The sequence below is a fragment of the Salarias fasciatus genome, chromosome 4 (assembly GCF_902148845.1).
Source record: "Salarias fasciatus chromosome 4, fSalaFa1.1, whole genome shotgun sequence".
Classification (NCBI taxonomy): domain Eukaryota; kingdom Metazoa; phylum Chordata; class Actinopteri; order Blenniiformes; family Blenniidae; genus Salarias; species Salarias fasciatus.
In genome coordinates this window covers 1,036,324-1,180,502 of record NC_043748.1, presented here as the reverse complement: position 1 = coordinate 1,180,502, position 144,179 = coordinate 1,036,324, and the positions used below count along the sequence as shown (strand labels likewise).

Below are 144,179 nucleotides of genomic sequence, written 5' to 3'. Positions count from 1 at the left end.
TTTTTTACTCTTCTTATAAGATCCCCAGCCCAACAGAGACTTGAAGTTATGTTCAGTCTTTGCTGATAAAGCACCTTTCATATCATAAAAGCAACAGCATTTCAAAAGATAAGATAAAAGTTATTGGTCCCATGATGGGTAGAAAAGAAAGAAGAAAAAAATGAAAACATTACAAAATAAGCCCATCCCTCCCACCCACAAGATATACAGCATTTACAGTATATACCGCATACAAACGTGCACACACACGCACACTCAGAGGAGCCACATGCAGGTACCACACAGACACACATGCAACACACACCCTCAGGGTGTTAATCAAAACAAACCAACCATCTTTTGTCCTCCTCTCATGCTGCTGTTCTGAAAGACAGCTTAAAAAATCCAGAGAGCGGCGACAGAGCGGCAGCAGGTAGACAGAAAAAAACATAAAAAACAAAACGAACCCCAACATGCAGCTAGCAGGCCAAGCACGGACCGGCTGTTTTCATAGTTTTGCCTTCAGTGACAGATTGTTCTGATCATTTTGTCTGCTGGTTCTGCTATTTCCTTAAACAGTCACTCATTTCTTTCTTTCTGTCCTGCAGGTACCCGGATCATCTCCTACCCATCTTCATTGAAGACCTCTTCTCCTCTACATTTCTGTCTCGCTGTCCATCTCCTCTGTCCCTCTCCTCTGTCCCCTTCTGTCTAAAACCAATCTCTGTCTTTCCTGTCATTCTCCTGCTCTGTCTCAACCTCTGTCTTTCCTGTCAGTCTCCTCCTCTGTCTGGACCTCTGTCTAGCTATCCCTCTCCTCTGTCCCTCTCCTCTGTCCCACTCTGTCTGATTTTTTGTTTTATTTTTGGTCAAAAGTTACTTGACTCATAAATTTTTTCCAGTCAAGCTTGTGTGTCGACCTACTCAATTTATTGGGAACACGCCTCCGTCGACAACTCAATTTATTGGGGCCGTTGTGAAATTTGGGGACTCGTTCAATTTTTTGAGTCCCACCCGAGAGACCTGGTGGTCCTCCAACGAATGATTGGGATAAACCTGCAGGAAATCCCACCTGCGCATTCATTTGAGAAATACTGAAAAGCAATACTGTGATTCCTGTTTGTGTGTTGACGCCTCAGTGTTGTCAGTCAATTGTTGAGTGTTTCCTGTTGTGAATCTGGTAACGTTGTTTGGAGTGTCTCTCTACATCTGCTTCACTTCATTATACTTTAGGTTTGACTGTGAAAATGCCGCGCCCTAACAAGAGATCTGAAGCTCAGAAACGTCGGTTCCAGCAGCAGACTGGATCCCATGGTGCGACTCCTCAGTCAGCAGAAGGTTCTGCTGATCTCTGTGAGAACATGGCGGCTGTGGTGCTGAATCCTGAAGAAGTGAAAGATGTGAGCAGTGAGGTGACGATGGCCCCATGTGATGAAGGTAATGTGATAGTAACAGAACTGCCTTCTGAGATTCGACTGTGTGCTTCCCGCAGCCAGAGCTCTGCCAGGTATGGTGACAATGCAAACAAACAGTGTACATGTAACTCTCTGACATTTCTGGCTTTCCTCCATGAGAACGAGACGATCTCAAAAGCAGACCTGGACCTGGTTCTGGATAAAGGGAACGTTTTATATCAACAGGTTATTAACGACCCAGAAGTCCACACTGATGGTTCTGGACATTTGGCTACTGATGAACTCCATAACATCGTTCCTTCTCGCAGCTCTACTCTGATAGCTGATCTCTCCATACTTCCTGTCTTTGGCACCTTTGGAAACCCACCAGCTGGATGTATGGATACCTACCTTTCCCTGTCTTCCAGACTGAACTGTTTGACTGATGATGTGCAGTATGCTCTGTTGATCATGGCCAGGTTGTGTATTGCAGTGTTCAGGACTCCCAGTGGCAGATATGGCTTCTTTGATCCTCACTCCAGAAAAGATGATGGTTCAAAGAAAGAGCCTGGAACAGCTGTGATGGTGACGTTCAAACATCTCCAAGACATGGTGAATCGACTCCTCCGCTGCTACAGAGAGCATGGTGCCTCATCCACGACCCAGTATGAGTTCAAACCTCTGACGTTTGTCAACATCAGACCTGTAAGTCCACAACCTGCTGCTTCACACTCTGTACAGACACCTGTTGTTGATGAATCAAACTCACACAGTCTGAACACAACGACCACTGAGGTTTGTTTAGAAAGCAGCTCAAGTCAAGTGTCAGTGTCCCTGAATCAACAAGTTGATGTCCCTTCAGTTCAACCAGAAACTGGAAGTCCAACTGTGGTGAAAGAAACCTCTGATAAACTGTCAAAACTTAACAAAGACAAAAGAAGAAAGATTCAGAGAAGGTTGGCTTCAGGAAAGAATTCCATCAGTAAAGATCAAAACAGGAAACGAAGAGAGAAATATGCTTCAAACCAAACATACAGAGAAAGTAAAAAGTGTTATTCCAGAAGAAGTTATGCAAATGAAACGCTGAAAGAGAGAAAGAGAAATCAAGTTAAAAAGTCCTACAGAAACAATCCTGCTGTCAGACAAAAACACAGAGATTTGGTAAGAAATTTCTACCGAAACAGTGATGTAATCCGACAGAAGAAAAGACAGTACATCAGAGACCAATACAAAAGTAATCCTGTATTCCAGCAGAAACAGAGACAATACATCAGAGACCAATACAAAAGTAACCCTGTATTCCAGCAGAAACAGAGACAATACATCAGAGACCAATACAAAAGTAACCCTGTATTCCAGCAGAAACAGAGACAATACATCACGTCAAAATATAGAAACTCTGAGGTCTTCAGACAACGGCAGAAATCTTATATGACACATTATTTCCAGGACCAAGCATTCAGAACTAAACACAGGCTGCTAATGAGAAGGATAATGCAAGACCGGTATCAAAACAATCTGGCATTTAGAACAATGCATAGAATGAGATGTGCCTTAAATATAAGACGTAAATATCGTCATGTTAACCGACAACTTCAACAACAAGACAACAGTTTGGTTGGACAGGCCATATCCATTTTCAGGTCTCAGATCAAGTCTGGACCAACATTCGTATGTACTGTGTGTCATAAAGCTTCATTTCCTAATCAAGTTAAAGTTTGTACCAGAACAAGGTATTTGAAAAATCCCAACTTGGTGGCAGCTTGTCTCACTGGAAAGTTTGTTCATCACTGTAATGAGAGCTGCAGAAGTGAAGAACAGTGCAAAGTTCCTGATGAAAGGAAGAAAGAGTGGATCTGTCATACCTGCCATGATCACCTGAGACGTGGAGCCATGCCCTCCCTGGCTGTACACAATAACCTGGAGCTTGTTGACATCCCAGCAGAGCTGTCAGACTTGAACATATTGGAGAGACATCTGATCAGCAAGTGCATTCCTTTTGCTAAGATCATTCCTCTTCCTAAAGGCAGACAGAGTGCAATCCGTGGAAATGTGGTGTGTGTCCCGTCTGAGATCCAGGAAACAGTTGAAGCTTTGCCCAGACTGAGAAGTGAATCCCAGGTCATGAGAGTGAAATTGAAGAGACGCCTGTGTTACCGAGGACATCAGCTCTTCCAGACTGTCACCTGGTCTAAACTGATGCAGGCCCTGCATAAACTCAAACTGATCCACCCACAGTATTCTGAAATCACTATCAGAGAAGAAGCTGAGCTGTGTGACCCCACCCTGCCTGACGATGATGATGATGACGATGACGATGAAGGGATGGAGGAGGAGTTTGATGAAGCAGACTTGATGGAGATTGACAGGTTTGAGAAAGATGCTCTGTGTGAAAATGAGGCTGAGGATGGTTTAGATGTTCTGTCATGTGATGGTGAAGAACCAGAGAACAGACCTGAAGAACAGCAGGAAGGTGACATGCCCAATGGTGGCTTTGCTCTGGAATCTTGTCTTCAACCTCCTAATGTAGCAGAGGAAATCATGTCTTTCAGTGAAGGAATCTACTGTGTTGCTCCTGCTGAGAGAAACAGTCCAGTCGGCTTTTTTAAGACCCCTAAACTTGAGGCCATGGCTTTCCCTGTTCAGTTTCCTACAGGTCAAAACACCCTGGATGAGAGCAGACGTGTCAAACTATCACCCAGCAGTTACTTCAAATCCAGACTTTTCTCCATTGATGACAGATTTGCCAGAGACTCTAATTATTTGTTCTTTGCACAGTTTGTGATTGAGGTTCACCTGGCTACCAACAGCATGACCATCCAGTTGAGAAAAGGCAAACCCATGACCAGAGATGGACGAAAAATAACCTCAGGAATGCTGCAAGACAGACGTGAAGTAGAGAAACTAGTGAGAAACCGCGAGGCTTTTCGCTTCATGAGAGCATTACGTGGTACTCCGGCCTACTGGCACCAGAAAACCAGTGAACTGTTTGCCATGATAAGACAGCTGGGCACTCCCACCTTCTTTTGTACGTTTTCAGCTGCTGAGATGCGATGGCCTGAAGTGATTGAAGCAATCAAGAGACAGCAAGGTGAGGAGGTGAATTTTGAAGAGCTGGACTGGTCAGAAAAATGTGACATCCTGAGAAGTAATCCTGTGACAGCAATGCGCATGTTTGATAAGCGAGTGGAGGCCTTATTCAGAGATTTGCTGCTTTCGCCTGCTCAGCCACTGGGTAAAGTTGTGGACTTCTTTTATCGAGTGGAGTTTCAGCACAGAGGAAGTCCTCACATTCACTGCCTGCTCTGGGTTGAAGGTGCCCCTGTGTTTGAAAAGGATGATGATCAGACTGTGTGTGATTTTGTGTCCAGATACATCACAGCTCAGCTCCCTGACCCTCACACTCAACCTGACCTGTACAAGAAAGTCAGTGAAGTCCAGAAACACAGTCGTACACATACCAAGACGTGTTTCAAAAGTGTTGGCTCTGGGTGCCGTTTTGGGTTTCCCAAACCTCCCTGCAGAAATGTAATGATCACGAGACCTGATGGTGGTAAACATACTGCAACTGCAAAGACTAAGCTGAGACCTCTGAACAGATTCCTGAATGAACCTGAAGCAGCTTCCATGAGTTTAGATCAGCTTCTGGCTCAGTGTGATTTAACCGTGGCTGAATATGAGTTTCACCTGAATGAACTGAACAAATCCAGTGCTGTCCTGTTGAAGCGAGATCCAAAGGACTGCTGGATCAATGCCTACAATCCACACCTGCTCACAGCCTGGGATGCTAACATCGACGTGTCCTACATCCTGAATGCTTATGGCTGTATTCATTATCTGACCAAGTACATCACCAAGAAGGAAGCTGGACTCTCAGAGTACCTGAAAACAGTGATCAATAACTCCAACAGCAGCAACGTGAATGACAGTGAGGAGATGAAAGCAGTCATGCAGGCCTACTCCAAGAAACGAGAAATCAGTGCACAAGAATGTGTTGCCAGAGCGTGTGGACTGAAGATGAAGAAGTGTTCCCGAGCTGTAGTTTTCATACCAACGGATGAGAACCCACTGAGAATGAGTCGCCCTCTGTCTTTCCTTGAGAACACCACTGATGAATGCACAAACATCTGGATGACATCTTTGGCAGATAAGTATAAGAACAGACCAGAAACACCAGAGTTTGAGGAAATGTGCATGGCCGATTTTGCTGCCACCTGCAGGTTTGTCCGTGAGAACAAAGGAGCTGATGTGTTTCCACTGCTGAATGACATGGGCTTTGTACAGAGGAGAAAGAACGATAAGCCAGCTGTGATCAGATATTACCGCTGCTCAGAGGAAAGAGATTCTGAGAACTTCCATGGCAGATTACTGAAGCTGTACCTTCCACACAGATCAGATGAGGAACTGAAGAGATCAGGCTTTCCAACCTACCAGAGCTTTTACAGAGCCGGCTGGGTTCAGCTGCCAGGCTGGAACCACGGCCGGTCGGTGGAAGTGATCGTCAAACAGAACAGAGAAAAGTATGAGAAAAACAGTGAAGAGATTGAGAAAGCTGTTGAAGAGTTTCAAGAGAATCAAGGTGTGATGGATGAGTGGTGTAACCTTGCTCCTCAGTCTGAAGTTGTGAGACTGGACTACGATGATGATGCTGAACAACCAGACCCTGATGATCATGAGCAGGAAAATGTCCCTGAGTACAGCCGTCAAGCTGATGCAGTCAGTGAAGCCAGAGTGACCAGAGAGCCTCCTGTGATCGATCCAGCTGTGTTAAGACACATGTATCAGAGTCTCAACCTAAAGCAGGCTAGTTTCTTCTACACTGTGAGAGAGTGGTGCATTCGCAGAGTCTGTGGCCTTCGTCCAGAGCCGTTCTTCTATTACATTAATGGAGGGGCTGGAACAGGAAAGTCCCATCTCATCAAATGTATTCACTCAGAAGCATCGAAGATCCTGAGAAATGTTCCACGACATTGTGACGAGGTTGACATCAGTAAGCCTACTGTCCTGCTGACGGCTTTCACTGGAACAGCAGCGTTTAACATTTCAGGTTCAACTCTCCATTCACTGCTGAAGCTGCCCAGAAGTCTCAAACCTCCAATCCAAGGTCTTGGTAACAAGCTGGATGAAGTCAGAGCAGAGCTCCTCAACGCTGAAATCCTGATCATTGACGAGGTGTCCATGGTTTCCAGGCCGTTGTTTGTCTACGTTGATGCTCGACTAAAGCAGATCAAAGGCAGTCAGAGACCTTTTGGAGGAGTTTCTGTCATTGCTGTTGGAGATTTTTATCAACTACCTCCAGTGAGGCATTCCACTCCTCTGTGTGTGTTTGACCCCTCTGAAATCGACTTGTGGCACGAGCACTTCCAGATGATCACTCTGACTGAGATCATGCGGCAGAAAGATGACGTTGCTTTTGCAGAGATGCTGAACAGGATCCGAGTCAAAGACAAGTCTGCTGAGTTGTCTGAAGCTGACCGAGCTTTGATTTATCAGACTGTAACAGAACCAGCTCTTTGTCCAACTGATGTCCTGCACATCTATGCTACTAACAAGCAGGTGGATGCACACAACTCTGCAAGGCTGGCTGAACTGTTTGACAACATAATCACAGTTGATGCAGATGACTTCGAGAAAGATCCTCAGACTGGCAGAATGACACGGAAACAAACACCAGTGAAAGGAGGCAGAAATGAGCTACCAGACTCTCTGCAGGTTGCTGAGGGCGTTCGAGTCATGCTGACCAGAAACATTGATGTACAAAGTGGTCTTGTCAATGGAAGTTTTGGCACTCTGGTGCGGTGCATCTCAGAAAATGATCATGTCACTAAGCTGGGTCTCCGAATGGACAGCCATGTGTCTTCAGAACAAAATGATGATGTGGTTTATATTCAGAGAGAGGAAGACAACCTGAAGCAGAAAGGTGTGGTGCGCAGACAGTTCCCCATCAAGCTGGCTTTTGCATGTACCATCCACAAGGTCCAGGGAATGAGTATGCAGTCTGCTGTGGTGTCACTGAAGAACATCTTTGAACCTGGGATGGCTTATGTTGCTGTGAGCAGAGTCACTTCCCTCGGTGGACTCTTCATTGTAGACATGAATGAGAGTAAGTTCTACGCCAGTCAACAGATCACTGCAGCACTGGAGAGCATGAGACAAGCCAGTCCAGCTGAGATGATGCCTCTACTACAGATGAGAGAAACCCTGAGCAGACCTGATACCCTGACCATCATCCACCATAACACTGAGGGATTACCGGCTCACATCAATGACATCAAGAGCCACCATGAAATGTGTTTGGCTGACATCTTGTGTCTCACTGAAACCCATTTGCAGGGCTCCTTTGTTGCAGACAGTCTTCAGTTACAGGGCTACAACCTGTTCAGACGTAACAGACACCTGTCCTACAGCAACTTCCCTCAGATTGCCAGCAGAGGTGGTGGAGGAGTAGCCATCTATGTGAGAAACCACATCCAAGCTCGAGAGAAGCAGTATCTGCTGAATGTCACTGATCTTGAGTTTGTGGCCTTGAAGGTTGATGCTCCAGTGAGTGCTATCATCGCAGCAGTGTACAGACCTCCTAACTATGACGTGACTTCTTTCCTGGCTAATCTCAGCAGCCTTCTGGACTCTCTGGAGATTCTCGACTGTCAGCCCATCATTGTCTGTGGAGACTTTAATGAAAACCTTTCATCCACAGCCAAGAAGCCCATTCTGGAGCTGTTTCAGACCAGAGGTTATGCTCAACTCATCACTGCTTCCACCACAGAGAAGAACACACTGCTGGACCTGATTTTCATTTCACAGCCCGACCACTGTGTCCAGTCTGGTGTCCTGAGATCATATCACAGCTACCATGACCCTGTTTACTGCGTCCTAACTTTCAGCAACGTGTGAAGCAGAGAAAGACTTCGGATGTCCTTTTTCTTAATTTCATTCAATAACCTGATCAGTCTTCTAATCATTTATCATTTTCCATTAAGACTGTAGGTGCCTGTTGAGGTAAGGCCTTTGTTAATAGAACTGAATCATGCATAACCTTTTTTATTGTTTCAATCATGTTTGACAGCATATGAATGAGGTAAGGTATGTGAAAGCCATCATGCTCTTCTTGAAGTGATCATTGAATTGAATTCCTGCAGTGTGAATAACAGATTTCTGATTTTTCACTGTCATGTTTGATCATCCATAATTGAGGCAACAATGTTCTTTAATAATTTTTAAAAAATTGATTAATGAATTGAGATCCCCACTTTCTAATTGACATCATGTAAATCTAATCTGTAAATGTCTAAAATAATCCTGTAATCATGTTTAAGTGATTATTGCATTGATATCCCTCCCTAATTGATTATAGATATATCTAATATGCAAATGACTAAAAGACTATTGGCCTGTGCATTCATCATCTGGGTGGGTCTGGGTCAGGGTTGGTGAATGCACAGGCCACAACACTCTTCTGGGTCAGAGCTTCATTCAGTCACATGCTCTGTGGTGTAACTGACACCTACCCAGTAGTTTGAATCCTTCTTCAGTCCCCTTTGAGGACTGGAGCTGGACGACCTCCAGACTGTCAACTGTGGGGTCCTCTGAGTCACCTGTCTGAGCCGTCTCCAAGAGTGCCTGTCAGATTCACCTGTCAGGTCCTGCAGAGCATCAGTGTCTTTAGTCCCAGCATGTCCATCAGCCATAAAGCAGTCATCAGTGCTGGACATGAGAGACACATGTGAGACGAGACGGCGCCTGCCGGCCCTGATTCTGCATTGAGAGCAGAAGACGTTCCGCTGCTCTGAGGACACTGTTGGGATCATCTCAGCTGCATCGTGTCCAGACCAGAGGTCCTCCAGTCAGTCCCCATGTGTCCTCTCAGCAGAGCTGCAGGTACTTCACCAGTATTGAAACATGCAGTGAGATTGTTCCCACATGTCTCATGAATCCTCACTCATCTGTCCTCTGTCTGTCCTGCCTTGTTGTCTGCAGACACTCTGACTGAACCAAGAGGAACAAACTTCAACTCCAGTCCTGACGTGGGCCTGCACTGCAGCGTCTCGAGGTATTTCATGGACTTGTTGAAGCTGGAACCTCTGAATGTGTCTTGTTCTCCCACTAACATCCACCTTCTGTCAGCAGGATGGAGTGTTTCCCTCTGCCCTCCACCTTCACCTCAGAGGAGCCTCCATGCTGACGGCCTCACTGTGGAGCTGCTGCTGCTGCTGCTGCTGCTGCAAGTCTCTCCTCATCAAAGTGACGGGACTCTGCAGCGCTGATGAAGAGGAGGACTGATTCCTGTTTCCTCCATCATGACAAACTCAACCACACAGCAGGGTTCCGTCTGGGTCTCCTGTTCTCTCTGCCTCTCCCACAACATGGACAAGAACTGTGAGAGCAGCAGCCGTCCAGCCAAGGACAGAACAAGCTTCATCTGGAGGAAACGGCTGGTCTGAGCTGCTGGACATTTTGGAACTCAGTCTGGAGGTTGTGAGTTCAATTCCTGTCTCCCACTGTCTGCATGTCGAAGTGTCCTTGGGGAAGACACTGAACCCTGAATTGCCCCCACTGTTGTACGTCGCTTTGGACAAAAGCGTCTGCTCAGTAAAATTGTGTGAAAAAAGTCTGACTCTTGAAGGACTCAGAAGAGGAAAGCTGTCCTGACTGTTTGATCTGGGAGGTACGACGAGCCTCTACTGCATGTTCTTCTTTGTCCCTGAAGCCCAACCGGAATAGCAGAAAGCCGCCACCTCTGAGCCTGGTTCTGCAAAGGTTTCTTCCTGTTAACAGGGAGTTTTTCCTTTCCACAGTCGCTGATGCTTGCTCATGTGGATCTGTTGGGTTTCAGTTCTGTTTTTTGTCTCTTAAAACAAGACAAATGGACACAATTTTGTTCTTTTATTCATTGCAATGTCAGACTGAGCGCTGGTTAACACTAAATATATTCTATTTTCTGTTGTAAATGTTTAAGTTTTGATCTTGTTGAACAGTTAATAAAATGTGTCTTTTACTTCAACATTGCTGCCTTTTTTTAGGCGTATCCAAAATTATTCAGGCTTTAACTCTGTTTTAACAAGACATTATATGAAACTACTTTTAAATCAGTTTAACTTTGATTAAATATTTAACATTCAAACTTTTAAGACATAACTTTATGATGCTTCTTTAACCTCCACAGCATCAAACTTTTATACTTTTGTAAACTTTTTCAGTTTTTCAACTTTAACACTTTTTTAGGTTTTTTTGAAAAATGTTCAACCTTTTTCAGCGTTTTTCATGTCTTTCTAACTTTCAGCTTTTTCAAAATTTGATAACTATCATTTTTTCAGCTTTGTTTCAGCTTTTTTTTCAGATTTTTTAATCTTTTCCAACTTAAGTATTTCTAAACCTTTTTAAGTTTTTTTTTTTTTTTTACTTTTTTTAAACTGTTTTTTAGGTCTTTCTAACTTTGTCAACTTTTTCAACCTTTTGCAAGTTTTACAACCTTCAGGTTTTTTCACTTTATCAGGTTTTTTAAGATTTCCTCAACTTTTTTCAGGTTTTTTCCATTTTTTTCAACCTTTCTCAAAGTTTTTCAACTTTTTGCAGCGTTTACAAACTTGTCCAACCTTTTTGAACTCTTTTCAACTTTTTGCAGTGTTTTCAAACTTTTTCAACCTTTTTCAACTTTTTGCAGCGTTTTCATACTTTTTCAACCTTTTTCAATTATTTTCAAAACTTTTTCAACCTTTCTTCTTGAACTTTTTCTGCATTACAGTTTAACATTTTCAGCTCAGCATTCACACTTGCAGTTTCTTCAGGAACTGCAAATTTTTTCTAGTTCTTCTTCCGACTTCTGACTTCTTCCCCCATTTTTTGACGCTTAACTACTCCTCCAAATTTTGTCCGATTTGAACCATTCATATATCAAATTGTGCAGCTTTTTAAGGACATGGGTGCTATGTTCTAGCTTTTTAAAATCTTTTAAACTTTTTGAAATATTTCAACTTTTGTGCAACTTTTTGCCCCATGTTAACGGATGGAGATTTTTTCAAACTTTGGAACCTTATAACTTCTTCAAATCTCAACCGATTTTAACCATTCAACTTTTAAAATATTCAACTTTTTAAACCCTTTCTTCAACCTTTTTGAACTTTTTCAACTTTGTTCAACTTTTTGAAATATTTCAACTTTTTAAAATTATTTTTAACATTGAAGTGGATGGGAAAACTCTTCAACTGACCTTTCAACTCCTTCAACTTTGACCCCTTAAAACTTTGTCATACTTTAACGTAGACACGTCATTTTACTTTTAAAACGTAGGCATTTTTGTCCTCTATTCAGGTATGTAATATCATTGCAAGATCTTTTACCAAATTTAAACTGTGAGCCTTCAAGTATGGAGAGAATTTCAGCCATTTTTGAAGTTTATAATGGGTGTGTATTGGAAAAGCTAGAGGGGGAGAATCAAATTTAGAGTGCGGGAGGCTCTGAATTTTAACCAAAAAAACAGTTATTTTCTCGTCCTCCTGGCCACATTTCTGGCTCAATCTGCACAATAACCCCTCTAAACGTAGGAATTTTTCTTGTGACCTGTACAATTGAGTCACTTTGTCTCTATCTCAAACGGTTCTCTCTCCAGAGGCATTTGTTTGAGGAGAGTGCAGAATTTTCTCCCATCCGCTCCAATGCATTTTGGAGACGCCTGAATCCAAAATTTCACTCGTGTTCGCACAATCGCCGTGGCTGAATGGATGATCCTACAGACATGATTCCTGCACCATTAAATTCATGAAAGGCTTCTGAATCTGACTGTGTGAAAATCTTTTTCAATTTCACATCTTGGTCCCCGAGAAATGCCATTTCTTCAACCATGCGCACTCCATTAAAAAGTGCTGATTCACTGTCATGGCTGCTGTGCAGCTGGTCTCCATAGCAACAGGCACACCTGTTGTGCTGCTGCTGCTTGATTAGTCTGGATTTTTCCATTCAGACTGGAGCTCTATTGATCCTCTGTTACTCTGACACTGACTCCACTGCTCCTTCTACCTTTTTCAACCTTTTTCAACATTTTGCAGCATTTTCTATCTTTTTCAACCTTTTGCAGTGTTTTCAACCTTTTTCAACCCTTTTCAACTTTTTGCAGTGTTTTCAACATTTTTCAACCTCATGTTTTCAGCTTTTTTCGACTATTTGTAGTGTTTTAAAACTTTTTCAACCTTTTTCAACCTTTTTTACCTATTTGCAGCGTTTTCAACATTTTTCAACTTTTTTCAACTTTTTGCAGTCTTTTCAATCATTTTCAACTTTTTGCAGTGTTTTCAAACTTTTTCAACCTTTTTCAGCTTTTTACAGCGTTTTAAAACTTTTTCAACCTTTTCAGCTTTTTTTTAAGCTTTTTCAACTTTTTGCAGTGTTTTCAACATTTTTCAACCTCATTCAACCTTTTTCAACTTTTTGCAGTGTTTTCAGCCTTTTTCAACATTTTTCAACTTTTTGCAATGTTTTCAACCTTTTTCAACTTTTTGCAGTGTTTTCAACCTTTTTTAACCCTTTTCGACTTTTTGCCGTGTTTTCAAAGTTTTTCAACCTTTTTCAACTTTATTTCAGGGTTTTTCACCTTTTCTTTTTCAGTTTTTCTGCATTACAGTTTAACATTTTCAGCTCAGCATTCACACTTGCAGTTTCTTCAGGAACTGCAAATTTTTTCTAGTTGTGTGAATGCTGAAGGCATTCACACCTTTATTTTCCTGTTTCTTTATTATTATTCTTCTGACTTCTTCCGCCGTTTTTTGACCCTTAACTCCTCTTACAGTTTTTGTCCGATTTGAACCATTCAAGTATCAAAATGTTCAGCTTTTTAAGGACATCGGTGCTATGTTCTAGCTTTTTAAAACCTTTTAAACTTTTTGAAATATTTCAACTTTTGTGCAACTTTTTGCCCCATGTTAACGGATGGAGATTTTTTCAAACTTTGAAACCCTTTAACTCCTTCAAATCTTAACCGATTTTAACCATTCAACTTTTAAACTATTCAACTTTTTAAACCCTTTCTTCAACCTTTTAAACTTTTTTAACTTTTTTAAACTTTTTGAAATATTTCAACTTTTTAAAATTATTTTTAACATTGAAGTGGATGGAAAACCCCTTCAACTGACCTTTCAACTCCTTCAACTTTGAACCCTTAAAACTTTGTCATACTTTCACATTGAACAGTCATTTAACTTTTAAAACGTAGGCATTTTTGTCCTCTATTCAGGTATGTAATGTGATTGCACGATCTTTCACCAAATTTAAACTGTGAGCCTTCAAGTACGGAGAGAATTTCAGCCGTTTTTGGAGTTTACAATGGGTGTGTATTGGAAAAGCTAGAGTGGGAGATTCGAATTTAGAGTGCGGGAGGCTCTGAATTTTAACCAAAAAAAAAATTATTTTCTCGTCCGTACGGCCACATTTCTGGATCAATCTGCACAATAACCCCTCAAAACGTAGGATTTTTTCTTGTGACCCGTAAAATTGATTCACTTTGTCTCTATCTCAAACGGTTCTCTCTCCAGAGGCATTTGTTTGAGGAGAGTGCAGAATTTTCTCCCATCCGCTCCAATGCATTTTTGAGACGCCTGAATCCAAAACTTCACTCGTGTTCGCACAATCGCCGTGGCTGAATGGAACATCCTACAGACATGATTCCTGCACCATTACATTCATGAAAGGCTTCTGAATCTGACTGTGTGAAAATCTTTTTCAATTTCACCTTTCGGTCCCCGAGAAATGCCATTTCTTCAACCATGCGCACTCCATTAAAAAGTGCTGATTCACTGTCATGGCTGCTGTGCAGCTGGTCTCCATAGCAACAGACACACCTGTTGTGCTGACTGCTGCTTGATTAGTCTGGATTTTTCCATTAAGACTGGAGCTCTATTGATCCTCTGTTACTCTGACACTGACTCCACTGCTCCTTTTACCTCTATCACCTTTTTTAAGTTTTTGCAGTGTTTTCAACTTTTTTCAAACTTTTTTAACTTTTTGCAGTGTTTTCAACCTTTTTCAACTTTTTTCAACCTTTTTCAACTTTTTGCAGTGTTTTCAAACTTTTTCAAACTTTTTTAACCTTTTTAACTTTTTTTTAAACTTTTTTCAACTTTTTGGGGTGTTTTTAATGTTTTTCAACTTTTTTTCAACTTTTTCAACTTTTTGCAGTGTTTTCAAAATTTTTCAACCTCATTCAACCTTTTTCAACTTTTTGCAGTGTTTTCAGCCTTTTTCAACAGTTTTCAACTTTTTGCAGCGCTTTCAACCTTTTTCAACTTTTTTCAAACTTCTTCAACTTTTTGCAGTGTTTTCAACCTTTTTTAAACTTTTTCAACTTTTTACAGTGTTTTCAACATTTTCAACTTTTTTCAAACTTTTTCAACTTTTTGCAGTGTTTTCAACCTTTTCTAAACTTTTTCAACTTTTTACAGTGTTTTCAACCTTTTTCAACATTTTTCAACTTTTTGCAGTGTTTTCAACCTTTTTAAAAGTTTTTCAACTTTTTGCAGTGTTTTCAAACTTTTTCAACCTTTTTCAACTTTTTTCAACCCTTTTCAACTTTTTGCAGTGTTTTGAACCTTTTTCAACATTTTTCAACTTTTTGCAACGTTTTCAACCTTTTTCAACTTTTTGCAGTGTTTTTCTACCTTTTCCAACCTTTTTCAACTTTATTTCAGGGTTTTTCACCTTTTCTTATTCAGTTTTTCTGCATTACAGTTTAACATTTTCAGCTCAGCATTCACACTTGCAGTTTCTTCAGGAACTGCAAATTTTTTTCTAGTTGTGTGAATGCTGAAGGCATTCACACCTTTGTTTTCCTGTTTATTGTGTGAATGCTGAAGGCATTCACACCTTTATTTTCCTGTTTCTCTTTATTATTCTTCTGTATTCTTCCGCCGTTTTTTGACGCTTAACTCCTCTTACAGTTTTTGTCCGATTTGAACCATTCAAGTATCAAAATGTTCAGCTTTTTAAGGACATGGGTGCTATGTTCTAGCTTTTTAAAACCTTTTAAACTTTTTAAAATATTTCAACTTTTGTGCAACTTTTTGCCCCATGTTAACGGATGGAGATTTTTTCAAACTTTATAACCCTTTAACTCCTTCAAATCTTAACCGATTTTAACCATTCAACTTTTAAACTATTCAACTTTTTAAACCCTTTCTTAAACCTTTTTAAACTTTTTCAACTTTGTTCAACTTTTTGAAATATTTCAACTTTTTAAAATTATTTTTAACATTGAAGTGGATGGAAAACCTCTTCAACTGACCTTTCAACTCCTTCAACTTTGAACCCTTAAAACTTTGTCATACTTTCACATAGAAAAGTCATTTAACTTTTAAAATGTAGGCATTTTTGTCCTCTATTCAGGTATGTAATGTCATTGCACGATCTTTCACCAAATTTCAGCTGTGAGCCTTCAAGTACGGAGAGAATTTCAGCCGTTTTTGGAGTTTACAATGGGTGTGTATTGGAAAAGCCAGAGTGGGAGAGTGGCAGTTAGAGTGCGGGAGGCTCTGAATTTTAACCCAAAAAAAAATTCTTTTCTCATCCGTACGGCCACATTTCTGGATCAATCTGCACAATAACCCCTCAAAACGTAGGATTTTTTCTTGTGACCCGTAAAATTGATTCACTTTGTCTCTATCTCAAACCGTTCTCTCTCCAGAGGCATTTGTTTGAGGAGAGTGCAGAATTTTCTCCCATCCGCTCCAATGCATTTTGGAGACGCCTGAATCCAAAACTTCACTCGTGTTCGCACAATCACCGTGGCTGAATAGATGATCCTACAGACATGATTCCTGCACCATTAAATTCATGAAAGGCTTCTGAATCTGACTGTGTGAAAATCTTTTTCAATTTCGTCTTTCGGTCCCCGAGAAATGCCATTTCTTCAACCATGCGCACTCCATTAAAAAGTGCTGATTCACTGTCATGGCTGCTGTGCAGCTGGTCTCCATTGCAACAGACACACCTGTTGTGCTGCTGCTGCTTGATTAGTCTGGATTTTTCCATTAAGACTGGAGCTCTATTGATCCTCTGTTACTCTGACACTGACTCCACTGCTGTTTACTGCTCTCTCCTCCTTTGTCAATTTTAAGTTTTTGAAAATGTGTCAGTTTCTTCAACTGTGTTTAATTTTTTCAACTCTTGGCAGTGTTTTCACCTTTTTTCGACTTTTTGTAGTGTTTTCAACATTTTTCAACTTTTTTCAACTTTTTGCAGTCTTTTCAAACTTTTTCAACCTTTTTCAGCTTTTTACAGCGTTTTCAAACTTTTTCAACCTTTTTCAACTTTTTGCAGCGTTTTCAAACTTTTTCAACCTTTTTCAACTTTTTTTAAACCCTTTTCAACTTTTTGCAGTGTTTTCAACCTTTTTCAACATTTTTCAACTTTTTGCAGTGTTTTCAACCTTTTTCAAACTTTTTCAACATTTCTCAACCTTTTTCAACTTTTTGCAGTGTTTTCAACCTTTTTCAACATTTTTCAACTTTTTGCAGTGTTTTCAACCTTTTTCAAACTTTTTCAACTTTTTTCAACCCTTTTCAACTTTTTGCAGTGTTTTCAACATTTTTCAACTTTTTGCAGTGTTTAACCTTTTTCAAACTTTTTCAACTTTTTTCAACCCTTTTCAACTTTTTTCAACCCTTTTCAACTTTTTTTTAACCTTTTTCAACTTTTTGCAGTGTTTTCAAACTTTTTCAAACTTTTTTAACTTTTTTAAAACTTTTTCAACTTTTTGCAGTGTTTTCAACATTTTTCAACCTCATTCAACCTTTTTCAACTTTTTGCAGTGTTTTCAGCCTTTTTCAACATTTTTCAACTTTTTGCAGTGTTTTCAGCCTTTTTCAACATTTTTGAACTTTTTGCAGCGCTTTCAACCTTTTTCAACATTTTTTTATTTTTTGCAGTGTTTTCAACCTTTTTCAACCTTTTACAACTTTTTGCAGTGTTTTCAACCTTTTTTTAACATTTTCAAGGTTTTTTTGGAGTGTTTTCAACCTTTTTTTTTTTAAACTTTTTCAACTTTTTGCAGTGTTTTGAAGCTTTTTCAGCTTTTTTCAACTTTTTGCAATGTTTTCAACCTTTTTCAACTTTTTGCAGTGTTTTCAACCTTTTTTAACCCTTTTCGACTTTTTGCCGTGTTTTCAAAGTTTTTCAACCTTTTTCAACTTTATTTCAGGGTTTTTCACCTTTTCTTATTCAGTTTTTCTGCATTACAGTTTAACATTTTCAGCTCAGCATTCACACTTGCAGTTTCTTCAGGAACTGCAAATTTTTTCTAGTTATTTTTCTGTATTCTTCCGTCGTTTTTTGACGCTTAACTCCTTCTACAAATTTTGTCCGATTTGAACCATTCAAGTATCAAAATGTTCAGCTTTTTAAGGACATGGGTGCTATGTTCTAGCTTTTTAAAACCTTTTAAACTTTTTGAAATATTTCAACTTTTGTGCAACTTTTTGCCCCATGTTAACGGATGGAGATTTTTTCAAACTTTGGAACCTTATAACTTCTTCAAATCTTAACCGATTTTAACCATTAAACTTTTAAACTATTCAACTTTTTAAACCCTTTCTTAAACCTTTTTAAACTTTTTAAACTTTGTTCAACTTTTTGAAATATTTCAACTTTTTAAAATTATTTTTAACATTGAAGTGGATGGGAAAACCCTTCAACTGACCGTTCAACTCCTTCAACTTTGAACCCTTAAAACTTTGTCATACTTTGACGTAGACAAGTCATTTAACTTTTAAAACGTAGGCATTTTTGTCCTCTATTCAGGTATGTAATATCATTTCAAGATCTTTTACCAAATTTAAACTGTGAGCCTTCAAGTACGGACAGAATTTCAGCCGTTTTTGGAGATTACAATGGGTGTGTATTGGAAAAGCTAGAGTGGGAGAATCAAATTTAGAGTGCGGGAGGCTCTGAATTTTAACCAAAAAAAAAATTCTTTTCTCGTCCGTACGGCCACATTTCTGGCTCAATCTGCACAATAACCCCTCAAAACGTAGGATTTTTTCTTGTGACCCGTAAAATTGAGTCACTTTGTCTCTATCTCAAACAGTTCTCTCTCCAGAGGCATTTGTTTGAGGAGAGTGCAGAATTTTCTCCCATCCGCTCCAATGCATTTTCGAGACGCCTGAATCCAAAACTTCACTCGTGTTCGCACAATCGCTGTGGCTGAATGGATGATCCTACAGACATGATTCCTGCACCATTAAATTCATGAAAGGCTTCTGAATCTGACTGTGTGAAAATCTTTTTCAATTTCGCCTTTCGGTCCCTGAGAAATGCCATTTCTTCAACCATGCGCACTCCATTAAAAAGTGCTGATTCACTGTCATGGCTGCTGTGCAGCTGGTCTCCATTGCAGCAGACACACCTGTTGTGCTGGTGCTGCTTGATTAGTCTGGATTTTTCCATTAAGACTGGAGCTCTATTGATCCTCTGTTACTCTGACACTGACTCCACTGCTCCTTCTACCTCTATCAACTGTTTTAAGTTTTTGCAGTGTTTTCAACCTTTTTAAACCCTTGATAACTTTTTGCAGTGTTTCCAAACTTTTTGAAACCTTTTCAACTTTTTGCAGAGTTTTTAACCTTTTTCAAACTTTTTCAACTTTTTGCAGTGTTTTCAACCTTTTTCAACCTTTCTCAACTTTTTGCAGTGTTTTCAAACTTTTTCAAACTTTTTCAACTTTCTTCAACCGTTTTCAACTTTTTGCGGTGTTTTCAAACTTTTTCAACCTTTTCAACTTTTTTTTAACCTTTTTCAACTTTTTGCAGTGTTTTTAAACTTTTTCAAACTTTTTCAAAATTTTTCAACCTTTTTCAACTTTTTTCAACCCTTTTCAACTTTTTGCAGTGTTTTCAACCTTTTTCAACATTTTCAAGTTTTTTTGCAGTGTTTTCAACCTTTTTTAAACTTTTTCAACTTTTTTTCAACATTTTTCAACTTTGTGCAGCGCTTTCAACCTTTTTTAACATTTTTCAACTTTTTGCAGTGTTTTCAACCTTTTTAAACCTTTTTCAACTTTTTGCAGTGTTTTCAACCTTTTTCAACATTTTCAAGTTTTTTTTGCAGTGTTTTCAACCTTTTTTAAACTTTTTGCAGTATTTTCAGCGTTTTTCAACATTTTTCAACTTTTTGCAGTGTTTTCAACCTTTTTCAACCCTTTTCAACTTTTTGCAGTGTTTTGAACCTTTTTCAACATTTTTCAACTTTTTTCAGTGTTTTCAACCTTTTTCAACTTTTTGCAGTGTTTTTCAACCTTTTTCAACCTTTTTCGACTTTTTGCCGTGTTTTCAAAGTTTTTCAACCTTTTTCAACTTTATTTCAGGGTTTTTCGCCTTTTCTTATTCAGTTTTTCTGCATTACAGTTTAACATTTTCAGCTCAGCATTCACACTTGCAGTTTCTTCAGGAACTGCAAATTTTTTCTAGTTCTTCTTCCGACTTCTGACTTCTTCCCCCATTTTTTGACGCTTAACTACTCCTCCAAATTTTGTCCGATTTGAACCATTCAGATATCAAATTGTGCAGCTTTTTAAGGACATGGGTGCTATGTTCTAGCTTTTTAATATCTTTTAAACTTTTTGAAATATTTCAACTTTTGTGCAACTTTTTGCCCCATGTTAATGGATGGAGATTTTTTCAAACTTTGGAATCTTATAACTTCTTCAAATCTTAACCGATTTTAACCATTCAACTTTTGAAATATTCAACTTTTTAAACCCTTTCGTCAACCTTTTTCAACTTTTTCAACTTTGTTCAACTTTTTGAAATATTTCAACTTTTTAAAATTATTTTTAACATTGAAGTGGATGGGAAAACCCTTCAACTGACCTTTCAACTCCTTCAACTTTGAACCCTTACTACTTTGTCATACTTTCACATAGACACGTCATTTTACTTTTAAAACGTAGGCATTTTTGTCCTCTATTCAGGTATGTAGTATCATCTCAAGATCTTTTACCAAATTTAAACTGTGAGCCTTCAAGTACAGACAGAATTTTAGCCGTTTCTGAAGTTTATAATGGGTGTGTATTGGAAAAGCTAGAGTGGGAGAATCAAATTTAGAGTGCTGGAGGCTCTGAATTTTAACCAAAAAAAAAATTATTTTCTCGTCCGTACGGCCACATTTCTGGCTCAATCTGCACAATAACCCCTCTAAACGTAGGAATTTCTCTTGTGACCCGTACAATTGAGTCACTATGTCTCTATCTCAAACGGTTCTCTCTCCAGAGGCATTTGTTTGAGGAGAGTGCAGAATTTTCTCCCATCCGCTCCAATGCATTTTGGAGACGCCTGAATCCAAAACTTCACTCGTGTTCGCACAATTGGTATGGCTGAATGGATGATCCTACAGACATGATTCCTGCACCATTAAATTCATGAAAGGCTTCTGAATCTGACTGTGTGAAAATCTTTTTCAATTTCACATCTTGGTCCCCGAGAAATGCCATTTCTTCAACCATGCGCACTCCATTAAAAAGTGCTGATTCACTGTCATGGCTGCTGTGCAGCTGGTCTCCATTGCAACAGACACACCTGTTGTGCTGCTGCTGCTTGATTAGTCTGGATTTTTCCATTAAGACTGGAGCTCTTTTGATCCTCTGTTACTCTGACACTGACTCTCCTGCTCCTTCTACCTCTGTCAACTTTTTTAAGTTTTTGCAGAGTTTTCAACCTTTTTCAAAATTTTTCAACCTTTTTCAACGTTTTTCAACCCTTTTCAACTTTTTGCAGTGTTTTCAACATTTTTCAACCTTTTTTAAACTTTTTCAACTTTTTTTCAACTTTTTGCAGCGCTTTCAACCTTTTTTTAACATTTTTCAACTTTTTGCAGTGTTTTCAACCTTTTTCAACCTTTATCAACTTTTTGCAGTGTTTTCAGCCTTTTTCAACATTATTCAACTTTTTGCAGTGTTTTCAACCTTTTTCAAACTTTTTCAACTTTTTGCAGTGTTTTCAACCTTTTTCAACATTTTTCAACTTTTTGCAGTGTTTTCAACCTTTTTCAACATTTTCAAGTTTTTTTGCAGTTTTCAACCTTTTTTAAACTTTTTCAACTTTTTTTCAACTTTTTTAACTTTTTGCAGTGTTTTCAGCCTTTTTCAAGATTTTTCAACTTTTTGCAGCGCTTTCAACCTTTTTTTAACATTTTTCAACTTTTTTACAGTGTTTTCAACCTTCTTCAACCTTTTTCAACTTTTTGCAGTGTTTTCAGCCTTTTTCAACATTATTCAACTTTTTGCAGTGTTTTCAACCTTTTTCAAACTTTTTCAACTTTTTGTAGTGTTTTCAAACTTTTTCAAACTTTTTCAACTTTTTGTAGTGTTTTCAAACTTTTTCAACCTTTTTCAACTTTTTTCAACCCTTTTCAACTTTTTGCAGTGTCTTGAACCTTTTTCAACATTTTTCAACTTTTTGCAGTGTTTTCAACCTTTTTCAACTTTTTGCAGTGTTTTCAACCTTTTTCAACTTTATTTCAGGGTTTTTCACCTTTTCTTATTCAGTTTTTCTGCATTACAGTTTAACATTTTCAGCTCAGCATTCACACTTGCAGTTTCTTCAGGAACTGCAAATTTTTTCTAGTTACACTTTAAAATGTATACTTTAAAATGCATGTAATCATGCTATAATGTGCATGTAATTACGCTGTAACGTGCATGCAATTACAATTTAAAGCGTACACTTTAAAATGCATGCAATTACACTGTAACATGCATGTAATTGTGTGAATGCTGAAGGCATTCACACTATTACATTCCTAAGCTTTATTATTGTGTGAATGCTGAAGGCATTCACACTATTACATTCCTTTTCTTTATTATTGTGTGAATGCTGAAGGCATTCACACTATTACATTCCTAAGCTTTATTATTGTGTGAATGCCTGAGGCATTCACACCTTTATTTTCCTGTTTCTTTATTATTGTGTGAATGCCTGAGGCATTCACACGTTTATTTTCCTGTTTCTTTATTGTGTGAATGCCTGAGGCATTCACACGTTTATTTTCCTGTTTCTTTATTGTGTGAATGCCTGAGGCATTCACACGTTTATTTTCCTGTTTCTTTATTATTATTATTATTATTATTCTGACTTCTTCCGCCGTTTTTTGACACGCTTCTACTCCTTCAAATCTTGTCCGATTTGAACCATTCATATATCAAATTGTGCAGCTTTTTAAGGACATTCTGGCAATGTTCTAACTTTTTAATATCTCTTAAACTTTTTGAAATATTTCAACTTTTGTGCAACTTTATGCCCCATGTTAATGGATGGAGATTTTTTCAAACTTTGGAACCTTATAACTTCTTCAAATCTTAACCGATTTTAACTATTCAACTTTTAAAATATTCAACTTTTTAAACCCTTTCTTCAACCTTTTTAAACTTTTTCAACTTTGTTCAACTTTTTGAAATATTTCAACTTTTTAAAATTATTTTTAACATTGAAGTCAATGGGAAAACCCTTAAACTGACCTTTCAACTCCTTCAACTTTGACCCCTTACAACTTTGTCATACTTTGACGTAGACACGTCATTTTACTTGCAAAATGTAGGCATTTTTGTCCTCTATTCAGGTATGTTATATCATGTCCAGATCTTTTACCAAATTTAAACTGTGAGCCTTCAAGTACGGAGAGCATTTCAGCCGTTTTTGGAGTTTACAATGGGTGTGTATTGGAAAAGCTAGAGTGGGAGAAAGGAATTTAGAGTGCGGGAGGCTCTGAATTTAAACCGAAAAAATAATTCTTTTCTCGTCCCCCTGGCCACATTTCTGGCTCAATCTACACAATTACCTCTCTAAACGTAGCCATTTTTGTTGTGACCCGTACAATTGAGTCATTTTGTCTCTATCTCAAACCGTTCTCTCTTCAGCTGCATTTCTGTGAGGAGAGCGCAGGATTTTCTCCCATCCGCTCCAATGCATTTTGGAGAGAGATTTTCTCACTCAAATCCAAAACTTCGCTCATGTTCGTACCATCGCGGTGGCTGAATGGATGATCCTACAGACATGATTCCTGCACCATTACATTCATGAAAGACTTCTGAATCTGATTGTGAACAAATCTTTTTCAATGTCACCTCTGGGTCCTCGAGGAATGACATTTTCTCAACCATGCGCACTCCATAAGAACTGCTGGTTCACTGTCATGGCTGCTGTGCAGCTGGTCTCCATTGCAACAGACACACCTGTTGTGCTGCTGCTGCTTGATGAGTCTGGATGTTTCCATTCAGACTGGAGCTCTATTGATCCTCTGTTACTCTGACACTGACTCTGCTGTTTCTTCAACTTTCTTAAAGTTTTTCCAACTTTTTACAACGTTTTCAAACTTTTTCAACCTTTTTCAACTTTTTGCAGCATTTCTCAACTATTTCAACGATTTTCAACTTTCTGCAGCGTTTTCAAACTTTTTCAACTTTTTTCAACTTTTTGCAGCGTTTTCAAACTTTTTCAACTTTTTTCAAGGTTTTGCAGCGTTTGTCAACTTTTTCAACGATTTTCAACTTTTTGCAGCGTTTTCAAACTTTTTCAACTTTTTTCAAGTTTTTGCAGCGTTTTCAAACTTTTTCAACGATTTTCAACTTTTTGCAGCGTTTTCAACCTTTCTCAACTTTTCTCAACTTTTTACTGTGTTTTCCAACTTTTTCAAACTTTTTCAACTTTTTGAAGTGTATTCAACCTTTTTCAACCTTTTTCAACTTTTTAGAGTGTTTTCAACCTTTTTTAAAACTTTTTCAACTTTTTGCAGTATTTTAAAACTTTTTCAACCTTTTTCAACTTTTTGCAGTCTTTTCAACCTTTTTCAACTTTTTGCAGTGTTTTCAAACTTTTCAACTTTTTTCAAGGTTTTGCAGCGTTTTTCAACTTTTTCAATGATTTTCAACTTTTTGCAGCGTTTTCAAACTTTTTCAACTTTTTTCAAGTTTTTGCAGCGTTTTTGTACTTTTTCAACGATTTTCAACTTTTTGCAGCGTTTTCAACCTTTCTCAACTTTTCTCAACTTTTTACAGTGTTTTCCAACTTTTTCAAACTTTTTCAACTTTTTGAAGTGTGTTCAACCTTTTTCAACCTTTTTCAACTTTTTAGAGTGTTTTCAACCTTTTTTAAAACTTTTTCAACTTTTTGCAGTATTTTAAAACTTTTTCAACCTTTTTCAACTTTTTGCAGTCTTTTCAACCTTTTTCAACTTTTTGCAGCGTTTTCACCTTTTTCAAGGTTTTTTTTTAAAACTTTTTGCAGTGTTTTCAACGGTTTTCAACCTTTATCAACCTTTTTCAACTCTTTGCAGTGTTTTCAAGCTTTGTCAAAATTTGTCAACTTCCTTTTCAACCTTTCTTCTTGAACTTCTTCTGCATTACAGTTTAGCATTTTCAGCTCAGCATTCACACTTGCAGTTTCTTCAGGAACGGCAAATTTTTCTAGTTATTGTGTGAATGCTGAAGGCATTCACACTATTACATTCCTCTTCTGACTTCTTTCGCCGTTTTTTGGCACGCTTCTCCTCCTTCAAATCTTGTCCGATTTGAACCATTCATATATCAAATTGTGCAGTTTTTAAGGACATTCCGGCTATGTTCTAACTTTTTAATATCTTTTAAACTTTTTGAAATATTTCAACTTTTGTGCAACTTTTTGCCCCATGTTAACGGATGGAGATTTTTTCAAACTTTGGAACCTTATAACTTCTTCAAATCTTAACCGATTTTAACCATTCAACTTTTAAAATATTCAACTTTTTAAACCCTTTCTTCAACCTTTTTAAACTTTTTCAACTTTGTTCAACTTTTTGAAATATTTCAACTTTTTAAAATTATTTTTAACATTGAAGTGGATGGGAAAACCCTTCAACTGACCTTTGAACTCCTTCAACTTTGACCCCTTACAACTTTGTCATACTTTGACGTAGACAAGTCATTTTACTTGCAAAATGTAGGCATTTTTGTCCTCTATTCAGGTATGTTATATCATGTCCAGATCTTTTACCAAATTTAAACTGTGAGCCTTCAAGTACGGAGAGAATTTCAGCCATATTTGTTTGGTTTTTTTTTGTTTTTTTTTTCCCTTGTCCTGTTCGGCAGCTGGGGTGTGCAATATTGTATGATTGTAGCCTTTTACTATCTGAACAGATTTTAATATCAGCAGCAGGACGAGACTGAGTCTCCTCCTGCTGCTGCCTTTATTTAAAGCTGGCATCCGGCATGGCTGAGGACAGGACCGGGACGGAGACGCTCAGAGAGCGAGAGACAGAAAGAGAGAGAGATAAAGAGAGGGAGAACGGAGGGGGGGGGGGGGGGGGGGAGGGAGGGGGGCACAACCTATGTACAAAGTCACAATACAAAACAGTGTTGTCGACGCACCACACGCAACCAAGAACAATCCCAAACCCCCAATCTAGACAACACCAAAACAGCCGACAACCAACACAGAAAATTACAGAACCATACATACATTTTTTTTTTTTTTTTTTTTTTTTTTTTTTTTTTTTTACAAACCATATTAGTGAACAGACCAGGCCACAAAAATAAAAGGAGGTGTAGGGGAGGAAGGAAATGCAAGGACACCACAAACCCTTTTTTTTTTTTTTTTTTTTTTGAATATAGCTAGTCGTAACTAGTAGTAACTAGTAGTAACTAGTAGCGGCGCCGGGGCGTGCATCAAGAGAGTTCTGCTACAGATCACCATTAGTCTAACCACCACAAGAAGACAAGGTAACCCAGTATGTGAAGAGTGATTAAAGATCAACGTGATCATGTCAATATGATGATGACAGTGATGGTGATAGTGATCATGTATATATGACCTCTGACCTCTGAGAAGGCCAGAAGCAGGCCAGAGAGGCCCTCAGAGCCCAGACAGCCGGCGGTCATCACAGAGCCCGGATCCAAGCCGCCTCCGCTCCGGTCCAGAAACGGGGCAGAGGAAAGCCCCGGCCGGGGACCCCGGCAGCCATATTTGGAGTTTACAATGGGTGTGTATTGGAGAAGCTAGAGTGGGAGAGTGGCAGTTAGAGTGGGGGAAGCTCTCGATTTTAACCAAAAAAAAAATTCTTTTCTCGTCCAACAGGCACATTTCTGGCTTAATCTGCACAATAACCCCTCAAAACATAGGCATTTTTGTTGTGACCCGTACAATTAAGTCACTTTGTCTATATCTCAAACGCTTCTCTCTCCAGCTGCATTTGTTTGAGGAGAGTGCAGAATTTCCTCCCATCCACTCCAATGCATTTTGGAGAGAAATTTTCTCGCTCAAATCCAAAACTTCACTCATGTTCGCACCCTCGCTGTGGCTGAATGGATGATCCTACAGACATGATTCCTGCACCATTAAATTCATGAAAGACTTCTGAATCTGATTGTGTGAAAATCTTTTTCAATGTCACCTCTGGGTTCTCGAGGAATGACATTTTCTCAACCATGCGCACTCCATAAGAACTGCTGATTCACTGTTATGGCTGCTGTGCAGCTGGTCTCCATAGCAACAGACACACCTGTTGTGCTGCTGCTGCTTGATTAGTCTGGATTTTTCCATTCAGACTGGAGCTCTATTGATCCTCCGTTACTCTGACACTGACTCCACTGCTGTTTACTGCTCTGTTCCACTTTTTCAACTTTAAAGGTATTTTAAAATTTTTCAGCTTTTATGGCTTCTTTTAAGTTTTTCAAACTTTTTCAAGTTTTTTTTCACCTTTTTTCAACTTCTTCAAACTTTTTCAACTTTTTTTCTGCTTTTTTAACCTTTTTCAAGTTTTTTCAACTTTTTCAAGTTTTTTACACTTTTTGAACCTTTTCAACCTTGTTCAACTTCTTTCAACTTTTTGCAGTGTTTTCAAACTTTGTCAACCTTTTTCAACTTTTTTCTGCTTTTTGCAACGTTTTGAAACTTTTTCAACCTATTCCAACTTTATACAGTGTTTTCAACCTTTTTCAATTTTTTCAACTTTTTGCAGCGTTTTCAACCTTTTTCATCCTTATTCAAGTGTTTTCAACTTTTTGCGGCGTTTTCAACCTTTTTGAACATGTTTCAACTTTTTGCAGTGTTTTCAACATTTTTCAACCTTATTCAACTGTTTTCAAACTTTTTCAAGTTTTTTCAAATTTTTGCAGCGTTTTCAACCTTTTTCAACATTTTTGCAGTGTTTTCAACGGTTTGAACCTTTTTCAACGTTTTTCAAGTTTTTGCAGCGTTTTCAAACTTATTCAGGTTTTTTTCAACTTTTTGCAGTGTTTTCAACCTTTTTCATTGTTTTTCAACTTTTTGCAGCGTTTTCAAACTCTTTCAATTATTTTCAAATCTTTGCAGTGTTTTCAAACTTTGTCAAACTTTTTCAGCCTTTTTCAATTATTTTCAAAACTTTTTCAACTTCCTTTTCAACCTTTCTTCTTGAACTTCTTCTGCATTACAGTTTAGCATTTTCAGCTCAGCATTCACACTTGCAGTTTCTTCAGGAACTGCAAATTTTTTTCTAGTTATTATTATTATTCTGACTTCTTCCGCCGTTTTTTGACACGCTTCTACTCCTTCAAATCTTGTCCGATTTGAACCATTCAGATATCAAATTGTGCAGCTTTTTAAGGACAGCCTGGCAATGTTCTAACTTTTTAATATCTTTTCAACTTTTTGAAATATTTCAACTTTTGTGCAACTTTCTCCCCCATGTTAACGGATGGAGATTTTTTCAAACTTTGGAACCTTATAACTTCTTCAAATCTCAACCGATTTTAACCATTCAACTTTTAAAATATTCAACTTTTTAAACTCTTTCTTCAACCTTTTTCAACTTTTTCAACTTTCTTCAACTTTTTGAAATATTTCAACTTTTTAAAATTATTTTTAACATTGAAGTCAATGGGAAAACCCTTCAACGGACCTTTGAACTCCTTCAACTTTGACCCCTTACAACTTTGTCATACTTTGACGTAGACACGTCATTTTACTTGCAAAATGTAGGCATTTTTGTCCTCTATTCAGGTATGTTATATCATGTCCAGATCTTTTACCAAATTCAAACTGTGAGCCTTCAAGTACGGAGAGCATTTCAGCCGTTTTTGGAGTTTACAATGGGTGTGTATTGGAAAAGCTAGAGTGGGAGAAAGGAATTTAGAGTGCGGGAGGCTCTGGATTTAAACCAAAAAAATAATTCTTTTCTCGTCCCCCTGGCCACATTTCTGGCTCAATCTACACAATTACCTCTCTAAACGTAGCCATTTTTGTTGTGACCCGTACAATTGAGTCATTTTGTCTCTATCTCAAACGGTTCTCTCTCCAGCTGCATTTCTGTGAGGAGAGCGCAGGATTTTCTCCCATCCGCTCCAATGCATTTTGGAGAGAGATTTTCTCACTTAAATCCAAAACTTCACTCATGTTCGCAACATCGCGGTGGCTGAATGGATGATCCTACAGACATGATTCCTGCACCATTAAATTCATGAAAGGCTTCTGAATCTGATTGTGAAAAAATCTTTTTCAATGTCACCTCTGGGTCCTCGAGGAATGACATTTTCTCAACCATGCGCACTCCATAAGAACTGCTGGTTCACTGTCATTGCTGCTGTGCAGCTGGTCTCCATAGCAACAGACACACCTGTTGTGCTGCTGCTGCTTGATGAGTCTGGACTTTTCCATTAAGACTGGAGCTCTATTGATCCTCTGTTACTCTGACACTGACTCTGTTGTTTCTTCAACTTTCTTAAAGTTTTTTCAACTTTTTGGAACGTTTTTGAACTTTTTCAACGATTTTCAACTTTTTGCAGCGTTTTCAAACTTTTTCAACCTTTTTCAACTTTTTCAACTTTATGCAGCGTTTTTCAACTTTTTCAATGATTTTCAACTTTTTGCAGTGTTTTCAACCTTTTTCAACTGTTTTCAACTTTTTGCAGTGTTTTCACCCTTTTTCAAACTATTTCAACTTTTTGCAGTGTTTTCAACCTTTTTCAACTTTTTGCACTGTTTTCAACCTTTTTCAACTTTTTTCAACTTTTTGCAGCGTTTTTAACCTTTTTCAACTTTTTTCAACCCTTTTCAACTTTTTGCAGTGTTTTTCAACTTTTTCAATGATTTTCAACCTTTTGCAGCGTTTTTCAACGTTTTCAACCTTTTTTCAACTTTTTGCAGCGTTTTTCAACTTTTTCAACGATTTTCAAATTTTGCAGTGGTTTGCAACCTTTTTCAGTGTGTTTTCAACTTTTTGCAGCGTTTCTCAACCTTTCTCAACTGTTTCAACTTGTTGCAGCGTTTTCAACCTTTCTCAACTTTTTTCAACTTTTTTACCGTGTTTTCCAACTTTTTCAACTTTTTCAACTTTTTGCAGTGTTTTCAAACTTTTTTTTAAAACTTTTTCAACTTTTTGCAGTGTTTTAAAACTTTTCAACCTTTTTCAACTTTTTGCAGTGTTCAACTTTTTCAACTTTTTGCAGTGTTTTTCAACCTTTTTCAACCTTTTTTGAGTTTTTGCCGTGTTTTAACATTTTTTCAACCTTTTTCAACTTTATTTCAGGTTTTTTCACCTTTTCTTATTCAGTTTTTCTGCATTACAGTTTAACATTTTCAGCTCAGCATTCACACTTGCAGTTTCTTCAGGAACTGCAAATTTGTTCTAGTTTGTTCTAGTTCTTCTTCTGTATTATTCTGACTTCTTCCGCCGTTTTTTGGCACGCTTCTCCTCCTACAAATTTTGTCCGATTTGGACCATTCATATATCAAATTGTGCAGCTTTTTAAGGACATTCCGGCTATGTTCTAGCTTTTTAAAATCTTTTAAACTTTTTGAAATATTTCAACTTTTGTGCAACTTTTTGCCCCATGTTAACGGATGGAGATTTTTTCAAACTTTGGAACCTTATAACTTCTTCAAATCTTAACCGATTTTAACCATTCAACTTTTAAAATATTCAACTTTTTAAACCCTTTCTTCAACCTTTTTCAACTTTTTCAACTTTCTTCAACTTTTTGAAATATTTCAACTTTTTAAAATTATTTTTAACATTGAAGTGGATGGGAAAACCCTTCAACTGACCTTTCAACTCCTTCAACTTTGAACCCTTACTACTTTGTCATACTTTCACGTAGACAAGTCATTTTACTTTTAAAACCTAGGCATTTTTGTCCTTTATTCAGGTATGTAGTATCATCTCAAGATCTTTTACCAAATTCAAACTGTGGGCCTTAAAGTACAGAGAGAATTTCAGCCGTTTTTGGAGTTTACAATGGGTGTGTATTGGAAAAGCTAGAGTGGGAGATTTGAATTTAGAGTGGGGGAGGCTCTGAATTTTAACCAAAAAAAAATTTATTTTCTCGTCCGTACGGCCACATTTCTGGCTCAATCTGCACAATTACCCCTTAAAACGTAGGAATTTTTCTTGTGACCCGTACAATTGAGTCACTTTGTCTCTATCTGAAACGGTTCTCTCTCCAGAGGCATTTGTTTGAGGAGAGTGCAGAATTTTCTCCCATCTGCTCCAATGCATTTTCGAGACGCCTGAATCCAAAACTTCACTCGTGTTCGCACAATCGCCGTGGCTGAATGGAAGATCCTACAGACATGATTCCTGCACCATTAAATTCATGAAAGGCTTCTGAATCTGACTGTGTGAAAATCTTTTTCAATTTCTCCTTTCGGTCCCCGAGAAATGCCATTTCTTCAACCATGCGCACTCCATTAAAAAGTGCTGATTCACTGTCATGGCTGCTGTGCAGCTGGTCTCCATTGCAGCAGACACACCTGTTGTGCTGCTGCTGCTTGATTAGTCTGGATTTTTCCATTAAGACTGGAGCTCTATTGATCCTCTGTTACTCTGACACTGGCTCCACTGCTGTTTACTGTTCTCTCCTCCTTTGTCAACTTTTAAGTTTTTGAAAATGTTTCAGTTTCTTCAACTGTGTTTAATTTTTTTTCAACTCTTGGCAGTGTTTTCAGCTTTTTTTGACTTTTTGTAGTGTTTTCAAACTTTTTCAACATTTTTCAACCTTTTTCACCTATTTGCAGCGTTTTCAACATTTCTGAACTTTTTTCAACTTTAGCAGTCTTTTATAACTTTTTCAACCCTTTTCAACTTTTTTCAACTTTTGGCAGTGTTTTTAACCTTTTTCAATCTTTTTTGACTTTTTGCAGCGTTTTCAACTTTTTACAACTTTTTTCAACTTTTTGCAGTGTTTTCAAACTTTTTCAACCTTTTTCAACTTTTTGCAGTCTTTTCAATCATTTTCAACTTTTTTCAACTTTTTGCAGTTTCTTCAAACCTTTTTAACCTTTTTCAACTTTTTGCAGTGTTTTCAAACTTTTTCAACCTTTTTCAGCTTTTTACAGTGTTTTCAAACTTTTTCAACCTTTTTCAACTTTTTGCAGTGTTTTCAAACTTTTTCAAACTTTTTCAACTTTTGTTAAACTTTTTCAGCTTTTTGCAGTGTTTTCAACATTTTTCAACCTCATTCAACCTTTTTCAACTTTTTGCAGTGTTTTCAACCTTTTTCAACTTTTTCAACCCTTTTCAACTTTTTGCAGCGCTTTCAACCTTTTTCAACATTTTTCAACTTTTTGCAGTGTTTTCAACCTTTTTCAAACTTTTTCAACCTTTTTCAACTTTTTGCAGTGTTTTCAAACTTTTTCAACCTTTTTCAACTTTTTGCAGTGTTTTCAAACTTTTTCAAACTTTTTCAAACTTTTTCAACTTTTTTGAAACTTTTTCAACTTTTTGCAGTGTTTTCAACCTTTTTCAACCTCATTCAACCTTTTTCAACTTTTTGCAGTGTTTTCAAACTTTTTCAACCTTTTTCAAACTTTTTCAACTTTTTGCAGTGTTTTCAAACTTTTTCAACCTTTTTCAACTTTTTTCAACCCTTTTCAACTTTTTGTAGTGTTTTCAACCTTTTTCAACATTTTTCAACATTTTGCAGTGTTTTCAACCTTTTTCAACTTTTTGCAGTGTTTTTCAACCTTTTCCAACCTTTTTCGACTTTTTGCCGTGTTTTCAAAGTTTTCAACCTTTTTCAACTTTATTTCAGGGTTTTTCACCTTTTCTTATTCAGTCTTTCTGCATTACAGTTTAACATTTTCAGCTCAGCATTCACACTTGCAGTTTCTTCAGGAACTGCACATTTTTTCTAGTTGTGTGAATGCTGAAGGCATTCACACGATTACATTCCTCTTCTGACTTCTTCTGCAGTTTTTTGGCACGCTTCTCCTCCTACAAATTTTGTCCGATTTGAACCATTCAGATATCAAAATGTGCAGCTTTTTAAGGACATTCCGGCTATGTTCTGGCTTTTTGATATCTTTTAAACTTTTTGAAATATTTCAACTTTTGTGCAACTTTTTTCCCCATGTTAACAGATGGAGCTTTTTTCAAACTTTGGAACCTTATAACTTCTTCAAATCTTAACCGATTTTCACCATTCAACTTTTAAAATATTCAATTTTTTAAACCCTTTCTTCAACCTTTTTAAACTTGTTCAACTTTGTTCAACTTTTTGAAATATTTCAACTTTTTAAAATTATTTTTAACATGGAAGTGGATGGGAAAACCCTTCAATTGACCTTTGAACTCCTTCAACTTTGACCCCTTACAACTTTGTCATACTTTGACGTAGACAAGTCATTTTACTTGCAAAATGTAGGCATTTTTGTCCTCTATTCAGGTATGTTATATCATGTCCAGATCTTTTACCAAATTTAAACTGTGAGCTTTCAAGTACGGAGAGAATTTCAGCCATATTCGGAGTTTACAATGGGTGTGTATTGGAGAAGCTAGAGTGGGAGAGTGGCAGTTAGAGTGGGTGGGAAGCTCTCGATTTTGACCAAAAAAAAAATTCTTTTCTCGTCCGTACGGCCACATTTCTGTCTCAATCTGCACAATAACCCCTCAAAACGTAGGCAATTTTGTTATGACCCGTACAATTGAGTCACTTTGTCTCTATCTCAAATGGTTCTCTCTCCAGCTGCATTTGTTTGAGGAGAGTGCAGAATTTTCTCCCATCCGCTCCAATGCATTTTGGAGAGAGATTTTCTCGCTCAAATCCAAAACTTCACTCATGTTCGCACCATCGCCGTGGCTGAATGGATGATCCTACAGACATGATTCCTGCACCATTAAATTCATGAAAGACTTCTGAATCTGACTGTGTGAAAATCTTTTTCAATTTCACCTCTGGGTTCTCGAGGAATGACATTTTCTCAACCATGCGCACTCCATAAGAACTGCTGATTCACTGTCATGGCTGCTGTGCGGCTGGTCTTCCATAGCAACAGACACACCTGTTGTGCTTCCTGCTGCTTGATTAGTCTGGATTTTTCCATTAAGACTGGAGCTCTATTGATCCTCTGTTACTCCGACACTGACTCCACTGCTGTTTACTGCTCTGTTCCACTTTTTCAACTTTAAAGGTATTTTAAAAATTTTCAGCTTTTGACTTTTTTTTAAGTTTTTCAAACTTTTTCAAGTTTTTTCACCTTTTTTCAACTTTTTCAAACTTTTTCGACTTTTTTCCGCTTTTTTAACCTTTTTCAAGTTTTTTCACCTTTTTTCAACTTTTTCAAACTTTTTCAACTTTTTTCCGCTTTTTTAACCTTTTTCAACTTTTTTCAACTTTTCCAACTTTTTTACACTTTTTGAACCTTTTCAACCTTGTTCAACTTCTTTCAACTTTTTGCAGTGTTTTCAAACTTTGTCAACCTTTTTCAACTTTTTTCTGCTTTTTGCAGCGTTTTGAAACTTTTTCAAAATATTCCAACTTTTTGCAGCGCTTTCAACCTTTTTCAACATGTTTCAACTTTTTGCAGTGTTTTTAACATTATTCAACCTTATTCAAGTGTTTTCAACTTTTTGCAGCGTTTTCAACTTTTTTCAACTTTTTGCAGTGTTTTCAACATTTTTCAACCTTATTCAAGTGTTTTCAACTTTTTGCAGCGTTTTCAACCTTTCTCAACATTTTTCAACTTTTTGCAGCGTTTTCAACATTTTTCAACCTTATTCAACTGTTTTCAACTTTTTGCAGTGTTGTCAAACTTTTTCAAGTTTTTTCAACTTTTTGCAGCGTTTTCAACCTTTTTCAACATTTTTGCAGTGTTTTCAAACTTTTGAACCTTTTTCAACGTTTTTCAAGTTTTTGCAGCGTTTTCAAACTTTTTCAGGTTTTTTTTCAACTTTTTGCAGTGTTTTCAAACTTTTTCAATGTTTTTCAACTTTTTGCAGCGTTTTCCAACTCTTTCAATTATTTTCAAATCTTTGCAGTGTTTTCAAACTTTGTCAAACTTTTTCAACCTTTTTCAATTATTTTCAAAACTTTTTCAACTTCCTTTTCAACCTTTCTTCTTGAACTTCTTCAGCATTACAGTTTAGCATTTTCAGCTCAGCATTCACACTTGCAGTTTCTTCAGGAACTGCAAATTTTTTCTAGTTCTGCTTCTTCTTACTTATTCTGACTTCTTCCGCCGTTTTTTGGCAGGCTTCTCCTCCTACAAATTTTGTCCGATTTGAACCATTCATATATCAAATTGTGCAGCTTTTTAAGGACATTCCGGCTATGTTCTAACTTTTTTATATCTTTTCAACTTTTTGAAATATTTCAACTTTTGTGCAACTTTTTGTCCCATGTTAACGGATGGAGATTTTTTCAAACTTTGGAACTTTATAACTTCTTCAAATCTTAACCGATTTTAACCATTCAACTTTTAAAATATTCAACTTTTTAAACCCTTTCTTCAACCTTTTTAAACTTTTTCAACTTTCTTCAACTTTTTGAAATATTTCAACTTTTTGAAATTATTTTTAACATTGAAGTGGATGGAAAACCCCTTCAACTGACCTTTCAACTCCTTCAACTTTGAACCCTTACTACTTTGTCATACTTTCACATAGACAAGTCATTTTACTTTTAAAATGTAGGCATTTTTGTCCTCTATTCAGGTATGTAACATCATTTCAACATCTTTTACCAAATTTAAACTGTGAGCCTCTAAGTATGGAGAGAATTTCAGCCGTTTTTGAAGTTTACAATGGGTGTGTATTGGAAAAGCTAGAGTGGGAGAATCAAATTTAGAGTGCGGGAGGCTCTGAATTTTAACCAAAAAAAACATTATTTTCTCGTCCGTACGACCACATTTCTGGCTCAATCGGCACAATAACCCCTCAAAACGTAGGAATTTTTCTTGTGACCCGTACAATTGAGTCACTTTGTCTCTATCTCAAACCGTTCTCTCTCCAGAGGCATTTGTTTGAGGAGAGTGCAGAATTTTCTCCCATCTGCTCCAATGCATTTTCGAGACGCCTGAATCCAAAACTTCACTCGTGTTCGCACAATTGGTATGGCTGAATGGATGATCCTACAGACATGATTCCTGCACCATTAAATTCATGAAAGGCTTCTGAATCTGACTGTGTGAAAATCTTTTTCAATTTCACATCTTGGTCCCCGAGAAATGCCATTTCTTCAACCATGCGCACTCCATTAAAAAGTGCTGATTCACTGTCATGGGTGCTGTGCAGCTGGTCTCCATTGCAGCAGACACACCTGTTGTGCTGACTGCTGCTTGATTAGTCTGGATTTTTCCATTAAGACTGGAGCTCTATTGATCCTGTGTTACTCTGACACTGACTCCACTGCTTCTTCAAGGTATTTCAACGTTTTTAAATTTTTTGCAGTGTTTTCAACCTTTCTCAACTTTTTTCAACCCTTTTCAACTTTTTGCAGTGTTTTTAACTTTTTTCAACTTTTTTCAACATTTTTCAACTTTTTGCAGTGTTTTCAACCTTTTTCAAAATTGTTCAACCTTTCTCAACTTTTTTCAACCCTTTTCAACTTTTTGCAGTGTTTTCAAACTTTTTCAACCTTTTTCAAACGTTTTCAACTTTTTTCAACGCTTTTCAACTTTTTGCAGTGTTTTCAAACTTTTTCAACCTTTTCAACTTTTTTTTTAACCTTTAACTTCTTGCAGTGTTTTCAACATTTTTCAACCTCATTCAACATTTTTCAACTTTTTGCAGTGTTTTCAACCTTTTTCAAAATTTTTCAACCTTTCTCAACTTTTTTCAATCCTTTTCAACTTTTTGCAGTGTTTTCAAACTTTTTCAAACTTTTTCAACTTTTTTCAACGCTTTTCAACTTTTTGCAGTGTTTTCAAACTTTTTCAACCTTTTCAACTTTTTTTTTAACCTTTTTCAACTTTTTGCAGTGTTTTCAACATTTTTCAACCTCATTCAACCTTTTTCAACTTTTTACAGTGTTTTCAGCCTTTTTCAACGTTTTTCAACTTTTTTGCAGTTTTCAACCTTTTTCAAAAATTTTCAACCTTTTTCAACTTTTTTCAACCCTTTTCAACTTTTTGCAGTGTTTTCAACATTTTTCAACCTTTTTCAACTTTTTGCAGTTTTTTCAACCTTTTTCAAACTTTTTCATCTTTTTGCAGTGTTTTCAAACTTTTTCAACATTTTTCAGCTTTTTGCAGTGTTTTCAGCCTTTTTCAACTTTTTGCAGTGTTTTTCAACCTTTTTCAACCTTTTTTGACTTTTTGCCGTGTTTTAACATTTTTTCAACCTTTTTCAACTTTATTTCAGGTTTTTTCACCTTTTCTTATTCAGTTTTTCTGCATTACAGTTTAACATTTTCAGCTCAGCATTCACACTTGCAGTTTCTTCAGGAACTGCAAATTTGTTCTAGTTATACTTTAAAACACATGTAATTATGCTGTAACGTGCATGTTATTACGCTTCAAAACGTACACTTTGAAACGCATGTAATTACACTGTAACGTGCAAGTAATTAGACTTTTAAACGTACAATTTAAAACGCATGTAATTATGCTGTAACGTGCATGTCATTATACTTTAAAGCATACACTTTAAAATGCATGTAATCACGCTGTAACGTGCATGTCATTATACTTTAAAGCATACACTTTAAAATGCATGTAATCACGCTGTAACGTGCATGTCATTGTAAGAGCCAGTTCATGGGGAATTCATATAAAGAATAATTTAGATTTAAAATGTTTTTTTTTATATATGATTTATTTACAAATTTTCAAATAATAACACATACAAACACAAACAAACACCATGATCATGATGCGAGCTTCAACTACGCAGCGCCTAATCTGAGAGCAGATTGTAATGCATCAGTCCCAAGAAAGGTACAAAAATACAAGAACCCAAAAAAGAGAGAAAAAGAAGAAGAAGAAAAGAAAAAAAAAAGAATACAAATATATACATATACACACATATACACGCATACATACATACACATACACACATATGTACATATGCCAATACACATGCACACACATATACACATACATACATATATAAAAGAAAAAGTACAAAAATAGTAATAATAAAAAAAAAAAAAGGTGAAAAAAAAGAAGTAAAATAAACAAAAAAAAATAAAACATATACAGTAAATTACACAAAAAAAAAAAAAAAAAAGATATCATTCCATGTGTTCCACGTGCTATCAAAACAAATAGTAAAACTCGGTCAATACGTGATTATGTCTGAATGAGATATAGAGGGTTGCTCAGTCTACAGGGTCAGTATCCAGTTGAAGGGATCTAACATGCTCTATAAATGGTAGCCAAATTTTATTAAAGTTTGAAGTGGGACGATGCAAGGAGTATCTAATTTTTTCCAGTTTCAGAAAGGTTAAGACATCCTTGATCCATTTGGTGTGGGAGGGCGGGTGGGAGCTCTTCCAACACATCAAAATTGCACGTCTTGCAATCAAAGTTAAAAAAGCTATGAAGTCAGCAAAATGAGGGGGCAGTAACTGATCAAAAGGTAAGACCCCAAACAGTCCAACCAGTGGAGAGGGAAGAATTATAACAGATGTGATGGCTGAGAGTGAAGCAAATATAGATTCCCAATAATGGAGTAAAGCTGGGCAGGTCCAAAACATATGTGCAAGACTAGCTGGTCCTGTATGGCATCTATTACAGTTAGGATCAGTACCGGGATATATATGAGCTAGTTCACTTTTAGACCAGTGGGCTCTATGAACTACTTTGCATTGTAAGACTCTGTGACGGGCACAAATGGAGGAAGTATGAACACGTTTCAGCGCTAATTGCCAGACTTCAATGCTTATTTCTATACTCAGATCTTCGGACCACTGAGAGCGTAGTTTATCATAAGCTGAAGGTTTGTATTCAAAGAGAGTATTATACAACTTGGAAATTGTACCCTTGTGAACAGGATTAATATCAAAAAGAATGTCAATCAGAGTATTTGTAGGGGCAGCAGGAAAACCAGGAAAATTACTACGGACAAAGTTTCGGGCTTGCAGATATTTAAAAAAGTCAGTTCTTGGTAGGTTAAATGTGCAAGCTAACTGGTCAAATGAGGCAAAGGTTCCATTAATGTAGAGATGCTTAATAGAGACGATCCCATGGTCCACCCAGGATGCGAAAGATTGATCCAAAACGGAAGGAGAAAACAAGGGGTTGGCATGTAGGGGGGTTAGGAGGGGCAATGCTTGAAGTCCAAGGTGACGCCTAGCCTGGGTCCAGATCTTGAGACTGTTTTTTACTACCATATTGTTGGTGTAGGCTATTGGCTGAGCTGAGAGGGGAAGACACAAGAGTGACAACAGGGATGATGAATCACACGAAGATCGTTCAATCTGAAACCACGGTGGGGGCCGGTTCTTTCCATTAGCCCAGAATAATAATGTTCGGATGTTCGTAGCCCAGTAATACAATAAGAAATTTGGCAGGGCTAAACCTCCAGAATCTTTATTTTGTTGTAGAATATGCTTTTTAATTCTGGGGGTTTGTTTATTCCATATAAACTGAGAAATCAGGCTATCTAGTGATTGGAAGAAAGTTTTTGGAATGAAAACTGGTATACACTGGAAGAGATATAGAAATTTGGGGAGAACATTCATCTTGACACAGTTTATCCTGCCAGCAAGAGAGAGAGGAAGAAGAGACCAACGTTGGAGATCTTGATTGACTTGAGTCAGCAAAGGAGCAAAGTTACATTTAAACATATCTGAGAAGTTCTTTGTAACACAGATACCAAGGTATTTAATTTTTTCTGGAGACACCTTAAATGGTAGTTTTGAAATGGGATAGGATAAAGCCAAATCATTAACAGGTAAAAGTTCGCTTTTATGGAAATTTAATTTATACCCTGAAATCTTTCCGAATCTCTTCAGTAAAACTAACAGCAAGGGGATAGAATTCTCAGGGTCAGAGATAAATAATAAAAGATCATCAGCATACAGGGCCAGCCTATGTTCAATACCCCCTCTTGAAATCCCATATATTTGACTGGTTCTAAGTGCTATCGCCAGAGGTTCAATTGCAATTGCAAATAAAAGCGGAGAAAGAGGACAACCCTGCCGGGTGCCACGATTAAGGGGGAAGTAGCTAGAAAAATCATTGTTTGTACGTACACAAGCAAGAGGAGATGAATATAACAACTTAATCCATGATATAAAGTGGTTACCAAACCCAAACTTCTTCAATGTATAGAATAAATAGGACCACTCAACTCGGTCAAAGGCCTTTTCGGCATCCATTGAGATAACCATCTCAGGCATGTTAGAAGATGAGGATGAATATAATATGTCAAAAAGCCTTCTGATATTGTTGAAAGAGTGTCTATCCTTAATAAACCCTGTTTGATCTGTAGAAATTATTTTGGTTAGGACCTTCTCTAAGCGCTTTGCTAGTACCTTAGCTAATAACTTTATATCTGCACCGAGCAGAGAAATGGGGCGATAGTTGCTGCATTGGAGAGGATCTTTGTCCTTTTTTAAAATTAAAGTAATAATGGCCTGTCGTACTGTTGGGGGGAGTGTACCAGCAAGTAGTGACTCATTAAACATATCTAATAAAAGTGGAGACAGTTTATCAGCGAATGTCTTAAAAAATTCAACAGGGAAACCGTCCGGACCCGGGCTTTTACCATTCTGCATTGTTTTTAAGGCATTTTTGATTTCTTCGACTGTCAATGGTTCATCTAATTGGGCAGAAGTGACAGAGTCGATGGTAGGAATATTCAGTTCTGTGAAAAAGTTTATGTAATCTATTTTCTCCGATGAACTCTCAGATGTATATAATGAAGCATAAAAGTTTTTAAACTCATCATTGATGCATTGTGGATTTAAGGTTGTACCCACTGTAGAATCTATTTGACTGATGTATGAGGATGAAGCAGATTGACGGATTTGGTGGGCAAGTACTTTACTAGGCTTATCGCCAGACTCATAAAATTTATAGCGGGATTTTAACAGTAGCTTTGATGTTTCACATGATGCCAAAACATCAAACTCAGCCCTTTTTATAAGCAATTCGTTGATGAGATTTGCATCACGCGACTCTGTACATTTAATCTGCAATTCTGACAGTTCATTGAGGAGACTAGCTCTTTTTTCAATGATAATCCTCCTCTGGTAGGCAGAGTACGAAATTATTTCTCCACGTAGGAAGGCTTTGCATGTTTCCCAAATTATTGATGCAGAGATATCTGAATTAAGATTAGTAGTGGTAAAAAGATCAATGCGACTGTTAATTGTTTTAATGAAATCCGGATCATTAAGTAAAAGTGGATTAAGACGCCAAGGTAAGCGAGATAAGGATCGGCCAGGTAAAGAAATATCTAAGATTACGGCTGCATGGTCTGAAATTACAATAGGAGTATAGGTGCATGATCTAACAGAGGATAATAATGTGTTATCTATAAGGAAAAAATCTATACGGGAGAAAGATCTGTGTACAGGAGAAAAAAAAGAGAACTGTCTGGAAGTAGGATTAAAAAAGCGCCAGACATCAGAAACTGCATATTGATCCATAAACAGCTGGATAGTTTTAGAAGATTTAGACAGAGTAGCGGGCCTATTAGATGATCGGTCAATTGATGGATCTAAACAGCAGTTGAAGTCCCCGCCCAAAATGAGCCGACTAGAATTCAAATCAGGGAGAGAGATAAATAACTTCTTGAAAAAATCTTCATTGTCCCAGTTTGGACCATATACATTTGCCAATGTCAAGTTATTGCCACAAATTTTACCAGTTACGATAATAAAGCGCCCATTGGGATCTGAAATAATTTGGGATACAGAGAAGGGTACTGACTTATGAATAAGAATTGCAGCCCCTCTAGCTTTACTTGAAAATGACGAGTGGAAGAGCTGGCCCACCCACCCTCTACGAAGTTTTGAGTGATCAGAGGGTTTAAGATGTGTCTCCTGCAGGAAAGCGATTCTAGTGTTTAAATGTTTTAGATGGTTGATAACGTTACAACATTTAGCAGTTGAATTTAAACCTTTCACATTCCAACTAATGAATCTTAATGCACCACTAGGTGCAGTAGTAAGGTTAGAGCTTAACATGAAGAAATACTTTGAGATCAAGGTTAGAGCTTAACATGAAGAGATACTTTGAGAACTAAGTGAGTACTCCATTCTGTGCCTGCCCCAGCGGCTGGCAACCCTTATATAGTGACTGATAGTATAAGAGCAACACAGAACGCATATTGCCGAGTTCAAAATGGTAAAAATGGAAATGAAAAAGCACATGGGTAACAAAGTAGATGACCTGAATAGAAAAAAAAGACAAAAAAAAAACAAAGCAAACAAAAAACAAAACAGTGCACTTAAAGAGAAAGAAAAAAGAAACACAAAAAAACACAAAAATAACAATACACCCCAAATCAACCCCTTAGCTACTACTAAGAACCCCAGTAGTAGACACTCTGATACACTGATCAGCATCTCTTATTGCTTCCTTACTCCTATTGCTCCTTCACCACTACCATGAAAAAAAGGAAAAAAAAAAAAAAAAAAAAAAAAAAAAACCCCATTAGGAGCCATAAATCAACCTCTTAAACTAACTAAGATGAGTTATGAAGAATTAAGTATCTGGCATTAACGGAATCACTCAGGTTAATAAACTAATCTCAAGACGTCAAACCTTTGCAGTTACCTACCAAACATAAAAAGAGAAAGAAAAAAAAAGTGGAGAGAGATAAAACTTGGTAGGAAGAAGAAAAGAGAAAAAAAAAACAAAAACATCAAACAGACTAAAAAGAAAAAAAAAAAAAAAAAAAAAAAAAAAGGAGAGTCAATAATCTAATCGTCTGCTGTATCTATTAATAGATATACATACTTAAGAAGAAAAGAAAAAAAAATTCTTATGATCTCCAACTTGCCAACAGTCATTCAGACTAAATTAATTAAAATTAATTTTAGGCTTCAAAAAGCACTGAAGTGGAGAAAGATAGAGAATCGAATGACGCATTATTGAAATAAAAGATAAACAGGTTTGGACGTTTTAGCACAGCAAACAGGGAGAGATAAAACAGAGATATAAATGCTGCAAAGACAGTAAAGAACATAGACGAGTGCTTACGAGTTCTTGATCAAGTCCTGCACAAACTTGTCAGCTTCTGTAGCCGACCGGAGCCACTTGATGTCCCCGCTGGGCAGCTTGATGTGAAGTTTGGCAGGATACAGGAGAGAAGGCTTGTATCCGCGCTTGTACAGCTCAGACATGCAGCTCTTATATTCTGACCTCTGTTTTAACACGTCGGGGCAGTAATCCTCATAGAAGCGGATCTTGTGGTCTTTGTACACCAGGTCGCTCCGCTTGCGGGCCTCGCGTATCACCAGGTCTTTCACTTTGAAGCGGTGGAAACGCAGGATGACAGGTCGTGGTCTCTCCCCTGCTGCGGGTTTTGGTGCGAGGGACCGGTGCGCTCGATCCAGTTCAGGAGGAGAGGGAAGTATGTCCTTGCCAAGGACATCGACGAGAAGCTGAGAGAAGAACTCGGATGGACGCGGGCCCTCAATTGATTCAGGTAGACCAATAATCCGGAGGTTCAGACGTCTGCTGCGTCCCTCCAAGTCCGCTAATTTAGCTTTGGATGTTTCGTTGTCTTTTTTCAAGGCTGCACAAGCGTCCTCGAGTTCTCTGATACGTGCATCGGTCTCAGCAGCACTGGTTTCCAGGGTGGTGATGCGTTGCCCGTGATCCTTAACCATGCTGTGAATGCTGTCCAGCGATGTTGCCAGGGATTCAAACGATAACTTGAACTCCGCCGACAACGCCTCTCTGTGTTCGTTTAGCAGTGAGCTAATGTCCGCCATGGTTATGTTAGCGGGAGGTGAAGACACGGAATCCAAGTTTTTTTCCGACGGTTTTCCCTTAGGCATTTTCAAATGGATCTGCAGTAAGCACTAACGATTTACTAATGCCAGCACTTATCCGTTAAAGTAACGAGGTTTTAAATGGAAATGAAAGAGCGGTTGTGGGAGCGAGCCAGACGCGCGTCTACTACTCCGCCCACGTCATACCGGAAGTTTGTCCCGAGATTTAAAATGTTTAAAAAATGCTTCATTTCATTTTTAAGAAATTCATGATGATTGTGATGTGTCAAAGAATGCATAATTTAATTAATATAGAAAGAGAAATTTATTGTGAAATGTGATTTTGGCTTTCATTACGTATTACGTCATTTGATACTGCCTGCATGTACTTCAGATTGCAGCTGTAACTGATGGAAGCAACACAGTTTTTTGACCGTCTGTAACGAGCCTTATTTTTTTTTTGTATGCTTTAAGTTTTCGAGTAAAACATCTTAAAAGAAGACTTGGTTTCAGTCGAGTGATTCAAATACTGGTTGTTAGACAAGCTGCAAAGGTGGTACAACGAACTTTGAAGTCACAGAGTGCCACTACATTAAGTCAAAAAACTCGCTAATGGAGCCTCGCTGCCTGGATTTATTGGATTAAGCAGCGGAAAAAAAAGGAAAAAGAAGAAGCTTGCGCCTCACAGAGAGAAAATGGGATCAAAAGGATAACTCTTTGGAATTACTCCCCTGGAAAAGGTAACGGAAAAGCCTTCTTTACCTTTAAATATTGTGAAGAAAAGACGTCCCCCTGGTGAATGACGGAGCTTAAAAAAAAAAAAAAAAAAAAAAACTATCGGCAAAGTTCTGTGGATTCAGTTAATTGCTGAGGATTCACGTGTGCATATCTGTACTTGATTCGGTCAATGTGGAGCTTTTTGTGGTTTTGGACAGTTTGTTTGCACGCAGTTATAGAGGAAAGGCGACTTTGAAGGAAGTGCTTTAAACTATGTGCCTGCATACTGCACAATTACTCTGCAATTAATAGGATGGCTGATGGAGATGACACGTGTGAAGGGGATGGATTGGAGCAGGGGAGATCACGCAAGTTAACCCAGAAGGGTGTGGAGGAAAGATTCCAGCGTTTCATATCGTTGAGGAAACGAATGTTAGCAACTCTAAGCAGTCACATTAAGGTGATGGAGGCATTGAAGTGTGATGCTCAAAATGTGGAAATAGTGAAGCTTAAGATGGAGAGTGATTTTGCACAGTCTCTACGCGAATTCAATAGGCTCAATAGTGAAGTTTGCCGTCTTTTGTCTGAAGAGGAAAAAATTCTTGACCAAAAAAATTGGTATGAGCCTAAAATGGATCATATAACAGGCTTCATGAAGACAATTGACAGATGGCTGGCAGAGGTGTATGATTCCACAGAGAAAGAAAACTTGCAGTTAAAGGAACCTACTGAACAAGTGACAGATGAACAAGATGCTGTTTTGCCCAGTGACAGTGCTTCACAAATAGGGGACAGCAATAGAGAAAAGGCTCACTCTCATGTCAGTAACACCTCCAGCACATCAAGTGTATCTACCACTCGAGCTCGTCAAGAAGCAGAACATGCAGCTCTACTGAAACGCGCGGCGGCGCTGAAGAAAAAACAAGAGCTTGAATTGCAAGAAATTAGAATTAAAGCTGCAAAAGAAGAATTAGAACTGGAGACTGCATTAGCTGAAAGCCAAGCAAAAATTCAAGTGCTTAAAGAGTATGAAACATTGGAAGATGGCAGACGTAGTCATGTGTCAGTGCGAAAATCAGTAAGTGGGAACATAAAGAAAGAAAGAGTTAGCATGTCATCACTGCAACATGCTACAACGAGTGTTCAAGCATCAAGACAAGTGCAGCGTTCACAATCACCACAACAGTCACAGCTAGTCTCGAACCAAAGTCCTAGAACACAAACAGGTGATGACATTGTGTCAGTAATGCAAAAGCAGAACGAAATTACTGAATTGCTCGTAAAGCAACAACAGCTTTCACAGCTACCGACAAAGGACGTTTCTGTGTTCAAAGGTGATGCGCTTCAGTTCAAGTCTTTCATGAGAGCATTTGAACATGCCATAGAGCAGAAAACAGACAATGACCAAGACAAACTATATTTCTTGGAACAATTTACAGATGGAGAGCCCCAACAACTCGTGCGTAGTTGTGCTCATATGGTACCAAGCAAGGGCTACGAGGGTGTACCCAAAAAAAACCGGAATTTGATTATAACTTTTTATTTATGACATTTAAAAATAAAACACCACCGTCGCCTTCAAAATAATCCCCATCTGCATTCATGCAGCGCTCCAGCCGCGTCTCCCGCTTCACTAATGCGTCGTCAGACCCGTGCGTAAAAGTGCCATTTTTTGCCGGCTGCGATTTTTCTGTCACCTCCTCCACATCTGCAAACCGCTGTCCCTTCAGCTCTTTCTTCAGCTTGGGGAACAAGAAAAAGTCACTCGAGGCTCCATCTGGCGAATCAGGCGGATGGGAGAGGAGATTCATCTTATTCTTCACCAGAAACTGCGTGACGCGCAGCGCCGTGTCCGCTGGCGCTCTGTGGTGGTGGATCAACCGGCTCCACTCCGCCACTCCGCGGGCCGCTTCCTCCTCACGGAGCCGTCTGAGGACTTCCATGTAGTAGTCCTGGTTTACAGTCTGACCTGGAGGGACAAACTTGCTGTGGACGATACCCTGGACAGCGGAAAAGCAGCTCAGCATTGTTTTTACGGCTGAGCGCACCCGACGCGCGGACATCTGGCCCTTTTTAAACCACCCGAACCACTTATGGACCTGATTCTTCGCCAGAGCATCATCCTTGTAGGCTTGCTGCAACAAGGTGAGTGTTTCTGCTGCTGTTTTTTCCCAGCAGAAAGCAGAATTTAATGTTTACGCGCTGCTCTGGCTTCCCCGTCAATGTCGCCATTTTGGAAAAAATCGCAGACCGCCTCTGCACTCTGTTGCTATAAATAGCTCCTGACAGGCGTCAGTGTCACCCTCGGAGCTCAAATTTCTCACAGATGTGCATGAGGCTTACCTGCAGCACATCTGACGGCCAGAAGTCGGAACTCATTATTATTATTGTTTTCTGACCAAATTCCGGTTTTTTTTGGGTACCCCCTCGTATAAAGAAGCGAAGCGTCTTCTGCATAAGCATTATGGAGATGAGCTTCGAATTGCCAGTGCCTACATGGAGAAAGCACTCAATTGGCCACAAGTGAAGGCAGATGATGGGAAAGCGTTAAACGCCTTGGCAATGTTTTTGATAGGATGTCGTAACTCTATGGAAGACATTGAGTTTTTAGAAGAGATGGATAATCCTACCAATCTGCGCTCCCTGATATCCAAGCTGCCTTACAAATGAAAGAACGCTGGCGAACAGAAGCTTTCGACCTCAAGGAACGACGTGGTCACAGGGCCAGATTTACTGATTTGGTGAACTTCATAGACCGACAAGCTAAGATCGCAATAGATCCACTTTTTGGTGATATCTCAGATGGCCGCTCAACCACAGCAATAAAGATGAGCCAAAAAGGAAAGCAGCCTGTAAAGAAGGAGGTTCGTGGAAGCAGTTTTGCAACCAATGTTGTTCCCGAAGCCAAAGAGCCTCAAGAAAGGTCTGCCAAGGTCAAACCTGTCAGCAGTGGTAAAGCGGCGAACGCCTTTGATAAACCGTGTTTGTATTGTCAGCAGTCTCACGCTCTTGCCTCATGCAGTAAGATCAAAAGTCAGCCCCATCAAGACCGAGTGGAATTTCTGAAATCAAAGGGTCTATGTTTTGCATGTTTGATTCCTGGCCATCTCAGCAAATCATGTAAACGAAAAGTGGAGTGCAAAGAATGTGGATTTAAGCACCCTGACATTCTGCACAAACAGAAGGATGAGAGTTCCATCTCACAAGGAAAGAGTGATGGTTCTAGTCCTAAAGAGGAGCTAGCTGCCGAGGTTCCCATCTCACAAGAGTCTTGCGGCCTCACGGGGGCTGGAGAAGCTGAATGTGTGCTGTCAATAGTACCGGTGAAGGTCAAATCGAAGAATAGTGATCGGCATGTAGATACATACGCCTTTCTGGACCCGGGAAGCACGGCAACATTCTGTACGGAAGACCTGCAAAGGAAATTGAATGTGAAAGGGAAACCAACAAGGATACTTCTCAGCACCATGGGTCAAGATGCACCGAACAAACAGAAGCTCATGAACAGTTTTGTTTTATCAGAGCTTGAAGTGTGTGGGCTTGAGGACAGTATGTATGTTGAGTTGCCCAAGGTGTTTACACACAGCAGCATACCTGTTCATGCTGGAAACATACCCAAGCAGTCAGATATCCAGCAGTGGCCTTACCTTCATGAAGTACGCTTGCCAGAGATAGATGCTGATGTAGGCCTACTAATTGGAGCTAACTGTTCAAGAGCAATGGAGCCTTGGCGCATCATTAACGGTCAAGATGGAGGTCCTTATGCTGTTAAAACAGCCATTGGCTGGGTCGTGAATGGACCTATAAGAAAACATGAAAATGAGAACGAGCCACCTCATGAATCTGTGAACAGAATCTCATTGGTGGAGATCGAGAACCTGTTGGTCCAACAGTACAACACTGACTTCCCGGAACGCAACTATGATGACAAGGAAGAGAGGTCTCAGGAAGACAAACAGTTTTTGCAATCTGTGGAAAAGACAACAGTTTTTGAGAATGGGCATTACTGCATTGGATTGCCACTCAGGAATGAGAAACTCCAAATGCCTAACAATCGCTGTGTGGCAGAGCAACGCATAGCGTCATTGCTCAAAAAATTCAAAAAGAATCCTGAATTCTTCAAAGATTACAAGGACTTCATGGAAGCAATCATCACCAAGGGCTACGCGGTCCAGGTTCCAACGCATCAACTGACCCGAGAGGACAACAGGGTGTTCTATATACCGCACCATGGAGTCTACCACCCAAAGAAAAAGAAGCTTCGGGTGGTATTTGACTGCACATCCACCTATCAAGATCGGTGTCTGAACAGTGAGTTGCTCCAGGGGCCTGATTTAACCAACACATTAGTTGGTGTCCTTCTCCGATTCCGAGAGGAACCTGTAGCAGTAATGGCAGACATTGAGTCAATGTTTTATCAGGTTAATGTGCCAGAACATGATGCAGACTTACTCCGTTTTCTTTGGTGGCCTAACGGCAGATTGGATGAGCCCATGGAGGAATTCCGGATGACAGTGCACCTTTTTGGAGCCACTTCTTCTCCAAGTGTAGCCTCGTACGCACTGAGAAGAACTGCGGAGGATCACAGAGACACTGCACCCCCAGATGCGGTTCAGACAGTACTGCACAATTTCTACGTAGATGACTGCCTGAAAAGTGTAGCCACAGATGATGACGCAGTGAAACTGGTCAAGGATCTTCAAGCTTTGTGCAGCAGTGGAGGGTTTACCTTAAAAAAGTGGATGAGCAACAGCAGAATGGTGTTAACGTCAATCCCTGGAGAATACAGAGCCACTGAAGTCAGAGACCTGGATTTGCGACGTGACACTTTACCAGTGGAAAGGACACTCGGGGTGCAGTGGGACACAGAATCGGATACTTTCACGTACAAAATCAAGCTGCAAAACAAGCCAGTGACCAGAAGAGGCATCTTGTCGATTGTTAACTCCATCTACGATCCACTGGGCTTTCTGGCACCGGTTATCTTGCCTGCTAAGCTTTTGTTGAAAGATCTCTGTCAAGAACATCTTGGCTGGGATGAAAACATTGATGGAAAGCATGCTGAAGAGTGGAGCAGATGGCTCAAAGAAGTTTCTCATCTTTCCAACTTCCATGTGAAAAGATCTTTGAAACCCACTAACTTTGGATGCACTACTGCAGCGCAGTTACATCATTTTTCGGATGCCTCAGAGTATGCCTACGGCATTGTGTCTTACATACTGATGGAGAATGAGCATGGGGAGAAACATTGTGCTTTCCTCATGGGAAAATCAAGAGTGTCCCCACTGAAGCGAGTCATGATCCCCAGGCTTGAGTTGACCGCGGCGGTTGTCGCAGTGAAGGTCGACAAGATGTTGCACCAAGAACTGCAAATTCCACTGCAACAATCTGTCTTCTGGACAGACAGCACTACGGTGCTCAGATACATCGACAGCGAAACGGCACGTTTCAAAACCTTTGTTGCTAACAGAATATCTTTGATCCGAGAAGCAACCGAGCCCTTACAATGGATGTACGTCAGAACAACTGAAAATCCTGCAGATCAAGCCAGCAGAGGCCTGAAGGCAAAGAGTTTGATCGAAGGAGGAACATGGATAAATGGACCGGATTTTCTCCTGAATGAGAAAGACTGGCCGGAACAGCCTGGGCGAAAGAAGGAAAGTCTTGAAGATGATCAAGAGGTCAAGACCACAGTCGCTGTCCACGCAATCAAAGTTGAAGAAAGTATGACACCAATGAACCAGCTACTGACCTATCACTCTGATTGGAACAAATTGAAACAATCAGTGGCTTGGATTGTAAAGGTAAAGGATGCTCTGAAGAAACGTAAAAAAGAACGCAAGGAAGCGTTAAGAGCAATCAGCCAAACTGAAAATGACCCTGAAAAGCAAAGAAAAAAGCTGCAACAACATATGAAGAAATTTCAAACCGGAAAGAAATCCCTCACCTTGGATGATCTGGATGCTGCTGAAGCACAAATCATACAGTTCAGTCAAAGACAGCACTTTGAGGAGGAAATCAACGTTCTGAGAAAAGGAAGTCAGCTCAGTCGCAAAAGTGTGCTGTATAAACTTGATCCAACTCTCCAAGATGACATCTTAAGAGTAGGAGGAAGACTTAACAAGTCTGCTATGCCAGAAAGTGCCAAACATCCAGCAATTCTTCCCAAAATCAGCAAAGTTGCCACTTTGATCTTGAAGGACATACATCAAAGAACAGGCCACTGTGGACGTAATTATGTGTTGGCAAAAATGAGACAGAAATATTGGATCCCACAAGCCAATTCTGCAATCAGAAAACTCATCAATCGATGCACGGTGTGCCGTAGGATGACTGGCAAAGTTGGTGAGCAAAAGATGGCGAGCTTACCAAAAGATCGTCTCCTACCTGACCTACCTCCTTTCACGAACACCGGCGTTGATTACTTCGGCCCGTTTGAGGTCAAACGGGGCCGGGGTACTGTCAAGAGATATGGGGTAATGTTCACTTGTCTCACTCTCCGCGCCGTACACATTGAAGTTGCTGACAGCCTCGACACAGACTCCTGCATCAACGCTATTCGTCGTTTTATTTGTAGGAGAGGTCAAGTTACCACCATCAGGTCAGACAATGGCACAAATTTTGTGGCGGCTGAACGAGAACTAAGAGAAGCCATCCAAGAGTTGGATAATGGCAGAATTGAGAGAACCCTGCAACCAAAGGGAATAAGATGGATATTCAATAGCCCGGCTGCCTCCCATCAGGGTGGGGTTTGGGAAAGGCAAATTCGCACTGCGCGAAGAATCCTCAATTCCCTACTGAAAGAACAATCAGTGAACGACGACTGTCTCCATACAATGATGTGTGAAGTCGAAAGTATAATCAATGGCAGGTCACTTACAAGCGTTTCAGATGATGCCAATGACATCGAGCCTTTAACACCGAATCATTTACTGCTTCTGAAGGCTCAACCAAACCTGCCTCCAGGCATCTTCAGCAAAGAGGACACCTACACAAGAAGAAGATGGAAACAAGTCCAATATCTCGCAGACTTATTCTGGACTCGCTGGACACACGAGTATCTTCCACTTCTTCAGGAACGACAGAAATGGCTGAAGCCTAGAAGAAACTTCATGGCAGGCGATGTTGTGCTCTTGGTGGACAGTTCCTCCCCTCGCAACTCCTGGGTCATGGGGAAGATAGTTGAAACACTACCAGACTCTAGTGGATCGGTGAGAAGAGTGAAACTGAAGACCAAAACCAGCACGCTGGAACGACCTGTAAACAAGTTATGCCTGCTTCAAGAAGCTACGTCAGAAGACTGAAGAAGAAGGACAAATTGATACTGATGGACATTCTTTAATTTAAGTGATTTTGGCTCTTTAATGTTTGAGTTTATAATTGTTTAGTTTTCCAGCCTAACCAGTTAGGAGCCGGGTAATGTAAGAGCCAGTTCATGGGGAATTCATATAAAGAATAATTTAGATTTAAAATGTTTAAAAAATGCTTCATTTCATTTTTAAGAAATTCATGATGATTGTGATGTGTCAAAGAATGCATAATTTAATTAATATAGAAAGAGAAATTTATTGTGAAATGTGATTTTGGCTTTCATTACGTATTACGTCATTTGATACTGCCTGCATGTACTTCAGATTGCAGCTGTAACTGATGGAAGCAACACAGTTTTTTGACCGTCTGTAACGAGCCTTATTTTTTTTTGTATGCTTTAAGTTTTCGAGTAAAACATCTTAAAAGAAGACTTGGTTTCAGTCGAGTGATTCAAATACTGGTTGTTAGACAAGCTGCAAAGGTGGTACAACGAACTTTGAAGTCACAGAGTGCCACTACAGTCATTATACTTTATAACGCATGTAATTATGCTGTAATGTGCATATTACTACGCTTCAAAACGCATGCAATTACACTTCAATAAACCTGGCTCTTATGTCTTCCACCTCAGTCTAGTATGAAGCCTCAGATTCAGACACCACGAGAAGATGGCAGTGGAAGAATCTGAGCCTCCAAACCGCACCCCAACATCAACAGTGCACAAGCACTAAGTCAGGGGCTTCAACCCTGTTCCTGGAGGGCCCCTACTCAACATGTTTTAGTTCTCCCCCTGCTTCAACACACCTGAATCTAATGATTATAACCTCACCAGGCACAGAGCAAAGCCCAATAATGAGCCTGTTAATGCCAGCAGGTGTGTTGAAGCAGGGAGAGAACTAAAACATGCTGGGTAGGGGCTCTCTAGGAGCAGCGCTGCAGAGCCCTGCTGAGTCATAACTGTTAGAGGAGCACGAGAATGTACACAGTGACATCAGGTACTACACAGCCATTCCATGCCTCAGCCTGAGCAATGTTCTACAGACATTTTGGGAATAAATGACATGAGGCTAAAGTACACTTCCAAGGGACAGGACAGATAGTTTTTGATTTATGCCCATCATAACTCTGAACATGAAAAGTCCTAAAGCACAAATAAATGCAGATATAAACTTGAGTCACCGAGGTCTGTGTGCCGATCACTCAGCCCCATGTGTGGGTGGACAACAGCCAGGTGGAGGGAGGAGAAAGACGAACAGGAGGAAGGCTGGGACTGTGAGATGGGGCAGAGAACAGAAAGCTCTCCAGTTGTAGGAGTAGTGTAGAGAGCAGGACTGCGAGTTTGGCTCGGTGAGCACATGACAACAAAGGAGGCTGAAAGAGAGGAAGAGTGAAGGAGACGGTTGGATTAAGCAGATAGAAGATGCAGCGAAATCAGATGTGTCAAAACAAAATATCCACCTCAGCAGATCTATAGCACAAAGGAATACAGCAATACAGCAGAAGACGACTTGCCTGGACAGGAAGATAAACTGGGACTGAGGAGGTTTGAACTCGCTTCCACAGAGGAGAAACTAAAGTCAACTAGGAGGAGGACGACAAGAAGGCGTCCAGAGACTGAAGAAAGGCAAGAGGCAAAGAGTCACACTCTTGAATGAGTGTGAGGTACTGCCAGGGAAAGCTGTTTTAGGAGGAGGTGGTGGAGATATTGAGTCAGTGTTAGAAAGACGGAACAGAGAGACATGAGGATACACATCCAGAACCTGCTCCTCTCTCTGCTCACCATCTTCTTCTTGGGGAATCTGCTGACCAGTGTTACCTGGTACAAGACCAACAGCCAGTAAGTCTGTCACCACGCAAACATACGCTGGAGATTTTTTTTTTAAATTCTAAGCACTGAAAGTTTTGTAAGGACATGAGGAACTGGGTATTGCATCCTGTTGAAGTGAAAAAGTACAAATTGACTTTTTTTTTTTTTTTGCATTGTTTGCATAATTCTTATTCAGTGGATTAAATAACTGTTTTTCTCTGAAGAAGATGGTGTGACTGATGAAAAGTGGTCAAATGAAACCTTGATGCTCAAATGTTTTGATTTTTGATGAAGACAACAAAGCAGAACAGTCTATTTTATATATATATATATATATATATATATATATATATATATATATATATATATATATATGTATTTTTTAATGAAACATGAGAGGATGTTCAAACTCAAGAGGAGCAATTCTCCCAACACACTTCAAACCGTATCACTTGTAACTGCAGAAACTGCAGCATGTCATCCCACAGATAACACACATCACGACACCACAACTGTCTGATGGCCGTTCATGCATATTAAGATCTCAGTGTCTGTTTTTTAGTGATTCGGGGCACCATCAAAAAAAGGAGGTGGAACAGAAAACTGGCACCGACGACTCTGCGAGACACGAGGCTCCTGCACACATGTGATTTATATTTTACTCTTCTTACTCTTTTATATGCTCTGTTCAATGTGCAATGTCTTCAGATACGGAGTCGTATTTTGATAGTGAGAGTGAATCACTTGCGGTCACATGACTGCATCACTGGATGAATTGTCTTTCTGGAACCTGTAACATGCTTTTTTTTTTTTTTGTAAAAGTTACTTTAATACAAATGTAAAAATAAAAAACGACAAAAACTCCTATTAGTGCAGTTAAGTGTTATGTTTTAGTAATACTGCTTTGCCCACGCTGACTAAGCCATGAATTTGATTTATGATCTAACCTTTTAATGTGTAGGTTTATTGTTATAACAGAAATTTCAACACATATTGTTTATAAAACTGAGTGTAAAAGCTCCTTGTTTCAATATAGAAACTTCAAGTAGTTTGTCAAAATAAGTCGAATCCAGTAACATGCTCTAGTTTTATGTATTGAACACCTAAACATTTGACATTTCTATTCTAAGCTGATGCTGTTTAATAAATCTACTCAAATGAAAAAAAAGAAAACTGTGTGTTTATCACTGAACAGTGTATTTTCTCTGCCTGTTTCTAATCTGAGCTTTTTCATGGTGTCACAGTGTGAAATCTCACCGGCAACCTCCTCGGAAGAAAAGTGTTCCAGTGTCTTCAGAGTGTAAAAACTGCAGGTGAGAGCAAGCAGTGAAACTTATTTGAGATTTATTAAACACTATTTAAACACTCACTACTTTATTTAATTCTATCATCAAGAGACATTTATTGAAAAAAAATCCTTACACATAGAAAAGGTTCAATCTTTACTGCAGTTGAAGTTTTAAAACTGCTTGACAGTTTTTCAGCTCATATTTAGCACAAGTAGTTTTTCTTTTATGTATTGAACGCCTGAACTCTTACATTTTTATTCTAAGCTAATTGATGACTCAGCCCAAATGAAACAAGAAAACTGTGAGTTTATGTCTTAACAGTTTATTTTCTCTGCTTGTTTCTAATCTGAGCTGTTTCACGATGCCACAGTGTGGAATCTCACCGACAACCTCCTCGGAAGAAAAGGGTTCCATTGTTTTCAGAGTGTAAACACTGCAGGTGAGAGCAAACATGATCATCACAGCCTCCTTCCCTGATCACACTAAATCCTGTGAGAACCTCGGACATCAAACACCTGACTGTGTGCGAATGTGTCTCTCAAACAGCAAATTCATCACCGACATAGCAAAACGTTACAGTCAGCCCTGGAAGAGGCAGGAGGGGAATTACCAGAAGTTCAGGTGAGGACAATGCCTTTATAGCAATCTATACATATTACACACACACATTAACCAGACTGCTGTTACTGTTGCCAATGGTACGAGGTTCACCCTGGACTGAGACACACACACACACACACACACACACACACACACACACACACACACACACACACACACACACACACACACACACACACACAGTCTCGTATTTCTATCCTTGTGGGGACCTTCCATTGACTCCCATTCATGTCTAGCCCCTAACCCTGACCCTTACCCTAACCCTAACCCACACCACAACAAAGCCTAACCCTAAAGAAATGTTTTTGACCTTTTACTTTTTTCAGTAACAACAACATGGTCAAGAAAACACTGTTTCTCCTACTTAGGACCGGAAAAAGGTCCCCACAAGGCACGTCGTTCCACGTTTTGCTATCCTTGTGGGGACATTTGGCCCCAACAAGGATAGAAATACGAGAACACACACACACACACACACACACACACACACACACACACACACACACACACACACACACACACACACACACACACACACACACACACAGGCTTCACCTTTCCACACATATTATTTATCCCAAGGATCTTCTGTCATTTTTTTGCTTTCTTTTTATATTTTAAATGAGACTCTGAAAAATTGTTTCAATAAATCCATTTCACTTAATTAGAACATTTGGTAACACTTTACTTGAAGCATTCGGTATAACACATCATAAGTTATAAACACTCATAAATGATCACAATGCTTTATAACTCACTATACAGCATAGGGTTAGGGTTCGGTTCTGGCATTGTGATCATTGGGCGACAGTAGCTCAGTTGGTAGAGCAGGTTGTCTTATAACCGGAAGGTTGGCGGTTCGATCCCCGCTCCCGCAGGTGTAAAACTGTCGTTGTGTCCTTGGGCAAGACACTTCACCCACGTTGCCTAGTATGAAAGTTGTGAGAGTGAATGGTTGGTGGTGGTCGGAGGGGCCGATGGCGCAGACTGGCAGCCTCGCTTCCGTCAGTCTGCACGATAAGATGAAGTCCAGGACAGTGAACAACAGTCTTCATATGTGAGTTGAGCTAAAGTGTGAAGGCTCCCCAGATCTTCATGGACAATGTTGTTGTGTCCGCCCTGATATTTACGTCTTTCTTTTCATCCTACAAAATTCTATGAAACCAGATTGTAAAATACATACTTTTCCTTAACCATATTAAGGGATAATTAGTATAAAAAAAAAGAGATTTTCTTTGGTGTAAATTGTTTGTTGGGTGTTACAATCTTATGTTTGTGAATAAAGCATTGTCCTTTTCCTCGACTCCTCACAGTGATTTATACATGGAACAAACCTCTCACTTTGATGGAGGCTGTTTTGGAGCTAATATGATCTTTATAAAGAAACCAGCTTTGGTTATTTATTCATTTATCTTTAGTTGCTGGTTTTATGAAATGGATAATTAAGAATTACAATATTCTTTCTGTTCTGTTTTTCACATTCGTGGACACAGTGTGTTCCTTTTTCACATTTTCTACCTCTTCCTCAAAGACAACTCTCAGATGATATATTGATTTTGTATTGATGATGGCTGTTTTCAGCTAATATTTACCTCCCTCATGATCTGATGAACCTGCTTTAAAAAAATAAGAATCTCAGTGTATTTTCTTTTGAATTACCTGCCGTTGTCATGAATCAGTATTAATATTAATAATATTAATACAGTGTTTCTCTTCTTCAATTAACTCAATTCTGTTTTTTGGAATGTTCATTTCTCTCCCATGGCATTTTAAAACTGTCAAAAATTCTAGAACCGTCACACGTTCTGAAACAAACACTGTCAGACTCTCACTGTTGAGGGAAAAATGATATGACTACGTATCAAATATCGTTTGTCAGTTATTCAACACGTTAACTCGTGTTGACTACGTAAGTCATGTGCACACAGATGGACAGTTCCCAAGAAAGAATTGGAGTTGGATTAAACATCAACTCAAACCACGTGTTTCTTCAAGGCCAAGGTAAACATTACTTTAAACATGACCATATAAAATGGTTACGAGGGACTGGTGAATGTGAGAGGCCATAAATCCTGATAACAATTAAAGGTGCTGTAGGCAGGATTTTGCTAGTCAATGCTAATTTTTCTGTGTTTTCTTTGGATTAAATGTTAGAGTATCCATTGATAATCCTTTAGGAGTGTAGCATAATTGCACTACTGCGAGGGCGCAGCGTTTCCATCTGTCTCTGTTCTGAGCTGAAAAGGAATCTCGACAGCTCCAGGTATCTTTGACCAATCAGAAGAGCCCCTGAGGCTCTAACCATGATTGGTCGAGGGGCATTCGTCACACGTTCTTGTGGGAGGGGCTTAACTTGCATAAGGGCGTGATGTCAGAGAAAACAGGACAGGATTGACTGTGCTGGGTTTCAAATCGCCATCTTAGATGGGTCAAATCGCCATCTTGCTTAGGTAACCCTAAGCAAGATGGCGGAGATGTGAAATCTTGCCTACAGCACCTTTAATTGTGGTGAAGGTTGAGCAAACTTATTTTATAAGAAGGGTATTCGACACTACCCGACGGTAGGAATTCTGGGAGCGTTTTAATATCTGATCAAAGAGGATGCGGAAAACAGAGTCAGTCTTGCCTGCATCAAAAACGGTTTCTTTTGTCTCTGCACCACGTTTTTGAGAAGGCCAAAGGTGTCTGGCGTTTTTTTCCACAACATCACACATTCTGAAACTGGGGGACAGGTCCAATATGGGTGGAATGAGGGGCAGGTCCAGCAGAGGTTCATTTTCATTTCATTGCTTTTGAAAACTAGAATTTGGCACTCAGAGAGCGCAGACCTCCGCCACAGCTCAAATCAGTCACCAACAACAATAAGAACACCATATTTAAAGGACCTATATCATGCAAAATCCACTTTTTTTTTTTAAGGTTTTTAGCATGCCCCAAAGTTGATTTCCCTTTAAAACCACCCCCAAAATGTTATTTGACTTCATCCACGCATGTCTGAGTAATCTCTTTCAGTCTGCTGCTCTCTACAGCAGCCCCTCCCTTCGGGTAGAAAACAGCTCGTTTGAAACTCTTCAAACCTAAGTAAGTCACAAAAGTTGAACTCCTCCCACCACTCATCTCCCACCCCACCCCCGCACAGACAACACCCCCACTCTCCTCTGACCAGCAGCAGCTGATTCGCATTTTCCACTGAGCAGACCGCCCTCGGCAATCAGTGTTGCCACTTTTTGTATCTCCGATTATGGATATAAACTTTAACCGTCGTCTGAAAGCAACAATCAAGCAAGAGTCTGAAGAGTCTGCGCTTGGTGAGTTTCTAACAGGAAAAGACGTTTTTGCATGTCTTCGCGTGTAGAGAAGCTAAAGTTAAAGAGCTAAAGCTAACCCTTAGAGACGCTACCGTAGCTCCGATTGGTTGAAGTACGCTGTCAGTCAAAGTCCACAGGGGGTGAGGCGGGATTTTCAGTGAAACTGAGCGTTTTCTCTTCCGGGTTTCAGAATTAACCTCCGAAAATCTTTTATTTAACACAAAATGACTTTTCCTTAGCGCCAAAAATAAACTATTACCATGTTAATGCCAATAATAGGGTTTGGACGAGCTAAAAAAGCATGATACAGGCCCTTTAAGAAAAAGACATTTTATTTCTCCCCAACACAAACAATATATGGGAGAAAGCTGTTTGTTGCATGTTCATATCTCAGTGTGTTGCCTCACAGTGACTGACACTCCGGAATCCCCCTATTTTTGTCTGTTGTGTATCCTGGTATCCAGAATACTTCCTGATCTGGATCAGCAGCTGATATCTGTTAGAGTCACTGAAGAACTGACACTGTAATTTTTTGCTGAGCCCCCTTGTCATTTATTGTTGAGTTATGCCCAACTATGTCAAAGACTGCCCTATCTCTCAATGATAAAGAATCCTTTAAAAAATTCCTGGATCCAGACAGTGATCCGGATCATCACCAAAATTTAATGGATTCTAAGTTAGCCCAAGACCCACCTTTCCACAAAGTTTCATTGCAATCTGTCCATAACTTTTTCCGTAATGTAACAAACCAACCAACAAACCAACAAACCGACGTGATCACATAACCTCTTTGGCGGAGGTGATAAACTATTTTATGGTTAATTTCTTTAAACCGTTAAACTGTAAAGTTTTCAGCAATTTTAATAACTCTGAACTGAAAAATGATATTGCATGAACCTTTTTTGTGGACCTGGCAAAAGAAATGCAGTGGTATGCCATCAGTTATTTATCAAGCAGCGGAACATAATTTAACAGCAGTATACTTCGGCTCTTTTCCCCGGTTTTTCCCCTACAGTATGATTAAGATTATAATAATTAATAATAATCACAATGTATTTATCATTTCCTGTTGTGTGTTTATGTTAGAGTGACACCTGATCCATCTAGTCTTTATAGTAGCTAATTTATCTACGATTTACAGGTCAGTATATTGTATAATATGTTTTCACAGATCTTTTAAAAGCATCTACACTTCTTCTTTTATCCGAGATCTTTTCATTTTTAATCACTCCCATCTTGAAGAACATCCCATCTTTACTTTTCGTTGCAAATGACGACCGAGACACAGAAATGTGTTTAATGACAAACAGGTTTATTTTACATACTTACATATTTACAGCTATTAAAATTCCTGCTATGGGCAGGTTCTTCAGAAGCACAGCCTGCTTGTCTTGCAGTCTGGAATCTTGAAGATGTCTGCTGTGTTCCTCTGCATGACCCCCGATACCAGAAGGTGGAGCTGCTACCAGCCTGGCTTCTCCAGCAGATTAACTGGACTGCTCTGCCCCCCTGGAATTTCATGAAGAGTAAATAAAGTCAAATGTTGCAAAAACGGGGCTCGCAGTGAATCGACAATTTGAAATGAATGAATTCTGAAAAATCAACATTGCTGTTAGTTGTTATGATTGGCAGATTATACAGAATCAACATTGCGTAGAGTTTTTTGACTGCTGCCATGTATTCAACGCTACCTGGCTCTTATTTCTTCTTTCTCTTGGATGTCAAAGTCCTATGGGGCCTCCGTCTTTCCAGGCAGTTTTATTGTGATCTTGATACCCTGGTGGACAGTGGAGGTGGTATCACCCTCGCTGCCCTGTGAGGTCGACTGAGCCACACTGTGGTTCCTGTAATTATATGAAGAGTAAATTAAGTCAAATGTTGCTTTAAAGCTATAGTGCGTAACTTTTAAATGTCTACGAACGTCCGTTTTAGCCAAGCCACTACTAGTGGAGATGACAAAATGCAGATTAAGCCGATTGGCTCCTCTAACATGTCGCAGGATTTTTCAATATATATAATTGTTGCTTTGCATGTCGACGGCGACATTCCCGCGCTGGCGCGCAGGAAATTACGCATTTTACCTCACAACAAGAAGGGAGGGGGAGGGTCTCAAAGCAACAGGCTCAGCTCACAGTCTCAGGCAGACCGAGGAAGCCACATGCTACTTCAGGGTTCAGTCCGGGCGCCTCGCCCGCGCTGAATTGTGCAGCACCCGGACAACGGAGAGGAAGAAAAAAAAAAAAAAAAAAAAAAACCTCTCAGATGGTCGAACACCGGCAGCGTTAGCAGCTAGCAGCGTTAGCAGCGACACAACACGCTACCCCCCTGCCGCCAAACTCTTTTCCTGCAGGAAACACTGTACTTCGTGTGTAACACTTCGTTTTTCATCAAGAAGCAGCTACTGGAGACCAATGGACAACAAATGATTTCCGTTGACGACCACTGGGTCTTTTCATCCACTCACCTGTCAGTAAATTAGCAGGCACCTTGTCTCCCGTTTGTAGTAAAGCTATTTGTGTTTCTGTGGCAAAAAAAAAACAAAAACAAAACAAAAAACAATAATTACCTCTTCGGAAGAATCAAACTTTTTTTCACCAGCTGTCCTTATTCACACAGAATAAAAACCGTTTCCAACGGTGATTCGCGCTGTGGAAACGCGAATCACCCTGGCAGATTGGGGGGGGGGAGGCGGGGGGACACTGGGGACACCCGGGCGTACATCATATGGAAGCGCCGGCTTTATTGTTGTAAAAACGCAGAATTCCGCTAGAGGGCGACCAAAGTTTTACGCACTATAGCTTTAACAGAGGTCAAACTGATCAGACAATTAAAACTTAATGAATTATGAATTTGCTCTAATATTGCCGGGTTCTAAAGAGGCAAAGTTTACATGAGTTTTCTGACTGCTGCCATTTGTTCTGCTCTGCCTGGCTCTTTTCTCTGTCCTCTCTTGGCGGTCAAAGTCCGCAGGGACCTTCCTCTTCCTTGGTGACGTTGAGGCGGGCTTGACACCCTGGTGGACAGTGGAGGTGGTATCTGGCTGTCTGCGCTGGGAGGTCGACCGAGCCGCACTGCTCTCTCTGTCAGCTTTCTGACGGCAGGCCTCCATTATTTTCAAGCAAAACGTGGCACTGAAAGAGAAATGAATCCTTCTATTAGCCACATTCACTTCCCATGTAAGAGGAAAATCAATATTGACATCATTTTGTTTCAAGGCAGTGAAAACACTCACTGCTTTAAGAGGACAGCATTTACTTACTAGGAGCTGGGAGATTCTGCTGAAATGTGACTCAAGGTGATGAATTGATGCTGCACCACCTGACTGGGGGTCAGCCGCTGCTCACCATCCAGGCGAAGCAGTCCTTTGAGGATGTCAACGAACATGTTGGCATCGTCTATTTTGGTCACAGGAAAACGTCTCTGAGCTGGAATGTGAAGCAAAACAATTCAGGTCAGGCTGTATCTTCGGTGACCTGCATCCTGCAGCAACAACTTCACCCTCAAGGTCTATTATAGTGATGCATAAAGAATCCTTACCCGCAGAATGCCGTCCAGGGTAATGCTGCCATCCTTCTGTTTTCAAATGGACGGGCCTGCTCGTGGAAGAAGTCGTTGAGGTTCTGAACAGACAGCAAGACACGAACAGAGTGATTAATGCAATAGTGGGAAAGAAAATCACCCACATGATGAATCACGGCAATGGAAATGTGACACACCTTCAGCCTCCAGGAGGTTTTGTATGAGCTGCCGTCCTTCACGAAAAACCTTTTAGTTTTCAGCCCCCTGTCCAGCAGCGAGTCTGGCGGCAGTCCCTGCGTCTCCATGATGCATTTCAGCTGGAAATACAGAGGAACATTGCATGAGAGGTCCACATTTCTCCCTTACATTTTCTATGTTAAAAATACCATGAAGATTGTGTTTAAAAAGAAAAAAAAAGGGGGTCAAAATTACCAATTCGTACTCGGTCAGGCCGTGGTAAAGCAATTGTCCGATGTAGAGGAACGCAGCAATGCAGCCCAAGGACCAGATGTCAGCGGTGAAGCTGTACGGCAGCGCCAACATGATCTCAGGAGCCCTGAGAGAAATCAAACAAACGAGAATAGATTAGCTCCCCGCAATCACAGCTTCAGCGACTCTGAAAAGTTCACCACTAATAGAGCAGAAACTCACCTGAACGGAAGTGTTTGGGTACAGATGCCTTGCCTGGCATTGGACATTTTATGGGACAAACCAAAGTCAATGACTTTGACTCGGTAAGGCTGCCGTCTCTGGTCCACCAGCATCAGGTTGTGGGGCTTCAGGTCGCCGTGGATGATGTTGAGAGTGTTGAGATGGTGCAGTGCTGTGGCGACCTGTAAAGACACGGTATTGTGACAGTTTAATATGAAGAATATTTCATCAGCGTATTATTAAAGACGAGTGAATCTGTGCATACCTGTTGGATTATGGGTCTGATGACCTCTAGACAGAGGGGTCTGAACTGTCTTTCCTCCATAAAGTCCCAGAGACTCTTGTCCAGGCACTCAAATGCCAGGCAAATGTGGTGTGCATTCTGGAACGCTTGGTACCACCGAACCAAGTTACATTTGTCTGGGTCGAGTGCTCTCAGACTTTCCAGCATATTAATCTGAGGGTGCAGAATTAAAACACATGAATTCCATCATGTCGAGTCTTATTTCCTGCAGCAATTTTGATTTAAATCGACTGATCATTGAGTAGAACTCAAACTCTGGTATTTCCTACCTCTGCTGCAGCTCCCCGAATGTTGTCAGGCTCCCTCTTCAACATTTTGATCGCAACAGGTGTTGAGTCGCTCTTCCTTAGGCATTTCACCACTCTCCCAAAGGTTCCCTGCCCCAGAACAGACTCCCAGTGTCGAGTGAGGGACATTTTGCAGCCATGGCTCGAGAATTCAAAGACTGGCGTGTGTTGAAATGTGAGAATGCTGAGTTAAAAGGTTTGTGTAACGCAACGTTGGAAATGCCGATATTTAGCATCATTTTCACCTTAATTTTTTCTTTTGTTTGTTTTAAAAACGTTTTCATAACTTGTTGAATGTTTACGTCTCTCTTCTTCTTCTGCTGCTTATTGGAGCAAACTGAATCACTGAAAGATGTGTCACTGTCACCTAGTGGTGGGAAGCTGCATTGCAGTCATGCGTTCCAGTTTTCACGGCCCACTAGCTGGCGTTCGGGCCCATGGTTGAGAATCATTGCTGTATAGACCAGGAGGCGTACAGGCCTGCATGAGGAGAGAAATATTTCTCGTTACAAGCTCTTAAACCAAGAAATGAAAAGCAGAGACAGAAGACCTTTGAAAAAAAAATCAAAGCTTTAGATAAGGAACGAAATCAGATGTTGATCCAGTGATAAAGATTTTCTGGTTTTGATAACCAACTCTAGTAAAGTATCTGCAGATAAGATAGCAGCAAGTTTATTATGGTCAAGTAGTCTTACTACGAACAAGGAGAGAAAGCTGGGAAATTTGTGGCAAGTAGAATGACTATATTGTGGTCTGCAAATTGAATTTTATAGGAAGTAAGTTGGAGGCTTGAATCTATCATTGTACATTCACTCTTGGTGCACTTACTTTGTATTGGCTAAAGTCCCAAGATTCATTGGGAGGGTTTAAGAAATAAAATTTTGTATTTCATTCCATGTTATACAAAAATCTGAAATCCTGCTATCAGTGGGGACTAGTGACATTTTTTTTAGGGGGCGCACAAATTACCTTGGAGGCAAGTTGACTTTTAAAATTGTACAGTAAATCTTACCAGAAAGGTATCCTTCACTAATCACTCAGATGAGAAAGATAACTGAGATATTAAAACCAGGCAAACCTGCTGCAGACCAAATCTTCTGACACTAAGATACTCCATAAAGTTCTTCCAAAAAGATTAGACATATATTGGTCAGGATAGCTTTGTGTGAAAATGACAAATATTCCACAACACCAGGAGAGCGTTCAGTATAATCCATGAAAAGTTTCAATACAGCAGTGTTTGCTGTATGTATTGCTGGATGCCTGACAAGCCTTCGGTAGAATTGAGTATCCATATTTATTTATTGTACTCCTGAAAAATGGGATTTGGAATTAATTCTTTAAAGTGGATTCACATATTACTCACAAACCTGATGGATAACATAATTTCCAAGTCATTTATAATGGAAAGATGAACTCACCAGGGATGTACTCTATCACAGATGCCATTCATATTAGGATTAGAAACTGACTACGACAATTACAGCACAGACACTCATATCAGGGTTTCACATCTGAAAAACAAGCACACAAAATAGCCTTTTACACTGACAATATTGTCCTTGTCTTGTCAAATCTGTTAGTATGGTGCTGATGGATATGTGTGGCCTACTCTCTGGATATACCGTATTGGCCTTAATATAAGACAACTCTGATTATAAGACGACCCCTATTTATCAAATATCATTTTGTGAAAATAAAAATATGTTGAAGACAATAAGGTTACTCAAAGAAAAAACTTTCTATTGTACAATTATTCTAGGAAAACTCACGACAGAGATAACATTTCATGTGATTTCAAATCAAGAAATATTACTGCAGTATTAAATAAAAATGATTACCATCAGTTTAAAGTTGGCATCAAAACTTCGCCTCTGTTGTTTGCTCACTTGTCTAGAGTTCCAGCTCCTTCGTTCCAAATGGTCACGTTCCTCTATTTTCCTCTACCGGATCACTGAGACCACAGACGTCATATGACTGACGCTTCATTCGCTTTCTGGTCACCGGTACTTTGGCTCCATCGAGCGGCGTGGATGTGTAACGACAGTCTAGTCCTCGATTACAGTACGACCCCATTTTGGAGAATACAGTTTCTGGAAAAAAATATCGTCTTATATTTGGGCCAATACGGTATTATTATTTGCACTTGGCCAACCCAAAGAACTGGACAAGAAGGACCAAGACTTTTTTTTTTGTTTTTAATTTGATTGATTTTATTTTTATAAAATGCATAAACATATTGGAGACACTCCAAAACTGAAAAGCTGAAACTAAAACAAAACTTTGGGGCAGGAAGCGTGAGATGGTAGTACAGGGACAAAGGTGTACAGTCAGGGGTCAACCTTCATACATTTGAACAATTGTGCCAGATGTATGACAGTTCTTAAAAAAAAAAGCAGCTGAAATATTTATATCCTCAAAACATCACTTCAAATTTACTGAAAGGGCAGATGCAGGTTTCATCATATTATGATGCCTTGACATGCCATGAAAAATAATCCACCACTGACAGGTTAGAAGCATGACACTTAGATTTACCAGAGAACACAGCAAACTCTGAATGGGAACAGCACGTATAAGAGCCCAATGAAAAATAATTACGACCAGAATGAAATTACTACATGCTGGTGAGACTGAAGCGTCGGTCTCCTGGTGTACCAGATACCTGTATTAGGAGTTAGACGATAAAGGTACTCTGCCTCACTGTGTGTGGGGAGTGTCCAACGATACAGGTATTGAAAAAGCCATTGTGCATTTAATTTCTGAAAATTTTAAATTGAAAGTGTTTTGCCAAGTGAAATTGTGTATTTTGGATATATGTTTCCAAAACTCCAACAGTAATTCAAAACAATCAACTTTATTTAATTCGGGACTCCTGCATTCCAGGAGAATGACAGCTTCTGTCTTGGAGAAAGAAGTTGAGGAGATATGCTTAATGTAACATGCAATCAGCACACCTTCTTGGTAGATGTCTGTATTGAATTTATCTTTGTGTTTTTATCCAGCTCTCTGCTGAGCAGCAAGTGCCAAGGGGCTAAAAATGCCATTGTCACCCAGAGCAACACTCCACTGGGATCGCAGATTGTCTACAGCGGAGACCCGAAGAGGTCCATTAAAGTGACACCACATTTATTCAGTAACTTTCCAAAGGTAAGATGTCTGTCATTCAGCGATCATTTCACAGCTTTGCTTTCACATCATGAAACAAGTCACAATTGTGGGTAAACTACGACCGTAGCAAGGTTTATTTACAAAAAGGGTCACAACAGGTTAAGGCTGAATTATCGTATCTGTGTTTGATTTATGAATGAGATATTAACAAAAACAGGTTGAATAGCCTCAAAAGTTGGTAAAGGTGAAATTTTATTCTAAAATAATGTAATCCACCAGCGTGGACCTCACAGACACGTTAGGCATAAAACAGACTTGAGGATCGAGACGTCTGGGCCCGAGTTAAAGTGCCGCTCAGAAACACTCTAACATTCGATCAGTTGCCTCTAAGCTACCAAACCCGCAGCATCACTGCATGTCTCATACAACATCTGAGAACTCCAACGTTCTCCACGTCTGTAAATACACAGAACTGTACAGTTGTAACCATGTGACTGCCACACTGGTAGGGTGACACTGACAAATGTTAACAATGAACAGGCGACGGAAAATATTCTGGTAATTCCACAAAGTTTACTTCACAAACATTTATTCCACTTCATCACTGTTCTCTGTTAAACTTTTGGATTTCACAAAAGCAACAAAAGGTCTCTATATGCTTTCTTAGACAAATTGTGCCTCCCTTTTTGTAACTACTGTAATCCAGTGGTGGGCCGTCAGGGCCTGCAAAGCCTTCTCTGCTGGCCTAAAAGGTATCTGAATTACAGACTGATGTAAATTATATTTTGTCCATGAATACTTACTAAATGATTCCAAACGGTATGTTCCGGTTCCTTTCATAGTCTTCCCGTGGTTGCGCTGCTTCCAGACATGTTTTTTTCATATTAAATCTTTTAACCAATCAGATTTCAGGCATCATCTGTTGCTCGGGTAAAAAGAAATCTGCCTGAGGCCTTCACTGTCCGTTCTGATAGCCCAGTAAAGTAAAGTGAAGCGTCAAGCAGACAGTTGCTTCAACCAATCAGATTTCGAGTTGGCGACTCAGCGTCTTCTAGCTAGCTACACTAACAACAGCAGATCCAGGCCCTCTGATTTACCTCCACTCTCTCTAGAGGAAAATTTATTAACTTTTGTCTCAAAGTGCCAATAGTTTTTTTTAGCATGCAGGAGGCTTGAATCTATCATTGTACATTCACTCTTGGTGCACTTACTTTGTATTGGCTAAAGTCCCAAGATTCATTGGGAGGGTTTAAGAAATAAAATTTTGTATTTCATTCCATGTTATACAAAAATCTGAAATCCTGCTATCAGTGGCGACTGGTGACATTTTTTTTAGGGGGCGCACAAATTACCTTGGAGGCAAGTTGATGCTGCAAACCTAGCCACTTTCATGTCCATGCAGTTACAGAGTTAGGAGGAAAGAAAAACTGAGTATATGTTTATAATCAAACATTGTCATCTGCTTTATTTTGAAGAAATGGTATGTCTGCCACATCCACAGGTACATGGTTCACTGTATTGGTCTTTGCAACAATTATACATTGATTATAGAACAACATAGACAGAAAAAAAAAAAAACAACTTTGTTTGTCCCCTTGGGGAAATCCAGCTGCCTGGAAACCAGCTTATTTACACAAAAATTTCTGTGCAGGTAATTTTCTCAGAAATTATTGCAATAAGTGATAACACTGCACTAAACAACAATGTTATTTTGAGACCATTTTCAACTAGTATAATATGCCATAATAATGCAAGAACATCCAATCAAAATCAATAAACTTTCACTTTTAAAGAACATTTTATCCTGGAACTGGAAGAAAGTTTCAACCACGAAACAAAAATAATTAACAGAATTTATTCTCGGTCTCATTAACAATGAACGAAAACCAAACACGACCAATAAATATGACAATGAAGTCTCTGTAAACAAAGCTGCCTTCAGAAATGACTAAACACGGAGCTCTGACTGAAAAATCAGGAAAATTACTAGTTAGTGCCTTTGTAAATGAAGAAAAAAAAAAGAAATCTAGCAACAAAAATATCCTATAAAGCAGACGCCTCAACAGATCAAATGGAATATCTGTTCCTTCAGTTAAAATAAGTCGAGCATTTCACTCACCACTCTCTTCTCCATTGATAGCATGGCCAATGCATTCAGTCCCTCCTGAGTCATGGTGTTTCTGAGAAAAGTTTTGATTCTTCTCAGTGTTGAGAAGCACCACTCAGCTTCTGCAGTGGTCATGGGTGCGGTGATAAGGATCTGAAGGAGTGCTACAGTCTTTGAAAATACCTTTTCCAGAGTGTTCTACAAACAGCTGGAACAGAGCCACAGCACCATGGCAGGACTCGATCTCATCCTGGCTGTAGATGAGGCTGAGCTCAGTCTTCAGCTTGGTCCCATTCAGCATAGGGTCAAGGTGCTGGCCAGTGCTTCTGCAGGAAATGCCTTGTTGTACTGCTCAAACGTATCCCCCGAAAGTAAGGTGGCACAGAGGAGGTGGTTTGTGAAGGCAAAGCGCTCCTTAGCATGACCTAGAATGGTATCACACACCGAAAGAGAAAAAAATGAGACGAAAACAAAATAGAAAACAAAAACAAATTAAAGGTAATAAAAGCAAATTTAATATTATGCATCAGAGGCATGAGCTATTTTTTTTTAAATGTGACGTTATTATTCACAGCCGTGTTTTATGTTTAAGAAATTCTAACAAGTAAGAAAATACCAAAAAAGATAATTATGGAGCATTTTACTGCCATCTGCTAGACAGAATGAGAACATGATTGTCAAAAACAGTTTACTGTAGTGGAGAAAGAGTGAATGAATTTTGCCAGAAAAATTGTGGGGATCCAAATAATAAACAAACAAATAATAAACAATAAACAGACCAGTGTGTCATTTTATCCTCTAATTTATCTGTGTATTTGTTCTTGTTTATTTGCAAATAAAGAAAAGAAATGCAGCTATGAAACATTTGGAATTCTGCAGTTAAAGTTCTGGATCTTTCCACAATCAAAGTAACTGACTGATTCCTACCAAGTACAGAACACTCACTTCTGCTGCAAGCCTCTCAAGCTCTTGGGGGCTGACTGTTCGGCGTTTCTCCACTGGTTGAGGGTCATCGCTTTCCTCAGCCATGGAATGGAGAGAATTTCTGTGGATGACAAAGACTGTTGTATAAAATAAAACTGTTGTTATAGGATGGTGACAACAAAATAAAAATATATGTCATTAATAACAGGAACACTCATCCTACCTTATTTAGTCCTGCTGAAACTGCTGGATACACCCACTGATCTGAATGGAATCGATGTTGTTCCTCTGAAGTTTTGCATAGAGGATGTCCATGTGTGGCATTATGCAGTGGAAGAGAAAAAACATTCTAACCTTGAAGATGTTGGAGGCGGCTTGCTGCATTATCAGGTTGAGCTAATGCTTTTTCGGTCATGAGGAAGGATGGCGGCAAGACGTTCCTTGTTGGTTCTGTTGTCGATGTAGCGCAGGACAAGCACAAGCTGGCACTGAGCGGCAATGTCGGTCGTCTCATCGGCCTGGATAGCAAGAAAATCTTCGCCATGAGCCTCTTTGATTATGTGCTCCCTGACAACACACGACATGCAGTCCCGTAGCTCGTTTTGCACCGTTTTTGAAGTCCCTCTGAAAACCGTGGCATTCTCCAGATGCTCTTTTAAAACGAGGCAACAAAATCCACCAACCCATGAAAAATTCCAGGCTTTTGGGAGGTCGCGCTCTCATCATGGCCTCTCAGAGCCAACTCCAAAGCTCCACAAAATTTAACACAGTCAATAATTCTTGACAAGACATGTTGGTTTTTGGTCACCTCTTCGTTGTGCTTTCGGATTCCAATTCTGTAGCTTTCATCAAGTTGTTCAGCAATGCTAAGCCTGCCGAAGAAGCTTAGCGTCTTAGCTTCTAGTCTCCAGATGGACCCGGCTATTTTCGTGTGGTTTGCATTTCTCCGACAGGTGTTTCATATCAGTTACACCAGTCCTTGTCCTCAACGTTTCGGTGGTGCCAACACTTTCACACAGCAGACAGGGGAAGCAGAAAAAAGGCTTTACTGGTGGTGCAACCAGCTAGCCAACTCCGCCTTTCATAAGAAGTGTGGGAGAAAGCCCGGGTGTTCGCTCTCCCGCGGTTGCCGCTCTGTTGTTGTATTTGCAGATCAGGTTGATCAGCATATACATAGAAATTATACACTCAAAGTTTTATATTTTCTGAATATTGTGTAGACTGATTGTACTGACTATGAACTGACCGTAGGTGACGGCGGCGCCCCAGCGCCCCCTATTGACCAGCCGCCACTGCCCGCTATTGTATTCATTTCATGTAATTGGTGTAATTTATGTTCTTATTAACCATTTGTACTATAACAGTTTAAATTGGTTATTGATTGATCAAGTGTGGGCTTTGGCACAAGTCCCCAGTCCTCTGATGATACATCCTATTTCAGGTCATTGTATCTTAAGTGTCTTAACAGGTTATATAAGTTCTTGTTGTATTCCCTTTACTGAACCTATTTTTAAACATGTTTTAATATCTTTTAAACTCATCTAAAAAAAAAAAAAAACCACACCCTCCATTGCTGACTTGAATTTGGCTCCAAGCAGCACGCTGCATTTGCACTTGGATTTGACTTTTGATAAGATAAACAGCAATATGCTCAAGCCAGTTGTTTGACATTCTTTATTCCATGTGTTGGAATTAAGAACTGGGGGGAGCCGGTGGAACTGTAAAAGTCACGGGCTCCAGAAATGCTTTGGTTGAAGTCTTGATATTTTTGAAGAATGACTGTCTGCCTCAATAGTAAAGTAGATTGTGGGATTTCTCCAGGTTAGTGATTAGTGAAATGATTAAAACACGACCCATTTTGTTGTGCACGTACACTGATGAAGATTAGAAAGATCTGGTTTGAATTACGATTACCAGCTTGGTAGTAAAACTAGTCAAAGACATGTGAATACCTGGGTCTGTCATTTCAGATCATGGAGAGATACCAGGCCTCAGGTGTTTTGTGACAGTGAGGGGAAAGTGCACTCAAAACGAAAGTCACCACTGTTGTTTAAAATAAAACTCATTTTATTGGTCTTGTTAGTCACGTGTCCTAACTGGCACACACACCCCCAGGCGCCATGAGACGATACCGTACAGGAACAAACTTGTCAAGGAGGCCAGGGATCGGTATTTGGCTAAATTGTCGACAGTCAATAACATCGATCTGCACGACCTCAAAACTAAAGACTGGAGCTCCGACACCACATTACTGCCTCCAACTTCATCGCCAGATAAAACAAACTGCCTGGTTTACGGTATCAGAGCTTAGACATATGAACAGTTCAGAAACTGTAAATCTCTCCGAGCTCACAGACATTTCAGGAATGGCTGGGAGCAGAAAAAACATTAACAGAGAAGTCCAGACAGAAGGAGGCGGCTGTCAATTTGTGTGGTTTTGCTGTGGACCAGAGAGGAAAGATGACATGGTGGCCTGTGAGTATCAGCACTGCCCCACTGTGTGGTTCCTTTGAAGCTGTGCTGGTCTAAAGCTGAAGAAGACTTTTGATCTGTTCACCATTGTGCTGCTGCTGCTGTGAATATGAAAACATGACATATCTAAAAAAGTAAAACTGTCAAGCTTCTCATTTTGTAAGCCACTGTAATGTCATATTTCCGACTTGTTTTTTATCTCCATAACATTTTTTAAATCTCAGTAGTAATGAAGAGTAATGGTCATTATCAAAATTAATACTAGTTAAACAGAGAGGCAAAGAGTCAAGAAGACTTCAAAAATGTCACCGAAAAACATTTTTTTAATTCATGTTTTGGTCACGCACAAAAATGTACAAAAAACTTTGCTTCCACAACCACTTGGAAGAAGAACCCCCATCCTGGTGGACCCCCATCTCTGGTCCTTGCAGTGTCTTCTTCCCGAGCTGCTCCATCTAGTTGGTCCTGCAGAGCATGCAGTGCTTGTCGGGGTGACAGATGTGTTCCAGATGTCAGGATGGCGCCCAGTCTGGGCCAGCCTCCATCATTTCATAGACTGGTTGACCTGCAAGCACGTTAGGTTTTATATAGACAGTTCGTTAGTTGGATGCATCCATGACATTTCACAATCATAACCACTTCATCAGACGTGGTACCAGTTAAGAATGTGAGTTACAAGGACTGTAAATATAGACAGGTGCAGATGGGTCAGGTGTTGTGATGCGTGCCCCTCAGGCTGGGACATCATCTGGCATATTTTGCTAAGCTGCTGACTCTGTTCTTTCTAAAGATGCGTTGTGTTTTAATTTGATTTTTTATTTAGGAGCGAGGAAATTTCATGCCTGGATTTGTTGCACAGGTGGCATCCTGACAGTTCCACGCTGGAATTCACTGAGTGACCCATTCTTTCACAAATATTTGTCAAAACAGTCTGCGTACCTATAGGTGCTTGATTTTATACACCTGTGGCCAGGCCAGGCCACGTGATTAGAACACTTGATTCTGATCATTTTGATGCGTGAGCAAATACTTTTGGTCATGTAGTGTAGAGTTAGAACACAACATAAAGCACATGGGACAAAACATGAACCCTGACATCTGATTTGGTAAAGTAAGTAAGTAAGTAAGTAAGTAAGCTTTATTTGTATAGCACTTTTCCCAGACCAGGGTCACAAAGTGCTTCACATAAAAATAATCTGTACAAAATAGAAAATACAAAATACAATCACTAAAATAACAAATATGCAAGATAAAACAGTACCATGCAGGCCAGAAAACAAATAGATATACAAGATAAAAACAGTACCATACAGGCTAAAAGGCTTGTTCAAAGAAAAAGGTCTTTAGCTGCTTTTTAAAAGAATCAACATTGTCCAGAGACCTGAGCGAGCAGGGAAGCTCATTCCAAAGACGCGGTGCCACTGCCTTAAATGATCTATCCCCTCGAGTTTTGAAACGTGCGGGGAACCATTAACAAGTTTTGGTTGGAGGACCTCAAGCAGCGAGTGGAAACATAGGGCTGGATCAGGCCCCTGATGTAGTCCGGTGCCTGCCCGTGTAGAGCCCGAAACGTCAAAACCAAGATTTTAGAATTTATCCTAAAAGAAACGGGGAGCCAGTGTAGGTCCTTGAGTATGGGACTTATATGGGCTCTCCTACGAGTGCGGGTCAGGAGCCGTGCAGCGGAATTCTGGACAACTTGAAGGCGCGCCAGTTCTTTTTTGTTGAGACAGGTGAACAGGCTGTTACAATAGTCGAGGCGAGATGAGACAAATGCATGTACAATCATCTCCAACTCTTTGAAGGACACTTTTTTGCGAAGTTTAGCTATATTCCGAATTTGGAAAAAGCAGTTTTTCACAAGCTGATTGGTGTGGTGTTCCAAGGACATTCCTTCATCAAAAATAACACCCAGATTTCTTAGGCTGCCTTTAACTGAACAGTTCAAGTCACCAAGATGGTGTTTTATGGCAGACATGGCGCTGTCTGGGGCAACAATCAGAGTCTCCGTTTTGTCTGAATTCAGCTGCAGACTGTTTTCACTGAGCCACTCCTTAATTTTGGCCAGACATCTCATCAGCGACTTAAGTTTTTCTGGCTCAGATGACTTAAAGGAGCAGTACAGCTGCAGGTCATCAGCGTACAGATGGTAGGACACGTCACTGAACTGCTGAATCAGCTTGCCAAGAGGGAGGATATACAGCAAGAACAAAATAGGTCCAAGAACAGATCCCTGTGGCACCCCCCACTGAAGCTCCACAGGATCAGACATCACATTGTCAACGGAAATACTGAAAGTTCTACCAAACAGGTATGACCTAAACCAGTCCAAAACAACACCTGACAACCCAACCCTGTCCCTCAGTCTGTTGATCAGGATGCCATGGTCGACTGTGTCAAAGGCAGATGATAGGTCTAGTAAAACCAGTACAGTGCATTTGCCAGAGTCCGCAGCCATCATAATGTCACTAGACACTTTCAACAGGGCCGTCTCGGTTGAGTGAGACTCACGAAAACCAGATTGAAATGTGTCGTGTATGTTGTGTGTCTTCAGAAAGGAAGCAAGTTGGACACAGACCACCTTCTCCAGGACTTTGGCCAGGAATGGAGTTTTTGATATTGGCCTGAAGCTCTTAACATCTGTTGGTCAAATAAATAAATGACCCCTGTATGACTGGTGGCGTTGAAACTGATAGGTATTTGGTCAAACTGTTCTTCATCCAGTCTTTCTATTCATGCCTGTAGAATTGGCAAACATATACAACAATTTAGAGTCTTTTCATCTCGTAAACATTTATTTCTCTGCTTTCTGGAAGTGTTCGTTTTCTTTAAATACAATACGAAGTTTGTGAACTTTTGCCCTGAAAGAGACATGTGAAACAGCAGCAGTATGAGGTTTGAGCAAAAAGGATTTTACATGTGAAGTTAGACATTTTGCATTTGAATGCAGCATTTATCCCCTGTCCAAAGTGCAAGATATCAGTCAAATGGAATGGTACTGTTATGGACTTTGGGCTCCTCTGGTGACAAAAAATATAAACCTTGATGACAAAAATCATCTCATTAAAACAAAAAATGTGAGTCATGTATGTATAACCAAGTCCACTGCAGATGCAGTGAGGTATTTAAAGCAAAGCTAAACATGAGTCTTAAATTAATTGTTTTAACTTTTTAAGGGTTAAACCTAATCCTAATCCCTTGAATGTTTTTAGGTATAGTGTCATCGATAAACGCCCAGAACGAAAACCGGAAGTGACGCAGTAAAACAGGAAGAATAATTATTTTGCCATATTTTTAAACTACATACACAAATAGCAATGAAATGTGCAAATAAAACATCTCCAAATTATCGTTTTACATTTTTTGTAACATTTTTAGACACATGAATTTGCAATATGAAGAAAACAACTGCCTCAGGGGCAGCACAATATGCATGCTATATGTTGATGTCTTTAAATGCCTGTACAACACTTTGATTAAAAGTGCTTTTTAATAAATTTGTTATTATTATTATGTGTGCTGAGGCAACATAATCACTATTTGAAAGTTATGATGTTTTGCACACTGTAAATGTTGCTAATGTCTTCGATTCCAGGACCATCCTCTTCCCAATAAGAAATGGGACACTTGCTCTGTGGTGGGGAACGGCGGGATCCTGGCCAACAGCAAATGTGGAAAACAAATCGATTCAGCTCAGTTTGTGATCAGGTGAGAGATTTTATGACTGAGGATGGACATCAACTGAACTGAACTACTTTCAGTAGAAAGTTCATGTAGGGATTTGTGGCTCTTCTCTGCTTGTTCAGATGCAACCTCGCACCTTTGGACCGTGAATGGGAGGAACACGTTGGCAAGAAGACTAACCTTGTGACAGCAAACCCGAGCATCCTCCAAAAGAAGTGAGTTGGAGAGTGAATCTTTGTCTTCTGAGTAACACTTTCAGTCTTGTTTCTTCACATGAGCTGTTTTTTTTCTGCAGGTTCTCCTCTCTGGACAACCATCGTCGTCCATTTGTGGAGAGTCTGCGCCGCTTCAGAGACGCCATGCTGATCCTGCCAACTTTCTCCTTTCGCTTGAACACTTTTCTGTGTCAGCGGGCCATCTATGCCATCAGAGACTTTGATAGTCCCATTAGACCTGTGTCTTTCAACCCCCAGTATCTGAAGAGTCTTTCGACCTACTGGACCTCTCAGGGCCTGAAGGAAGCTCGGCTCAGCACTGGCTTTATGATGGTTAATCTGGCGCTGGAACTTTGCAACAGCGTGGATCTGTATGGATTCTGGCCTTTCAGTTTCCACCCTCGGGACTTCCACCACCTGACGAACCACTACTACGATAACATGCCGGTTCGAAAGAGATATCACGCCATGCCAGCCGAGTTCGACCGCCTGCTGAAACTGCACAATCAGGGCATCCTCAGGATTCACCTTGGAGAATGTGAGCAGTGAAGGATGGATCTGCAAAAAAAAAAGAAAGAAAACTGACTCCACCTTTCAGCAGCCAAGATGTTTACACTGTGATTTTGTGAGCACTTTAATAGTATATCTATATACTTACACATATAAGTATATCTTTTTATTCACATCAAATTTTTCAGCTGGAATCTGGAAAAATTTAACTTGGTGCTTTCTGGAGGATCTCCATCATCTGTTTGCCTTTTTCGGTGATTGCTGTTTGATATAACTATATATTTCATAGTAATCCAGTTTGTTTGTGGAGGTAACATGTTTTCCCTGTTCCAGTGTTAAGTTTTCTCAGGTCCTTTGTTTACCTCACATGATTCAAAGACATAAAGTGAATGCTGAATGTGTGGATGATTATTTGTTGAATCTGATATGAACAATTTCTTGATGGGGTTTTCTGATTTTTATGTTGTGCTGTGTTCCCATAAACAACTGTGGGTAACACTCGTTTATGAAATGTATAAACAGCAACTGTGCAACAACTCGGTCTCTTTCTGTGAGTCCCCCAGCGAGGAAGTGATGCTGCTGATTTCAGCTTCTGATATAGACTTGAATGCTGCGTGGGGAGAAGATGTGGCCGATCACGAGCCGTCTTGCATTTCAAGTCATCACTTCTGTCTTCCTGCTAGCATGGCGTCAGTGGACTGGAGCCAAGCAGATACCATGGTGTTCCAGGACTTGTTGTCACCTTGTGTGCCACTTGAGTATCACAATATTTTTCTTTCCTTTTGTTTTGTTTTTTTTTTTCTGCAGAGTTCTATTGTATTTCTTTTTGGGGCTACCCAACTTTTATTTTCTTTGCTGGACATTTTAATTATTTGAGGAATATCCAAATTGTGAATCCCTGTAGTTACAGACCATTGACTGTTTCATTTAAAGAACAAAATGGACTGACTAAGATTTTGAGTTGTTGTATTTCAATAAGGTTTTACAAATCTGTTTGCACTGTGGGATTAAGTTGGGTTGTTCATATTGAAACTGAAGAGATTTTTTTTTGTGTTACTTTTTATTTTTGTGTCATTGTAATGATAGGAGATCTTGAGTTCAGCAAATAGTTTTGAATTAAGAAATGATACATTGTTTAAAATTTAAAATACACAGAAAATATTTTATGTCATTGGACTTCAGTAGCATACTACTGCAAGGACCCATAATAAATGTCTTCTGAGCTCTCAGCGCACCCCACCACCACAAATTAGGAGTTACTAAACGTAACTCCAGTTCTACAAGTGTGTGCGTGCCCACCTACGGGCTTCGCTATTGGTACTTCCCTCTGGCGCCAGCCAATCACTGAGACAAATCCGAAAACGACACGCCAATCCCCTACGCGCGCTGGCACACTGCCACGCCCCTCACCAAGGGGATATAATCAGCGTGCCCCAGCTCCACTTCCTTCTTCTGAACAGCCAGTAGAAAAGGAAGCAGGGCAGCTGGGCCTGCAGGTAGGGGGGCACACACACACTTGTAGAACTTGAGTTGCGTTTAGTAACTACTAATTCTACTTCGTGTGGTGCTCAGCCCACCTATGGGCTTTGCTATAAGTACTCACCAAAGCGGAGACCGTACAGATGAATGTACTCCCAGTTGCCATGCTAACAGGATTGGCGAGGAAAGGAAGTAGGCAGGCCCAGCACAGCCACACCAAACCTCCAAGACACCAGCGGCAGGCAGCCTCGCACCAAGGTGCCGCCAGCCGACATGTCCAAGCACCGTAACAACAGCACACATACGCCGGCTGAGACGCCAAGTCAGAACGGCGGGCGGTAGAACCTCACACGGCCGGGATCCCCCCAGGGAAGCAGTAGCCGGTCTGGGCAAGAGCCAACACAGTTAAGCAACAGAACTCCTGTTCTCGCTGAAAACTGACATGGCCACAGAGTCTGTGCACATATCCATCAGATATGAACGCACAAAGGTGGATGCAGAAGCCCAAGAGGCGGCCTGGCAGATGTCACCCGCCGTGACACCTCTGCACAGGGCCGCAGAAGCAGCCATGCTCCGCATGGAATGAGCGCGAATCACCATTGGCGGTGGGCGATTCAGTGCCTTGTAGGCAGCTGCGATAGCGCCCCCAACTCAGTGGGCAAGACGCTGGGAGAACAGTGGGGCTCCACGCCCCTTGGTCCCGAACCGCACAAACAGCTGGACTGTAGTGCGAAAGCCAGCTGTGCGCTCAACATAGCAACGTAGAGCCCTGACCGGACACAGCAGCTGTGGCCGAGGGTCGTCTCCTGATGAGCCAGGCAAGGAGCCAAGTGCCCTGATCCGGATCACTCTCGACCGGAAGTCCGAAGTGATCACCTTGGGATGAAAGGCCGGGTTAGGCCAAAGATGCACCAGTCCCCCATCCTGACTGAACACCATGCATGAGGGATGGACCGACAGGGGGATGCCTCTTGGTGGATGCCAGCACCAACAGAAGGGCAGCCTTAAAGGAGAGAAAGCGGTCCTCTGCCTGCTCCAAAGGCTCGAAGGTGGGCCCCTTCACACTATCCAACACCGTGTGGAGGTCACATGGGGAAACCACATGCCTGGGGGGCGGTCGCAGCCGACAAGCCCCACGCAGAAGCTGCTTCACCAGCGGCTGACTGCGTGCAGAGAAGCGGCCGAAGCCGCCATGACCCTCTGTAATGGCCGATGCAAACACTGCGAGAGTGGATGCAGCGTGACCACTGTCCAGCAGAGCCTGCAGAAATTCCAGCACCCCGCCGATAGCGCAGGAGACCGGGTCCCAAGCCTTCTCCGAGCACCACGACACACGACCACGCCTTGACAGTAGAGGGGGCCCTGGCACTCTGGATGGTGGATACCACAGCCAGGGGGAGATCTTGTCCCACTAGTCTGACCCTCTCAGCTTCCAGGCGACCGGAGGGCGCCCCCTGCCTGCAGAAAGGCATCGGGGATCGGCCACAGATCCCCGACTGCCAACTGGACCAGGTTCGGGAACCACCTGGCGCTAGGGGTGTCCGGGGCCACCACTATGACATGGAGGCCCTGCACCCTCACCCTGCGCAGCAATGGGGCCAGGAGGTGGGTCAAAGGAAACGCATACAGGAGGCCCGGAGGCCAGACCCTGTGCATAAGGGGGTCCACCCCGAGAGGGGGTCCGTCTGACGACCTGAGCGAGAATCAAAGTGGGCACTGTGCGTAGGCAAAGGATTTAAGGTAACTGAAGGGAGGGGGATCCGCTAGTCCACACACTCCCGCTGAACATTTGAGCGCCACAGCTGACGACCGGCCGTCATTTCCGGCCACCAGAACCAACCTGGACACTCCCTAACCCAGCCTTTTATACACTTATACATATATCAAATATATATAGGCAATAACAAAAAAGTAACGCACAGTCACTTAGGAAACTAACTTTAATCAGATTACTGGTTTGGAAAAATGAACGCGTTAGATTGCTCCTTACTGAAAGAAAGTAATCAGATTAAAATAACGCGTTAATTAGTAGCACGTTAGTGACAACACTGATAATGAAGCATACACCTGTGGTTATCTCCCAGGCTCCCTCTCGGAGGCCACCATTTCCCTTCGACTTAAAAGGGGTAAGGATCCACTGCTTTGCACCAATTACAGGCTGATCTTGCTGGTAAATGTTAAAATCTTAAAAATTTTAGTTCTGCGTCTGAAGCGTGTTTTGCCCTCAATTATTGCACTTGATCAAACTGGCTTTATTCCAGGCCAGCACTCTTTTCATAACACCAGGCATCTCTTTGATATCATTTATTCTCCTAATTTTAAGATGCCAGAGGTTGTGGACTCCCTCGACACAGAGAAGGCCTTTGACAGGGTTGAGTGGAGCTTTCTGTATAACGTTATGGCTAGGTTTGGACTTGGTGAGGCCTTTATTCTCTGGATAAAAATTCTATATTCATCACCGAAAGCTGCTGTCCCAACAAACAACATGCTATCGCCATTTTTTCCTCTATGTCGAGGTACTAGAAAAGGCTGCCCACAGTCCCCTTTACTTTTTACCCCTGTGGTGGAACCACTAGCTCATTGGCTGCATTCTGAGGTGGGCTTTATAGGTATTGTGCGTGGGAAAACGGTTCATAAGGTTTCATTGTACGCAGATGACCTTCTTCTATATATCTCCGACCTGGCAATCTCTTTTCTTGTAATTCTTGATATCTTAGATCATTGCGGTGCAGTGTCTGGTTACAAACCTATCTATATGAAGAGTGAGCTTCTACCCATCAATTCCCTAGCAAAAGTACTTCCATGTACCATACTGCCATTTAAATGGTGGAGTGGTGGCTTTCAATATTTCGGTATTCATATTACACTGTCCATGTCTGATCTGTACCGGGACAACTTCACCCCATTGGTTAGAGAATGGAGAAGTATTTTGCCCATTGGTCGACTCTGCTCGCCTCGCTTCTTGGCCGAATCATTTTGATCAAGATGGTGGTCTTTCCAAAGTGTCTTTACTTGTTTCAACATGTTGCTGTGCTACGAGTTAATCTTTTTTTTAATATTAGACAAGCCGGTTTCAGTTTTTTTGTGGGACAGTAAATCTACAAGGATCCGAAGATCAATTCTCCAATCCCCCAGTGGGGTTTTGCCCTTCCTGTTTTTATGCTCTATTGTTGGGCAGCAAATGTACAAAAAGTCCTTTTCTTGGTGGTTGAGGAGCATGACTCTTTACCTGTATGGGTACATATGGAACAAGACTCCTGTCCATTCTCCCTGCGTTCTGTGTTATGCTCTCAACTTCCATTTCCTCCTTTACATTTGTCTAGAGGCCCATTAGTTTACACATCCTTAAAGATTTGGACTCAGATCAGAAAACACTTTGGCCTTGCTGATCTCTCAGTTTCAACTTCAGTTTATAGGAATATTGCTGCTTCGAACCCGCCAGATTGGACTCAGCATTTCGGTTATGGTACGGTAATGGAATCAAATCGGTTGGAGATTTGTATGCAAACAATATTTTCTCATCCTTTGCACAACTTGTTGCCAAATACAACCTGCCAAACCAACACCTTTTTCATTTTTTACAGGTCAGGGATTATGAAAAAACAATTTCCTCATTTTCCAAATTGCCCTCCTGAAACTTTGGTAGATACCCTCCTGACTGTGGACCCCCATGCTAAGGGGTGTATTTCGACTCTTTGCAATTCCATGTGGTTGGCTGCTGTGTCTCCATTAACTAATACTGCTTTGAAAAGCAATGTTACTATCATGTTGACTGAACTGCAATGGGGAAAGGAAAAGAGTGCAAATTCTGATGTTTTTGTAGAGGTGAAGAAAATAGAATAATATCGCAACATTCATTCAAACAACAGCAGGATAGAATTAAAGTTCACATTTATTGTGTGTCAAGCAGCACCAGTCCATGAAGTGTTTCACCCAGCTGGGCTCCATTGGCCTGACCTCTCAGGCTGTGTGGGCGGAGAACAGGTGCAGGGAGGGGAAGGCAAGCAGGAGGGAAGGCTGGGACTGTGAGATGGGGCGGAGAACAGAAAGCTCTCCAGTTGTAGGAGTAGTGTGGAAAGTAGGACTGGGAGTTTGACTCTGTGAGCACATGACAACAAAGGAGGCTGAAAGAGAGGAAGAATGAAGGAGACGGTTGCATTAAACTGATAGAAGATGCAGTGAAATCAGATGTGTCAAAACAAAATATCAGTTTCCACCTCAGGAGATCTTCAGCTCAAAGTTCTAGGAATACAGCAGAGGAAGACGTGCCTGGACAGAGAGATAAACTGTGACTGAGGAGGCTTGCACTTACTTCCATAGAAGAGGAGAAACTTCAGTCAAGGTGGAGGAGGAGGAGGAGGAGGACAAGAAGGCGTCCAGAGACTGAAGAAAGGCAAGAGGCAGAGATTCACACTCTTGAATGAGTGTTAGGCACTGCCAGGGAAAGCTGTTTTAGGAGGAGGTGGTGGAGATATTGAGTCAGTGTTAGAAAGACGGGACAGAGAGACATGAGGACACAAATCCGAAAGCTGCTCCTCTCTCTGCTCACCATCTCCTTCTTGGGGAATCTGCTGACCAGTGTTACCTGGTACAAGACCAACAGCCAGTAAGTCTGTCACCAGCAAACATACACCTGAGATTTATTTATTTTCTAACACTAAGCACTGAAAGCTTTGTAAGGACATGAGGAACTGATTTTGGAGCCTGTTGAAATGAAAAAGACTATTTCACCTTTATTTTGTTTGTCAAACACATCGTCCTTTACAAAAATACCACACACAAGGTTGCAGAAGAAATAATGACACTAGTATAATATTTTGCTTGCTGTGAACATCACTTCTTTCATTTGATATCATGGATTACTGCCATGTCAGTTGCGATACACAGTAAAAGAAAAAAAAAAGAAAAAAGTGGGCTAATAGATATAGTTATTAAATAATTCTCAATCAGTCGATGAGACAGCTGTTTTTCTATGATGATGCTGTTGTTGATGATGATGATGGTGAAGATGGTGTGATTGATAAAAGATGGTACAATTAAACCGTGATGCTCCCATTGAAATTTGAGATTTTTAATGAAGAAATCAAAGCAGAACAGTTTTTTTTTTTCAAAGTGAAACATGAGAGGATGTTCAAACTGAAGAGGAACAATTCTCCCAACACACACGTCAAACTGAATCACTTGCAACTGCAGAAACTGCAGCATGTCATCCCACAGATAACACACATCACAGCCACACAACTGTCTGATGGCCGTTCATGCACATTAAGATCTCAGTGTCTGTTTTTCAGTGATTTGTGGCACCATCAAATGAAGGAAGTGGAACAGAAAACTGGCACCGACGACTCTGCGAGACACAAGGCTCCTGCACACATGTGGTTTATATTTTACTCTCCTTATTCTTTTATACCCTCTGTTCAATGTACAATGTCTTTAGATACGGAGTCATATTTTGATAGTGAGAGTGAGTCATCACTACGGTCACATGACTGCATCACTGGATTAATTCTCTTTCTGAAAACTGTAACATGTTTTTTTTTTTTAGTTTAGGTTGCTTTAATGCAAATGTGGATATTAAAAAAATAGAAAAACTCATATTAGTGCAGTCAAGTTGTATGTTTTAGTAATACTACTTTTCCCATGCTGAGTAAGCCATAAATTTGATTTATGATCTAAATTTTTAATGTGCATTTTGACCCAAGATGTTAATTGTTGTAACAGCAATTTCAACACGGATTGTTTATACAACTGAGCAGAAAAGCTCCTTGTTTCAATATAGAAACTTGAAATACTTTATCAAAATAAATTAAATGTCTGCTCTGAAATGTACAATGAAACATCATTAAAAGTAATATTCTGAGTAGTTAGAAGAGTGCTTTGAACTTTAGTAGAGGAATTACACACAAAAAGAAAATACAGTGGAAAAGTTAAGTTTTATTATAATTTTATTCAGACAGAGACACTTAGACATCTGAGATTTATTTAACACTATTTAAACACACTACTTTATTTCAATCTATCATCAAGAGATGTTTATTGAAAACAAATCCTTATATATAGAAAAGGTTCAGTCTTTACTGCAGTTGAAGTTTTAAAACTGCTTCAAATTTTTTCAGTTCATGTGTAACAAGGCACATGTTTTTCTCATGATTTAGAACAATTTCAGTGGCATGCTCTAGTTTTATGTATTGAACACTTAAACACATTTTTATTCTAAGCTGATGCTGATTGATAAATCGGCCCAAATGCAAAAACAAAACAGTTTGTTTATAAATAAACAGTTTATTTTCTCTGCCTTTTTATAATCTGAGCTGTCTCATGATGCCACAGCGTGAAATCTCACCGACAACCTCCTCGGAAGAAAAGTGTCCCGGTGTCTTCACAGCAGTGTAAAAACAGCAGGTGAGAGCAAACATGATCAACACAGCCTCCTTCTCTGATCAAACTAAATCCTGTGAGAACTTCAGAGGTTAAACACCTGACTGTGTGTGAATGTGTCTCTTCAACAGCAAACTCATCACCAACATAGCAAAACGTTATGCTCAACCCTGGAAGAGGCAGAAAGGGAATTACCAGAGGTTCAGGTGAGAACAATGCCTCTATACAGTACATACTCTACAGACACATTAACCAGACTGCTAATACTGTTGACAATGGTACGAGGTTCACCCTGGACTGAGACACACACACACACACACACACACACACACACACACACACACACACACACACACACACACACACACACACACACACACTTCTGTTATTTGTTACCTTGTCTTTTTTTTCACATAATCTATTTGGCTTTCATTGCCAATGATGTTCATTTACCTGTTTGTGTTGAGAAATGCAAAAATCTGCCAAAAAACAACCAACAGCAACAAAAACGTTTTATGTACAAACAGCTACAGAACAGTAACAAAATCTCAGCACTTAACTATAACTATAATCATTCAGTTTCATCACCTCGTCTACACTAAAGAAACATATCAGTGTAACACTTTACTTTCTGTTACTCATGAGCTGGATTCACAGATCAAAGATTCATTATGTACACAGAAGGCCTATTTCTCTCAAGTGTTCTTTTGAAATGTATATAAATCTTTTATAGTTAGCACTTCGTTTCATCTAAAATATGCAGTTTTATCACGTCATCGGTATCACAGATTTTGAGGGAGCGTGCAATTGGCATGCCGACTGCAGCAATGTCTTTTTTTTCCATGATTTGAACCTTCATTTATTCACTTTCAGCCAGCTCCAAAAGATTGTAAAACTATGAAGCATTCTGCAATTGTCACACATTCTCGAACTGTCACTGCTGCCACAGCATTTACATAAATATCTTTTCTCAGTTGTTCAACACGTGTGGACCACAGAGACACGTGCAGAGAGACAGATGGACAACTCAGGGAAGAATCATAACCTCAAGGTCAAGACACAGTCAGGTTAAAAATTAGCTGCAACTTTTTCGCGGGAGAGTTACCATTGAGTCGAACCATATATCACAGAATCTACGGCTTTCATGTCTCACATCACATGTGAGCTCAGAATTAAAAAAAAAAAAAAAAAAAAAAAAAAAGGTTAACTTGATCTTAGTTGAAGTAATAGTTTTAAACAATCATCGGAAAAGTTACGATTTAACAGCGGTGGAGAGGGACGACCATGTGACCTGGTGAAAAAGGACAGTTGACGGTAAGAGGCCATAAATCCTGATAACAGGCTCATTTATAATCGTGACGAGGCAGTTAACCCATTTTTATTGTTGAGATTAGATACCAGCCCCCTACTGGATTCCTGCATGGGCTTTGATATATGATCAAAGAGGATGCAGACAACTCTGAACAGTTGATGCCATGAACCATTGCATATTAATCAATAAACTGGAGAAGTATGGTGAGGAGTTGGTGAGGAGGAGTTGTATTGAATTGTGTGAGAAGTTACTTGGAGAACGGGAAACGGTTCGTGAAGTTGGGAGACTGTCCCACTGAACATCGAGATAGAGTGTTGGAGTCCCTCAGGGTTCAGTGTTGGGACCAAAACTGGTTATACTATACATCAGAGCCATCATATCTCAAACCAGTCCAGAATGAGCTGCGAGGCTGCTAGGTTTTTGTTCCAACCAAGAAAGAGCACACTGGACTTCACCCGTTTCCTCAAGTGAGTCCACCTGTAGACTTGGTGAAATAGGTGGAGATGCTGTGCCGCTGGTCAAAAACCAACAGCCACAGCGACTCATTCTAGACTGGTGTGAGGAACACTGCTATACATGAAAGACATCCGTAAAGTATCTGAATGTGAGAAATTTATATTATTTGCAGATGACACAATATTGTATGAACTGGTGAGGATTTATAACAACTTTTTGTTTTAATCATTTCACAGTTTTAAAAATAAATAAATTATGGTTTCATAAAAAACAAGTTATCTCCGAATTTCTGTAAAATAAAATTCATGATTTTTTTTTAGAAAATATGTAATCATTTAAATGTACAGAAAAAGGGTGTAAATGTAAAAAGAGGGAATCAAAACGAATTCCTAGGAGTAATAATTGATGAAAAAAATGGCTGGTAATCTAACATAAAACAAAATAAAAACTATGGGTGGCCATACAAGACATAATTCATTCTGACCCTCTCACACACATATATTCTCCGTTCACATAATTATATATATTCTTCTTGCACATACATATAGCCATAACAATCAGCCACAGGGTGGACCTCCATACTCATCCACTATTCCTGCAATCAAAATCTTTCAAATTCATGGATCTTATGGTGTTTAAAAAAGTTAAAATAATAAAAAAAGCAAAGAATAGCTTCATATTCAAAAAATTGAAAAAAGAAAGAAAAAAATGTTTCTGTTGAAAGGTTTCTGTGTCGTAATATGTGGAGCAAAAACTCTGGAACAAATTATTTGTGGGGATTAGACAAGTCTCAAATATAACTGAATTCAAAAGGACATATAAAGAACATATTTTAGCAATGTACAAGATTTTATGAAGACTGGAGAGTTTTTTCGTTTGTGGTGAGTGTGGTTTAACTGAAGTAGAACATTGGAACTGTTGACTTCTGGTACAGTGATGCACTGAAATTGTTAAATTAGGAATGTATGTTGTTTGCAGTGTACAGTGTACGTGTTTGCCCATGACAACGATGCAGTGGCAATAGGATTCAATGAGCTCTTGACTCCATCCTGCTCCCTTTTGTACATGTGATACGAAACTTATTTTATGTATTTATTTTTTCTTTTGTTGATTCAGTGATGGGTTATTTAGTGCTTCCATGTTCAAAATAAAACGTCAACCAACCAACCAGTCCTAATACATCCATTGATCCCGCCGACCCGGGATCAATGGAAATACATAATAGAGGAAATCTGTACAATGGAAAAAATGACGCATAGCCTGAGATTAAAGAAACACAGCTGATAGATAAACGGGGGAAATGGATATTTTTCAGGACCTCGGGCAGCGGCAGACAGTTGAAAGGTCAACTGATACAGAAGAAACTGCCCCCAAAGATTTGCAAAATACAATGCACCTCCAAAGAGGATACTACTGTTACATTACTTTTTTACATCACATTGTCCTTTATCTGTTTATACATTCTTCAATCACATAAGTTGTGTTGAAATGATAAAAAAAAAAAATGAAAAAAACAACAACTCTCAAACATTCCAAAGCTATCAGGCTATAAAAGGCATTTCATAGGCTGTGCCAATATACATGCATGCTGTTCGCATTTCAAAACAGGTTCGCACAGGTTTCAGTCCACAAAGTCTCATAAAGTTTTAATTTATAATTTATAAATATTTCTCATTGTTGTTGTGGAGCAGTGTTGACTCCACCCACAACACAGAGGCGAATTGGAAATAAACTACTGGTGCTCTGCAGATACAGAGTCCTGGAAAATGGCACAGGTTTTGTAATTTTGGCTGGAAACCTCATAATCTCAATTTCAACACTCCTGACAACACTTTAAATTAGCTAAAAAACATGACTGGAGTAGGATTTTAAGGAAGATCAGCTCCATAACATGTCATAAGTTCATGTGAGTTTCAGCAAAGCAGCCTGAAAGCCACAAGACCTTTAAATAGCACAGTCTCTTGTGCAGAAGTTGAGAAGATATGCATCCAAACAACACACCTTCATGATGCCTGTATTGTGTTTGTATTCAGCTCTCTGCTGAGCAGCAAGTGCCACGGGGCTGAAAATGCCATTGTTACCCAGAACAACACTCCGCTGGGATCGCAGATTATCTACAGCGGGGAACCAAAGAGGACCATTAAAGTGACACCAAAGTGGTTCAGTACCTTTCCAAAGGTAAGACGTCTTTTTCTGTGCTGTCGCATCGTGAAACGAGAATCATATTATTAGTGGGTAAACTATGACTATGCAGCGCAAATTATTTTCGGAAGCCAAAGACTGCGGCCCGCCCAGTGATGGGTGAGCAGGAAGGAGTCGCCCAAGACCCGAAGCTAAGCTAATAGCTAGTGGCTAAGCCCTGAATGACTCGCCCCACTTACACCTTTTCTAAAAATAAAAGAAGCATTTCTTACCTGTGTACCTCTCCAAAGAGGAGTACACCATTTTAATTAGTGCTGTGTCCAAAGTCTTGTGTGGACACGGGAAGCGCTGTTTCTTTAAGTATTGGTGTCAAACTTCATAATCTGGAATACATTACAGCTTTTGCATGTATGGTAAGAGCTAAGAATTGTCCAAAACAGCCTGTAAAAATAAACTGTGTCCTCAGGACATTTTTATTTACAGGTATGAAGTGGATACAGTGTATGCAAAATTGTAATGTCTTTCAAAGTACTCACTTTCCCAGAAGGCAACATCATAAAATCTGTGCACAAGCCCGGTGACGTACATTCGGTTTCTGCCAGTTATTGTCAAGGTAGTTTCCGGTCCACTGCCTGCTCCATTCATTACAACGGCCATATGAATTAACATCAACACATGAATGCTGTCACTACGTACTATAATGTCAAGGATGCTTTTAAGTTTAAGAGAACGGTGGGTGGCTCTACTGAGTGCTGTCACATGCAACTTAATGCCACATCTGCAAACCTTGGTTTGCTGAGTTAGATCATCATACTCTATTGCTTTATACTCATAAGGTCTCTTTGGTAGAGGAAATTCATTTACAATATAGCAGCCAGACCCTCTTTCTGATTGCTTCAATGCTGGACAAGACAAAGGAAAAATAATTAAAAAACCTGCTGGCATTTCAAATCAAGAGTCCAATCAGTACCTTTATTCATCACAATCACAATTACACACAGTATGGCATAATTTCTTCCTGGCCTTTGTCCTGGATGATCTGTTTGAATTCTCCATCTTTTTGAAGAGCAGTTTTCTGCTCCTCTGTGGTAAAGTACACTGTTCTGCAGGGTTTCTCCTTGACTATGATTGGTCAGATGTTGCAAACACTACCTCTTTTTTGTGTGTTGATCAAGATAAGAAAGACCTGGGGTCCATTTAACAAAGCAGGTTCAGCAAATGCTCAACAAGGTCAAGGTCAAGGTCAAGGTAACTTTATTGATACCCGTAGGTAGATTTGTTTTGCAGTCTGGATGAGGGCATCTCAACATTAACCCAAACATTTAAGAAGACGGGACATACAGAAGAAGGATTAACAGCAGACATTGACGAACACTGACAGGTACTCCCAGCAGCTCACTGATCATGGTTAAAAGGCTAACATAATTAAAAAGTCATTAAATATAAAGTGCCAGTACAAAGACCTGTTAAGAGCATGCTAAGAAAAACATAAAAGCATGATACAACCCTAAATAGTCAAAAAGTAAGTCAATACATTAAGACCACGTTAAGATCACACAGACGTCTTATTTAAAAGAGAAACAGCAGCAGGAACAAAGCTGTTCCTGTAGCGAGTGGTCCTAACTTTCGGGGCTATGAATCTCCATCCAGATGGTAGGAGCTGGAACTCACTTGCCAGGGGATGGGAGTCGTCAACAGAAATGGCCCTGGCCAGTCGCTGTATCTGCCTAGTGTACAGCGACTACAGGCACGGCTGTGACTCCCCAATGAGCCGACCAGACCATTTAATGATCTGGTTCAGTGAGTTCTTTTCTTTTAAAGGCAGGTTTCCAAACCATGACACAAGTGAGAAAGTTAAAACCGACTCAATAAAAGCACGATAAAAAAGTGTCATCATGGTCCTATCAATGTGGAACCGGGACAGCTTCCACAAACAGAACAACTGCTGGTGTCCCTTTCTGCTCACAGCTTCACAGTTTAACTTAAAATTCAAAGTGGAATCAATAATAGTCCCGAGATACTTATAAGACTGAACTTGCTCAATGGCTTGTCCTTTGATTTTCATGGGTTCAGGTGAATCGGCATTTTTCCTAAAGTCAATGGCCATGTCTTTTGTCTTGGCTTCATTGACCTGTAGGTGTGAATCCTCACACCACTTGACAAAGTCGTCCACAACAGGGCCGTGACTAAGAGTCTGACCCTGAGCTGTGTGTTCATCTACTATGAGATTGGAATCTCTGAAATTTCTGTTTCAGAAAGGCTGATTTGAATAACTTAGACCAACTCTAAATAGTTTCATCTGGAGTTAAGCATGTGACCCACAACTTCAAAATGATAGCATAAATGGAGCCCCATTTGGACAAGTCACCATGGCAACGGAGAAGCGAAGGGAGGGGTTGTCATGTTAATGCACTCATATGGTGCATTCGAATATGTTTTTCAGAAAGTAGTGTAACATGCTCCAGCTGCAAAAAAGAGTGAGAACATTGTTCTCTGAACTCTTCCTCTCCATGTGAGTCCTCCTGCACAGAATAGGCACAGGCCATTTGCAGAACTTCCGTTTTATTGGTGTCTCCGAAACTGCTAAACATAAATGCTGGAGAACCCTTCAAAGCCGCTCTCCAACCAGACAAAAATTCTCCTTGTCCATCCTCTGCTGCACCAAGTCACCTGAGTGTCTGCTGTTGTCTCTGTCAGGCCTCGCTCCTCCTAGAGCCACCCCCTTTTAAACTCCAGCCAGCTACTAGAGAGAGGAAGAGGTAATGATTGATCACAGAGGCAAGCACCAGTTACTGATCGACAGGGCGATTGCACAAGACTGTAAGACCAGAAACACCAACCTGTGCACTGCCTGGATTGATTTCAGGAAAACCTATGACTCAATGCTGTACACATGGATACTGGAATGCGTGAAACTGTGCAACATCAACAGAGAACTGACAACCTTCCTGGAAAACTCAATAAGGCTATGGAAGAAAACTTGGTAACGCTTCCTTTTACAGTACGGTAATTACCATGTATTAACATGGTAATTGCAAGGTAAGTACCATGTAATAAGGAGAAGTTACTTTAAAATTACCATGTAATTACAGGGTAACTATGTTGCTAATTACCTAGTACTTTTAGAGTAATTGCCAAGCAAATTCCAGGCAAATACCAAGTAACTACCTGGTAGTAAGTATTAATTACTGGGTAATTATAATGTATATAGCAACTATGTGGGTAATTGCCAAATACTTACTAAGTAATTGCTAAGTAATTACCATGTAATCAGTGGGAAATGTAGACTTTTTACTAGGTATTACTAGGTACTGCTAGGTGTGTACGCTATGCATTTCCCTATTAGTCAAGTGTTTTTTACTACTTACCTGGTAACTTCTTAGTATATTCAGGTGTGTATATTCACGTTTTTCTTGGTGTTTTATTGATCATTATAGCGTATAGCGTCATTATATGTCGGTTTCATGTGTATGTTTGAAGGTTTAAAGATATTTGTGTTTTGTGCAATGTGTATATTTGTTTATTGTGTAAGTTTCTGTTTATTAATATGTATATTTGTATGTTTTCAGCTCTCACGTTTGGGGTTTGGGTGTTAAAGTGAATAAACCCTGAGCATTAAGAAGGAACAGTTGTGCTGTCCTCGTTTTCATCACGCTGAAGGAGGTACAAGTCTGGACGTGGACGACGTGACAACACCTGGCGATGGCGGTCCTGGGTATTCGGGATGATGGAGATCAAGGGTTCCTGTAGACTGTTCTGCAGAAAACACATGATGTGAATTCACAAGACTGGAGCAGTGTACTTATTAATGTTGATTTATAGTGATTGTTTATCACTGTTATTTGTATTTTGTTTTTTGCAAAAGAAATCTGTTCTGTTTCTTAAAAAAAAAGGTGCCTGACTGCTAAAAATGTGCAGTTTTGTAAATTGTTTTATAAGAAGTTGAACTCCATTTGATTAAAATGTTTATCTTTGGCAGCTCTCTTGTTTTTGCATGTCTGTCACAGTGAGGTGTTCGGAGTGAGGAAGTGTAATAATAATGCGTTCATCTTAATGTAATGTGATGGCTGGTGATGGTGGTTTTTGATGGAAACTCTGATCTCCTGACAGATACAGTGTGCTGTTCAGACACTGTATCACAGACACTGATGGGGTTTGCTGCATTTTTGGTGCAAGTGTGTGGGGTAATGTGAAAGTTTCTGAGTAACAGGCTAAATACTGAGTAATTTCCAGGTAATAACATGGAAACGGACCTCACTTCCTTTTACAGTACAAATCCACTTCAACAACTATGTAATTTCCAGGTAGATATTTTACTATTTACTGGGTAATAAATGAGTAATTACCAGGTAATAACATGGAAACGGACCTCACTTCCTTTTACAGTACAAATCCACTTTAATAACTATGTAATTTCCAGGTAGATATTTTTCTATTTACTGGGTAGTAAATGAGTAATTACCATGTAATAACATGGAAACGGACCTCACTTCCTTTTACAGTACAAATCCACTTTAATAACTATGTAATTTCCAGGTAGATATTTTTCTATTTACTGGGTAGTAAATGAGTAATTACCATGTAATAACATGGAAACAGACCTCACTTCCTTTTACAGTACAAATCCACTTTAATAACTATGTAATTTCGAGGTAGGTAGTTTTGCAGTTCCTGGGTAACGAATAAGTAGTTACCAGGTAATAGTGTGGAAACAGGCCTCACTTCCTTTTGCAGTAGTCTACAGATCAACCGTAATTACCAGGTAACTGTTGTAGTTACTGGGAAATACTAAGAAGTTACCAGGTAAGTAGTAAAAAACACTTGACTAATAGGGAAATACATAGTGTACACACCTAGCAGTACCTAGTAATACCTAGTAAAAAGTCTACATTTCCCACTGATTACATGGTAATTATTTAGCAATTACTTAGTAAGTACTTGGCAATTACCGACATAGTTGCTATATACATTATAATTACCCAGTAATTAATACTTACTACCAGGTAGTTACTTGGTATTTGCCTGGAATTTGCTTGGTAATTACTCTAAAAGTACTAGGTAATTAGCAACATAGTTACCCTGTAATTACATGGTAATTTTACAGTAACTTCTCCTTATGACATGGTACTTACCTTGCAATTACCATGTAATACATGGTAATTACCGTACTGTAAAAGGAAGCGTTACCGAAAACTCTGGATTCAGTCAGATCATCACCAAGAGTGGATTCAGGTACCGATTCCACAGTGGAACAATTGTCAGCCACCTCTTCTACATGGATGACATCAAACTGTATGCCAAGAGTGAGCGAGACATCGACTCCCTCATTCACCTCTCTATACAGCAACGACATCGGCATGCCATTCGGACTTGATAAGTGTGGGCGGATGATATCAAAGAAAGGGAAGATGATCACTACTGAAGGGGTTGAAAAACCTGGGGGCAAAATTAGAGATGTGGAAGACAGCTACAAGTGTCTGGGGATACCACAGGCAAATGGCAACCATGATGAAGCAGCCTGGAGGTCAGCCACACCCAAATACCTCCAGAGGGTGAGACAGGTCCTGAACAGGTCCTGAATGGCAAGAATAAAATCCAGGCCATTAGCATGTATGTCCTACCAGTAATCGGATACCCAGCTGGTATAATATCTTGGCCACTGGAAGAACATACCAGTGGCTGCATTGGGAAGCAAGCTACCCATATAAAGACAAGAAAACTCCTCACACTGCACGGAGGGTTCCACCAGGAGTCCAGCGTCCTGAGGCTGTACACAAAGCGAAGTGAGGTCGAAGTGAGGCCGAGGACTGGTGCTGACTGTGCAAGGAAGTCCCTGAAACAGTACAGCACATCACAGCAGGGTGCAAAATGCTGGCAGGAAAGGCGTACATGGAAACCCATAACCAGGTTGTGAGCAGCGTCACCCTCGTATGTTCATCCTACATCATACGACAGGCCTCTGGTGTTGTGTGACAGTAAGAGGACTGACTTCAGGCACAACTGAAAGACATCAGGGCAGGGAATGGCAATCAAACATGACAAGTTGAAATGAAGGAGCCTGAACACAAAACATGAACCCTGACATTTGGTTCGGTAGAGGACACATTAATTTAAAACAAAACAAAACAAAACACAAAAAAAAGGTTCCGGGTTGTGTTGCAATGGAGTAAGACGTGGTTCGAGGAGCTCTGCCTAAAGCTTCAGCTTTCCCCTCACCTGTCAGACATTAAAGGAGTCATATTATGCTATTCTTCAGTCACGTCATATAGGTCACGGACGCCCAAAAACATAGTATATAAGTTTGTTTGCCCCAAATTCGTCCTATGTTCGGAGTTTGAGCATTCTAAAAACGGGCTCTGAGGAGCCTTCTTCAGAACAGCCTGTTTTTGACAGCCTATTTTCCGTGATGAACTTGAACGCATCTGGCCACGCCCACCTCGTAAATTCACTGTTGTTAAGAAAGCACCTTACAGGAAGTTACACCGGAAGTTTCAAAATAAAACACAATGCACGACCTCACGGACGTAAACTTTTTCCTATATGTTGTTATTCCGCCGCCTCGGGAGGAGAGAATCAGCACAACAGGGTCCCAGACAGCAGCAAACGCGGAAATTACCGTTTTTATATAGAATGAACCATACAAAAGGAACTATTGGATAAAGAAAAGCTCTCATTTGAGATCGAAACATAAACCATGTAAGTACTATAAATTACAGATCAATGCGGCTGGACGAGCAGAGCGACCTTGCAGAAGCGAAATGAGGTGTGTTTTTTTATTTTCTGTTTATATCATGTGTTGTTCGTTTGATATCGAGAGCAGAGAGCCTCTCCGAGGAGCAGCCCTCTTCATCCGGACGGCGCTGCCAGTGTGTGTTGAGTTTGCGCAGTGCGCCTCCGCTGGGCTTCGCAGCTTAGCAGCGTTCAGGCGGGGAGAGGAGCGGCCGTGCGCGAGCCGTGCGTCTCCGCCGGCTTCGGGACCAGCTTCCATGGAGCAGCTCCGGGCCATTTACCCAATCGGCCCCAACTCGGCCCTGGAAGTCAGACGCCCGGGCGCCGTCACAGCCGCGGCCGACTCAAAGTGCCTCTCTGCTGGGGAGAGGAGCTAATTGTGGCTAAGTTAGCGAAAACTGTCAGCTCGTCAGCTGACCCACCCGAAGACGGTGGATGAGCTGACTTTATGAAAACACTGGCGATGGATGACAAAATACAGCCGGAATGAGCGACCTATCCGGGGGCCGGCCAAAGGCTGGATTCTCTTCCGGGGGGGAGTGGCGTTCCTCTTCATGACGTCGAGAAGAGGAAGATTTCAGAACCGCGTGTTTGAGTGTATATTTTCTTAAAAGTGGAGCCACAATTGAGGGAGGTGACTGAATTTTTCAGTTCTGGGGGATCATACAGAGGCTCTGGGAGGCAATATGACTGTAAAGAAACCTTTTTAAAGTGAATTTTGCATAATATGACCCCTTTAAACGCGCTCTTCATAGTATTTTAAGAGAATCCACGCTTGAAGCAAGACATGACTAAACCGGGCAAAGGAAAGAAGCAAGAGAAAAGCGCTGGCGATGATGAAAATTGCGAGAGCCCACCTGGGTTAGCAAGTAGCTTGGAGGATAGCGCTGCCGCGGCTAGCCAATCTGCCTCTATAGAAGACGTTCTTACGGCAATAACAACGCTGAGTAATACGGTTGACAAAAGGCTCGCCGAATTGAATAGCTCCATCGTGGGCATCAAGCAAGGTTTATCCGAGGTTCACAAACGCCTATCTTCAACCGAAGCGGCCATTGAGACACATGAAAGGCGAATTGAAGATCTGGAGCGGTGCCATGCTAGCCTAGCCTCCCTGTGTAAACAACAGCAGGCTCATTCTCGCAGGCAAGACCTACGCATCGTCGGAATAAAAGAAAAGTCAGAAGACGGTAAGCCGACCGAATTCGTGGGGAAGCTTCTGCCACAACTGCTGGGTGAGGATCACTTCGACCAGCCGGTGAAAATCAACCGGGCGGCACCGGACATCAGCGCCACTGCAGGAGGGTAAATCAAGAGCGATCATCGTTCGGCTCCATCACTACCAAGTAAAAGAGTTGGTGCTTAGGCTCGCCAGAGAAAAAGCTCCGCTTCAATAGGCTTCAGTCTTTCCCTACCTCACTTCAGCCACCATGAAGAAGCGACAGGAGTTTCAACAGGTTCGAAAGAAGTGCAGAGCCAAAAACATCAGATGTGGATTTCGACATCCTGCAAGGTTTATTGTCACGGTGAATAACGACACGCGCACATTCGATGCCCCCGAGGCAGCTGCGTTTTCGAAACTCGCAGTAAAGGACTGAGACACTACAACAGGCTGAACTGATGAACGAACAATATTAAGTTTATCCAGATGTTCAAATGCAGAAATCTTTAATAACAGTTGTAAGTCCACACATTTCCATCCACCATGTGGTGAGGACTGTTTGGTTTACATTTGTTTACAGCATGTTTAATTTGTGAAGCTGGGCATCTCCTTTGTTTTGAAAGTTAGAAGGGTAGTTTTCTACTGGTATGTGCCTTTTTCAGGTCACTGGTTTTAGTTTTAACTGTAAAGACTGGGGTATGGAAGTACTGCTCCAAGTTTTTCTTTTTATTTCTAGGGTATGTTCTTTGGGGTGTTTTACTCATCACATCTTTGTTACCTTGACATGTTTATCCTCAGCCTCATCCATGCAGCCAAATCCTTATGTTAGTAAATATTTGTTGAACAACTCAAACATGAGCAGTTATGGGGAAATTAAAATAGTCAGCTGGAATGCTCGAGGTGGAAACACTCCTCTTAAAAGGGGGAAAGTGTATGCACATTTGAGAGCACTTAAAGCTGATATCAGTTTTTTCCAGGAAACGCATATTAAGAAGACAGCGGCAAAACTATGATGTCCTTCTTGGGCATCACAGATCTATAAGTCAAACTTTACCACTAAATCAAGAGGGCTAGCCATTTTGCTTAAGAAAAATGTGCCATTTATTCATTCACATACCATTTCTGATCAGCGAGGCAGATATTTAATCATGTGTAGATCACTAAATTCCACACCAATAACTTTAGTAAATTTATACGGACCTAATTTTGATGACCCTTTTTTTTTTTTTTTCAAAATTTAATTAAAGCTATAGTGCGTAACTTTTAAATGTCTATGAATGTCCGTTTTAGCCAAGCCACTACTAGTGGAGATGACAAAATGCAGATTAAGCCGATCGGCTCCTCTAACATGTCGCAGGATTTTTCAATATATATAATTCTTGCTGTGCGTGTCGACCGGCGACATTCCCGCGCTGGCGCGCAGGAAATTATGCATTTTGCGTCACAACAAGAAGGGAGGGGGAGGATGGGAGGGTCTCATAGCAACAGGCCTCTCTCAGGCAGAATGAGGAAGCGGTATGGTGGATAATCCAAAGAAACGGCCGAGAAAGAGTCCTGAAGTGGATCCGACCACCAAAAAAAAAAGCCTGGACGGTTGGCAGAAGGATTGCTGGTGAAGAAGGAAAGTGACCAACGGAGAAGGCAAACGAGGATTTGTATTGGCGTGGCTTTTCCTCGGTGGAGAGCGAAGTTATGCACTATAGCTTTAAAACTATCCCAGATTTGACTAGTACTAATGTCATTATAGGCGGTGACTTTTAATTGCGTTCTAGATAACATTCTGGACAGGCAGCGATATCAAACAAGTTCAGGTAAAACAGTGAAATGCTTAATAATTTGATGCAATCCTGCAACCTAGTGGACGTATGGAGACTTCTTCATCCCACACAAAAAGACTTTTATTTCTCAACTGTTCATAAGTCATATTCTAGAATAGGGTTTTTTTTCTATTAGACTCCAAACTTTTAACCTCAGTAACTGACTGTACATACCATAATATTCTCATATCAGATCATGCTCCGGTAGCCTTAACTCTCAAATTAGGTCATAAGCAAGGAATATACAACTGGCGTTTAAACAATGCACTGTTACAGGATAAAGAATTCTGCTCTTATATTTCAGACAAAATTGACTTTTACCTAAAGACAAATGACTTAGGTGACGTTAATGATTCCGTTCTTTGGGAAGCTATGAAATCCGTTCTTAGAGGCCACATAATGTGGTACGAGGTAAGAGGGGATGTGCATGTAGCGTTGTGCACGCTGAGTGGGAGCAGAGCGGAGGGGGGAGTGGGAGGGTTTTCTCAATGTGAGGAACCAGTCAGAGAGCTCGGGGGTGGTGCCAACATTTCAAACTGAAGTCAGGGCTCAAAATTGTGCAGAATCACGGATAGCTCCTTTAATAACTTTAGTTCCTTTTCTGGTTTTTCAATTAACTGGGACAAAAGTGTATTAATACCGTTGACGGAAATGGACACCACCTTTCTACAATCTGTCCCCTTTAAAAAGTCCTTTGAGAATTTCACATATCTAGGAGTGATTGTAACAAAAAGCCAAATGACCTTCTACAAGTGAATTGGAAAGTTAAAGGGACTTAAGGCAAGATTTGTGAAAAATTACACATGCATTTCCAGTTTATTCAATGCTAATGGGTTGTGAAGCATTAAAAACCCAAAATAACAGGCCAATCCGCGTATCTGTCTGTTGCCTTACACAGGCTGTGTGCCAAATAATTTGTTGCTGTTTGGGGTCTGAATTTCCCATGCAGTCGTGGGGATGTGACGTAAATTGACGCTGTATGCGCGTTGCCGAACAGGAAGAACATGGCCGCCGTGGACACGGACTCAAACACTGCTGGGATCAGGAGCAGGCATTGTTGCCAACTTGGTGACTAATTTTATCGCTAAATCTGGCGACTTTCCAAAGCCTCTTGGCGACTTTTTTTTGTCAAAAGTGACTAGCGACAAATTTAGCGACTTTTTCTGGTGCTCTGCAGGACGTGACAGGGACGTCTCCGCTGTCCCAGCCCCTCCCCCGTCCCAAGCACTCACAGGCGGCCAGTGTCACGCAGCGCTCCCTGCTGCAGTCAGAGCAGAGAGGAGACCCACACCACTCCGTCCACACTTCAAATGAATCGCGCGTGCGCAACTATGCCGCTGCTCACTTGCTGACAAACCAAGATCAACAGAAGAAAGTTAATTTGTAGTTCTATTTGTAGTTTCATTTGTCCGCTCCTCCCCGGTATATTATACATTTGCTCCCGGTCTGTGATCCAAGCACGAGCACCCCCCCCCACCCCCCCCCCCACCCCCCCCCATCCCCACCCCCCACCCCCGTGCTCTTCATACATCGGATAACTGCATCCACTCAAAACCCACAAAAAACACCACGAAGAAAAAAAGGACTTTATCAGCGTTATCTCGTGAGTCAAAAAAAAAAAAAAAAAAAAATGACCGAAGCCGGGCAGGCACCCGAATAAATATTGGATATGCGTTTGATTCATGGAGGGAACTTCAGCTGCATTCGGGAGTGAAAACGGATGCTGACAAAAATCACATAATATACGCTGTGGTCTTGCAGTAAACTGCGACGTAGTAAACAGCATGAGCATCCCTGGTGCAGTGCTGTGAAGTACATTCTGTAAAATGTTTGTGCGCGCTCCCGTACCGCCTTGGCTGGTGGCTGCAGTTACCCACGGTGCCTATCGCGGCAGCACTGAGGTAAATTTTGTAAAGTTGCCTTAAGTCCCTTTAAGATTCAGCAACTTAAACATGACATTGATTTTTGGAAGACACTCCCACTATCCCTGGTGGGAAAAGTGAATGCCATAAAAATGGTAGTTTTACCATGTTTTCTTCATCTGTTTCAGTCAGTTCCATGCCATATTGCTTGCTCCCTCTTTAAACAATTAGACTTAATACTTACATCCTTTATTTGGAATTATAAAGTCGTTAGAATATCTAAGAAAAATTTGTCTAAAACAAAAGTGGAAGGTGGCTTCTCCGTCAGCCCATCTGTCCATTATATCGTGGTGGAAAAAGGGCCCCTTATCCTCTTCCGAATGTTGCCCAACATGGTTAATTATGGAAAGGGGGCTCTGTAAGAAGACTTCACTGACTGCTCTTCTGAACAGCCCCACAGCAGCTAACAATTCTTTGTTTGATGCTAATTATGTCGTTGGGTGCACTTTGAAAATGTGGAAACAAATCAATTCGTACATTAAAGCCCCTAAAGTTTATTTAGATGCCCCGCTCTATCAAAATCATTCTTTTTTGCCTGGCATTAATGATAAAGCTTTTTCTACTTGGAATCAGTAGGGACTTTGTACTGTGGGGGATCTTTATATTGATGGGAAATTTTTGCTTCATTCTCACAGCTTAGTGCCATTTATAATATTCCTACATCTAACTTTTTCAAATACCTGCAAATTCGTGATTACGTCAGAAAACATATACCCAATTATGAAACTTTAACTAAGCATCAAGTGCTGGAAGCAATAAATTCCTTTAACCCAGTTAACTCTGGAGCGGCTTCCCATTTCTATCGAATCCTACATGGTGTAGCTCCAACATCTGCCTCTGAGCGTAAGTAAACTTGGGCTGATGAGCTAAATTTGACTATCACCGACGAAATCTGGGGCGAATGTTTAAGAAGTATACATGATTGCTCTGTGAATGTAAGACATAATCTCATCCAGTTTAAAGCACTGCATAGAATATATTACTCCAACGAAAAGCTGCATAGTTTTTTCCCTGAAGTCTCCCCCCTTTGTAACAGATGTAAATCGTCTATAAGTAATTTAACACATTCTTTCTGGTCATGTCACAAATTGTCTTCATATTGGGAAAAGATCGTTCAATGTTTTTCTGAGGCATTAGGGAAATCCTGCAAGTCTGATCCACTTGTCGCTATTTTGGGAGACTCTAGCGGTTTAACATCAGCCAACCTTTATGAAAAGAAAGCTGTTTTGCTTGGTATGGTGGTTGCAAAAAAACTGATTTTGAGAATATGGAAGATGGACGTTGTGCCCACCTATGACCTATAGCTGGGAGAGATGCAAACACTCTACATCTGGAGAGACGAAGGCCCAATCCCATTTTTCTTTCTAGCCCTACCCCTTAGCCCTACCCCTTTGAAATGGAGTGCTAAGGGGTAGGGCCGAAAGTAAACCCCTCCGGATTGGAACACCCCTTCGACAATTGCGTACGTCATCAGTAGTCGCCGCTGCCAATGACGTAGGCAGATTGTAGGCAATTGTTTGCCGAAGAAGAATGTTTTTCTTACATTTTAAAACTTTATTACTTGAGAAAAAAATACTTACATTTATGAACTTCTTTTGTTGCGGACGCCGCCATCTTGCTGATCTTGCAAGATTTTCTGGGAAATCTGCGCGCTGTGGCGAGGGGCGGCGGCGGGAGCGCTTGTTTTGCCCGCCTACACCGCAACTGGTGCGCGGGGTTAGTTCACTTCCACATTGGCGGGGGCGCTCGTTTCCCACCCGCGCATTCCAGGCGGCCGGTGTTGAAGACATCAGTTTATTGAAAATAATCGTCCATCTGTTGTGTTTGGAATGTGCCTGGAATGCGCGGATGAGGAAACCATCGCTCCCGCAAATGCGGAAGTGAACTAACCACGCCCGCCAGTCGCGGTGTAGGCGGACAAAACAAGCGCCCCTCGCCACCGGCCGCCACTGGATCATACCCCTCCGTTTGGAGTGTGCCTCAGGAGAATCTCCTTTTGGAGGGGTGAATAGCCCTCCCCGTTGGCCCTACCCCTACATCAAAATGACAATTGGAACACTGCTACCCCTCCACGTGAACGCGCAAAACAGAGGGGTAGGGCCAAGGGGAGGGCTAAGGGGTGGAATGGGATTCAGCGTAAGACTCTATAGTGATGGCAAGGGACATGTGTTTGATAAAATGTGGGAACCTCTGTTGAAGTTTCTTTCTGGTAATAATGTGATGATGTAATTGTATGTTGCTGCTCAGCTTTTGTTAATTTGTGCACATTTCCACCCTTTTTTGTATTGCTTGAATGAGGTTGAGTCTTTTTTGAAATATGTTACTCTTCTTATCTGATGTGCTGGGGCTTCTGTGTTTTTCTTTTTTGGGGAGTCGGGTGGATATGGGCTCGGTTTATGTTCTGTTTTTTCTATGTTTTCTTGTTCCTGTTTTTAAAATAAAAATTAATAAAAATATATTAAAAAAACAAAAACAAAACAACCAAAAAAACAAAAACAAAAACAAAAAACCAAACAAACCCTGAATTGCTGGTGGGACTGATCTGTATTTGTGAGACTGTTCTTGACCCAGACTGGGAGGTCTGGAATCAGTTTAATTTCACGGCTGTGGAATTGTCATAAATGTGCAATTATTGGTGAAAAGAATCATCTAATTAAAACTAGAAATATGAATCTTGTTTATATAAACAAGGCTAATGCAGCTGTATGTTGAGACATCATCACAATTCGAAGTTTATGATGTTTTACACACTGTGCAAATGTTGCTGATGTCTTTGATTCCAGGAGCATCCTTTCTCCAATAAGAAATTTGACACTTGCTCCGTGGTGGGGAACGGTGGGATCCTGATCAACAGCAACTGTGGAAAACAAATCGATTCATCTCAGTTTGTAATCAGGTGAGAGAGCAAAGGATTGAACTGAACTACTTTCAGTAGAAAGTTCATGTAAGGATTTGCGGGTTTTCTCTGCTTGTTCAGGTGCAACCTCGCACCTTTGGACCGTGAATTGGAGAAAGATGTCGGTAAGAAGACCAGCCTTGTGACAGCAAACCCAAGCATCTTCGTCCTGAAGTGAGTTGGAGAGTGAATCTTTGTCTCCTTCAGTAAAACACTTTCAGTCCCATCTCCTCGCATAAGCTTTTTTTTTTTTTTTTTTTTGCAGGTTTCATGCTCTCAGAAGTCGCCGTCGTCAGTTTGTGGAGAGTCTGCGCCGCTTTAAAGACTCCATGCTGCTCATGCCAACCTTCTCCTATGCTTGGAACACTCATCTGTGTCAGCGGGCCTTCCAAGCCATCAAACACCTCAGTAGTCCCATTAGACCCGTCTCTTTTAATCCTCGGTATCTGAGGAGTCTTTGGGTCTACTGGCGCTCCCTGGGCCTGAAGGAAGCCCGGCTCAGCACTGGCTTTATGATGGTTAATCTGGCGCTGGAACTGTGCAACAGCGTGGATCTGTATGGATTCTGGCCTTTCAGTGTCCACCCTCAGGACTGCCACCACCTGACGAACCACTACTACGATAACATGCCGGTTCGAAAGAGACTTCACGCCATGCCAGCCGAGTTCAAGCGCCTGCTGAAGCTGCACAGTCTGGGCATCCTCAGGATTCACCTGGGAGATTGTGGGCAGTGAAGGGCAAGGGCTCGGCGATAACGAGATCAAGATATGTGTTGCGATATAACTTTTTAATAGATTGCATTTGTGCATGCTTTGACAAACAATACGAACAGCCAGTGATTATGTGTGTCGCACTGTGCTGCACCAGTCATGAGGCTGAGTGTCGCGAATTTAATCATTGGCCTTCCGCACCTCCAATGTTTGTTTTTTTTTTAATTTATTTTTTTAATTGCAAAAACGAACAAACAATACAGACAGACAGAGACATGCAACACGACAAGCCACACAACAGAAAACGGAGAGGAAGCAAAACAAAAAAAAAACAAAAAGAAACTAAACTAATGAGTAAGCTATTTGGTGTGTATGGTGTGTGTGTGTGTGTGTGTGTGTTTGTGTGTGTGTGTGTGTGTGTGTGTGTGCGTAACCTGAAAAACATATATGGTCCACCCCTTTTTTTCACATATAAATATACATAAAGATATACATACACATTCATACCCGCATACATACATACATTCACACATGTGCACAATACATAGAAATAAATACATATAGTACAAACAATTGTAAGGAAAGCAACAGCCAAATAATCAAAACAACAATAATAACAGCAACAGAGCTCTGCCACCAAGGAAACAAACAAACAAAAATAAATAAATAAATAAATAAATAATAAAAATGCAAAAAGTAAATCAAGTAAATTATTCACAGCAAAAACAAATGAATAGCAACAGCAAGGATATCAACAGTGGTGGTGGAGGCAACAAACTCAAGCATCATGACCATCAGTGACAGCTGCAGCAAAAAAAAAATCAATATAACAACAACAATAACAATGATAACAACAACAATAACAATGATAACAACAATAACAATAAGAACAACAATAACAACAATAATGACAACAACAATCACCATCACTGCTACCACAACACCGACACCACTGCACCCTCCGCCACCCCTAATAATAATGATGACAACAACAACAATAACAAAAACAACAATAAGTATGTTATGTGAGAGTGGTTTGCTGTGGGTCATGATTACAGAGAGTTAATGAATGTTCTCCAGATGGGGTTGTGGGGGGTATCAGAGGAGTTTGTATTTTCTAGAGAGATGTAGTCGATAAGGTTTTTCCAGTGTGTAATATGTATGGAGTTCCGTGATAACCAGTTCATGAGGATAGTTTTCTTGGCAACAGCTAGCGCCACGGTTTTGTGTATGATTAAGTTTTGATGTAGACAGGTCTCCTAATAAACAGAGGGTGGGGGAAAGTGGGATGTGGCAGCCCAGGATCTGTGACAGGATGTCTGTACCGTATTTTCGGCACTATAAGGCTCACTGGATTCATAGGCGCACAGTCAATGAATGGTTTTTATTAAAAAAAAATTCATACATGGGGCGCACCACATTTTAAGGTGCATAGGATGTAAGTAAGTAAGTAAGTAAGTAAAAGTTTATTTATATAGCACATTTACAAGCGGCATAGCCGTGCCAAAGTGCTTCACACAAGTATGTATAGAATAGTATGAGAGAAATACATATTGGCAGTCTCGGTGGTTACATTCTCGGTTGAAATGTGTGAGTAAAGTGACATATCAGAGCGAGTTTGACTGAGGATCGCTCCTCTTCACGGATGTGCAGCTCAGAGCGGCCACGACTGGTCGAACTCGCTTGGTCACCGGGGTTCAGCCAGCTGCGGTCTCCTGAGTGAAGTGCCCCACTGACAGCTCAGCCGCAGCCGGCCAGTCGCTCCCGGCGTCCCGGTGGGTGGGCTGCCGTACGGGGGCCGGCCGCTCTCGGAGTCACAGTGTGCATGCTGCCGCCCGGTGTCCAACCGCTCCCCACGTCGGCTGGCTGTGCAGCCGCGTGCCGTGCTCCGTTCTGTTTAAACTAGCTAGCTTAGCAGCTTAGCAAACAGGGGTTGTTTGCGCATATGATCAGGGTGATTACCGTAATTCCTGCAAAAAAGGCGCATCGAATTATAAGGCGCTCTGCTGGATTTTGAGAAAATTACAGGCTTTTACGTGCGCCTTATAGTGCGTAAAATACGGTAATGTTTTTCCAGAAGTAGTGGACAGGTGTGCAGTGCAAGGTTGCATGTATGTAGGTATCTGTGCAGTTTTCTCTGCAGTGTGAACAGTTATCGGATGATGAGAAGCCCATTTTTTGCATTTTTTGTCCAGTCAGATGTGTTCTATGAATGATTTTGTGTTGGATGAGTTGTAAGTTGGCATTTGTTGTCATGAAGAAAATGTTCTTTCAGATTTGGGGCCAGAAGTCAGCATCAGGAGCAATTGTGAGATCTGTTTGCCATTTTTCTGAAGGTATAGATGATATTGTATCGGTCTGTGAAATTAACTTGGATATTTTAGATAAGAGTTTTTTTGAAGAGGAGATATTAATGAGGGTAGAAGCTGAAGGGGGGAGGTCTAGGCTTATGTTTCTGTTTTTCATTGCTGATTGGATGGATGATGAAACCTATAGGTATTGTAAAAACTGTTGGCTCCTGATGCCGAACTTCTGGACCAGAAGCGGGAATGGGACCAGGGTGTTATTGTTGAAGATGTGTTTGAGGTGAGTGATCCCTTTATCTGCCCAGGTGCTTAAGTGTAGCGGTTGTTTATTGCTGGTGAAGTCCGGGTTGTGCCAGACGGGGATGAAGAGTGAGGGTGCCAGAGTGGAGTCAGTGATGCTGTGAAATTTCCACCAGGCTGTCAGAGCCGATGATATTGTGGGGTTTTTGAAACGGGTGTTTTTTGATAGACTGAGTGAGAAATGGTAAATCTGCTAAATGTATTTCATTACTGACTGTCTGTTCTATGTCTAACCAAGTGTTTTCTGACTGAGTGGGGTGGGTCCATTTGTAGATATACTGAAGTTGATTTGCTAGTGAATAGTGGTGAAAATTTGGTGCATTGAGTCCGTCTAATGTTTTTGTTTTCTGAAATGTGGTCAGTTTTATTCTTGGGGGTTTATTTTTTCCAATAGAATTTATTGATGGATGAGTCAAGAGAGTTAAACCAGATGAGAGGTGGGTGAGAGGGAATCATTGAAAGGAGATAGTTAATTTTGGGGAGGATTGTCATCTTTATTGTTGCTATTCTGCCTAATATTGATAGTGGTATGTTCATCCATCGTTGGAGATCATCGTTTATTGTTTTGAGTAATGGAGTGAAATTTAAAGTAATCAACTCTGACAGTCTGGGAGAAATGTGGATTCCTAAGTAAGTGATGTGACTTGTGCAGAAGGGGATGGGTGTGGTAAGGGCTGCCACGTCCAGACTGCTGGTGTTTAATGGTAGTATGGGTGATTTGTTCCAATTTATGGAGTAGTCGGAGAGAGAGGAAAAAGAGTTGATAACTTTTATTACTTCTGACAGTGACGATTGTGGGTTCTGAATGAAGAGTAAAATATCGTCTGCATAGAGGCTGATTTTATGGTGCATGTTGGGAGTTTGGATTCCAGTAATGAGGGGGTTCTGGCAGATGGCTGCTGCTAGGGGTTCAATGAAAATGGTAACAGAGAGGGGGAGAGTGGACATCCTTGCCTGGTCCCCCTGTGAAGAGTGAATTTTTGTGAAGTTTGTCCGTTAGTAATTACTGTGGCTGTAGGTGAAGTGTAGAGTGTTCTGACCCAGTTAATAAATGATTCCCCAAAGCCAAATCTGTTGAGGGTATGAATGAGAAATGACCAGTTTACGCTATCGAAGGCTTTTTCTGCATCTAAAGTGGTGATGATGGTTGGATGATTATGTGTGGCTGAGTGGTGCATGATATTGAACAGTCTGCGTGTGTTAATGAATCCTGTTTGGTCTGGATGAATTATGGATGGGATTATTTTTTCTAATCTGTGGGAGAGTGCTTCAGTGATGATCTTTATGTCAACATTGAGGAGTGAAATGGGACAGTGACTTGAAGGCAGGGTGGGATCCTTATTTGGTTTGAGGAGGAGTGAGATGGAGGCTGTTTTCATGTTTGGAGGAAATCTAGAGTTCTGTTGTATTTCAAATAACATGTTCTGGAAAAGTGGGGCCAAGATGTTCCAGAAGTGTTTGTAGAACTCAGCAGGGAAGTCATCGGGTCCAGGAGCTTTATTGTTGGGCATTTTATTGAGGGCAGAGTGTATTTCTTCATTTGTTAGGGGGGAGTCTAGTGTATTTTTTTGTTCAGGGGAAAGGTGGGGTAAGTTAACGCTGGTGAGAAATGATGTTATGTCCTCATCCTTTGAGTTGTTGTCTGAGGAGTAAAGGTTTGCATAAAATTCTTTGAATACTTGATTGATTTCATCTGGTGAGTTAGTTGGCTTCCCTGCTGAGTTCTTGATGGTGGGGATAGTGGATTTTTCCTTATTTCTTTTGATTTGATTTGTGAGGTATTTTCCGGATTTGTTATTGGAGTGAAAGTTTTCTTGCCGGAGTCTGTTGATTAAAAAAGCTGATTTTCTTATTCAATATTTGGTTAATTTCTGATTTATACTGTCTTAATTTCTTCACCTCCAATGTTTGACAGAGAGAAGACAGATAAAAAAAACCCCAAAACAAACCTAAAACAATTATACATTGTTACATGTAATGCTTAACTTTGAGAGAAAATACACATTTAAATAAAAATTAAGCTTCTGATATGCTCAAATCTCACAACAGAGTGACAAAAATCCTTCAAAACTGAAAAGCAGGTCTCAAAGGAAAAAAAGAAGAAGTTATTACTGAATAGCTGACTCCACTTTTCAGCAGCCACGATGTTTGCACTGTGATTTTGTGACTTTTATGTATGTATTTATTCGCATCAAATTTTTCAGCTGGAATCTGTATTTTTTATTTCTCTTGGTACCTTCTTGAGGATCTCCATCATCTCGTTGTCAATAATTGCTCTTTGATTAAAGTGGATGTATTTTGATAGATATGCCACAGAGGTGCCAAAAGTGAGCGCCGTCATCTCTCTAGAGCAAGATCAGTTTGTGGAGTTTGCATATTTTCCCTGTTTCTGTGTTAAGTTTTCTCAGGTCCTCTCTGTCTGCCTCCCATGATCCAATGTGACTCTAAAGTGAATCCTGAATGTGTCGATGATTATTTACTTGTTAAATCCGATGTGAACAATTTGTTGATGTCGGTTTTCTGATGTTTATGTTGTGTTGTGTTTCCATGAACCAACTCTGGGCAAAACGGGTTCATGAAATATATTTCAGTAAAATACAAATATCAGTACTTCTTGGGGTTTATACCAAGTAAGCCATTGTGCCTTTAAAACTAAAATGTGTTCTTTATTGGTAAATATTCAGTCATTTCTAAATAGTCTGTGTCAGTCAAAAGTAAAAAAAAGAGTATATTAAAAGTGTTTATTTATTTTTTAGAATTCCTTTCTTGAAAAATGTAACATTAGGACATGTCTTAAGATGTAAAATAAGTATGTTTAAGTTTGTTCTTGAATCCCTCACTGGGAGAAAACGTTTTCCCTCATTTCTTGAAGCTCTGTTTCTTTTAAAGGAGGTCGCCCTCTGGTGGCCACAGATTTAACTGCAGAGCAATACAACCTGTCTGACAGGTGTTTTCCTTCTCTTGTAGCAGGAATAAATACTGAAAAACTGTCTTACTGTGTAGGAGTTTTAGAGTAGAGGAATTGGAAAATGTCTCTCTGTTAATGAAGAGAGAAGTTTAACCTGTAGACATAAGATTTGTAGTTGAAGATCTACAGTTGAAGTCTTTTATGTATTTCTACAAGAAAACACTTGTGAAAAGTTTTTTTTATGTCTTGAAAATGTTTCCTCAAAGAGTACTAAGACTTCTAATTAATGATGTCAAAAATGATGATTATTTTTCATTAATAAAATGCTCAGTGCAATAGTAACAAAATGTTGTTGGATCATCTATTCATCCATCCATCCATCTCCTACCACTCTTTGGCAACTGTAAAGAAACCGGGGTTTAATGAGGACATGTTATGATCTTTTTTGCTTTTAACACGTGATCTGTTTTTGCTATTTTTAGACAAAGCAGCTTTCCAGGTGTACAAGAAAATAAAAAAAGCAGTTTATGCGGCTGTCCTTTTCCAGATCTATGTGTTTGTGGGGTTTTTTTTTTTCGATCTTTCATTGGCCCTCCAAACTATATGAATTCAGAAACCGTCAGCCAATTATCGACTGCAATAACTGAGCAGCCCTACCCATTCATTGAGGAGTGTGACAGCTCGGTTTCTCTCCGTGAGTCCTCCAGCACAGAAGTGATGCAGCCCATTTCAAGAAGGGGGTGAAGGAGCTTCCCAGGAGGTAGTATCGTAGGGAGTTGACCACATACCTATAATACCTGCTCTTCCTCTGTGAGAGTTTCCAGCAGCTTATGTTGAGCAGGGAGTGGTGGACACCCTCCACCTCCTGAGACAAAACGGCCCTCATCCCCATTTGACGTGTCGATCTGCAGAAGGGAGAGAGAAGTTTGGTGTGTGAAGCAGCAGCTCCCTGTAGAGGGCCTGTTTTACTCTCTCTCAGGTGTTAAAAAAAATGTTGACACCTTCATTTTGTAATAACCGGTGCAATATGTAACAACTTATTACAAAATGCGGCAAACTTTATTACATGTTGCGTTCAAGAATTTTATTACAAAATGCGGCGTTGTTACATCATGATGTGAAAATTTATTACATTATTACATAATGCGGCGCTACAAGCCGTCACTTATTGTACTCATTTGATTCTTACTGTGCAATTAATTGACTTATAGCTTATTGTGACAGGCCTATTTACACACATACAGTACCTACACACAGCACACTAGAAGTGCTGTTACATACAAAGCTTTTGGCAGTGGCACTACTTAAACATAAATTTGGCCTTTCTTTCCTTCTGTGCAGCAAAATTCTCAATTCAATTTTGGTTAAAGTCAGGCATTTCACTCACCACTCTCTTCTCCACTGATAGCATGGCCAATGCATTCAGTCTCTCCTGAGTCATGGTGTTTCTGAGAAAAGTTTTGATTCTTTTCAGTGTCGAGAAGCACCACTCAGCTTCTGCAGTGGTCATGGGTGTGGTGATAAGGATCTGAAGGAGTGCTACAGTCTTTGAAAATACCTTTTCCAGATTGTTCTCCACAAACAGCTGGAACAGAACCACAGCACCATGGCAGGACTCGATCTCATCCTGGCTGTAGATGAGGCTGAGCTCAGTCTTCAGCTTGGTTCCATTCAGCATAGGGTCAAGGTGCTGGCCAGTGCTTCTGCAGGAAATGCCTTGTTGTACTGCTCAAACGTATCCCCCGAAAGTAAGGTGGCACAGGGGAGGTGGTCTGTGAAGGCAAAGCGCTAATTATGGAGCGTTTTACTGCCATCTGCTAGACAGAATGAGAACAGGAATTGTCAACAACAGTAGTGGAGAAAGAGTGAATGAATTTTGACAGAAAAATTGTGGGGACCCAAATAATAAACAAACAAATAATAAACAATAAACAGACCAGCGTGTCATTTTATCCTCTAATTTATCTGTGTATTTGTTCTTGTTTATTTGCAAATAAAGAAAAGAAATGCAGCTATGAAACATTTGGAATTCTGCAGTTAAAGTTCTGGATCTTTCCACAATCAAAGTAACTGACTGATTCCTACCAAGTACAGAACACTCACTTCTGCTGCAAGCCTCTCAAGCTCTTGGGGGCTGACTGTTCGGCGTTTCTCCACTGGTTGAGGGTCATCGCTTTCCTCAGCCATGGAATGGAGAGAATTTCTGTGGATGACAAAGACTGTTGTATAAAATAAAACTGCTGTTATAGGATGGCGACAACAAAATAAAAATATATGTCATTAATAACAGGAACACTCATCTTACCTTATTTAGTCCTGCTGAAACTGCTGGATACACCCACTGATCTGAATGGAATCGATGTTGTTCCTCTGAAGTTTTGCATAGAGGATGTCCATGTGTGGCATTATGCAGTGGAAGAGAAAAAACATTCTAACCTTGGAGATGTTGGAGGCGGCTTGCTGCATTATCAGGTTGAGCTAATGCTTTTTCGGTCATGAGGAAGGATGGCGGCAAGACGTTCCTTGTTGGTTCTGTTGTCGATGTAGCGCAGGACAAGCACAAGCTGGCACTGAGCGGCAATGTCGGTCGTCTCATCGGCCTGGATAGCAAGAAAATCTTCGCCATGAGCCTCTTTGATTATGTGCTCCCTGACAACACACGACATGCAGTCCCGTAGCTCGTTTTGCACCGTTTTTGAAGTGCCTCTGAAAACCGTGGCATTCTCCAGATGCTCTTTTAAAATGAGGCAACAAAATCCACCAACCCATGAAAAATTCCAGGGTTTTGGGAGGTCGCGCTCTCATCATGGCCTCTCAGAGCCAACTCCAAAGCTCCACAAAATTTAACACAGTCAATAATTCTTGACAAGACATGTTGGTTTTTGGTCACCTCTTCGTTGTGCTTTCGGACTCCAATTCTGTAGCTTTCATCAAGTTGTTCAGCAATGCTAAGCCTGCCGAAGAAGCTTAGCGTCTTAGCTTCTAGTCTCCAGATGGACCCGGCTACTTTCGTGTGGTTTGCATTTCTCCGACAGGTGTTTCATATCAGTTACACCAGTCCTTGTCCTCAACGTTTCGGTGGTGCCAACACTTTCACACAGCAGACAGGGGAAGCAGAAAAAAGGCTTTACTGATGGTGCAACCAGCTAGCCAACTCCGCCTTTCATAAGAAGTGTGGGAGAAAGCCCGGGTGTTCGCTCTCCCGCGGTTGCCGCTCTGTTGTTGTATTTGCAGATCAGGTTGATCAGCATATACATAGAAATTATACACTCAAAGTTTTATATTTTCTGAATATTGTGTAGACTGATTGTACTGACTATGAACTGACCGTAGGTGACGGCGGCGCCCCAGCGCCCCCTATTGACCAGCCGCCACTGCCCGCTATTGTATTCATTTCATGTAATTGGTGTAATTTATGTTCTTATTAACCATTCGTACTGTAACAGTTTAAATTGGTTATTGATTGATCAAGTGTGGGCTTTGGCACAAGTCCCCAGTCCTCTGATGATACATCCTATTTCAGGTCATTGTATCTTAAGTGTCTTAACAGGTTATATAAGTTCTTGTTGTATTCCCTTTACTGAACCTATTTTTAAACATGTTTTAATATCTTTTAAACTCATCTAAAAAAAAAAAAAAAAAACCACACCCTCCATTGCTGACTTGAATTTGGCTCCAAGCAGCACGCTGCATTTGCACTCGGATTTGACTTTTGATCAAATAAACAGCAATATTCTCAAGCCAGTTGTTTGACATTCTTTATTCCATGTGTTGGAATTAAGAACTGGGGGGAGCCGGTGGAACTGTAAAAGTCACGGGCTCCAGAAATGCTTTGGTTGAAGTCTTGATATTTTTGAAGAATGACTGTCTGCCTCAATAGTAAAGTAGATTGTGGGATTTCTCCAGGTTAGTGATTAGTGAAATGATTAAAACACGACCCATTTTGTTGTGCACGTGCACTGATGAAGATTAGAAAGACCTGGTTTGAATTACGATTACCAGCTTGGTAGTAAAACTAGTCAAAGACATGTGAATACCTGGGTCTGTCATTTCAGATCATGGAGAGATACCAGGCCTCAGGTGTTTTGTGACAGTGAGGGGAAAGTGCACTCAAAACGAAAGTCACCACTGTTGTTTAAAATAAAACTCATTTTATTGGTCTTGTTAGTCACGTGTCCTAACTGGCACACACACCCCCAGGCGCCATGAGACGATACCGTACAGGAACAAACTTGTCAAGGAGGCCAGGGATCGGTATTTGACTAAATTGTCAACAGTCGATCTGCACGACCTCAAAACTAAAGACTGGAGCTCCGACGCCACATTACTGCCTCCAACTTCATCGCCAGATAAAACAAACTGCCTGGTTTACGGTATCAGAGCTTAGACATATGAACAGTTCAGAAACTGTAAATCTCTCCAAGCTCACAGACATTTCAGGAATGGCTGGGAGCAGAAAAAACAGTAACACAGAAGTCCAGAAAGAAGGAGACGGCTGTCAATTTGTAATGGTTTTGCTGTGGACCAGAGAGGAAAGATGACATGGTGGCCTGTGAGTATCAGCACTGCCCCACTGTGTGGTTCCTTTGAAGCTGTGCTGGTCTAGAGCTGAAGAAGACTTTTGATCTGTTCACCATTGTGCTGCTGAGAATATGAAAACATGACATATCTAAAAAAGTAAAACTGTCAAGCTTCTCATTTTAAAAGAGAGCCCAAAGCACTTCACACTGCAATATCACATCAACCCTTTCACACCATACTGGGTGGTGGTAAGCTACTATTGTAGCCACAGCTGCCCTGGGGCAGACTGACAGAAGCAAGGCTGCCAATCTGCGCCATCAGCCCCTCCAATCACCACCAACCATTCACCCTCACAACTTTCATACTAGGCAAGGTGGGTGAAGTGTCTTGCCCAAGGACACAGCGCCAGTTTTACGCCTGCGGGAGCGGGGATCGAACCGCCAACCTTCCGGTTATAAGACGACCCGCTCTACCAACTGAGCTCCTGTCGCCCCATAATGGTCATTATCAAAATTAATACTAGTTAAACAGAGAGGCAAAGAGTCAAGAAGACTTCAAAAATGTCACCGAAAAACATTTTTTTAATTCATGTTTTGGTCACGCACAAAAATGTATAAAAAACTTTGCTTCCACACCACTTGGAAGAAGAACCCCCATCCTGGTGGACCCCCATCTCTGGTCCTTGCAGTGTCTTTTTCCCTAGCTGCTCCATCTAGTTGGTCCTGCAGAGCATGCAGTGCTTGTCGGGGTGACAGATGTGTTCCAGATGTCAGGATGGCGCCCAGTCTGGGCCAGCCTCCATCATTTCATAAATACAGGTGCAGATGGGTCAGGTGTTGTGATGCGTGCCCCTCAGGCTGGGACATCATCTGGCATATTTTGCTAAGCTGCTGACTCTGTTCTTTCTAAAGATGCGTTGTGTTTTAATTTGATTTTTTATTTAGGAGCGAGGAAATTTCATGACTGGATTTGTTGCACAGGTGGCATCCTGACAGTTCCACGCTGGAATTCACTGAGTGACCCATTCTTTCACAAATGTTTGTCAAAACAGTCTGCGTACCTATAGGTGCTTGATTTTATACACCTGTGGCCAGGCCAGGCCACGTGATTAGAACACTTGATTCTGATCATTTTGTTGTGTGAGCAAATACTTTTGGTCATGTAGTGTAGAGTTAGAATACAACATAAAGCACATGGGACAAAACATGAACCCTGACATCTGATCTGGTAAAGGTCAAATAAATAAATGACCCCTGTATGACTGGTGGGGTTGATACTGACAGGTATTTGGTCAAACTGTTCTTCATCCAGACTGGGGGGTCTTCCTATTCATGGCTGTAGAATTGGCAAAAATATACAACAATTTAGAAACTTTTCATCTTGTAAACATTTATTTCTCTGCTTTCTGGAAGTGTTCGTTTTCTTTAAATACAATAAGAAGTTTGGGAGCTTTTGCCCTGAAAGAGACAAGTGAAACAGCAGCAGTATGAGGTTTGAGCAAAAAGGATTTTACATGTGAAGTTAGACATTTTGCATTTGAATGCAGCATTTATCCCCTGACCAAAGTGCAAGATATCAGTCAAATGGAATGGTACTGTTATGGACTTTGGGCTCCTCTGGTGATAAAAAATATAAACCTTGATGACAAAAATTATGTCATTAAAATAAAAAATGTGAGTCATGTATGTATAACCAAGTCCACTGCAGATGCAGTGAGGAATTTAAAGCAAAGCTGACAATGCAACATCCATGGCTAAACATGAGTCTTAAATTAATTGTTTTAACTTTTTAAGGGTTAAACCTAATCCTAATCCCTTGAATGTTTTTAGGTGGTGTCATCGATAAACACCCAGAACGGAAACCGGAAGTGACGCAGTCAAACAGGAAAATAATTATTTTGCCATATTTTTTGAACTACATACACAAATAACAATGAAATGTGCAAATAAAACATCTCCAAATTATCATTATACATTTTTTGTAAGATTTTTAGACACATGAATTTGCAATATGAAGAAAACGACTGCCTCAGGGGCAGCACAATATGCATGCTATATGTTGATGTCTTTAAATGCCTGTACAACACTTTGATTAAAAGTACTTTTTAATAAATTTATTATTATTATTATGTGTGCTGAGGCAACATAATCACTATTTGAAAGTTATGATGTTTTACACACTGTAAATGTTGCTTCGATTCCAGGATCATCCTCTTCCCAATAAGAAATGGGACACTTGCTCCGTGGTGGGGAACGGTGGGATCCTGGTCAACAGCAAATGTGGAAAACAAATCGATTCAGCTCAGTTTGTGATCAGGTGAGAGATTTTATGACTGAGGATGGATGTCAACTGAACTGAACTACTTTCAGTAGAAAGTTCATGTAGGGATTTGTGGCTCTTCTCTGCTTGTTCAGATGCAACCTCGCACCTTTGGACCGTGAATGGGAGGAACACGTTGGCAAGAAGACTAACCTTGTGACAGCAAACCCGAGCATCCTCCAGCAGAAGTGAGTTGGAGAGTGAATCTTTGTCTTCTCAGTAACACTTTCAGTCTTGTTTCTTCACATGAGCTGTTTTTTTCTGCAGGTTCTCCTCTCTGAACGACCATCATCGTCCATTTGTGGAGAGTCTGCGCCGCTTCAGAGACGCCATGCTGATCCTGCCAACTTTCTCCTTTCGCTTGAACACTTTTCTGTGTCAGCGGGCCATCTATGCCATCAGAGACTTTGATAGTCCCATTAGACCTGTTTCTTTCAACCCCCAGTATCTGAAGAGTCTTTCGACCTACTGGACCTCTCAGGGCCTGAAGGAAGCTCGGCTCAGCACTGGCTTCATGATGGTTAATCTGGCGCTGGAACTGTGCAGCAGCGTGGATCTGTATGGATTCTGGCCTTTCAGTTTCCACCCTCGGGACTTCCACCACCTGACGAACCACTACTACGATAACATGCCGGTTCGAAAGAGATATCACGCCATGCCAGCCGAGTTCGACCGCCTGCTGAAGCTGCACAATCAGGGCATCCTCAGGATTCACCTTGGAGAATGTGAGCAGTGAAGGACGGGTGTGCAAGAAGAAAAAAGAAAGAAAACTGACTCCACCTTTGTTTTGTGAGCACTTTAATAGTATATCTATATACTTATACATACAAGTATTTATTCACATCAAATTTTTCAGCTGGAATCTGGAAAAATTTAACTTGGTGCTTTCTGGAGGATCTCCATCATCTGTTTGCCTTCTTCGGTGATTGTTGTTTGATATAACTATATATTTCATAGTAATCCAGTTTGTTTGTGGAGGTAACATGTTTTCCCTGTTCCAGTGTTAAGTTTTCTCAGGTCCTCTGTTTACCTCACATGATTCAAAGACATAAAGTGAATGCTGAATGTGTGGATGATTATTTGTTGAATCTGATATGAACAATTTCTTGATGGGGTTTTCTGATTTTTATGTTGTGCTGTGTTCCCATAAACAACTGTGGGTAACACTCGTTTATGAAATGTATAAACAGCAACTGTGCAACAACTCGGTCTCTTTCTGTGAGTCCCCCAGCGAGGAAGTGATGCTGCTGATTTCAGCTTCTGATATAGACTTGAATGCTGCGTGGGGAGAAGATGTGGCCGATCACGAGCCGTCTTGCATTTCAAGTCATCACTTCTGTCTTCCTGCTAGCATGGCGTCAGTGGACTGGAGCCAAGCAGATACCACGGTGTTCCAGGACTTGTTGTCACCTTGTGTGCCACTTGAGTATCACAATATTTTTCTTTCCTTTTGTTTTGTTTTTTTTTTTCCTGCAGAGTTCTATTGTATTTCTTTTTGGGGCTACCCAACTTTTATTTTCTTTGCTGGACATTTTATTGGTTGAGGAATATCCAAATTGCGAATCCCTGTAGTTACAGACCATTGACTGTTTCATTCAAAGAACAAAACGGACTGATTGAAAGAGACATTTTCTGCGATTTTGAATTGTTCAATAAGCTTTTACACATCTGGTTGTTTTGTTGGACTAATTTGATTTGCTCATATTGAAACTGAAGAGAATTATGTGTGTTACTCTCTATTTTTGTCATTGTAATGATAGGAGATCTTGAGTTCAGTAAATAGTTTTGAATTAAGAAAAGATGCATTCTTTGAAATTTAAAATAGACATAAAATCTTTTATGTCATTGGACTTCAGTAGCATACTACTGCAAGATAAGTGCAAGATAAATGTCTTCTGAGCTGTAACCTCACTCCACCACCACAAACTGCCTGAAAAGTCTTCAACTGGTTCAAAATGCTGCAGCAAGAGTTCTGATAGGAGAGAGCACATCAGCCCAATAGTAGCTTCTCTTCACTGCTTCCTGTTAAATCTAGAATAGAACTTCAAATCTTTCTCTTAACAAGCTCTGAACAACCAGGCCCCATCATATCTTAAAGAGCTGTTAGTCTCATATTGTCCCAGGAGAATGCTTGGTTCTCAGAGCCCTGTGCTGCTGGAGGTTCCTGGGTTCTCTAAAAGTAGAACAGGATTCGGAGCTTTCAGGCTCCTGTCTTCTGGAACTGGCCTCTGGTTTCAGTTATAGCCAAATTCCGCAGCATGAGCATCTGCTCGGCTCTGGGCAGCTCTGTTCTGCCATCGGCAGCAAATACGTTGCTATTTTAATCAATCAGGACCGTCGCTGCTCCACTGCTCCACTCCACTACCACCAAAATATGGATCGAGTCCATTTTCTGATCTGTCAAAGCATCCTGACAGTCAAACTCCACAGAGTTAATTGCACCTAATCAATCGCTAGGAAAAAGAACAGCAGCAACATCCGAATTGTCAAAATAAAATCGAGTGTGTGTCTAAAACGTTTACATTTTTAGTGAAGTAAAAGTTTATATGTAATGTGTAATGCACTTTTTGCACCGACTTGTATGTACAATAATCCTGAATAAACAATTTTTAAACTGTATGTGTATTTTTGTATCCCATATTCAGAGAGAGATTTTGTTTTATTCTGAATGGCCTTTACAGGGCTCACATACTTTTGCATTAACTTCATTACACACACAAGCACAACAATGGATGAGGAGACACTAATTTTGGAAGTTGAAAGCTCAAAAACACTTTATGACTGAGCCACCCTTTCTGCAACGACACCAACAAAAAGGAGAAAGTCTGGGCCGACATAGCACAGGTTTTACAAGAGGATGGTGAATTAAATTCACTTACATGCTTGTACTGAGTGTTTATTACTTTACTGGTTTATTCTACCCTGGCACTGCACTTTGAAGTTGCTTGACAAAACTTTGCAAGGTGCATTAAGGAGTTTTTCAACTTTAAAAATACTTATTTTCCACCATAAATATGTTACACATTTTTAATGATGTGTACAATGTGCCCTGACATATTCATTGCAAGTACCGCTAACAGCGCTAAATTGTCACTTGAAAGTTGCAGTGCCGGTCCGGCACCAGAATTTTTTGGGGAGAATTTGAAAGGAATGACGTAATGCACGCTCCCGCTCGCCTGATTTAATTAGGTTTCGTTTTGTCTGCCAGATGCTTAGTGAGCAAAAACTGAGCAGGATCTTCCAGAAAGTAAGAAAAGACCGGCTTCTTGCACTGCCACAACTCCAGCACAGACTCCACCAGGGAAAAGAAACTTACTTGAGCGCTACTAAAAGAGCGAGGAAGGAGTTCTCCTCTTCTGTGCATGCAAGCCAAACTGAGTTTCATCTCATTTCCACCAAAGTCAAAAAACTGCTGCTTAAATCCAGACACCACATATATGGATCCGATGATAAAGCTGGGCGACTCCTCTCTTACCGAGCCAGGGGAGAGGTCTCATCAAGACTAATTACGGCTGTTAAATCTTAGACCAGCGCAACGTTCACTTATCATGGAGAAATAAAGAAGACTTCTGTTGAGTTTACTCCACTTTATATACCTCTGACCATCCGAAATCCCCGGGTGATGTGCTTGATGATATCAGCTTCCTACAGGTGGATAACAATGCAGCTGAGTCTCTTGGTGGGCTCAGTAGCTCTACAGAAGTGAAGGAGGCCTTTACAGCACTCCAGAATGGCAAGTCACCTGGGCCTGATGGCTTTATGACTCAGTACTATGAGACCTTCTCAGATTTACTAGCCCCTTGCTTGCAGGACATGTATAACGCCTACAGTTATCTCCCAGGCTCCCTCTCGGAGGCCACCATTTCCCTTTGACTTAAAAAGGGTACGGATCCGCTGCTTTGCACAGGCCGATCTTGCTGTTAAATGTTAAAATCTTAAAAATTATCTGTGAAATTCTAGTTCTGCGTCTGCTGCGTGTTTTGCCCTCAATTATTGCACTTGATCAAACTGGCTTTATGTCAGTCTGGCAGTTGTTTCATAACACCAGGCACACTTTGATATAATTTATTCTTCTAATTCTAAGATACCAGAGGTTGTGATCTCCCTCGACGCAGACAAGGCCTTCGACAGGGTTGAGTGGAGCTTTTTGTACAATGTTGTGGCTAGGTTTTAGCTAGGTGAGGCCTTTATTCTCTGAATAAAAATTCTATACTAATCACTAAAAGCTGCTGTCCCCAAAAACGACATGCTATCGCCAGTTTTTTCCTCTATGTCGAGGTACTAGAAAAGACTGCCCGCTCTCCCCTTTTACTTTTTACCCCTGTGGTGGAACACTAGCTCTTTGGCTGCATTCTGAGGTGGGCTTTAAAGGTATTGTGCGTGGGAAAATGGGTTCATAAGGTTTCACTGTACTCAGATGACCTTCTTCTATATGTCTCCGACCTGGCAATCTCTTTTCTTGTAATTCTTGATATCTTAGATCATTACGGTGGAGTGTCTGGTTACAAACTTAACAACTGTATTGGCCCGAATATAAGACGACTCTGATTTTAAGACGACCCCTGTTTTTCAAATAATTATTTGTAAAAATTTGTAAAAATAAAATTATGTTAAAGACAATAAGGTTACTCATAAAATAGCTTTTTATTGTACAATTATTCTAAACTCAAAAACTCATAACAGTGATAACATTTCACGTGATTTAAAGGTGCATTAAGGAGTTTGCACGTTTCATGCGAAACAGCGCCCCCTGCAGGCCTTGGGCATAATGCAGCTTAGTGAAAAACTCGTGCCTGTGGCTTCCGTGCACAGAAGGGAGGAACTCCTTCCTCGCTCTTTTAGTAGCACTCGAGTAAAATTTAAGTTTCTTTTACCTCGTGGAGTCTGTGTGGAGCTGTGGCAGTGCTAGAAGCCAGTCTTTTCTTACTTTCTGGAAGATCCTGCTCAGTTGTTGCTCACTAAGCATCTGGCGGAGTAATGGCAGACAAAACGGAACTTAACTCAATCAGGCCAGCCGGAGCATGCATTACGTCATTCCTTTCAAATTCTCCCCCAAAAAATTCTGGTGCCGGACCGGCACTGCAACTTTCAAGTGACAATTTAGCGCTGTTAGCGGTACTTGCAATGAATATGTCAGGGCACATTGTACACATCATTACAGGCGGCAGTTTACCCAGCCCACGCTTCGCCACCGGCTGCGACGCCTCTCATCGTCTCCGATGGGGTCCCGATCCCTGGCAGCAGTTTGCCTAGCCCACGCTTCGCCGCCAGCCTCTCATCTACTCCTGGAGGTCCTGGTCCTCGGCAGTGTTCCCGGCTGCGGCTTCTGGCTCCCAACGCGGTTCTCTGTGACCGTTTCTCTGCTTCTCCACTCTTTGATGGCTTTTGGGGAGGAGGAGTTTCTGGACCCATTCCTGTTTCTGCTGAGTGCAGTTCCGCTTCCGTTCCTGTTTCCGCTGGGTGCAGTTCCACTCCGTTCCCATTTCTGCTGGGTGCAGTTCCGACCTCATTCCCATTTTTGCTAGGTGCAGTTCCAACCCTGTTCCGTCCCGTCCACTAGTGTGCAGTTCCGCTCCTGTCCTGTCCCCGTCTGAGTCTGAGTCTGGTTTCGGTCCCCATCTGAGTCTGTGTCTGGTTTCCGTCCCGTCCTGTCTGCCCCCCTCTTCTGCCTGGGATGGTTTCCTCGTTGTGCGCCAGGAGGCACACATTAGGAGGGGGGTACTGTCACGCCCTGTAGCCCTGCGGCCATATGGGGTTGTTCGGGGCCCGCTTTGTCCTTGGTTCTTGCCCTGCCTCACCTGTGTGTCTCTGCTCCTCATGTGCTCCTTCCTCGTTAGCTCCCTAATGTGCCTCACGTGTCCATCCTATTTAAGTCCAGTTCCCCTGGTATGTCTTGTCGGCTCCTTGTGGGTCTGTCTGCGTGCTTCCGAGTTTGTGAGTGTGTTTGTGAGTGACATTCTATTTCATAGTAACAGCATTGACGTGCGGATGTTGATTCAAAGGTCAAAGGTCCGTAGGATGCCCCCGCGGAAGCGCTGCGCACGGAGTTTCTGATCGCCTCCAATTTAACTTATCTGTCTGCCGCACACAATGCGCACGGGCACGCCGCGGCTCGCACTCTGCAGCGCGCCCGCTCCGCTTCCTTCTATTTTTCACGCGATCCGCGAGCGCCGAGAGCGCCATTTGTTATGTTTAAAATGCTCTTTAAATGTGAAAACCGAGAGCAGCCGGATCCAGTCGAGTGCAGTCGACGTCTGACCAGCGCGGAGAGCGCAGGCAGCAGATACGTCTCCAATACCAACAGCCAAGTGCCGGCGCCGAGACGTTCCTGGCGTTCCGGTGTCATGCCAAAAAGTGATTCCCTGCCAGAAAGTGATTTCCAGTCCGTGGAATCAGCTTATGGCAAGGAAAATAAGATGATTTTGACATTGTAATGTCCCTTTACACATTTTTCAAGTGGTATAAAGTATTGGTTGTGCTCAAATGTTGTAAATGTGACTCTGCCGTGTTATATTAAATCATTTTGGGGCAAAATATCCCTCTATATACAATACCAGAGGCATGAATCAGTTTGTGGCAGGTGAAGTAAGCTGATTTTGACATTGTAACGTCCCTTTATTCAACTTTCAAACTGTACAAAGCACTGCTTGGGATAACATTTTTCTGTTGAGTGATCTAGTGATTTTGGTGCAAAAAAAACAAAAAAATAACACAGAACACCTTGGTGACACATATCTTTATTAGCGTAACTACAAGCCAGAGTAAAATCGCCAACTCGCGATCTTTTTCATAGGGATTATCAGATTAGCATTGTTTTACCATTAGCATCATTTGACAGCGATATAAGGCTGGACGTACAGGAGGCTATCAAACGCAAACACAAATAAACATCATTCGATGATTATATACAAACTTGTTTGAGCTCGATGAAGACAGCCGCAGAGCCACAGAAGCTTCGCTTTTCAGCTGTCCGCAGACCGGAAATCACGTTCTGGCAGGGAATCACTTTTTGGCACGACACCGGCACTCGTTGCAGCACTCCACTGTGTCTACTCCCCCCTCCCTCCGTCTTGTAAACAGTCACACTGCCCCCCACCCCCCACCCCCACCCCCACAGTCAGCGCACACACAAACTTTTACTTTCAACAAAGTTTTACTTTCTACAACAAACTACGGCCAACATATACATTATTTCAGCCATAAAATGAAGAAGCAGAAGAAAAACCACCTGTGATGACAGTGACGTGCGCCATGAGGGAATTACGACCTTATAGCGGGGCCATGTGTTGTTGTTGTTCTCAATCGTGTAGGAGTGTTAAAGATGAAAAAAGAACAATGGGAAGTGGGACCCGCGATGAAACTTCAAACAGATTAAAAAAAAAAAAAAAAAAAAAAAAATATATATATATATATATATATATATATATATATATATATATATATATATATATATATATATATATATAATTTATTTTGTTAGTTTTGTCAGTATTATGTATATATGTTATTGTAGAGGAGGGGCGTGGTTTGCTCTCGGCTGCAGGAGAGAAGGAGGCGGGGAAGCTGCTCAGGGAGCCGGTGTCCAAGGTGCAGCAGGTGCTGGCAATTGATCTGATTACTCTCTCCTGCTTGAAGTGGTGTGCTGGACCGGGCGGAGAGGGGAGAGTGGAGCAGAGCTGAACGGAGCAGCAGACTGGAGAGGACGCGCACGCAAGCCTGGAAAGGCTGAAGACCGGAGCGACCCGGATCGAGGTCTGCACGGTGTGGCGGCGGCGGCGGCTAGAGAAGCCCGCCGAATTGAGGGGTGGGGATTGGGCCCACTGCTTGGACAATAAACAAAGCTCAAACTCACTGGCTGTGGTTCCGCCCGTGTCTAGCCGACCCGCGGTGGCACTAGTGTGCCACAGTTATATTGTGATTAAAACATATTATGACTCAAATTCCTTATTTCGAGTTTTTGTACGACGGCAACAATGACCGAAGCGGAACCCCCCCCCCCCCAAGGGGCCAGTCCTAGGGGAAACACTGCACACACACACGGAGAGATGGCGAGACGGCGACAGAGAGAGGCACCGCACGCCACAGCGCTCCGCTCCGATCACACCCCGATCACAATGTTGTTTTCTTATATATGGTGTTCTTATTGTTGTTGGTGACTGATTTGAGCTGTGGTGCAGGTCTGCGCTCTCTGAGTGCCAATTTCTAGTTTAAATTTGATTTATATGCTTCATATGAAGAAATATCAATATTATGCAGAATTTAGTTCAGCCTGTTGGACTGGCCCTCCACAATATCTTCAGTATTAAAAAATTGCCCCCCCCCCCCCCCCCCCCCCCCCCCCCCCCCCCCCACCCTTGCTCTAAAATGTATGAGAAGAGAAACCTCCAGGCAATTACTGATTGCCAAAATTGACCCACCCTGCCCCTTTATTGACCTTAATATTAATTGGCTGGTCCAGCAGGTTAAATTTAAAGTTCACATTTATTGTGTGTCAAGCAGCACCAGTCCATGAAGTGTTTCACCCAGCTGGGCTCTATTGGCCGCTGTGTGGGCGGAGAACAGGTGGAGGGAGGGGAAGCCAAGCAGGAGGGAAGGCTGGGACTGTGAGATGGGGCGGAGAACAGAAAGCTCTCAGGTTGAAGGAGTAGTGTGGAAAGTAGGACTGGGAGTTTGACTCTGTGAGCACATGACAACAAAGGAGGCTGAAAGAGAGGAAGAATGAAGGAGACGATTGGATTGAACTGATAGAAGATGCAGTGAAATCAGATGTGTCAAAACAAAATATCAGCTTTCACCTCAGGAGATCTGCAGCTCAAAGTTCTCGGAATACAGCAGAGGAAGACGTGCCTGGACAGAGAGATACACTGTGACTGAGGAGGCTTGCACTTACTTCCATAGAAGAGGAGAAACTTCAGTCAACTAGGAGGAGGACGACAAGAAGGCGTCCAGAGACTGAAGAAAGGCAAGAGGCAAAGATTCACACTCTTGAATGAGTGTGAGGTACTGCCAGGGAAAGCTGTTTAAGGAGGAGGTGGTGGAGTGTCTGAGAAAGCAGATATTGAGTCAGTGTTAGAAAGACGGGACAGAGAGCCATGAGGCTACACATCCGAAAGCTGCTCCTCTCTCTGCTCACCATCTTCTTCTTGGGGAAGCTGCTGACCAGTGTTACCTGGTACAAGACCAACAGCCAGTAAGTCTGTCACCAGCAAACATACACCTGAGATTTATTTATTTATTTATTTATTTATTTATTTATTTTTAATTCTAAGCACGAAACCTTTGTAAGGACATGGGGAACTGATTGTGCAGCCTGTTGAAATGAAAAAGACAATTTGAGCTTATTTTTTGTTTGTCAAACAACAAAAATACCACACATGAGGTTGCAGAAGAAAGAAAGACACCCGTATATTATTTTGCTTGCTGTGAACATCACTTCATTCATTTGACTTCAAAGATTACTGTCAGTTGTGATAAACTGGCTAAAGTGGGTTAATAGATATAGTTCTTAAATAATTCCCAGTCAGTGGATTAGATCCATGTTTTTCCTATGATGATGTTAACGATGATGATGGTGTGATTGATAAAAGATGGTACAATTAAACTGTGATGCTCCCATAAAATTTTTTGATTTGAAATGAAGACATCAAAGCAGAACAGTCTTTTCTTCATATTATTTTTTTTTAAATGAAACATGAGAGGATGTTCAAACTCAAGAGGAACAATTCTCCCAACACACACATGTCAAACTGAATCACTTGCAACTGCAGAAACTGCAGCATGTCATCCCACAGATAACACACATCACGACACCACAACTGTCTGATGGCCGTTCATGCACATTAAGATCTCAGTGTCTGTTTTCTAGTGATTTGGGGCACCATCAAAAAAAGGAGGTGGAACAGAAAACTGGCACCGACGACTCTGCGAGACACGAGGCTCCTGCACACATGTGGTTTATATTTTACTCTTCTCATGCTTTTATACCCTCTGTTCAATGTACAATGTCATCAGATATGGAGTCATATTTTGATAGTGAGAGTGAGTCATCACTACGGTCACATGACTGCATCACTGGATTAATTCTCTTTCTGAAAACTGTAACGTGTATTTTTTTAGTTTAGGTTGCTTTAATGCAAATGTGGAAATTAAAACATGAGAAAAACTCATATTAGTGCAGTCAAGTTGTATGTTTTAGTAATACTACTTTGCCCATGCTGAGTAAGCCATAAATTTGATTTATAATCTAAATTTTTAATGTGCATTTTGACCCAAGAGGTTAATTGTTTTGACAGAAATTTCAACACGTATTGTTTATACAACTGAGCAGAAAAGCTCCTTGTTTCAATATAGAAACTTGAAATATTTTATCAAAATAAATTAAATGTCTGCTCTGAAATGTACAATGAAACATCATTAAAAGTAATATTCTGAGTAGTTAGAAGAGTGCTTTGAACTTTAGTAGAGGAATTACACACAAAAAGAAAATACAGTGGAAAAGTTAAGTTTTATTATAATTTTATTTAGACAGAGACACTTAGACATATCTGAGATTTATTTAACACTATTTAAACACTCACTACCTTATTCAATTCTATCATCAAGAGACATTTATTGAAAAAAAACTTACACATAGAAAATATTCAATCTTTACTGCAGTTTAAGTTTTTAAGCTGCTTTAAACTTTTTCAGTTCATGTGTAACAAAGCACATGTTTTTCTAATGATTTAGACTAGGGCTGTCAAATGATTAAAATTTTTAATCAGATTAATCACAGCTTACAAATTAATTAATCATGATTAATCACAAATAATAGCAATTTTCAACTATGTCTGAAATATACCTTTTTTCCTGTATTGCATTAACGAAAAAAACAACAGGACATGATTATATATATTTAACACGTGATGTGTTTTTCATTTAAAGGCTCCAAATAAAATAAATATTCAAATATTCAGCTTACAAATTAATTAATCATGATTAATCACAAATAACAGCAATTTCCAACTATGTCTGAAATATACCTTTTTTCCTGTATTGCATTAACAAAAAAAACAACAGGACATGATTATATATTGAAAAAAAAACTTACACATGGAAAAGGTTCAATCTTTACTTCAGTTGACGTTTTAAATCTGCTTTAAACTTTTTCAGTTCATGTGTAACAAAGCAAATGTTTTTCTAATGATTTAGACTAGGGCTGTCAAATGATTAAAATTTTTAATCAGATTAATCACAGCTTACAAATTAATTAATCATGATTAATCACAAATAGTAGCAATTTTCAACTATGTCTGAAATATACCCTTTTTTCCTGTATTGCATTAACAAAAAATCAACAGGACATGATTATATATATTTAACACGATGTGTTTTTTATTTAAAGGCTCCAAATAAAATAAATATTCAAAAAACTAAAACATGCACACCATAACATAATGTGTGTGTGTGTGCAGCGCTCCCTCTGCAGTCCCTCTAAAGTTGGCTTTTGGCAGGAGTTACATTTTTAGGTCTGTAACAAATGTAGTACCACAAGAAAAGTAAAACTAACAGATACCACACTTTTTTCTTGCACAATTAAACAGGGCATTCTTAGCCAGTGTTCCTTTTTGTGTGGAAAATAGAAAACTGCTTCAACATTTTTTTTAATCACACAAGTAGACTCCATGGGGCCAGCCGGCTTATCTCCCTCCATATTGCTTTCTTCTTCTGTTTTGATAAATGAATTCACGCCAGGCCTCCTCGGCCTCCTGTCTGCTGCCCGTCCATGCTTCACATGTCCGCGTGGGTGCGCGTTGGTCCGCGTGACGTAAACATTGTCATGAATTCCTGTCCGCTAGGGTCCGCGGACCAGCCAGATTGTAGTATGGGGGAGAAAGCGTGTGCGCATCGGTGGTGCGCGGACACTCCAAAGCGGACGCGGAAACGCGTACATGTGAAGCATGGACGAGCCGAGGCTGAGGTGAGGCTTCTTCTTCTTCTTCTTCGCTTGCTGGCAGCTTGCATTCCATGCGGGTTCACTACCGCCACCCGCTGGTAGAGGTGAGGCTTGTCATGATGCGCATGTGTTAAACTGCGTGAAAAATTTTAATGAGATTGATTACATAAATTAATTAACGCAATTAACGCATTATTTTTGAAAGCCCTTATTTAGACCAATTGCAGTAACATGCTCTAGTTTTATGTACTGAACACTTCAACACTGACATTTTTATTCTAAGCTGATGCTGATTGATAAATCAGCCCAAATGCAAAAGAAAAAAACAAAAAAAAAAAACTCTGTGTTTAAAAATGAACATTTTATTTTCTCTGCCTGTTTCACATCTGAGCTGTCTCATGATGCCACAGTGTGAAATCTCACCGACGACCTCCTCGGAAGAAAAATGCTCCAGTGTCTTCACAGCAGTGTAAAAACAGCAGGTGAGAGCAACCATGATCAACACAGCTTCCCTCCCTGATCAAACTAAATCCTGTGAGAACTTCGGAGGTTAAACACCTGACTGTGTGTGAATGTGTCTCTTAAACAGCAAACTCATCACCGACATAACAAAACGTTATGCTCAACCCTGGAAGAGGCAGAGAGGGAATTACCAGAGGTTCAGGTGAGGACAATGCCTTTATAGCAATCTATACATATTACACACACACACACACACACACACACACACACACACACACACACACACACACACACACACAGATCCTCTGTCATTCTTTGTTACCTTGTCTTTTTTTTCACATAATCTATTTGACTTTCATTGCCAATGATGTTCATTTACCTGTTTGTGTTGAGAAATGCAAAAATCTGCAAAAAAACAACAAACGGCAACAAAAACGTTTTATGTACAAACAGCTACTGAGCAGTAACACAATCTCAGCACTTCTTAACTATAATCATTCAGTTTCGTCACCATGTCTACACTAAAGAAACATATCAGTGTAACACTTTACTTTCTGTTACTCATGATCTGGATTCACAGATCAAAGATTCATTATGTACACAGAAGGCCTATTTCTCTCAAGTGTTCTTTTGAAATGTATATAAATCTTTTATAGTTAGCACTTCTTTTCAGTTTTATCACGTCATCAGTGTCATAGATTTTGAGGGAGCGTGCAATTGGCATGCCGACTGCAGCAATGTCTTTTTTTCCATGATTTGAACCTTCATTTATTTACTTTCAGCCAGCTCCAAAAGATTGTAAAACTATGAAGCATTCTGCAATTCTCACACATTCTCGAACTGTCACTGCTGCCACAGCATTTACATAAATATCTTTTCTCAGTTGTTCAACACGTGTGGACCACAGAGACACATGCAGAGAGACAGATGGACAACTCAGGGAAGAATCACACGTAACCTCAAGGTCAAGACACAGTCAGGTTAAAAATTAGCTGCAACTTTTTCGCGGGAGAGTTACCATTGAGTCAAACCATATATCACAGAATCTACGGCTTTCATGTCTCACATCACATGTGAGCTCAGAATTAAAAAAAAAGAAAAAGGTTAACTTGATCTTAGGGAAGCAATAGTTTTAAACAATCATCAGAAAAGTTACGATTTAACAGCGGTGGAGAGGGACGACCATGTGACCTGGTGAAAAGGACAGTTGACGGTAAGAGGCCATAAATCCTGATAACAGGCTCATTTATAATCGTGACGAGGCAGTTAACCCATTTTTATTGTTGAGATTAGATACCAGCCCCCTACTGGATTCCTGCATGGGCTTTAATATGTGATCAAAGAGGATGCAGACAACTCTGAGTCACTCAGTCATGGGACCTGGCTCACTGTCTGTGATTCAGCTCTCGTTTTCTCACTGCACCACCTTTTTCAGAAGACCGTCTGGTATTGTGGTCACGACATCACACATTCTAAAACTATTAAATATTCCAAAACTATTGAATATTTGCTCCTGTTTGGTTGGAACCAAACAGGAGCACATCAGACTCCACCCATTTCCTCAAGTGAGTCCACCTGTAAGACTTGGTGAAATAGGTGGAGTCCCGTGTGCTCTTGCTTGTTTGGAACAAAAACCAACAGCCACAGCGACTCATTCTGGACTGGTGTGAGGAACACTGCGATACATGAATGACACCTGTAAAGTATCAGAACGTGAGAAATTCTATTATTTGCAGATGACTCAATATTGTATGAACTGGTGAAGATTTATAACAACTTTTGGATTTAATCACTTTACAGTTAAAAAAAATATATTATGGTTTAATAAAGACAAGTTATCTCTGAATTTCTGTAAAATAAAATTCATAATTTTTGGAAAATATGGAATCATTTCATTTAAATGTACTGATAAAGGATGTAAATATAAAAAGAGTGAATCATAAGAAATTCCTAGGAGTAAAAATTGATGAAAAAAATGTGCTGGAAACCTAACATAAAACAAAATGAAAACTATGGGGGGGGGGGGGGGGGGCGTACAAGACATAATTCATTCTGGCCCTCTCACACACATATATTCTCCGTTCACATACACACACACACACACACATACATATATATATATATATATATATATATATATATATATATATATATATATATGTATGTATATACATTCTTCTTGCACATACATATAGCCATAACAATCAGCCACAAGATGGACCTCCATACTCATCCACTGTTACTGCAATCAAAATCTTTCAAATTCATGGATTTTATGGTGTTCAAAAAAAAATAAAATTATAAAAAAAAACAAAGAATAGCTTCATAATGGAAAAACTGACGCATAGCCTGAGATTATAAGAAACACAGCTGGAAGATAAACGGGTGAAATGGATATTTTTCAGGACAAAGCGGCAGACAGTTCGTTTCGTTTCGTTTCGTTTAGTTTATTTGGGCATATCACATAGCAAACATATCAACAAGAATATGCAAAACCATTCAATGAAAGCCCAAAAGGAGTAGGCTGAAGCAGAAGCTTATCAGTGCCTGCCCCTTCCCATATCTCATAATTATATCACTGAGGGTCACATGGCAGTGTTGTTGTATTTATACATATATATGAATATATGAATATGGGTGTGTTATGTAGTACAAGATTCATATCCTGGCATGCCTGGACATGAGCTGCATCATTAACCATACATAATCATTATTCATCATTATTCAAACCAATCAAACAATATTTCATATTATTACAGTATACTCATACTATGTCTGACAGTATTATTATATTTTGTGTGTTCATTATCTATACCCAGGCCCATGCACCCTAACACGTGCATGTGCCTGTTTATGAGCGTGTGTGTTATGTCGTACAGTATTCACATCCAGTATTGTTTGTCTGGCATAGTTATCAAAACTACGGCGCATATACAGTTTTTTGAATTGATGTATAGTTGAAAGGTCAACTGATACAGAAGAAGCTGACCCCAAAGATTTGCAAAATACAATGCACCTCCCAAGAGGATTTTACTGTTAATGTTGTGTTGAAATGAAAAAAAAAAAGATGGGAAAAAAACAATTCTCAAACATTCTAAAACTATGAGGCTATAAGAGGCATTTCATATGCTGTGCCAATATGTATGCATGTTGTTACCATTTCAAAACAGGTTCACACAGGTCTCGGTCCACAAAGTCACAGAAAGTTTTCATTTATAATATATAAATATTACTCATTGTTGTTGTGGAGCAGCGCTGACTCCGCCCACAACACAGAGGTGAATTGCAAAGTCCTGGAAAATGACACAGGTTTTGTAATTTTGGCTAGAATAACCATTATCTCAATTCAACACTCCTGAGAACACTTTAAAAAAGCTACAAAAGAGGACTGGAGTGGAACTTTAAAGATCAACTCCATAACATGTCATAAGTTCATGTAAGTTTTAGCCAAACAGACTGAAAACCACAAGACTTTTAAATAGCACAGTCTCTTGTGCAGAAGTTGAGAAGATATGCATCCAAACAACACACCTTCATGATGCCTGTATTGTGTTTGTATCCAGCTCTCTGCTGAGCAGCAAGTGCCACGGGGCTGAAAATGCCATTGTTACTCAGAAAAACACTCCGCTGGGATCGCAGATTGTCTACAGCGGGGAACCAAAGAGGACCATCAAAGTGACACCAAAGTGGTTCGGTACCTTTCCAAAGGTAAGACTTCTTTTTCTTTGCTGTCGTATCGTGAAACAAGAATAATATTATTAGTGGGTAAACTATGACTATGCAGCGCAAATTATTTTCGGAAGCCAAAGACTGCGGCCCGCCCAGTGATGGGTGAGCAGGAAGGAGTCGCCCAAAACCCGAAGCTAAGCTAACAACTAGTGGCTAAGCCCTGAATGACTCGCCCCACTTACACCTTTTCTAAAAATAAAAGAAGCATTTCTTACCTGTGTACCTCTCCAAAGAGGAGTACACCATTTTAATTAGTGCTGTGTCCAAAGTCTTGTGTGGACACGGGAAGCGTTGTTTCTTTAAGTATTGGTGTCAAACTTCATAATCTGGAATACATTACAGCTTTTGCATGGTATGGTAACGGATAAAATCTGTGCACAATCCCGGTGACGTACATTCGCTTTCTGCCAGTTATTGTCAAGGTAGTTTCCGGTCCACTGCCTGCTCCATTCATTACGACGGCCATATGAATTAACATCAACACATGAATGCTGTTACTATGCACTATAATGTCAAGGATGCTTTTAAGTTTAAGACAACGGTGGGTGGCTCTACTGAGTGCTGTCACATGCAACTTAATGCCGCATCTGCAAACCTTGGTTTGCTGAGTTAGATCATCATACTCAATTGCTTTATACTCATAAGGTCTCTTTGGTAGAGGAAATTCATTTACAATATAGCAGCCAGACCCTCTTTCTGATTGCTTCAATGCTGGACAGGACAAAGGAAAAATAATTAAAAATCCTGCTGGCATTTCAAATCAAGAGTCCAATCAGTACCTTTATTCATCACAATCACAATTATACACAGTATGACATAATTTCTTCCTGGCCTTTGTCCTGGATGATCTGTTTGAATTCTTCATGTTTTTGAAGAGCAGTTTTCTGCTCCTCTGTGGTAAAGTACACTGTTCTGCAGGGTTTCTCCTTGACTGTGATTGGTCAGATGTTGCAAACACTACCTCTTTTTTGTGTGCTGATCAAGATAAGAAAGACCTGGGGTCCACTTAACAAAGCAGGTTGAGCAAATGCTCAACAAAGAGTCTGACCCTGAGCTGTGTGTTAATCTACTGAGATTGGAATCTCTGAAATTTCAGTTTCAGAAAGGCTGATTTGAATAAGTTAGACCAACTCTAAATAGTTTCATCTGGAGTTAAGCACGTGACCCACAACTTCAAAAAGATAGCATAAATGTAGCCCCATTTGGACAAGTCACCATGGCAACGGAGAAGCGAAGGGAGGCTCCAGCTGCAAAAAAGAGGGAGAACATTTCTCTGAACTCTTCCTCTCCATGTGAGTCCTCCTGCACAGAATGGACACAGCCCATTTGCAGAACTTCCGTTTTATTGGTGTCTCTGACACTGCTAAACATAAATGCTGGAGAACCCTTCAAAGCCGCTCTCCAACCAAGTCACCTGAGCGTCTGCTGTCATCCTTGTTGGGCCTCGTTCCTCCTAGAGCCACCCCCTTTTAAACCCCTGCCAGCTACTAGAGAGAGGAAGAAGTAATGATTGATCACCAAGCCAAGCACCAGTTACTGATCGACAGGGCGATTGCACAAGACTGTAAGACCAGAAACACCAACCTGTGCACTGCCTGGATTGATTTCAGGAAAACCTATGACTCAATGCTGTACACATGGATACTAGAATGCGTGAAACTGTGCAACATCAACAGAGAACTGACAACCTTCCTGGAAAACTCAATAAGGCTATGGAAGAAAACTCTGGATTCAGTCAGATCATCACCAAGAGTGGATTCAGGTACCGATTCCACAGTGGAACAATTGTCAGCCACCTCTTCTGCATGGATGACATCAAACTGTATGCCAAGAGTGAGCGAGACATCGACTCCCTCATTCACCTCACTATACAGCAATGACATCAGCATGCCATTCGGACTTGATAAGTGTGGGCGGATGATATCAAAGAAAGGGAAGATGATCACTACTGAACTACCTGAAGGCAAATCAGAGATGTGGAAGACAGCTACAAATGTCTGGGGATACCACAGGCAAATGGCAACCAGGATGAAGCAGCCTGTAGGTCAGCCACACCCAAATACCTCCAGAGGGTGAGACAGGTCCTGAACATGTCCTGAATGGCAAGAATAAAATCCAGGCCATTAGCATGTATGCCCAACCAGTAATCGGATACCCAGCTGGTGTAATATCTTGGCCACTGGAAAAACATACCAGTGGCTGCATTGGGAAGCAAGCTACCCATATAAAGACAAGAAAACTCCTCACACTGCACGGAGGGTTCCACCAGGAGTCCAGAGTCCTGAGGCTGTACACAAAGCGAAGTGAGGTCGAAGTGAGGCCGAGGACTGGTGCTGACTGTGCAAGGAAGCCCCTGAAACAGTACAGCACATCACAGCAGGGTGCAAAATGCTGGCAGGAAAGGCGTACATAGAAACCCATAACCAGGTTGTGAGCAGCGTCACCCTAGCCTGGCACGCCAGACTGTCTCTCCATGCTCAGGGATACATGGGGAAACAGTCTGGTACCGCGGCAATTGAATCTAACTTCTGCCCGGCAAACTTCTTGCCGGGCCAATCACAGCCCACGAGAGGCGGGAGTTAGCGATACGTCATATTATACCCCCCTCAAAACAATCATGGTGGCTGCCGCAACACAGCGAGGTTTTATCACGGCTCTGTCTGAAGTTTTGAACGAACTGAATTTGGCGCTGAAACCACAGCAAGAATCTGCTCTGAAGGCTTTTCTTTCCAACCCCCAAATTCCACGGCGCTGGTGATTCACTTCAGGTCGCCACTTCTAAACAGCGCGGCACTGCACTGCCGGTGTGCGTTGACTTCAGGAACAAGACGCGACGCATCGCTTAAGCGTCCAGCGGAATATGGGGGTAAAACGGACGTAAAACTCCATGCCATGATCCCATGTTTTGGACTACAAAACTACTACAACGGAGCGCTGTGTACATCGCATTGTCGTTGTGTCACAGCCTTGTTTCTTGGATTGGTTCTCGCCGCTCAGTAGTCTCGCCTCTCGTCAGCCTGTCTGAAATGATGCCCCAATGGCGCGGTATCAGACTGTATTGTGTGTAACACAAAGTCAGTGTGGCATGCCAGGCTGGCGTCACCCTAGTATGTTCATCCTACATCATACGACAGGCCTCTGGTGTTGTGTGACAGTAAGAGGACTGATTTCAGGCACAACGGAAAGACGTCAGGGCAGGGAACGGCAATCAAACATGACAAGTTGAAATCAAGGAGCCTGAACACAAAACATGAACCCTGACGTTTGGTTCGGTAGAGGACACATTAATTTAAAACAAAACAAAACAAAATAAAACAAAAAAAAAGAGGTTCCGGGTTGTGTTGCAATGGAGTAAGACGTGGTTCGAGGAGCTCTGCCTAAAGCTTCAGCTTTTCCCTCACCTGTCAGACATTAAATGCGCTCTTCATAGTATTTTAAGAGAATCGACACTTGAAAAAAGATATGACTAAACCGGGCAAAGGAAAGAAGCAAGAGAAAAGCACCGGCGATGATGAAAATTGCCAGAGCCCCCCCGGGCTAGCAAGTAGCTTGGAGGCTAGCGCTGTTGCGGCTAGCCACTCTGCCTCTATAGAAGACAATAACCACGCTGAGTAATACGGTTGACAAAAGGCTCGCCAAATTGAATAGCTCCGTCACAGGTTTATCCGAGGTTCACGAACGCCTGTCTTCAACCGAAGCGGCCATTGAGACACATGAAAGGCGAATTGAAGATCTGGAGCGGTGCCATGCTAGCCTAGCCTCCCTGTGTAAACAACAGCAGGCTCGTTTTCGCAGGCAAAACCTACGCATCGTCGGAATAAAAGAAAAGTCAGAAGACGGTAAGCCGACCGAATTTGTGGGGAAGCTTCTGCCACAACTGCTGGGTGAGGATCACTTCGACCAGCCGGTGAAAATCGACCGGGTGCACCGGACATCAGCGCCACTGCAGGAGGGTAAATCAAGAGCGATCATCGTTCGGCTCCATTATTACCAAGTAAAAGAGTTGGTGCTAAGGCTCGCCAGAGAAAAAGCTCCGCTTCAATAGGCTTCAGTCTTTCCCTACCTCACTTCAGCCACGATAAAGAAGCGACAGATGTTTCAACAGGTTCGAAAGAAGTGCAGAGCCAAAAACATCAGACGTGGATTTCGACATCTTGCAAGGTTTATTGTCACGGTGAATAACGACACACGCACATTCGATGCCCCCGAGGCAGCTGCGTTTTCGAAACTCGCAGTAAAGGACTGAGACACTACAACAGGCTGAACTGATGAACGAACAATCCTAAGTGAGCTGTATTGATCATCATTTATCCAGATGTTCAAATGCAGAAATCTTTACTAACAGTTATAAGTCCACACATTTCCATCCACCATGTGGTGAGGACTGTTTGGTTTACATTTGTTTACAGCATGTTTAATTTGTGAAGCTGGGCATCTCCTTTGTTTTGGGAGTTAGAAGGGTAGTTTTCTACTGGTATGTGCCTTTTTCAGGTCACTGGTTTTAGTTTTAACTGTAAAGACTGGGGTATGGAAGTGCTGCTCCAAGTTTTTCTTTTTATTTCTAGGGTATGTTCTTTAGGGTGTTTTACTCAGCACATCCTTGTTACCTTGACATGTTTATCCTCAGCCTCATCCATGCAGCCAAATCCTTATGTTAGTAAATATTTGTGTTGAACAACTCAAACATGAACAGTTATGGGGAAATTAAAATAGTCAGCTGGAATGTTCGAGGTGTAAACACTCCTCTTAAAAGGGGGAAAGTATATGCACATTTGAGAGCACTTAAAGCTCAGGGGCGGCTGGTATAAATGGGCTAGTAGGGCTAAGCCCTCCCAGCACAAAAAGACAGCTAACACAAAAAAGAAGAGATTTTTTTTTTTTTAAATAACTTACAACAGATTGTTTTAAGTTCAGGTGAAACCAAAGGTAGCAACAGCACCAATCAGTCAAAAGGAAAACATAGAATATCCCTAAATTGGCTGATTTTTTTTTACAGCCCCAGCAGATACATTCATTTAGTTCTTGTAAGTGATTGACAGGTGTCATGTCCCGCCCCCCGTGGTTTACTGAGCATTTTGGACTAACTTCAGTTAGCCCACAGGCCACTGACTTTTGACTAACAGCAGTGAGTTAACACAGCGGGGCTGCTATTGGTGCCAGAGTTGAGAAGGGGGGAGAAAAAGTTCAGCTATGGCGGCGTCAGCATGAACCAGGTGGATTATTTGCTTTGATTGAATGCACTTGCCATTCTGTCTATCGAGAGGGACTTCATCCAAAAGTTACCGGACTTCAACGACATGGTGATTAACCTGTTTGCATCCCAGAAAGGCATTGATGTGAGCTTCTTTTCAAATAAGGTAGGCCCATGTCGACCTGTTAAAGGACTGTGACGCCTTGTTTTTGCTGAGTGAAGGCGTGTTTGGCTACATGTCACCAAACAGCTGTAATAAGACAGTTGCTGCAGGCTATCTGTGGGCAGTCGTTGAAGTTGGATTATAACACGTTTGTAGTGCGTAAATCCATATGTGTGTGCTCGTTAGAGAGAGAGAGGGACAGAGAGAGAGAGAGAGCGCACTATAAAGTATAGTGTACCTGTAATTGATGCAACCGTGTATCATAGGCGATGTTGCTTTTGCAACTCTGTTTACTATTTAATCTGTATTATGCAAGCATTTGTTAGCCTCCCCAACAAATTTCACCACTAGCCGATGAAATCCATTCTTAGAGGCCTCGTAATGTCGTACGAGGAAGCTGAAAAGGAAAAGTCTACAGCAAGGCTAACGAGTATTGATGACCAAATAACAAAATTGGAAGCCTCTTATATAGGTAATCACAAAATAAAACTGCTTCATAAAATTACAGCTTTATGATACGAATAGAACTCTATAATTTCCAAGAATGTCTCTAAGCTTCTTCTACAGGTGAAACAAAAACATTTTGAACTTGGCAAGAAGCCACATAGGCTCCTTGCGCGCCAGTTAAGACAGCCACAGGCCTCTCGGGCTATACATCGTATCAAATCTGAACATGCGGCCTGACTCACAGATCCTGATAAAAATTAATGAACGCTTTGTGAACCAAACTATGAAGTTATAAATAAGTTCTTTGAAAAATTACTGTTACCCAACTTGCCAGAGGATTTAGTAGAATTACTGGACAGCAGTGGCAGACTGTGCATTTCACACTAAGGCCCTCAGAACAGATCCGCCTGAACCAATCCACCTCTCAATAACTATTTTATGTCTATAAAAAAGAATCTTATATGCAGATATGCACATAAAGAGTTGTTGCACAGCAGATAGATACTTGTGCAGCCAGAATAAATGCCTTTGCTGAAGTGCACAATTCTCCTACTACATCTGCGCACATACAATGAGCATCAACAACTTAATAAAACAGCAATATTATTTAGGAAAAGAGGAACATTTTACTCACCAAAATCCTGATTATTTGTAGACAAAATCCATCCTCCTTTCCTTCCTCAAAAAGAGTTCAATTGCTCCGTTATATAGATTATCCGTGCGTTTCAGTTCCATAAAGCCAGGGCTGAAAGTCAAGCTTGTCCTGTGGTATTTCTGGGTAAGTTTTATTTCTCTTCAGGTCTTCTTCTTCTTCTTTGGAATAATTGAGGTAGGCGACCAACAACTTAGGTGCATACCGCCACCTACTGTATCTCTTGGTGAATGTAAATCAGAAGGCCTGGATATGCTGTTGTTAGTGTACGCTAGCTAGAAGGCGCTGAGTCGCCAACTCGAAATCTGATTGGTTGAAGCAACTGTCTGTTTGACGCTTCACTTTACTTTACTGCGCTATCAGGAACGAACTTTGAAGGCCTCGGGCAGATTTCTTTGACCCTAGCAACAGATGATGCCTGAAATCTGATTTGTTAAATGATTTAATATGAAAAAAAACATGTCTGGAAGCAGCGCAACCACGGGAAAACTATGAAAGGAACTGGGACATACCGTTTGGAATCATTTATGAATTATTTATGGACAAAATATAATTTACATCAGTCTGTAATTCAGATACTTTTTGGGCCAGCAGAGAAGGCTTTGCAGGCCCTGACGGCCCACCACTGCTCAATATTAGCTCAGAAGAGATCAAAAAAAGTAATATCCTCCTTCCCAAGCAGTAAGGCCCCTGGTCCCAATGGGTACAGTGCTGAATTCTTTAAAGGTGCATTAAGGAGTTTACACGTTTTATGCGAAACAACAGACCCTGCAGGCCTTGGGCATAACTGCAGCTTAGTGAAACACTCGTGTCTGTGGCTTCCATCCATGTACGTGCAAGGAAGAGGGGAACTCCTTCCTCGCTCTTTTAGTAGCGCTCGAGTAAAATTTAAGTTTCTTTTGCCTGCGTGGGGTCTGTGCTGGAGTTGTGGCAGTGCTAGAAGCCGGTCTTCTCTTACTTTCTGGAAGATCCATTCTCAATACTGCTCAGTTGTTGCTGCTGAGCATCTGGCGGAGTAATGGCGGACAAAACGAAACTTAAGGAGATCAGGTCAGCGGGAGCGTGCATTACGTCACATCATCTCAAATTCTCCCCAAAAAAGTTCTGGTGCCGGACCGGCACTGCAACTTTCAAGTGACAATTTAATGCTGTTAGAGGTACTTACAATGAATATGTCAGGGCACATTGTACACATCATTGAATATTTGTAACATATTTATGATGGAAAATAAGTATTTTTAAAGCTGAAAAACTCCTTAATGCACCTTTAAGGTCTTTGAACCGAAACTATACTGTCCTTTGCTTCTGCGCATGTTCAACTATTCTAAATTGACCTCAAAGCTGCCTGACACCTTATACAAAGCAAATGTATCTCTGATTCCTAGACCAGGTCGTGACCCCGACTTGGTTTCGTCATATCGCCCAATCTCTGTGCTACCAATTGAAACAAAAATTATGGGCAAAGTGTTGGCTAATAGATTGAAGGGATGCATATGTTCAATCATACACCTGGATCAAACAGGCTTTATGCCTGGTAGACATATGTATTTTAACCTACGGCACCTTTTCAATATACTGTACACTAATCATACAGAAGAAGCAGTAGTTATCTCCTTAGACGCACAACAGGCATTTGATCAAGTTGAATGGCCATTTATGCTAGTTACCCTCAAGAAATTTGGATTCGGATACTCCTTCATAAAATGGATTGAAATTATTTACTCCTTTCCTACTGCCTCACTGATCACGAATCAAAACATCTCCTCCCCATTTCGAATTTGCAGAGGAACCTGCTAACGTTGTCCTCTGTCACCATTTGTGTTTGCAATAATTAAAGAACCATTAGCGGCTAGTATAAGGCAACATTCTCAAATCTCCCCCATTGACCTATACGGCTATAAAACCTTTTTGTCTTTATATGCTGATGACATTCTGCTTTATATTTCAAAGCCAAAAAGGTCCTTACCTCCGTTATTGGCGCTATTTAATAACTTTAGTTCCTTTTCTGGTTTTTCAATTAACTGGGACAAAAGTGTATTAATGCCGTTGAAGGAAATGGACACCACCTTTCTACAATCAGTCCCCTTTAAGAAGTCCTTTGAGAATTTCACATATCTAGGAATGATTGTAACAAAAAACCAAATGACCTTCTACAAGTGAGTTGGAAAGTTAAGATTCAGCAACTTAAACATGACATTGATTTTTGGAAGACACTCCCACTATCCCTGGTGGGAAAAGTGAATGCCATAAAAATGGCAGTTTTACCACGTTTTCTTCATCTGTTTCAGTCAGTTCCATGCCATATTGCTTGCTCCCTCTTTGAACAATTAGACTCAATACTTACATCCTTTATTTGGAATTATAAAGCCGTTAGAATATCGAAGAAACATTTGTCTGAAACAAAAGTGGAAGGTGGCTTCTCCGTCAGCCCATCTGTCCATTATATCGTGGTGGAAAAAGGGCCCCTTATCCTCTTCCGAATGTTGCCCAACATGGTTAATTATGGAAAGGGGGCTCTGTAAGAAGACTTCACTGACTGCTCTTCTGAACAGCCCCACAGCAGCTAACAATTCTTTGTTTGATGCTAATTATGTCGTTGGGTGCACTTTGAAAATGTGGAAACAAATCAATTCGTACATTAAAGCCCCTAAAGTTTATTTAGATGCCCCGCTCTATCAAAATCATTCTTTTGTGCCTGGCATTAATGATAAAGCTTTTTCTACTTGGAATCAGTAGGGACTTTGTTCCATGGGGGATCTTTATATTGATGGGAAATTTGCTTTATTCGCACAGCTTTGTGCCATTTATAATACTCTCACTTGTAAATTTTTCAAATACCTGCAAATTTGCGATTACGTCAGAAAACATATACCCAATTATGAAACTTTAAGTAAGCATCAAGCGCTGGAAGCAATAAATTCCTTTAACCCAGTTAACTCTGGAGCGGTTTCCCATTTCTATCGAATCCTACATGGTGTAGCTCCAACATCTGCCTCTGAGCGTAAGTAAACTTGGGCTGATGAGCTAAATTTGACTATCACCGACGAAATCTGGGGCGAATGTTTAAGAAGTATACATGATTGCTCTGTGAATGTAAGACATAATCTCATCCAGTTTAAAACACTGCATAGAATATATTACTCCAACGAAAAGCTGCAGAGTTTTTTTCCCTGAAGTCTCTCCCCTTTGTAACAGATGTAAATCATCTGTAAGTAATTTAACACATTCTTTCTGGTCATGTCACAAATTGTCTTCATATTGGGAAAAGATCGTTCAATGTTTTTCTGAGGCATTTGGGAAATCCTGGAAGCCTGATCCTCTTGTCGCTATTTTGGGAGCCTCTAGCGGTTTAACATCAGCCAACCTTTATGAAAAGAAAGCTGTTTTGTTTGGTATGGTGGTTGCAAAAAAAAAATGATTTTGAGAATATGGAAGATGGACGTTGTGCCCACCTATGACCTATAGCTGGGAGAGATGGCAAACACTACATCTGGAGAGACAAGACTCTATAGTGATGGCAAGGGAGATGTTTGATAAAATGTAGGAACTTCTGTTGAAGTTTCTTTCTGGTAATAATGTGATGATGTAATTTTATGTTGCTGCTCAGCTTTTGTTAATTTGTGCACTTTTCCACCCTTTTTTGTATTGCTTGAATGAGGTTGAGTCTTTTTTGAAATATGTTACTCTTCTTACCTGATCTATGTTTTTATTTTTTTGGGGAGGGGGTTTTATGTTCTGTTTTTTTCTGTTTTTTTGTTCCTGTTTTTGAAAGAAAATTAATAAAAATATATTTAGAAAAAAAAACAAACAAAAAAAACCCTGAATTGCTGGTGGGACTGATCTGTATTTGTAAGACTGTTCTTGACCCAGACTGGGAGGTCTGGAATCAGTTTCATTTCACGGCTGTGGAATTGTCATAAATCTGCAATTATTGGCAAAAAGAATCATCTAATTAAAACTAGAAATATGAATCTTGTTTATATAAACAAGGCTAATGCAGCTGTATGTTGAGACATCATCACAATTCGAAGTTTATGATGTTTTACACACTGTGCAAATGTTGCTGATGTCTTTGATTCCAGGAGCATCCTTTCTCCAATAAGAAATTCGACACTTGCTCCGTGGTGGGGAACGGTGGGATCCTGATCAACAGCAACTGTGGAAAACAAATCGATTCATCTCAGTTTGTAATCAGGTGAGAGAGCAAAGGATTGAACTGAACTACTTTCAGTAGAAAGTTCATGTAAGGATTTGCGGGTCTTCTCTGCTTGTTCAGGTGCAACCTCGCACCTTTGGACCGTGAATTGGAGAAAGATGTCGGTAAGAAGACCAGCCTTGTGACAGCAAACCCAAGCATCTTCGTCCTGAAGTGAGTTGGAGAGTGAATCTTTGTCTCCTTCAGTAAAACACTTTCAGTCTCATCTCCTCGCATAAGCTTATGTTTTTTTGGGTTTTTTTTTTGCAGGTTTCATGCTCTCAGAAGTCGCCGTCGTCAGTTTGTGGACAGTCTGCGCCGCTTTAAAGACTCCATGCTGCTCATGCCAACCTTCTCCTATGGGTTGAACACTCATCTGTGTCAGCGGGCCATCCAAGCCATCAAAGACCTCAGTAGTCCCATTAGACCGGTCTCTTTTAACCCCCAGTATCTGAGGAGTCTTTCGGCTCACTGGCGCTCCCAGGGCCTGAGGGAAGCCCGGCTCAGCACGGGCTTTATGATGGTTAATCTGGCGCTGGAACTGTGCAACAGCGTGGATCTGTACGGATTCTGGCCTTTCAGTGTCCACCCTCAGGACTGCCACCACCTGACGAACCACTACTACGATAACATGCCGGTTCGAAAGAGACTTCACGCCATGCCAGCCGAGTTCGACCGCCTGCTGAAGCTGCACAGTCAGGGCATCCTCAGGATTCACCTGGGAGATTGTGGGCAGTGAAGGGCAAGGGCTCGGCGATAACGAGATCAAGATATGTGTTGCGATATAACTTTTTAATAGATTGCATTTGTGCATGCTTTGACAAACAATACGAACAGCCAGTGATTATGTGTGTCGCACTGTGCTGCACCAGTCATGAGGCTGAGTGTCGCGAATTTAATCATTGGCCTTCCGCACCTCCAATGTTTGACAGAGAAAAGACAAATTAAAAAAAAATAAAACAAAAACAAACCTGAAACAATTATACATTGTTACATGTCATGCTTAACTTTGAGAGAAAATACACATTTAAATAAAAATTAGGCTTCTGATATGTTCAAATCTCACAACAGAGTAACAAGAATCCTTCAAAACTGAAAAGCAGGTCTCAAAGGAAAAAAAAAGTAGTGAATAGCTGACTCCACCTTTCAGCAGCCACAGTGTTTGCACTGTGATTTTGTGACTTTTATATATGTATTTATTCTAGAGGTGTCCCCGACTAAGAATTTCTATAGTCGAATCTGATTCGTCCGATTCTGCCAATAGTCGACTGATAGTCGAATCTATCATCTTGTTTGACGGAGCCGGGGGAGCGGGGGGGGGGGCTGCAGAGCGTGCCTACATGGGGAATCGGAGCAGCGCAGCACAATGCAGAGGGTGCTCACACAGCACACGGAGCGTCGGGGCGCCTATACCCACAGCCGGCCCTGATTGCACTAATAATAATAAAAAATACAAATAATTAAGAAAAAAAAAAACAGCGCAGGCAGGTAAAACAACACTTATTTTTTTCCTACACACTGAAACACAGACTGGAACAAAGTGTCGGTGACTCTAAACATCAAACAAATGAAGTATAGTTCAAATGACCAGAACCAAACCCTCTTCTAACAAACGGGCTAAAGCATGTTATTTATTTGTATCTATAATCTCTGCAGATAAGCTCACATTTTTTGGCTAAACAGTTTCTCACATTATCTGCTCAAATTAAATGAAAGGCTTAATTGCACTGTGTTGGTCCGTTTCGCAGCGCAA

At 40.7% G+C, this 144,179-nt stretch overlaps 4 protein-coding genes and 1 long non-coding RNA gene across 5 annotated transcripts; all 5 read left to right on the top strand.

Annotated features, from left to right (window-relative positions):
- Positions 1-9,157: 9,157 nt before the first annotated feature.
- On the top strand, positions 9,158-10,374 carry LOC115387592 (uncharacterized). The gene is made up of 3 exons (XR_003931399.1): positions 9,158-9,251; positions 9,351-9,423; positions 9,501-10,374. It is a non-coding gene; the product is annotated as an uncharacterized LOC115387592 (long non-coding RNA).
- Positions 10,375-53,228: 42,854 nt separating this feature from the next.
- Positions 53,229-76,337, top strand: LOC115386645 (alpha-2,8-sialyltransferase 8F-like). Its single transcript, XM_030089047.1, has 7 exons — positions 53,229-53,326; positions 54,541-54,609; positions 55,132-55,206; positions 66,281-66,425; positions 75,485-75,597; positions 75,696-75,788; positions 75,869-76,337. Exons 1-7 carry the CDS (start codon positions 53,229-53,231, stop codon positions 76,335-76,337), a joined length of 1,062 nt encoding a protein of 353 aa, XP_029944907.1.
- Positions 76,338-82,285: 5,948 nt separating this feature from the next.
- On the top strand, positions 82,286-103,322 carry LOC115386644 (alpha-2,8-sialyltransferase 8F-like). Its single transcript, XM_030089046.1, has 7 exons — positions 82,286-82,383; positions 84,108-84,179; positions 84,287-84,361; positions 87,957-88,101; positions 102,476-102,588; positions 102,670-102,762; positions 102,854-103,322. The coding sequence occupies exons 1-7, from the start codon at positions 82,286-82,288 to the stop codon at positions 103,320-103,322; spliced, it is 1,065 nt and encodes a 354-aa protein (XP_029944906.1).
- Positions 103,323-111,307: 7,985 nt separating this feature from the next.
- Positions 111,308-116,388, top strand: LOC115386643 (alpha-2,8-sialyltransferase 8E-like). Its single transcript, XM_030089045.1, has 4 exons — positions 111,308-111,454; positions 115,537-115,649; positions 115,748-115,840; positions 115,920-116,388. Exons 1-4 carry the CDS (start codon positions 111,308-111,310, stop codon positions 116,386-116,388), a joined length of 822 nt encoding a protein of 273 aa, XP_029944905.1.
- An 8,169-nt stretch (positions 116,389-124,557) lies between these two features.
- LOC115387590 (alpha-2,8-sialyltransferase 8F-like) lies at positions 124,558-143,691 on the top strand. Its single transcript, XM_030090366.1, has 7 exons — positions 124,558-124,842; positions 127,998-128,069; positions 128,177-128,251; positions 131,613-131,757; positions 142,314-142,426; positions 142,508-142,600; positions 142,697-143,691. The coding sequence occupies exons 1-7, from the start codon at positions 124,745-124,747 to the stop codon at positions 143,163-143,165; spliced, it is 1,065 nt and encodes a 354-aa protein (XP_029946226.1). The 5' UTR covers positions 124,558-124,744; the 3' UTR covers positions 143,166-143,691.
- The last annotated feature ends 488 nt before the right edge of the window (positions 143,692-144,179 follow it).

Bases quoted from the DNA above. Each gene is read 5' to 3' on its own strand.
- LOC115386645 (XM_030089047.1), top strand. From the start codon at position 53,229: ATGAGGATACACATCCAGAACCTGCTCCTCTCTCTGCTCACCATCTTC. The intron at 53,327-54,540 runs GTAAGTCTGTCA...ATGGTGTCACAG, and splicing joins TGGTACAAGACCAACAGCCA to TGTGAAATCTCACCGGCAAC. The intron at 75,598-75,695 runs GTGAGAGATTTT...CTGCTTGTTCAG, and splicing joins TCAGCTCAGTTTGTGATCAG to ATGCAACCTCGCACCTTTGG.
- LOC115386644 (XM_030089046.1), top strand. From the start codon at position 82,286: ATGAGGACACAAATCCGAAAGCTGCTCCTCTCTCTGCTCACCATCTCC. The intron at 84,180-84,286 runs GTGAGAGCAAAC...TCTCTTCAACAG, and splicing joins CAGCAGTGTAAAAACAGCAG to CAAACTCATCACCAACATAG. The intron at 102,589-102,669 runs GTGAGAGAGCAA...CTGCTTGTTCAG, and splicing joins TCATCTCAGTTTGTAATCAG to GTGCAACCTCGCACCTTTGG.
- LOC115386643 (XM_030089045.1), top strand. From the start codon at position 111,308: ATGAGGAAGGATGGCGGCAAGACGTTCCTTGTTGGTTCTGTTGTCGAT. The intron at 115,650-115,747 runs GTGAGAGATTTT...CTGCTTGTTCAG, and splicing joins TCAGCTCAGTTTGTGATCAG to ATGCAACCTCGCACCTTTGG. The intron at 115,841-115,919 runs GTGAGTTGGAGA...TTTTTTCTGCAG, and splicing joins CCGAGCATCCTCCAGCAGAA to GTTCTCCTCTCTGAACGACC.
- LOC115387590 (XM_030090366.1), top strand. From the start codon at position 124,745: ATGAGGCTACACATCCGAAAGCTGCTCCTCTCTCTGCTCACCATCTTC. The intron at 128,070-128,176 runs GTGAGAGCAACC...TCTCTTAAACAG, and splicing joins CAGCAGTGTAAAAACAGCAG to CAAACTCATCACCGACATAA. The intron at 128,252-131,612 runs GTGAGGACAATG...GTTTGTATCCAG, and splicing joins GGGAATTACCAGAGGTTCAG to CTCTCTGCTGAGCAGCAAGT.